Here is a 112,655-nt window from a genome sequence, read left to right as displayed (position 1 = left end):
TTTTACATGTAGTGCACATTTTGTTTTCCTTGAAGAAACAAGCAAAAGTGGGAGAGAATAGAGAAAATGGATTGTAGCACTGCAGAAAGTGATTCTGCTGTTCTAAAAGTGACAGTGTCAGATTTAGCTTTAAAATCCAGTCAGAATGCCTACAGGGTTCATCCAAATTCCAGCAGAATTGACTGAACTACAAGCCTGGCAAGTTTGGCTGGATGTGTAGAAACAGGTGCTTTCAGTCAAAATGGATTGTAGCACCACAGAAAGTGATTCCTGTGTTCTGAAAGTGGTACCATCAGATTCAGCTCAAAGAACTGGTCGGAATGCCCACCTGGTTCATCAAAATCCGAGTAGAATTGAGTGAGCTACAGGCCTTGCAAGTTTGGCTGAAAGTGTGGGAACCAGTTGCAAAAGACTTGCCTAAATTGGTTAAGGTTTAAGCGGACAACGAAAAAAGCGTCGATGTGATCCAAAAAATCGAGCGCATCGACACTTTTTTCGTTCTCAGCGCTCTGGTGGCTGAAGAATTACTAAATTCAGAAAAATGTTCAAAGTCAGCTTCTGTTTCTGGACTAAAGAGCCGGTATACCCGGGACCACCATAGAGCTTGACTTCCAGGTTATTAGCTTCATTAGTAACTGTTGTAAGGCAGCTTTTAAGCACTATAGGCTCGGAGTTTTGGTATAAGTACAGGCTATGACAACAATTGTAAGGTCTTTACAAACCCATACTAGGTGACATTTTAAACTATTATAAGGCCTTTACAACACAAACTAGATGATCAGAATATTATGAGGCCGTTACAAACTGATTCTAGAGGGTGTACTAGAATTCAATAAACAGTATAATAAGGCATTGTAGGAGGCTTATGAAGTGTTACTATACAACATGCTAGAAGTCAATATATCCCTTTGTAGGCTACTGTAAGGCCCCTACCAATGGATACTAAGTGGTATACTAGACTATTGTAAGCATCTTATAAACTGATACTAGATGATATATCTAACTATTGTAAGGCCCTTATAAACTCACATACTAGGATATTTACTAGAGATTACTAGACACTATTGCAGGTTACTGGAGATTTTTACAAGTGACATCAGGTAACATATACAGACTATTGTAAGCTCAATACAAACTGATACTATAGAGTATACAGATACCTTGCTATAGGCACATTTGTAACAGTTTCTGGTGTCATTTTTTGTAGTGGTTCGTATAGGCACATTGGTAACAGTTTCTAGGGTCATTTTTTGTAGTGATTCTTATAGACATATTAGTAACATTTTTTGTAGTGATTCTTGTAGGCACATTTGCAACAGTTTCTAGTGTCATTTTTTGTAGTGGTTCATATAGGCACATATGTAACACTTTCTAGTGTCATTGTTTGTAGTGGTTCTTATAAGCATGTTGGTAACCCTTTTTTGGAGTGGTTTTTATAGGCCGTTGGTAACATTTTTTGTTGTGATTCTTGTAGAAACATTTGTAACAGTTTCTAGGGTCATTGTTTGTAGCGATCCTTGTAGACAGGCACATTTGTAACAGTTTCTTGCATCATTTTTTGTAGTGGTTCTAGGATGCTTACTAGACATTATTATATGGCATACTAGCAGTCAGTAGAGAATATATTAGACTATAAGGAGCTTATTAATGGTTTCTAGGTGGTATAAATTCAGTAGATAGCATTGTAGATTGTTGTAAGACCCCTACAAACTGATACTAGGTGGCCTTTCAGACTATTATAAGGCCTTACAAATAAATACTAGGTGGCATACCAGGCTATTATGAGGTTATTGCAATACTAAGCAACTTGCTAAAGGTTAGTAAACTATATAGTAAGATATTGTAGGAGCTTACTAGACATTATGAAATCCCGAAAAATTATAAAAATATCAGAAAAATTGTAGCATGACTATAGAATCTAAGATTCTAAAAAGCTTCCATCAGATAGTTACCTTGGAGTAGGTACATGACATAGTAGGCTATGAAGGTGATCCTTATAGAATGAATATCAACTTTTTAGTCAGGTTTTTATATAGATTTTATAAAATGACATAGTAATATCATTTTGAAGCCATTTTTCAGCCAATTTTTTTGGAATGCATAGTAATCACTTTTTAGTAACATTTCGATACACTTTTTGCAAAACAATATAGTAATATCATTTTGAAGCCATTTTTCAGTCGAGTCTTTTAGAATGCATACTAGTTACTTTTTAGTAAGGTTTTTATATCAGTTTTATAAAATGACAAAGTAGCATCATTTTAAAGCCATTTTTTGGCCGAGTCTTTTAGAATGCATACTAGTCATTTTCAGTGATGTTTTTATATACTTTTTGCAAAACAACATAGTAATATCATTTTGAAGCCATTTTTTGGCTGAGTCTTTTATAATGCATATTAGTCATTTTTTAGTAACATTTTTATATACTTTTTGCAAAACAACATAGTGATCTTATTTTAAAGCCATTTTTCAGCCGAGTCTATTAAAATGCATACTAGGACCGTTTTAGTAATGTTTTTATACATGTTTTACAGAACAACATGATATCATTTTAACGCAATTTTGAAGAGCATTTTCAGAAGAGGCGTACTAACAATTTTTAGTAACATTCTTATACAGTTTTGATAAAAGGACCGAGTAATATCATTTTAAAGTCATCTTTTAAATAATCTCACTCTGAGATACTTAGCAATATGTTAGACTATTATTAGGCAGCTATAAATAAATTATTATCTATATTATACTGCTTATTAACTAATATTAAATGATATGGAAAAAGTTGGTAGATGATATAGTAGACATATAAGACTCATGTGATAACATAACATATTATTGTTATAAAGTGTTTTGCAAACTCTAATACACTATTATAAGGCTCTTATAAACTATAATTAGGCGGCATGTTATAACTCAGTCACGAGTATAATATTGTTACAAGCATACTATATATTACTAAGCAATCTACCAGTTATTGAATAAGATTGTACACTATTATAATGCTTTTATTTAGAAAGCACTAGCATTTTCTTGTAACTACTATGTATAGACATATAAATGGCATGCTGGACTATTGCAGTACTGTTACCAAATATCTGTAAGTAAAATATTAGATAAATAGCATACTAAAATATTGTAATGCAGTTGTTCATGATACCTGGAGTATCCAAATAATATTGTTAGTTATTCTAATACTTTATTTCTTTAGTATCTGTATAAAATGAATTGTCACATAAATTTAGTTGAAATAAAAACAGAGTATTAGAGCTTCAAAAAATAATATACTGACAAGAAAGACTTAAGTTCTTTATACTTATTAGTATCACATGAAATTTTAGTAGATTTTCATCTAAAGTGACTGTTTTGAGTGAATACAACTGGTGAAACCTTTAAATAGGTGTCTAATAAAAATACAAGATGCTATGCAATGCAATACAATGGACCACTTTTCATAAGTAATCAACTACTAAGGAGTAATATAGAATAATTAAAGCATGTGAAAATAATTAGATAATAAGATAAAAGTAGAAACATTGAACCTCAGGAATTGTTCCTGCCATGCAAAGCAGTGGCCTACTTCCCACAAGTATGTACCAGCACAGGGAACCAAGCAGCTAAATACTTTCAGCAATGATCCAGCAGAATGATGTGGTCTTAAATGAACTAATTTAGAAAAGGAGAAGAATATCTGCAGATAGCAAGCACAAGCATTATGAAGATTTAACTGAAGGTTCTGCTTCACAAAAAAGAGGCAGGTTTAATATTGGTCCTGCAGGTTTTAAGTGGAATGCCAATATATATAACTGTGCCTAGCCTAACTTCTTTATTCTACTGACTAATAGAGTGTCAATTAAAATGGATTTTATACTCAATCTTGGGGGGAAGTGTATTATTTATATGAGATAATTTATTTGGGTAATTTTTACTTTACTTCACATATTATTACTAAAGAAGAAGATGTATGGTACAATGATGGGGCAGTAACTGGTTCTCAAAGTGTTCTTGAGGGAAACATTAAAAGCATAGATGTCAAGACACTTAGTTATGCTTCACAAAAGAGGAAGAGTTGTATGATTATATATACTAGACTATAATATGGTTATTCAAGAACACAATAAGACAGTTACTAGCAAGTCAGCTGCTAGTCAGATATTATAATATAATAGGCTTGTTTAAGAACACAACAAGTCACTCAGTTGGCCACTAGTCAATCAGGTCAGTCATTATACCTGCCATGCGAAGCATTGGCCCACTTCAAACAAGTTAGATAACAGATAGTGCTCAAGTGTCCAGGTGCTTTAACAGTTACAGTTGACCTAAGTATGCTTTTCTAATTTTGGTTGTATTACTCACAGTCATTATACTAAATAACTTGAAGACATACTGCAGTGCTTTGACCAACCCAGCCAGTCACAGGTCACAGGCACATTGGTCAGCCAGTTTTTGACCAGGTATCATGGATCACAGCAATGCTGGCTGAGTGTGACCAATATCTACAAAAACCTTTTTTTGTGGCCTACAGGGCCTCTTGTTGGGAAATATATTGAGTTTTCCCATTCCATCTAAGGTCTGATTGGCTCACCAGCTGATTATGGTGGGTCACAATTGCGACCTCATCTGGCCAGTTTGTCTGTTCTGTCCACTGTCACCCTAAAGCTGGTCACCCAGCCAGATTGAAACTTTGCAGTCATAGTTCACACTTCTGGCTGGGTTGGTCGAAATGCTATAGTGGTATAGAGGTTCTCCCAAATATATCCTATAATATCTGACACAGAGGCTCTCTCAAACATATTATAGAATATCTAACAGTAATACTAAATTATTGCTCACTCTAATATTATATTTTCTACCTCTGCATGCTTTGGTTTCACCACATATATAAGATGTTTTAGTGTGTAGGTCATCATATTTGTACTCATTTATATCTTTTTATAATAAAAAGAATTTGTGGTCAGGAAGAGAAGCAAAACTAGAAGAATAAATAACTCACCTCAAAGGACAAACTAGAGTTTTTCCTGATGCTATTTGGATGTCCAATAATAGGTAGATGAGATTTTGTAAGTTCAGAAGCACTCACTTTTATAGAATACAGTAAGAAACTACTTATAGCACACAGAATTTAATAATCAAGCTAGAATGACTCTGTACACTCCTAGTTAAGAGTGCACACTGTTTAAGATTATCATATATTATCAGATTACATATACAATTTTTGATCATATCTCTGCATTTTCTTGAGCTCTGTAGGTGCTGCTGACATGTAGTGACTATTATAATTTATCACTCTTAGAACAACTAGAATAGTACTGTAATTATAACTAGATGCTATCTGAAAACAACACCATTGAAAGCAGGCAGAACAAGTTTCTAAGCTCAGAAAAATAAGAGAGTTGTCTAAATTGGTTTAAGGTGTGAGTGGACAACGAAAAAAGCATCGACATCATCCAAAATATTAAGTGTGTCAACACTTTTTTCGTTCTCAGCACTCTGGTGGCTGAAGAATTACTAAATGCAGAAAATGTTTAAAGTCAGCACTTCTGTTTCTGGACTAAAGAGACCACTATAGAGCTTGGCTTCCAGATTATTAGCTTTATTAGTAACTGTTGTAGGGCAGCTTTTAAACACTATAAGCTCAGACTTTTGGTATAAGTACAGGTTATGACAACAATTGTAACACATTTTGCAAGTCTACAAACCCATACTAGGTGACATTTTAAACTATTGTAACACCTTTACAACACAAACTAGATGTCATATCAGAATATTATGAGATCCTTGAAAACTGATACGAGAGAGGATACTAGAATTTAATAAACAGTATAATAAGGTGTTACTTCAGGGTACCCTTCTGACCTAGCTCTTAGCTTCAACATAATCTGTATTGTGTAGTGGCTAAGAGCCTCTCAGGTGTCAGACAGACCATGGTACCAATACATGTCCCAGGGCATTATATGGGATTATCCAGGGCAAAGGCAGGGCAAAGGCTGATCCAATGGCACAATTATCATATGGGATGTCCTATAGTACTAGGGCATTGATATTTATATTCCAGTATTACTGGTTGTCCCATGGTGCCAGGGATACATAGGAATGTCCCACTATTCGTAAAAGATGTATTTTCTGGCTATTGTATGGTAGTTTTTTATACTTTATTCCACTATCATATTATCTAAGCCTTAATTATAAAAACAGTGACTAGAATACTGTAAATAAGTGTCTTATTTGCATTTTATATATGGTGAAATATTTATAAAAAGCAGGATATCCCATATCACTTTATGCTGCAATAATTCCAACCATATGTCAGCTTTTGACTGAGTCCAAACAGAGTTAATTTCCATGAATGATCATTCATGTACTGTTAATATATAATATTCTAGTACAAAATCTCAACATCATGCAGAGAGACTACAAATGGTTATCACACATTGAGCATCCGAATTCAATTATTCTACATACAGCTCAGCTCTGGACAAAGGACTAACATAATTATACCTGGGGACCGACTACTCACACACTGATAGTATGTTATATTTGAGTAGCATCATATACATACATCAGGCATAAAATCACTTCAGGGTACCTTTCCGACCTAGCTCTTAGCTTCAACATAATCTATATTGTGTAGTGGCTAAGAGCCTCTCAGGTGTCAGACAGACCATGGTACCAATACATGTCCCAGGGCATTATATGGGATTACCCAGGGCAAAGGCAGGGCATAGGCTGGTCCAATGACACAATTATCATATGGGATGTCCTATAGTACTAGGGCATTGATATTTATATCCCAGTATTACTGGTTGTCCCATGGTGCCAGGGATACATAGAGATGTTCCACTATTCGTAAAAGATGTATTTTCAGGCTATTGTATGGTAGTTTTTTTATACTTTATTCCACTATCATATTATCTAAGCCTTAATTATAAAAACAGTGACTAGAATACTGTAAATAAGTGTCTTATTTGCATTTTATATATGGTGAAATATTTATAGAAAGCAGGATATCCCATATCAAGTATTGTGTATACATTTATAATGTTATAAAGACTATATTACTATTGGTAGCATGTACAACAACTTCATTACCTCATATAACAACTAAGACAGATCAAACAATAATGTTTATTCTCGTGTTTTAAAATCAATTTTACATTTTCTGACATAATGTTCAGACTAACATGATATAATCTTTGGCATATAGTATGCATCATAGCTATACTACAACTTTCACCAAGTGTCTCAAGAAATAGAACAACTCAGTCTACTAATATACTAGCAAAGGAGATATATTCTTGTCATGTCTCCTATCATATACTGTATTTAAATGAAAAAAGAAAGGCATTTGACCTAAGACTTCAGTCAAGTTACACTCAGAAATGCATTCACTGAATGACACCTCTGTATTATGGGATGTCCCTTTATGTGATGGGATATCCCTTGTAAGGACCTGTCACTCTTAAACCTTAGTAATTCAACTGTTAGTATAAATCTCCTAGATAATTATAGTAGTTAAATAGAAACTTCAGGCTAAAGAAAAGACTAAATATCTGTGAATCTTAAAATAACATCTCAGGATGTCCTTAAAATGGGAGATCCCACCTTATATAATATGCAAATAAAGTGCTTGTTTATATCACTATAGTCACTGTTTTTATAATTAAGGCTTAGATAATATGATAGTGGAATAAAGTATAAAAAAACTACCATACAATAGCCAGAAAATACATCTTTTACTAGTAGTGGGACATTCCTATGTACCTCTGGCACCATGGGACAACCAGTAATACTGGAATATAAATATCAATGCCCTAGTACTATAGGACATCCCATATGATAATTGTGCCATTGGATCAGCCTTTGCCCTGCCTTTGCCCTGGATAATCCCATATAATGCCCTGGGACATGTATTGGTACCATGGTCTGTCTGACACCTGAGAGGCTCTTAGCCACTACACAATATAGATTATGTTGAAGCTAAGAGCTAGGTCGGAAGGGTACCCTGAAGTGAAGGTGTTGTAGAAGGCTTACTAAACATTACTAAATCACATGCTAGGAGTTAATATATCACTGTGTAGGCTACTGTAAGGCTCTTATCAACTGGTACTATATGGTATACTAGACTCGTGTAAGCATCTTATAAACTGACTTGTGTGAAGTGGGCCATTACTTCGCATGGCAATAATGATTTCTGAAAGACATTAAGGAGATCTTAGAGATTGTGCTAATTTTAATTTTTCAGATTTTTCAGATTTTTTATAACTTCTAAAGCATGTAGTCTTAGTTCAAATTTGCTTAGTGTATATCTTATAATATATCTGATAGTAAAGATAATAAAGATTATTATTCTGTAATGTTTATAGTTTTTATATCTGTCTCACACATAACATTTTATAGTCAAAATTTATTCTCATAATTTAGAAAAAATTATCTTAAGGACAAGTGTCTACTGCTACGTCACTCTCATAAGAATAATACCTTTACACCTCAGGAATCATAATTATATTGTCTTATAATGATTTTTAATTAGTAGTAACTATAAAATTGGGCATTTTATAAGTTTTTTAAACTGCACAGTAGTTAATTTCATTTTATAGGCATATTTGTAGCATCTTTTCTAGTAGTAGCTGCAATGTTTCTTATTTTACACTGTTGCCTCATTTTTTACAATTTGTTTAAGCCTGAAAACTGTCACTTCTGCTTGAAATCTATCACATAATCTGTATATTAAAAAGCACCTCATTTTATTATTTTGCTGAAGCTCAAAGCATTTACTCTCAATTTGAAAGCATTTTATAGTGTAGCTATAAATTTTCACATTCTATAGGATTGCGGAATGTTTTATAACATTAGTGAATTTTAAAACAATTTTTTAATTTGAGATTTATTTAAAGTATGTCCTAATGTTTATAAACCTTGTGATGAAAATATAAGATTTATTGGGGTACAAATTTTCAGAGTATTTACAACCTTTCTCAGACTCACTTTTGCTTGAAATTTATCGTACAGTTTGTTTCCTGGTAAAGGTAATAAGTTGTGTTATCTTATAGTTTTCTTGTAATTTTTGGAGACTTAAAACACTTCGAGAGACTCAAACTGTACATTGTAATACATCTGATAGTGACAATGATAAAGCAGATTTTTATTATTAATTTTCTGAGTTGAATAGCACTCACTTTCACTTTAAAAGTGCTTTAACTGCATTTTATTGCATGTTTATTAGTCAGAACTATGAAACTTGTTATTTCACAAAATTTTCAAATTAATTTGCATTTTTCTGAGTCTCAAAATGTTTACTGGAGACAACTAAAAAGTTTCTTTGTCTCTCACCTTTTTTGTAGTTTTTTACAATTTTTCTCAGTTTTAGAATAATCACTTTTGCTCAAGTTCAATTTAAAATGTATATTATAATCCACCTACTAGTGAAAACAATAAGATTTGTCTTGTAGTTTTTTTAGCTGATTTATTATAACAGTTTTGAGATTACATACTTTGACTTCAAGAACAAATGTGTATATAAGAATCACTGCAAAAAATGATAGCAGAAACTGTTACAAATCTGCTGATAAGAATTACTACAAAAATGACACTGAAAACTGTTACAAATGTGCTTATAAGAATCAGTACAAAAATGAGACTAGAAACTGTTACAAATTTCCTTATAAGAATGACTACAAAAAATAACACTAGAAACTGTTACAAGTGCACTTATAAGAATTACTACAAAAAATGAGACTAGACACTGTTACAAATTTGCTTATAAGAATGACTACAAAAAAGACTAAAAATTGTTACAAATGCACCTATAAAAATGAGACTACAAACTGTTACAAATAAGTTTATAAGAATCAGAGTTGTAGGGCAGTTAGAAATTGATTCAATGCTCAGTATGCCAAAAGAGTGACTTTATAATCTAGTTACAAGTTGCTACAATGCCTACTAAGTCTGCCAAAAGGTGACTTTATAACTAGTTACAAGTTGCTACAATGCCTACTAAGTATGTCAAAAGTGTGACTTTATAGTCTAGTTACAAGTTGCTACAATATCTACTAAGTGCACTAAAAGTGTGGATTTGTAATGCTTCAAAGCATCTCTACAATAGTTACTAACAAAATTAGTAACTCGGAATTGTAGATTAGTTAGAAACTCAGAGTTGTAGGTCAGTTAGAAATTGTTACAATGCCTACTAAGTATGCCAAAAGGGTGACTTTATAATTTAGTCACAATTTGCTACAATGCCTACTAAGTATGCTCAAAGTGCGTATTTGTAATGTTTAAAGGCAGGTCTACAATAGTTACTAACAATGTTAATAACCCGGAATTGTAGACTAGTTAGAAGTCTCCAAGTAGATCAGAGCTTATAATGCTCTGCTAGAGGTGTCAATGATAAAGAAACTCGGACTTGTAAGATGCTTTACAATTATTGCTTCAAGCTGGGCTTGTAGCCTAGTTAGAAGTCACAGCATCTATTAAATCTGCCAAAAGTCTGAAGTTATGTTGCTTAAAGGCTGCCCTAGAACAGTTACTAAGAAAGCTGATAACCCAGACTTGTAGACTAATTAGAATTGATTACAAATGCATGAAGTAAGGCCAAAAGTGCGGACTTCTAATTCCTTCTAATGAGTACTGATAAAGCTAGAAAGTCGGACTTACCTGGTGTAATGAACCAGTGAAATGACTTGTAAGCTGAAGTTGGCTGAGCTGGGACAGCCCAGCGGTGAAGTGGTTAACTTGAACTGCAATGAAGAACTGTATCAGGAGGTTTTGGTTCAATCCTGAGCCAGGACAAATATTAGTTCCAGTGGGAAGTCCAGAATGAGGACATGACCACAGGGGTGTGTGGATGCCCTTAAAAGGCAGCTGACTTTTCAGATTTAGGCAAGTGTATTTTGGGGTTAAAAACCTCAAATCAATGCAGAAAAATGCTGAAAAAATGGGAGCATGACTCGCACAGGATGCATAATCCCCTTTCTCCTGAGGAAATAACTTGGGAAAATGTGTGAAAATCAACAAAGTTATACTGTGGGAAAAACACGAGGAAAAAATGTGTAAAAGAATGAAGCATTTTTGCAGTTATTTTCACTGGAAATAAGTTGGTCACTAAATATGATAATTTTGTCCGGATTTTGGCATGTCCTGTCATGTTCTATCATGTTCAGTTGCCTGATATGATAGGCAACTTATTTCCAAGGGAAAAAAACTGTGAGAATGTTTTGTTCTTTTCTCGCTTTTCTCTCAAGGTTTTTTCTCGGAAAATATATCATGAATTTCCATGCTTTTTGCCAGGTTATTTCCAATGGATAAAAGTGGGAATGCTTCCTGTACTGGGGAGTTGTGGGTACCTTATGTAAGTTAGTTGCCCAATTGGGATGACTAAGCATCTCTCTTTTGGTTGATCTCAGTGCTGTCAAGCTCATTTCTAACTCAAATCTCAACAGAATTTAATGTTTCAGAGTGTGAATTAGGTCTGATTTTTGCCCTGAATCCAATGATAATAGTCTCAATGCACAAATTTGACTATAACAAGTTGTGAAAGCTAATCTTATTATATATTGAAGTAGAGCTGTTATCTGTTACCAAGGCTAATCTTAATGTATATTGAAATATGGCTAATATCTGTTATTTAATCTAAGTGCCACAGCCTCCCATCTGTTAAAAGCTATTTGTAAAAGTCGCGTCAGTTTTCAATACAACTGTTTTGAATGTTCGCCTGTAGTTAAGTTGTAGTCAAGTAAGCAGAGCAGTTAGCTCAAGTGTAACCCTAACCTCAGGTCACCAATACAAATTTGTAACTCAAGGTAATCCTAACCTTAAGTCACCCATACAAACTTGTAGTCAAAATTTGTTCTAACAGTTTGTTCAAAAGTTCCTCACGGTATAGGCGCCCATTAAGGGCTCATCTTGCATAAGAACGATTACTTTGTACCTCAGAAATCATAAATCAAATTACCATCTTATTAAGATGTGGGCTTGAAGTGTATATGATAGAGTCATGGTCTAACAAATGAGAATGGCCCAGTTCTCTAGCAGTCACGGAGGAGATCTGTATGAGATTACAAGTGCACATTTATTATTTTGTCACATACAGCCATTCTGACTGTCTGAACATCTCACTGTAACTGTGGATACTGACTGTTCAACTGTCTCAAAATTGATGCCTGTTGACCACCATGACATACTTTCCATGACACAAGTCATTGGGCATTCACAAAAAAATCACAGAAGAACAAGGTAGTTAGGCAAATCTGAAGCCAGGTCTCTGAAGGTGAGACACTGGAAACATGATGAAACCACAAAAATATATAATTTTATTAGAATGTATTTGGACGCACGGCAAAGTAATAAATGTGCACTTCTTACCTCACGATGATAAGCAAGGCACAATGCTGCACATGGCTTGAAGTGTAAAGAGGCTAATAAATAAGAATGAACCTGTTCTCACAATAAGTGAGGCAGCAATCTTGAAGAAGGTCTGCCAATGCACTGCTACCAGCAAGGCACAACACCGTGTGTGACATATAGAGTTTGGCAAAATAAAAATGACCCAGTTCCTGCAATGAGTGAGGCAGCAGTCACGAAGGAGATCTGAGTCTGCCACAATAATGACTCAAAAGGCACTACCACCAGTGAGACAGACTACCACACATAGTGTACAGAGTCTGACAAAATGAGAATGACCCTGTTCCCACAATGAGCGAGGTAACAATTACGAAGGAGACTCGAGTCCACCACAATGATGAAGGCACAACACCGTGCATGCACTTCTGAAGCAAGGAGAACTTGAAAACCCACAAGACATGGGAAAGAAAAACTTACTACAATTTCAGACCAACAACCAACATCTGGAAGTGAAGTCATAGCTGATAGTATGTACTATAGTCATGATGCGATGTAAGCAGTTAGACGACCTCAGTGGCTGCAGGCAATGATACTGAGCAAAGAACTTACTGTGTCACCATGGTCTTCAAGTTCAGGAATTGTCCTGAACAACTTGAACTCTGATGCTCTCGGGCTGGCAGCCTGAGAGAAATTGACAGCTCAGGTAAACACACTTTGAAGCGGCAAACCTCACAGGCAATGTGACTGACATCACTTTCACGTGACTCAACACCACCAAGTTGAACTTCAGAAAACTGTTCTTCGATCATCTGACATGCTCACTGCACCTGCCTGACATTAAGATGACCACTGTGACTGCACTCAGGCTGGACATTCTTGGACAATCTTCGTTTAGAGCTTGTAACTGGACATTCATTTCTTTTTTATCAGTTACTTATTGCAGTTTTAACAGAAGATCTTTCAGTGCTTGCTCTTTGCAGGTGCTGCGGCAACTCTCATTTTCAAGTTCTATCTCACAACTGTAACAGTCATGCCAACTTGAAGTTGTCACTGCTTTCAAGTCCACTGTCTGTCAGTGAGTCTTCAGCACTATCAACAACACTTGTATCTCATGCACTGAGGCTCAGACCACCTGTTTATATATGCATGTATCCTCAGTGTTTTCTATATGAATGTCATTTACAATAGACCCGGCATGCTGGACTATGTACTGAGGAGGCTCAACTTCCTATGGGTGCGATAATTCAAACATGCTGAAAATTATTATGGTCTTAATTATGTTCAGTTTCCTCCTACCTCCAGCAAAAATGCATTCAGTTTCATTGATCCAAGGGATGTGTTGCGAGGCAGTCACATTATATGACACTTTGCTTATGACAAAGTTCATTCAGATGGTATTGGCATTTCGTGTTGCACCCATGATGCTGAAGACTGGTGCAGCTACTTTGTCAATAGGTATATAAACATTTTTGATTCAAGGAACATAGGTACATCAGGAAAAGTCAAATCTGCTTAGCCTCCTTATCTGCCTTAATAAGGAGAAATAAGATGATTATTCTTCTTATTCCTTCTTATTCTTCCTTATTTCTCCTTATTTTTTCTTTTTCCTCTTAATAAGGAAAATAAGGAAGAATAAGACAGAATAAGAAGAAGGATTGTCTTATTTCTTCTTATTAAGGCAAATAAGGAGGCTAATCAGATTTGACTTTTCCTGATGTAATGACTTCAGAGTACTAGGTTTATTGACCATGATATGCTGATGTAATGACTTCAGAGTACTAGGTTTATTGACCATGATATGCTGATGTGCTATCACTGGGGTCCAGCAGTGAGGCATATCTATACTCATGGTGTACCTGCTCCCTTCGCTCCAGTCAATGGGCCTCAATCTGCCCTGATGTACAACATGACTGTATACACCAAAGCAGTTCCACCAGACACCAGCCAGGTCACAGATGCAGAGAATGAGTCTGATGCTAAGCAGCAAGAACTCGAATTAGCAAACTGCGAGAATGATGATTGTGACAATATTCAGACAGATGACAAGGGTGCAGGAAATGACGAGGGTGCAGGAGATGACGAGGGTGCAGGAGATGACGAGGGTGCAGGAGATGATGAGGGTGCAGGAGATAATGTGAGTGATAATAATATAATTATCGTCATGGATGACATGTACGGACCTGACGAGTGGTAGTTTACCACTTAGTGCATAATGTTTTCTTCAATATCTTAAACTTCACACACGCATGCACTGAACTGAATCCTTAATTTCTCTCAGAATGTATCTGAGGCTCGGAGGGCTCTGCATGTGCAGAGTATGTTCAACCCACTATATTGAGGCTGACTTCAAGCTCATTCAGCAGTTGCAGCTGGTTTCAACATTGATTTCTCTGTCAGAGGTCCAGATGGACATCCGCAGCATTTAAATCAGATGTCGTGGTGAAAGCACCAGGACAACGAGCTCATCTTACACATTAGTACCTTGCCCTTACATACCTCAAGAATATTTCTTTCTGCTCATTGTTTTTGCTTCTTTGTACTCACGAAGGGGTATGTGACCATGGTTATGACAGTGACTTGCACTGACAGGCAAGACCATTGTCAATTGAATTCAATTTCTCAAACATTATGAGTAGCTCCATTTCCTCCTGAATTGATTCCTCCTCTGAGTTCACCTTTTACCCACTGTCTCACTGGATATTGGCTAATCCGAGTCATCCTTAGTAAGGTCTATTATATCACAGTCTTGCCTTTGTTCCAAGTTGTTCTGACAATAATGCAGATCAAAAATCTGCTGAGTTGTAATCAAGCAGCACCACTTACATCGTGCAAACAACTCAAGAAACTCTGACTTGGTGAGCCTGGGTTGCACAGATGAGTCCAACTACTGATCTGTTGCCTTTTGCACTGTGTCACAGTTGTAATATCCTCTTGCATGACATTTAGAATACCAAAAGTCTCAGCCTTGCATCTTCATTGGAAATAAACAGCTGTACCTATCATGGTGTATGTTCTCTTCAACCCTTGACAGTGCTGATGACTTAAAATGCCTTTGGTAGACTACTGTAAACCAGGAGACTTTGTGGCCCTGCGAAGTACCCACCTTCTGTTGATAGCCTTTCGGAATTGTGCAATACAGGCAGAGGACAGCATTCATGGGGGCCTAAATTAGTAATGACTCTTCAAAAGCAGAACATCCAGGATGATAATTATGATCTGACTTACCTCACATAGCATAGGCTCTCAACTGGATGCCCATCTTCTGATAAAGTCTCTCTATTGCCACTGGAATCGCTAACTGTATCAGAAGAGAGTTCAAACCACTATAGCAGGAAAAGCTCACCAGCATACCCGCACTCGCTGTGGGCGTACTTAGCAATATATTCTCTGGTGTAGCAGCTGAAGGTAGCGAGGAAAATGGTTGCTTCGACTGGTCAGTCAGTGCCTGCAAGAAGCGGGCAAAGGCAACTGGGCTTATGGACATGATGGGTGAGACAGTGCTCTCGCAGTGTGGAGGGGGTCACTCTTAATCCTTTAACAATGGGCCTTCAAGACAATTAATTCAGATGAGGCATTACCGTAATAACTTGAATGGGCCATGGGTGCATACCATTCCCACGGCACTAGAATCCCATCAGTGTGGTCATAGTGAAGAACCATGTTGACCTCATGCCTCAGCAGTCTTGGTGATGAGCCAGTGTAAACATGACGACTGGGAGCTGCATGATGCTATGCAGGTAAGTTGTAATGATATGGCTATTCAAAATTTTAGAGGGTTTATATATGTATGATCTGCAGTATTAGAGGCAGCGACCTCTGAGTCACGGGCCGACCAATGAGTCATTCTAAGTGACTCTGACTGACTCCTCAACACTGCTCTCAGCCTTTATACATCATGATCGCCACTGTGCTGCAGCAAGCCTCTCAGGCAGCTATTCATATGCTGGCACCACAGCCTGACTCGGAGTGACTAGCAGATGCTAGGACAAGTTTCTTGCCAATAAGATGTCAACTTGAAGTCAGAGTGGCCTCATCTGGAATTGTGTCACTGCAGATTTGGGACATTATAGCATACTGGTTGAGTTCAGTTGTTGTGGATGCTGGATATACCATTATGCTATTGGAATCCCCAGGACCCTCCAAGTCATTATTATTATTGAGAAGTCTGCAGCCTGTGGAACTGTGACCTTACCCAGGTTAACTTGAATGCAATGTTTTTTCCTGAATGGCCACTGTAAGTGCGGCATCGCACAGGGCATAGAAGGAACCTGGAAGTGGAAAAGCATGAGCAATTCAGAGGGTGAAGAAACCTTGCAAGGGAAGTAATCTTGTGACAAATTTTCCGGTCTTTTATGCAAACAACTGCAGCGAACATCTTATGCATGCTTGTAAGACTTAAACAACTACATAGCTGCATTGTACACAATGTTCAGCCAGTTGAAATCCTGACATCAATGTAGCAAACAGATCTTCTGTTGCCACAATAATGGTCATTGACAAACTTCCCTAAGGCCACACATCAGGAATACCCAACTTTTACTTAAAGGTGTTCTTATGTGACTCAAATGCACTTATGGGCCTTAAATAAGGTAAAAAAGGACAAAAAGTCCATAAGTCATATTTTCTTAGAGACTTAAAAGTCGACTTTTGGCAACTTATGGATCTTAAATAAGGCAAAAAAGGACAAAAAGTCGGAATAAGTTCCTTAAGTAAAAGTTGGGTTTTCCTGATGCCAGATGCATGATCGAACTCTTATCGCCATGCTGCAATAATTCCAACCATATGTCAGCTTTTGACTGAGTCCAAACAGAGTTAATTTCCATGAATGATCATTCATGTACTGTTAATATATAATATTCTAGTACAAAATCTCAACATCATGCAGAGAGACTACAAATGGTTATCACACATTGAGCATCCGAATTCAATTATTCTACATACAGCTCAGCTCTGGACAAAGGACTAACATAATTATACCTGGGGACCGACTACTCACACACTGATAGTATGTTATATTTGAGTAGCATCATATACATACATCAGGCATAAAATCACTTCAGGGTACCTTTCCGACCTAGCTCTTAGCTTCAACATAATCTATATTGTGTAGTGGCTAAGAGCCTCTCAGGTGTCAGACAGACCATGGTACCAATACATGTCCCAGGGCATTATATGGGATTACCCAGGGCAAAGGCAGGGCATAGGCTGGTCCAATGACACAATTATCATATGGGATGTCCTATAGTACTAGGGCATTGATATTTATATCCCAGTATTACTGGTTGTCCCATGGTGCCAGGGATACATAGAGATGTTCCACTATTCGTAAAAGATGTATTTTCAGGCTATTGTATGGTAGTTTTTTTATACTTTATTCCACTATCATATTATCTAAGCCTTAATTATAAAAACAGTGACTAGAATACTGTAAATAAGTGTCTTATTTGCATTTTATATATGGTGAAATATTTATAGAAAGCAGGATATCCCATATCAAGTATTGTGTATACATTTATAATGTTATAAAGACTATATTACTATTGGTAGCATGTACAACAACTTCATTACCTCATATAACAACTAAGACAGATCAAACAATAATGTTTATTCTCGTGTTTTAAAATCAATTTTACATTTTCTGACATAATGTTCAGACTAACATGATATAATCTTTGGCATATAGTATGCATCATAGCTATACTACAACTTTCACCAAGTGTCTCAAGAAATAGAACAACTCAGTCTACTAATATACTAGCAAAGGAGATATATTCTTGTCATGTCTCCTATCATATACTGTATTTAAATGAAAAAAGAAAGGCATTTGACCTAAGACTTCAGTCAAGTTACACTCAGAAATGCATTCACTGAATGACACCTCTGTATTATGGGATGTCCCTTTATGTGATGGGATATCCCTTGTAAGGACCTGTCACTCTTAAACCTTAGTAATTCAACTGTTAGTATAAATCTCCTAGATAATTATAGTAGTTAAATAGAAACTTCAGGCTAAAGAAAAGACTAAATATCTGTGAATCTTAAAATAACATCTCAGGATGTCCTTAAAATGGGAGATCCCACCTTATATAATATGCAAATAAAGTGCTTGTTTATATCACTATAGTCACTGTTTTTATAATTAAGGCTTAGATAATATGATAGTGGAATAAAGTATAAAAAAACTACCATACAATAGCCAGAAAATACATCTTTTACTAGTAGTGGGACATTCCTATGTACCTCTGGCACCATGGGACAACCAGTAATACTGGAATATAAATATCAATGCCCTAGTACTATAGGACATCCCATATGATAATTGTGCCATTGGATCAGCCTTTGCCCTGCCTTTGCCCTGGGTAATCCCATATAATGCCCTGGGACATGTATTGGTACCATGGTCTGTCTGACACCTGAGAGGCTCTTAGCCACTACACAATATAGATTATGTTGAAGCTAAGAGCTAGGTCGGAAGGGTACCCTGAAGTGCATGAAATCGAAGCTAGTCACGCTGTTGTCAACTCCGACTGGTCATGTTAGTGCCCCACTGATTCCCTGATGCATTACACTCCTTGGTGGCAGCATTCAAGTTATATTCACCAAACTTCAGGACATGATCAGATTATGCTGCCACAGTGTTTGTTTCCTGCAGTACTAAGATGAATGCATGAGTCGATGATGTTCCAAGGTTGAGTGGCCGCTGAGCGTGCTGAGCGGGCCCACTGGCAGAGGTCGCAAGCGCCCGTCGGCAACAGAACGGGTTGTAACCCCAGGCTTATCGATTTGAACTGCCGGTGTATGGAATCCGTAGTAAATTTCGGGCTCCGTCTAAATTGTCCGACCTGGCAATAAACCCCCCGCGTCCGAAAGCAGACTACCTAGCGCGCCATACTGGGAAGAAACGATAGACGCTCGCCGTCACCGTTACACTCATCCACCGCACATTCCACTATGTCCGAAGACGAGCGGACTCTAGATCATCACACTGATTCTGACAGTGAAGGGGAGGAGAGTGAGATTGGCGAAGCGGTTGTGAAAGTTGAGATTGATCCGTCAAGGTTGACTCCTCTCTCTCCAGAGGTGATCTCAAAACAGGTGGGGACTCCTCCCTCGTTGCATCCGATTGTCTGACACACTCATTTTCGCAGGCGACGATTAATTTGGGTATGCCCGCCAATGCGCCAGTGACTGAGGCTCATGTAGATCATGCAGGTACGATCGGTCATGTCGCGCACGGCAAATCGACAGTGGTGAAAGCCATATCCGGCGTCATGACTGTACGATTCAAGAACGAATTAGTGCGGAATATTACCATAAAACTTGGGTATGCGAATGCCAAAGTGAGTTATTTCTCTCTGTGAGACGTGACCAACTTAATCCTACGCCGATAGATTTACAAATGTGAAAATGATGCTTGTCCAAGACCTGGATGCTACCGCTCTTATCGCTCTGACAAGGAAGACAATCCTCCATGTGAGAGGCCGGGCTGTGGGTATCGAATGAAGCTCGTTCGCCATGTCTCGTTCGTGGATTGCCCTGGTCATGATATTCTGATGGCGACAATGTTGAACGGCGCAGCAGTCATGGATGCCGCGCTACTGCTTATTGCGGCAAACGAGACTTGCCCCCAGCCTCAAACCTCGGAACATCTAGCGGCGGTGGAGATCATGAAATTGGAGAACATAATCATCCTACAAAACAAGGTCGATTTGATCAAAGAGGCACAGGCTCTGGAGCATCAGAAGAGCATATCGGCGTTCGTCAAGGGTATGCTATTTTAGCACCCGTCCGCTGAGCTCTGATTAAATGATACGGCTAGGAACTGTTGCGGAATCCTCTCCCATCGTGCCAATATCTGCACAATTGAAGTATAACATAGATGCCGTGAATGAGTACATTGTCAAGCGCATTCCTATCCCTGTCCGAGATTTCATGGCCGAACCCAAACTCATCGTCATCCGCTCCTTCGATGTGAACAAGCCCGGTGCAGAGGTCGACGAGTTGAAAGGAGGCGTTGCGGGCGGCTCCATTCTTACCGGCGTGCTCCATTTAGGCCAGGAGGTAGAGATTCGGCCAGGAATCGTGACCAAAGATGCGCAAGGTCGCAACAAATGCAAACCAATCTTCAGCCGCATCATTTCGTTACACGCTGAGAGCAATCACTTGCAGTTCGCCGTGCCAGGTGGTCTCATTGGTGTCGGAACACGTATTGACCCCACACTCTGCCGAGCCGATCGTCTTGTTGGACAAGTCCTCGGTGCTGTAGGCAAATTGCCTAACATCTACAGCGGTACGTATGGGTTTGGCTATTGAATTATGCCATCTAACTGTTCATCAGAGCTAGAAATCAGTTTATTCTTGCTTCGCCGGCTTCTGGGTGTTAAGACGGAAGACAAAAAGCAGACGAAGGTCACCAAGCTGGTGAAGAACGAGCTGCTGTTGATCAATATCGGTTCTACGTCAACCGGTGGTCGTGTACTGAGCGTGAAAGCAGACTTAGCAAAAATCCAATTGACGTCTCCAGCGTGCACCGAGGTGGGTGAGAAGGTTGCGTTGTCGCGCAGGATTGAAAAGCATTGGCGACTTGTGGGTCAGTGAGAGCGTCTCCGATCTTGATTGGCATCACCTAACACATCTTACCAGGATGGGGGAGCGTTCAGCGAGGAACGGTGCTAGAAGTAGACTAACCGTGTTGTATTTGTCTTGCTTGCGATGTGTAGCCATACCAACTTGTGCGAGGTACAAATCTTCGTGGTCCACAGCGCGCCACGTTTATAACCGTGCTATTTTCTTGCTTGACCTCTCCCGTTATTATGGGCACGTCGTACTTATGCACGAGGTGCGCTTTGGCACTGCTGGTGAGAGATTCAGCTCATGGTAGATGCAGTAAAATACAGGCAAGTAGAGCGAGACTCAGGAAGGCGAGGAATCTATTAGGTCCAGCTCTCTGATGTCTACTCCTGCAAACGAACGGCTCTTCACGCGACGTGTTTCAAGCTCACGCTTAGCCAGCCACAGATGTAACAGCGTAATGTAGTCTTTCGCCTGCAAGATTCTATACCTTAGCTGCGCAGCTGAGATAGGGATCTAGTACATACCACAATGAAGATGCCGAGTCCCACAGAATTTCTCCACCTGGATAAGGTAGATGAACAACGTCCATGTGATCGACGAAACTCCACGCTCACCAAACCGGATCACTCTCAGCCCATGTGCGAGTACCTGCACACACCAAATTCAAGGCCATTCTCGCACCTAATCCAAACTGCTTCACATAATTGAGATTGTCCCAAGGCTGAGCTGAAACCCATCCACCCAGTGGCGCTGCTGTTGCACGTCCACTCGGCGAAGGCCGGATGGCCAGAATACGACGCAAAGTGTGAGAATACTTGGACAGCCGGAACAGGATAGAACCCATGTAGTTTGAGATAGCAGGCAACATGAGAGCACCTCCAACAAAACGACCTAACGACGCATTGGTGATTCGCATGGTGCGCTCGGCAGCTGCAGCGGGATCATCTGCTTCGAGGTCTGCGTCGTTCTGGTTTTCCTCCTCGTTCTGAACTCCCTCCCCGTTCTGGTTTTGTTCCTCGTTCCTTGCTTGGGCGCCTCGTCTACCTTGTTGAGCGCCAGCGGCAGGGCGCTGATCGTTCAGCGGTTCGATGTTCGCACCGATGCGCATCCGAAGAGGAGCTGGACCGTCCTCGTTGAATGCCCAGACGACACGACGAACAGGTAGACGAGGCCCTGGCTGAGTCCCCATGACCCAATGCTTCACGCGAGTGAAATATCGCCGATAAAGGCCAGTGACAAGGGGGTACAATATCGTAGCGATAATGGGAGATGGCGGCCATGTGAGCAGCGACATTGGCGCAATTGGTTCACTTCTCCGGGTGGTCCAACGACCAATCAAGCTCTGTGTTGTTTGCACAGGTGGGGACGATGGCCAAGCGAGAAAGAGAGTCATTATGGGGAGGGTATCAAACAGTCGAGTACGAGAGAGGACAAGACTGAAAGGTATTAGGGGAAGGTTGATAAATGCATGCCAAGGCCAGTTACTCGGATCATCTGTCAAGAGCAGGTCGTATCTGGAAACAGCCTTCAGAACAACGCAAGGATACAAATATTGTAGGGCGCTTACAATTCCTTTCCCAAAAACTCTCTCACTGCGTAAGCACCGTACGATGTACAGACAAAGTATATACCTAGCACAACACTGAGCGTGGGCACAAGCTAGGGTAAAAAGTAGTAACGCACCCATCCCGAACGAGACAACTATGCCAGTCATGCCAGCAAAGCTGATAACCTTGCCTGCCAGTGACAGGCTACCGCTGATGTGGTCTAGAAGCCTCAGGATGAATGGGTTATTGCTTTCCATATCGTAAGTCGCTCCGCATTGTGGGCATTTCAACGCATTAGCAGCTCGATGTGGGTCTTGTTGAGCAGCTTGTATCCAATGCAAAAGACATGACTCATGCGCCACAAGAGTACAATTGCATGGATGGGTCCAAACCCTACGTGGCTCCTCAGGATCTGAATTCAGTCAAATTCGACAGAGACTATGACGGATCAAGTATGGAACCGCACTGTCAAAGCGTTCCTCCTCTCGGCATATGTAGCATAACTTGACCTGAGATAAACCGGGAGCTCAGTGGACAAGACTCAGTTGTCATAGTCGAGACGTACCCGTAGGTCATCCACAGTTGGAATCTGGCGAGGTTCTGACATATGGCAAGCGCAATGACCCCCCCACTGGGTTCTGTTCTCAGAACTGGAGTCGTCGTCAATCTGTCAACCGGAACGAGAGTGTTGAGGGGCTGAACAATGAATGAGAGTAGCGGTGTGTAGACGGCAGGAGGCAAGCTGGTCCTCCAGAAGAGCGGCACGCACGTGACGTCACGGTACGTAAAGAAGCTCTAGCGCAGTTTTCATGTTGCAGTTTGTTCAGGCTCTCCGACGATAGACGAAAATGATTCATATTAACAGTCTCAGCCGTGGACTACATCAACAAGAAACGAATCACACGAAACAGCTCCAGAGTGTAGCGGAATGGAAAACTGAGGAAGAATTTTGCGGAACAGACCAGATCTAGTGATCGTAGGGCGGTGTTTGAGCCCTGTCCTCGTCCTTTTTGCCGTCATCTGGCGGAGGAGGCGTCTTCGCCTTATCAGTTCCCGCTCTCTTTTCAGGAGAAGGACTCCTCCGTCGTTCAGGGCTTCTACTCCGCTTCCTCTTGTCCCTGTCCCGGTCACTATCTCTGTCCTTGTCACGATCATCACGCTCTCGGCCACGATCCCTATCACGGTCACTGCGACGACGGGGACTGCGAGAGCGATCACGGTCGCGGCGAAGAGGCGGTGATCTTCGGTCATAGCGCCATACCGAAGAGGGAGGGTTCTTTGCCCACTGGCAAATTTCACGGTGAGTTAAGTCGTGTCTCGACCACCTCACGACAGGGAGCATACTCACTTGGATACTCAGGCGAGAGCCTTCGAAACTTCGTCCATGCCTAGGCGACCAGACGGGGGAAAACATGTCAGCAGTATGTTCACGGTGAGGGTAGAGAACCTACATGTCGTAATAGGCGTCCTCCGCATCGCGAGTACTGCGGAATTCGACGAAAGCATAACTGCGTACGATTCGAAGGGGAAGGCACGTTGAGCGAAGGAGGTTTTCGGGCGAAACTCGTACATCGAACGAATCGAAAGAAGTTGTGCTTCGTAAGAGCTCGGCGGTCCAACGCGAGAGCGGCGTGTGAGATTGGCTCGACGGCCGACATCCGGAGGGGAGGGACGGGGTGGTCTCGCGGAGAGAATGCAGCGCGTAACGGACGTTCGAGGCCACTCGACTGGAGCAAGAGGGTGAAGCATGCGAATGAACACACTCACGGATTAGTGTTGGCGTGTGGGTTTCGCGGTGCTGGAACGTCGCAGCGAACCAGAGGGCCGTACCTCGAAGGACGTCAGGGAGATGCAAGGGAGACGTGAGTCGGTGGAACTCACCGTTCGAACTCGTATGCAAGGTCGCGGGCGCGCGTTGTAGGATGGAAGCCACTGACGAAGAGAATGCGGGGCATGATGCTGGCTGTGCGGCTCGCTGTAGCGGACGGTGTCGGGAAACGACCGTCGGGGGACGCGAGAATATTATATTCGACTTTCCATTTTGGCTGCGTGCCTTGTTTGTGTTCGGTGGCCACGCTACTCTGTGGCGGCGAACGACTAGCTCCATCACACACTTCGTATGTCTGCCCCCCTTTGTCTGCGATATTTTGTTGTTCTGATTATGTACTCCATCAGGAAGTTTTTGGGCAGATTGTCAGCCCGGTTTCGTACGCACGTTTGCGGTCTGCGGCCCTCCTGGTGCGTCGTCATGCCGAGTGTGTTCTGTCCGTCTTTGTCGACGAATTGTCTGCAGATGCATGTGGTGTAAACCACTTTGCGCAGCCCACATAGCATCATCCTATTGCACCGCTTACCGGGGCTTTCATCAGCTACTCAGTGGTCGAAGCAAACATGCATCACTCTGTAAAAACGTGTATCGCATTGCCGAGGATTATAGCAAGCAGTCTGGCGACGAAACGTTCTCGTTCCTTAACATGCTTGCAAACTCTCCTACATCAGCTATGGTTGAAGGTGCTCCCACTCTACCTGGATTGACTCCCGTCCAGTTTCAGCGTTGGAAACCCGCCATATCGGCCTGCAACCTGGACTCTGCCCTCGGTTACCTTGGACGGGAAGGAGTCCGCTTATCATGGGCAGCTACACCTACAAACGATATGCCCCATTTATCTCCAGTTCCTCTCCAGCCTCCTACGTGGGTGATCCTGTATCTGATTTGCCACCAAGTAACATCTCCTGCGGACGCTAAGAAGGCCCTTGTTCTAGCATATTACCACCTTCCTACCGCACTTCCACATTTACGACCGTGTCTTCTCATATTCTCGGCCTGTTGGCTTGCCGAACACAATCTTGTCGTCCCTCTGCAGGACCTCATCCGAAGATTGTTGCAATCTTCTTGCGAATGGCGCGAGTATGACTATTCAGCATTCTTGAAACTTGTTGCCGCTGCCTCTGCCTCTCCGACCGGTATCCGTTTGATCATACCCGTTTTAGAGGCATCGTCAGCTCGTCGACTTCGTCTTGATCAAGACACATTTGATTCGCTCCTTTCCGGACAATTTGCCACCGCTGAACTTGGGATTGCTCTGGCTAGGTCCATGCAGTCGCAGGCCACCATTCCCAGTGTCAAGAACTTGGAACGACTAGTCAAGCTCTTCGCTAAAGCGGGTTGGAGGAAGCGAGCTGGCCGGTGTCTCGATCTCGTCCGCCACCATTATGCGGAACAACAAACCGAGACTGTGCCCTTTGGCACCAACCCGTATGCCAGGAACGTTATGCAGGCACCGACGTTGTCACAGCATTGGTATATGTCTGCTTTTGGCTCGGTGCGTTCACTTCACGCCTATATGCAAGCGTGCGGCGTGCATTCCCGTCTGTGGAGGGCGGAGCCCAGGATTGGCACATGGCGAAGTGTTTTGCGTGCTGCCGTACGGGACCGATCATTGTCTGCAAAGTCCTTGCTCGCGATCCTCGAGCGCGCGAAGGCGTCAGACTCTAGCTTACGCTTAGACGTGGTCTCAGATCTGGTTACTATCAATGGTCTCCTCCACCGCAGGGATAACACAAACGCGGCTCGTATATGGGATACCATTGCTGCGAAGAAGGACCGCTTAGAAGTGTGGGGGTTAGCCCTTGGAGTGAAGGCGCTGACTCTGGCTGGCCGCCCTTCAGAGGCTTTTGCGCTCCTTCGAGGCATTGACACCTCTCGGTATTCGGCCACTTCCACTCAATTACTCTCCCGCTCCGAAGCGCGGCAGCAGATCACCACGCACACGATCAATATATTCATGGCCTCATTGCAACGCATAGGACGCCCTGACATCGTCTTCGAACTGTGGGACTATATGGAATCGCTTTTTGGCATCAGTCCTGACCAGTTTACGATGGCTATTGTCCTGAAAACTGCCCGCTTTGCCAGTAAATCAGACCAGTCGGTACGAGGCGCGTTAGCAGATATCGGGCTCGGAAATTTTTTCCGCCGAAAGAGCGTCGGCGACGCCCCTGTCTCATACCCCGAATCATCTCGCAGCATGGCCGTCGCCAGGATTCAAGAGTTGTTAGCTCAAAACAGAAATGATACCAACTCCGGTGTATGGAGAGGGGAGAGGGCTGGTGTTCAAGCGCTTCAGGTTGCCCACCATATTTTGCTAGGAAATTGGCCCGAGCTGCACACTATTCAATCTCCCGTCCACGCTGTTCGTCGTTCACTCGGCTTTTCGCCTGTCGGCGGCCTCTTTCGCGCCCTGAGTGGTCGCCCATCGACACCCTCTCAAGATGACTCCCGTGCGGCGCAGCAGGCACCGAACTACGACATCGACTCACTCTGGCCATACCCGCAGGTACTACCCAACGACGTCGCCTTCCGCGCATATATAGATCTACTCGGCGCAGAGAACCAGATGTCCGAGATCCCCCTTGCGCTTGCGTGGATGCGCCACCTAGATGTCAAGCCGTCGCGCAACACTTTGGCGACTGCGCTTGTGTATTGGGCCGAGGTCAGCATGGATTCTCCACTGGTCGAGCATTGGAAGAGCGAAAGGAGCGAATACCTGCGGTTGATCCGTTGGATGAAGGAATGGGTTGGCAGCGAGAATCTGCCTACAGATGCAGACATAGGATTGCATCTGGGACGCATAAAGTGGTTCAGGGATCTGCGTTATGGCCGGAGACCTGTACATTCCTAGGTTTAATGGAGTCCATATTCTCAAACCCATATCGACGGTGTGTGTAACATACCTCTCTTGCAACGAGCACCGGACATCTCGTTGACACTTGTCTAACAAACATATATTCTAACATCAACCATACATCTGTGACCATTGGAGGAAGTAATGTACACTTGAAGCCTGCTGCAACATCCGGTCGATAGGCTTATTGTTGTACATGAATTGAATACTCCGCACAAATGCTTCGCGAGGGCCTCTCATATACGCTTTCCCCTAGCCACTGCTTCTTTCTTCTTGGCCTCGACTTCGGCGGATTTAGCTGAGGGCCACGTCAACATCAAAGGTAGATTGCTGGACCGATGCCAGACACACCTTCAGCCTCCGCCTTCCTCTTCGCCTGAGCAGCTTGGCGCTCGGCACGAATCTTGGCTAGGCGTGCCAGATCAGATTTGGCTTGTTCTGTCTTGCCTTGCTCATGAAGCTGGTAGCACAAATTGTTCAGACGGTAGATTTGCTAGCTGTTGCGCAAGACACGCTTACCTTCCAATATCTCTCCTTGGCTTCCTTCTTCTCCTTCTCCTCCCTGTACGATGTATTAGCTGAACTGTTCTCAAACCCAACACAGAAATTCACCTCTCTCGCCGAGTGGGCTCCCGCGGTGCACCCAAGTCCGCGATGTTCATCTTCTTGCCCGCAGCGATGTTCGGGTTCACGAACAGAGGGTCCTGGTCTTCTGCGTCCTCATCTTCGTCTGATGTCTGCTGTTTTGCCTGTGCTTTCTTCTTCTTCAGCTCTCGTCGCTCTGCTCGAGACAATTCGGGTTGTGCAGTGCTTCCCGCAGCCTTGCCGTCGTCTGATTCGTCTGATTCGTCTTCCTCCTCCTCGTCTTCTTCTTCGTCGTCGTCATCGTCACTGTCGTTCTCCTGATTTCTTCGTCCGCGAGGAGCCCTGGGTGGACGGGCAGGAGTCAATTTCACCATCGTTTAGTTCCGCGACATGAGAACACACCACTTGTCGGTAGAGACGGCTGTTCCATTCTCGTCGAGCTCGAGATGCTTGCTGTGCAATTCGAGCGATGAACGATCAGCATGACCCCAAGCGATCTAATAACATGGCGATCGCATACCTGAAGCTGGAAGGCAGAAGCGGTTAGCACAGAACGGACGAGTCTAAACCGCGAGGACATACTTTCGTCCTCCACCGCGCTTCTGCTTGAAAGTGCCTCTGGCCATGGTGATGTGCAGTTATGAAGTGTAAGTAAGCAGAAAGTTTGGATCCAAAAGAATCAAAGGATCGGATGAGGTCACGTGGAGGGCGCAGCGTAAGTATTCGGACCGTCTGCTGAGCGTCGTCTCTCCAACTGAACTATGTCGACAATCCCGTCGCGCCTGGCTCGCTCGGCCCATGTATCGAGGAGCCCTGCGGAGGCCCGCGATCGCGTGCTGAAGCTCTACCGAGACTGGTACCGCGGAGTGAGTCCGTCGGTGCTCCGTCAACGACATTCTGACTGTAGCATGTCTTACAGGCACCAGAGATCGTCTCCCTGTACGCGCTCAACGTCTCGCCAGCGTACTTTCGCGCATGCATCCGCAGGAAGTTCGAGGATAACCGTTACATCACAGACACGCGCGTCATCGACGTGCTCGTGCTCAAGGGGCGGCAGGAGTACCAGGAGACGATGAACTGTTGGAAGCTGAATGACCACATTATGGGTATTTTGCTGCAGCCCAAGGGACGGCCGCCACGCACGTTCCTCCAGAAATTCTATGAAGGTGTGTCCTTTCCTTCGTGGCCGAATTCCGCTCACTGTCTCTGGTGTGATTCCAGGCAGGGACGAGGATGCCGTGCTTCCAGCTGCATCCGGGGTATACTAGGTGGTTAGGTAGCGAAGGAGAACAAACTCATACTGTTTCCTGCCACCACGAGTGTTCTACTGAGGTGCTTAGACGTCGCTGGTGCGTCTCCAAATGTGACTCAGAACATGGCTCTACTAGACAAATAAACATCCTCGTGATCCCAGCGCACAGTAAGATCTCTACGACAGAAAATCAATAGGGTCATCATCGCTATCAGCGATATGCGCAGGCGGAGGAAACAACGATAGTCTGGGCTGTAAAGCAACAAGTGACGTGAGCAGAGTACACCGGTATCATGGCCGGTGCTACTAACCTTGGGTTTTGGTTTCAATCTGCGAGGAAGACTCTTGTGAGCGCTAGGAGCTGCAGCTCTGCAGTTCTCTTTATCGTACCTAGATTGATAGAACATAGCTGAGCATGAGTCGATATCTGAGACATATTATGACCCACCGTTTTGGCTTCGCCGTGGCTTTCTGCTTGGCTAGTTGCGCCTTTGGAGAAGAGGTGCCCACACGCACTGTTCTTGTTAGTGGTAACTTTGCTTTCCAAGAAGCGTCGGAGGTGGACTTCGATACATTCGCTCGCTTAGCAGGTCGGGTCCGTTCGCATTCAACCTGGTCTCCCTGTTCCTCTGAAATATTCCAATCGTCCCGCGAGCGTTTCTTAAGCGCTGTATGGCCATTGTGCGAGGGCCCTGCCATCCGCGTTCCAGCTGCATTCACAAGTTGGTCGCGAGATCCCAAACCAGACGCTATCTGTTCAGAGTTGTCGTCCTGTGAGCGGACCTTCTTCGGCTCGGATACCGTGGTGGGGTGGAACGAGTTATCGCTGTCTCCCTTCGTTTGCTTGCGCGGCTGCAAAGTCGTGTGCTCGCTCGCCGCCTTCGTGTGCTTGGCTCTTCGCTTAAGAAGAGCAGCTAGAGGGACGTCGTCGTCACTAGATTCGGCAGGCTCGTTGCCTGTGGGATGAGAGGCCTTACTGCTCGATGGAGCCCTCGAACGGCTTTTCTGCACGCCTTCCGTCTGAGCAGCAGTAGGAGCCTCCGTGTGTGTTGTGTCTGCGGAGCATTGGAGTGCTGTCTTGCGGGTCCTCGACGCGGTTGAGGACTTCGTGGGTCTCAACTCTGATAGCTTCTCCTTCAACGGATGAGTTATCACATCAGCGTCATCACAATCAACAGTTCTTCTGGTAGATCTTTTGCCGTCTTTCGTGGAGTCCTTCACAGACTTCGCCCGCGTTCGAGAAGGCTTGCACGCAACGCCATCCTGCTGCACAAGTGCAGGTTCATCTGAGACTTCTGCCGTGGCTGATGCATGTATTCAGTCCAAATGTTCGTGCTCCAGAATACTTTGCTCTTACCAGTCTCAAGCACCTCAGCAGGAGCCTTGGCCTTCCCTTTGTGCTTCGCTGTCCACTTCTTCGCAGCACTCTCACCATCCTCTTCCATTTCGTCTTCCTCAACCTTCTTCTTCCGCGAAGGCTTCGCCTTGGGTGCCGCCTTTGCACGCCTTCGTGCCAGAGGCTCGTCATCGGAGGTAACTGCAGCATCCTCATCGGGGATCGGTGAGGGTCGTTTTGTCCTTATCTTCGTCAGAACATCTGCGGTGTCATCTGAAAATAACTTGAGTCAACAAGGCGATGCGGGGTGAGGAGAAAGCAGATCGTACTGTAGGCAGTGGCGGCAGTTCCACGAGTCGTTCTGGTGGTCGTCGATTTGATCGTACGGCGAGTGGAACGGGGCTTTGCCTCATACTCTGCTGCATAACCGGCGTAAATCAATGGACACAGATCAGTCAGTGGCTTGGTGCAAAAATGTACATACCGAGGTCCTTATCTTTCTCATCCTGCTGCGTGACCTTCCTGGCGCGTTTCTTGGGCGGATGCGCCAGAGGTTCAACCGCGCGCGACGATCCTACACCGCACAGCGAAATCAGCGTCGGGCCACTGCTAGCAGCGTTACATGGCGCACCTTCACCGCTCGTATCATTCACCTCTCTTGCGTCCACCCCTTTCGCGTGGGCTTCCGGCGGGGCGCGAACTGCCGCCTTGGGCTTTGCCTTCGCCCGGGTCTTCGTGGGCGCTTTTGCCCTTGCCCTTGCCGTGCGCTTCGCAGTCACACGCTTGGGAGTGGTAGCGACCTCGACCTCGTCATCCGTGCCCTCACTATCCCTCACAGCGTGCGACTTTCTCCTCGCAGCCTTGCTCGCATTGCCAGCCAGGGGCAGAGGGTCGTGCTGCTCCACTGGGATTGTCTGCGAAAGCGCCTTGGCGGGGCTCTCACCGTTCACGCCGCGTGCGAGGAGGATGTCGAGCAACGCATTGTGTGTCGAAGGCACGAAGATCCTGCAAGGTGTCAGAACGTACAGCCACCTTGCCGGAAGAGTGAGACAGCGGGGGGAGCTCACCCTCCTCTGTCCCTGAAGCGCGACTGCTGTCGCTCGAGACGCTTTGCGCGGCTGGCCTCGACGGTGAGGCCCTGTTCTGTGGTCGTCGTCGTCTGGCTCATGTTGCAGCTGGTCAGCGAGCGCGAACGATCACGCTCGTCGCTGTCACGCCTCAGTCACGTGCATACTCACTTACACCGCGGAGCGCCGAATTGCCTTTTATGGCAGTCATCTTGGTCGTCGCCATCGCCGGTCTGCTCATCGTGCTCATCGCCTCTCTACTACCCACTCGCCATGAGCGTCACAAACAGCCCACTGGTGCACACATCCTCCACAACCAGGTCACTCACGCACGGCTTCTACCGACGCGGTCCGCCCACGCCTTCACCTACCCGACGCTCTTCCTCCTCCTCCCGCTTCGTGCGCTCGAGGCGCACGCGCTGGACCTTGGGTGTGGATGGGTGTTCGGATACGGTGGAGTGTCGTGGCGGCTCACAGGCCTCCGCCCCCAGGGGTACCTGATGCCCGACGCGCGGAGCGTGCATGCGAAGCTGGTGGAGTTGTTGGAACAGCACGGACATGATGCAAGGCTCTTTCGCGATGCGTGGATGATGACGATGCCCAGCTACTGCGGGCTCGAGGGCATCAATCCGCTCACAGTGTACTTTTGCTACGGGGATGGTGCAGCGCTGTGGATGGTGGTGCTCGAGGTGCGTACACCCTGAGCGCTGTTGCAGCTGGTCTGATGACTGTGCGCTTTCCAGATACACAACACGTTCTACGAACGGCATATCCACTTCCTCGAGGTCGGCGTGAACGAAGACCCGCCGCCAAAGGGGTACGTACGTCTCAACATTTCGTATCTCGCTGCCCACTGACCGCCCCCCAGGTTCGACCACCAATGGACGTTCCCCCGCCAATTCCACGTCTCGCCCTTCAACGACCGCTCAGGGTTCTACACCGTCGCTCTCACCACCCCCTCGCACGCCCCAATTCCCGTCTCAGCTGCCGGCCTTTCACAGCCCGCGCCCCGCCCGGTGATCCGCATCCACCTGCACGTCCCAGACCCTCTGTGCCCTTCTACCCCAGGTCCTCTGAAATTAACCGCCCTCCTTCGCCCCTCGGTCTCCGAGCCCCTCACCACCACGTCCCTCCTCCGTGCGCTCGCACACCAGCCGCTTGTACTCCTCCTCTCGTTCGCCCGGATCGTCTTCCAGGCGGGAGTATTGCACTACCGTCGGCGGCTGCGCGTGAACGTGCGGCCAGACCCGGTGCCCGCCCAGCGCGGGTGGGGTATAAGGGAGGGTGACGACGCGGAGCAGCCGCTGAGTGGGGGAGTGAAGTGGCAGTCAGAAGGGGTACTGGAACGATATGCACGCGGGCGCGTCGAGGCGTTCCTAAGGGGGAGAGCGAGGGAGACTGGGGTCAGCGTGACGCTGGTGTCGGCGAACCCGTTCCTGCCGCCGAGCGTGTTTCTACCGTCGAGGAAGGAGGATTCGACCGCCGAGAAGATAGGGCAGAGCCTGACCGTGTGGTACCGATCGCCGCAGTTTTTCACGACTGTGTTCGTGGCACCGTCTGCAGCGCATGCGATTCAATTGGGCACCACCGAAGGACTCTTCACCTTCTCGTCCAGGGAGCTCTTCACGTTAGTGTTCTCGCCGCCATACGCGCAGACTTCACAGACGCTGTGCCAACGTCTGCGGGCACAGGCAGTCCCTCAAGTCTCTAGATACGCTATCCCCCAAACTCATCCTCTCGATATGGCAGAGTCAGCGGTGATCGACTCGGCGATGCTGGCGGTGATGCTGACATCAGGTAAGGTGGAAGAATGGGCTTATCGGATGATAGGCACTCGATTTGTGCGAGGCCAGGAGCCGTGGAAAAGATGGCAGCGGGCACTGGAACGAAAGGAAGCTGCCTCGAAGAGTGCTAATTAAAGCACGAACGCATATTTGTTTCTTGGCCAGTCCGTGTAGCTATAGGTATGACTGTATTTCTTGGATCTTGACGCTACTCGTGCTTTCAGTCGCGTATGCGTCCGTCGTCTGCCCTGGAGTCAGAATGTAATTGTTTCTTCGATTCTGTTGGGCACCAGTATGCATGCTTTCGTTGCTATTCTCCCCTTTCCAGCCGCGGAGTCGAACGTTTATGATCGGACAAGATCTGCCGATGACTAGTGTGTGGGTCCAAGTATGAGCACCAATTGCAGCTTCCAGTACTATGTGAAGAATCGACAACACTACTGAAGCCGCCGGATCTTATGAATGAACTACTAATAATATCGTACGTCTATATACACATCTTTGAGTCGTTCGAAGACAGTGAGTCGAGGATGGCCCGCTCGTCGACGCCATAAAGACCTGTTACACTCCAATAAAAATACATCAGGACCTACAGGGCCGACCAATCGCCAAGAGAGACATACAGCAAATCGAAATAAAAAAAGAAGCACGATCAAGAGACCCCAGCCTTGCGCCACTGGTCACGTATTAGGAGGCAAGAACCCCGCGCCGCCGTTCTGCCAGTTCTCCATGCCCGCGAGGCGCACCCACTCGACGTCGAACTCGCCGCTCCCCTGCAGCATCTCGAACGGCATCATCATGGTCTGCGCACTCGCCTTGGGCCCCGGCCCGAGGCCAAGACCCGCACCACTTCCGGTGCCGAATAGCGGGGGGCTGTACGTCTCCGCGTACGGCGAGGGCAGCCCCATCGATGGCTGCACTTGCATGTGTGTGGGCACCTGCATAACGGGGTGGGGCGCGAACCCATGCATCGGTGTGGTCAGGTACGGGATGGAGGTCGGCTGCGGCTGCGGCTGCGGGGGTCCCGCGGGGAGGTTGGGTGGGAAGGACGACGTCGGCGAGTGGTAGTAGCTCGAGCTGAGCGAATGCACGGAGGACGGGTCCGAGCTACTCGACTCCGCAACGCTCTCCCCGCCGGGACTGTGCTGGTGGCTATGTTCCGGTGAGCCGTAATCCCCACCGCTCTCGCCCGAACAAGGATGTTGCTCCGCGCGGCCCCATCCACCGGCCTTGCGTAGCGCCTCGAGTACGGTGATGGCACGCTTGGCAATCTCGCCCTCGCCGTCATACATTCCCTCGGCGGCGGCAACACACGCCTCGAGCATCCGCAAGGCGCGGTCCATGAGATCAAGACATTCCTCCGCGCGCGGGTGCGGCGGCGTCTGCGAGAGCGCCCCCGCGAGCGCGACAGCGCCGTCGAACACAAAGTACGAATATTGGAAGATCATCGCGGGCGCGGAGGACGCCCACTCGGGGGTCGCGGCATGTGCGGCACAGAGCGTGTGAACGAGCTCCTGCGCGAGTTCTATGCACCGCTCCCGGCTGGGGTTGAGCTGCATGCTGCTGCGCGCGAGGCCGGCGGGCGGAGGGAGAATCGGCGGCGGGTGCATCAAGTACGGGCGGTGGATGTTCATGAGTCCGCCGAGGTAGTATGCAGCGAGCGTGTGCCGCTGGTAGTTGAGGCTGCGTTCGGCGATCGAGAGGCACCGAGGCGAACGCACAGGCTCGTGCTCGAACGGACTGGGCGAATTTTGCTTCAAGTTGTGCCATTGCAGTTCTGCAGGCAGCTGAGCGAGCCACGTCCGGAAGCGGTGATCGAACTCCAGGACCGTAGCGTATGAGGGTGCTTGGATGCCGAGGCACTAGGAAGACGCAGGCTGAATGTCGATTCGCACTAGGTAACGGAAACCGAGACAAACCTTGTCAGCGCCCTCGCCTATAATCTCGCACAGCTGGATGAACGCCTGCAGATAAGGCGCATTCGGATTTGGGAATCCGTCGCTGTGCACCGGACCTGGGAGGAGCGTCACGTCGAAGCTCCCCTTGTGGGCCATCATTGGTCTCCCGAGAATGAACGAGTATATACTGCGCGGGGTAAGAGTGAGTATCGCCTTGGGTATTTGGCCGCTGAACTCACCGATCAGAGATCCAGAGGCTCCACCAGCCGAGCAGCCGCAGCTCGGATTCCTCCTTGCCCATGGTCTCCCACTTCCGCCACCCGGGGTCGCGGTGGAGACCCATTGCCTGCGCGCTCCGCATGCCGATCCCCGCCAACTTCCACGCCTCGCTCACGCGGCCGCGGTCAGCGTGATAGGCGGCGAGGAGCGCGGTGCCGATGCAAGTGAACACGGCGCCGTGCACGCTGCTCTCCGACATGGAATACGCAGGCACGGCGAGCAGGATGTCCTCGACCAGCCGGCGGGCGGCGAGCGCGCTGCTGCAGAAACTCGCGCCGTCGTTTGCCCGGTTCCGTGGGGAGAGGGCGAGGACGGCGAATAAGAGCACCAGCCAGTGGGGGTTAATCTCCTCTGCGCATGCCATGCACGCGCCGGGTGCGAGGCAGTGGGGGCCGGGGCAGCGCACCTCGAGGTGGCGCCACATCTTGTGGCAGGCGCCGCGGAACCAGTTCTCAGGTAGGCCGAACTCCCAGTTGCGGCCCTCGAAGTAGGCGTCGAGCAGCTCGTCGACGTGCCCGCGAGGGGGAAGACCGGAGAGCAGGCCGCGCATGGGCGCGGAGAATGGATGCACGCCGCATGAGTGAGACAAGGATACGGGGCTGGTCATGGAGGTCGATCGGGAGTAGGGGAAGCGCCATGTCTCGGGTTCTCCGAGCTGGAGGCTCGTTAGCTGCACAGGTGGAAGGAAGGGGGAGAGCGGCGTACCTTGTGGAGAGCACATAGAATGGTGCCGGCGCCGATGTACTCTTCGCGTGGGGCAAGCGAAAGCTGTGCGAGGGCTACGGCGGCTACCTGCACGTTGAAGTCGTAGAGGGCTCGGGGCCCCTCGGAGTCTGCATTCTCACCGGCAGCGCCGGTGCCTGTGGGGATGGGGACCTCGGGCTTGTCGAGGGAAGAAGGTTGCTGATCGAGGGTAGAGTTGCTCGGGGAGTTGCAATCGTAGCCGGTTGAGAGCTGGATGTTCTGGCGGAGTAGGGTTTGCTCGAGGACGGCGATGCGGGTGGAGAGGGCTTGGATGGTGTCCGAGGCAGCGGAAGAGGGCATGACGGGAGGACGCTGGGGCGTTGGGCGGACGACGATGGGCTCCCAGCGACAGAGGTGTGCGATGCCGCGGGTGGTGCAGAGTCCGCAGGGAATCTGTCTGTCGCATTTCTGAGGGTGTTGAGCACGGATGCAACGGCGAGCAGCGAGACATACCTGGCGCCGTTTCGTGCACTCTACGCAGCTGAGACGCTGCCTGCGCCTGGTCTGCTTGACCTTACCACCGTCGCTTGAAGCCTGCACTTGCGGCATGGACGGAGAGACGCGCGACGCGGTGATGGGAGTGCTCCTGACAGTTCTACAATCTTCTCAGCGCCGACTGTCCCTCCCTGCAGCTCGCTCGCTCCCACCCGGTATGTGCTATCTCCGCACGGTGCCGCCGGAGTCAGCCGTGACGTCACTTGGCACGCAAAATCTTGAAAATATTGTCGGCATCCTACCACTCTGGTCGTTCGAGACACACGTGGAATACTTATACTCTGCAGCTCATCGCGCAAAGAGTGTTGACGGCTGGGAGGAGAAACAATACTCGTATACCGCATTAGGTGCGCTGCCTGCCCCATTAGGCAATTCTTCCGGTGACTCCGGTCCCCAAGAAAGGGGCGCTAGTGACTGGAATCCTAGACACCGTCCTACTGATGTCTTCATAGCTCAATCTCTCTCGCTGCGATAACCGTTGCGCATTCATATTTCTTCGTTATGACATTATAGATACATCGTCTAAATCAGATTTCACACCGGAGCCCTTCTGGAAGCTTGGTGAATCTAGGAGCAGCTGAATTGTGGCAAATTTTATACTGTAACTCTTTCGCCTTTGTGATGCGGCCATGGCATCTCATACATTGCGAATTTCGATAAAATAGCACCCTCACTGTGTCCGCAGATGGCAAAAACGAGATATATGGTCGAGCTCCGAAGTCCGGTTGCGGCAGTAGTATTGACCGAGCTAATTGACCTCACAAAGTCGTTGGCTGTGTTAGAAATCGCGCCTTAGTTCCCAAATAGGAAGGTAGTGATGGCGGGTCAAGATGCGTCGGGGCGCGTGATTACGCGTCCTAAAATAGATTTCTGTATATATACAGTTCTAGACGCTCCACTTTATATAAGCAAATTTCCTTCTTTGTCTTTCTTTGTAATCATGCCCTCGGCTTGTCTGCCCTTGGGCGCTCCCCAATTTCTGGAGCTCCAGAAATTTGGGCGCTACTTTTCAACACTCCCCCTCAAGCCGATGGGCATTCCGAGCTTCTTTGTGAGCTTCTCGTGCCTCGGCTTAGGGAGTGACTTTGTTAGGATATCCGCTATCATGTCCTCCGTGGGACAGTAGTGGATATCAATATATTTATCCCTCAATTTTTCGCACACATAATGATGCTTTACATCAAAATGTTTTGATTTCGCGTGGAATTGGGGATCACGTGCAATTGAGATTGCCGCTGTATTATCCTCGAATAAAATTGTAGGATCTTGTTGCTCGAAACCTATTTCTTTGAATAGTGTTTGGAGCCACATGGCTTCTTTTGCCGCTTCGGCGGATGCCATGTATTCGGCTTCTGTGGTGGATGATGCGACCGTGGTTTGCTTCTTTGAGCTCCACGTGATCGTGCCATTTTCTAATTTAAATAAATATCCCGAGATTGATTTGCGATCTCGGATATCGTTCGCATAGTCTGCATCTGAGTAGCCCACAAATATGGATTGATCTTTGGGCTTGACATCTGCAATTGGCCCGTAGATTATTCCAAGTTCTCGCATTCCGGATAGATAGCGAAGGACGCGTTTAGCAGCAGTCCAATGAGTCATTCCGGGATTGGCAGTAAATGAGCTAAGCCATTGCACAGCATGAGCAATGTCTGGTCTCGTGGCAATTGCCGTGTACATCAGTGATCCGACGAGCGATGCATATCTGTTGTCTCGGTCGCATTCATCATCAGTTTCGGGTTCTTCTTTTTCAAGCACTGTATTTGGATCAAGAGGCATCCCGACCGTGTTGGCGTTCGTAAGCCCATTCTTGTGTAGGATAGACTCAATATATTTTGTCTGAGAGATTTTGATTGTCCGCTTTGAACGGTCTCTCTCAATTTCTATCCCCACAATTTTTTGGGGTTCGCCAAGGTCGGTAACTTCGAACATATTTTGGAGTTCCCTCTTCAATTGGTCCATCAGTGCGCAATCATTGGTGAATATTAATAGGTCGTCTACCCAAACGGTGACGATTTCTATCTTATCACCTTTGATCCGAATGTACGCACATGGATCCGAGAATAGGCGCTTGAATCCCACGTCTAGTAACTTGCAGTTCAGCACGATATTCCATTCTCGGCCAGGGTTTTCTTTAATTTACATACACGGTATGTTCCATTGCTGTATCCTTCGGGTTGCCACATATACACTTCTTCTTTGAGAGTTCCATTAAGATAGGCACCTTTCACGTCCATCTGTCCGATCTCCCAATCTAAGATTGCAGCTAGCCCGAGGATAGCTCGAATGGTTTCGAGGCGAACTACGGGCGCGAACGTCTCAGTATAGTCTATGCCTGGGATTTGAGAATATCCCTTTGCAACCAGGCGGGCTTTGTATTTGATTATTTCACCCTCTTTGTTTGTTTTCTTAACTAGAACCCATTTATTTCCTACGGGTTTTCGATCTTCGGGAGGTTCCACTAACTCCCAAGTCTCCATACCCTGTAGTTGATTGAGTTCCGTCTGGACTGCCTGTTCCCATTTGGGCCACTCGAGTGATCTCTTGGCATCACTGAGCGTCTTTGGCTCGTCCGCATCCGCATTTTCGTGGGTGCTCATCGCAATATAGACTAATTCGGCATTTGATTTATCTGGATCATTATCCAGATCTTCGTCTGCCTCTGGGTTGTGCATTAGACGGTAATCATGCCAAACTGTCTTTCTTCTGGTTCGTCTGGGCTGACTTGGTGCGTCCATCCCGCTTTCCTCGCGTTGATCAGGATCATTATCCTGTCTGCGCTTTCGCGGATTTTTGGCAGGTGACTGTGGCGCGGAAGTTCCTAACTCCCCCTCACGCTGCACATCTGTGGTCGTTGTGAGGTTTGGGACTTTGGGTCTCCTTTCCGCATGCGGCACATCTGACGCATTGCTCGGTAAAGTGCCCGGAAATATATTTTGCTCCCTCTCACGCTGTGCTGTGAGGATAGGTACGTCGGATCCTATTTGCTCTTGTGGCACGTGAGGCACGTTGCCGGGCAAATGGTCCGGGGAATTCGAAGAAAATTGGAAATTATGCGAGATTTTAATCTGGCGCGTGTGCGCATCATAATATTTGATGGCTTTGGGTCCATCCATGTATCCAACAAAAATATACTTGTTGGCACAGGGCGCTAGCTTTGATAGTGTTGCATCTTCCGTGAGGACCCATATGAGGGAACCAAATTCTTGTAGGTATGAGATATTTGGTTTCATCCCATTCCATTTTTCTTCGGGAGTTGCCCCATTTAACGCCTGGGTAGGCGATCTATTTTTAATATAGACTGCGTGAGCAATCGCTTCAGCCCAAAGATAACAAGGTAGATCTCTCACATAGATCATCGCACACGCTAGTCCAAGCAGTGTGCGATTCAATCTCTCAGAGACTCCGTTCTGGGATGGTGAGTACAGCGCAGTCGGACCCATCTCAATCCCTTTCATTTGACACCAGTTAATTAATTCGGTGTTCATATATTCTCGACCGTTGTCGAGCCTGAGTCGCAAGGGTTTATTTCCAAACTTGCGCTCAATATAGGTAATATAATTCTTTACCTTTTCTGTTACTTCATCTTTATGCCTCATAAATAGTACTGTACTTCGACGACTGTAATCATCGGTAAATGTAATAAAATATTTCCACCCTTGTAGAGCGGCTGTCTGCGCAGGTCCCCACACATCTGTGTGTGTTAATTCTTCGGGTACCTTGCTGCATTCGTCCGTCTCTTTGGGAAATGGCTTCCACGTCGCCTTTGCTTGGATGCACGCCTCACAATTAATTTCATCTGGGCTTGGCGAGATTTCTAGGCCATCAACAAGCCCTTCGCGATATAATCGCATAAGCGCTGGTTTCCCGATATGGCCATAGATCTTGTGCCACTCTTTCCAGGTATGCGGGCCATATTCCTTAGCAGTATAGGTTCGCGCAGGTTGCGGAACTATTGGACGCAATTTCAATGAATATAGTCGTCCATTTTTCTTGCCTATAGCAAGAGTGTGTTTATTTTTATCTATTAGTATTGCGCGACTATTACCCATAAGTACTCTTCCTCCCGCATCGTCCAAATGCGTGATGGAGAGGAGGCTATTGGGTGCTGTCAGCGCATACAGTACACCGTGGAGACGGAATTTCACTTTCCGGTCTCCTACTTCACTTTTGACATCGACCGTACTGCGGCCCAATGCCTGCATTGGTTGTGGTCCGATGCCCGTGATCGCGTGATCTTCGAGCGCCTGATAGGTCGTGAAGACTTCACGACGATTTGTAATGTGCGAAGTTGTCCCGGAGTCGGCAAACCACTCATAGAAAGAAGCGATTTTGCCATCAGATCCGAGAGATACAGTGTCGCTATCATTATCGTAGGCTATTTTTGCCTCATCCTCTTTCGATTCGACCTCGTGCGCTTCGTAAGCACATTCCGTCTTTTGCTGTTTCATCGGCGGGCCCTGTCCGGCTTTGCCGCCGCCTTTAGCCCAACAATCCGTGGCCTTATGCCCGAATTTTCCGCAATTCATACATTTGACCTTGTCGCGGTGCCGACACTCATTACCAAGATGTCTCGGCTTTCCGCAGATCGAACATTTTTTGTATTCCCCAAAGGGGCGCTTCTTTCCTTTGGCAACCATGGCTTGGTCCGAGGATTGACCGCGCTCGCCACGCTCGTGCCTTCGCCTATTTTCATCAAGAATGATGGCAATCAATTCTTGTGATGTAAGCTGAGGGTGCACGTTGTCAGCACCTTCGGCACCAAAGTAAGAGCTGAGGAAAGAGTCCCAGCTCTCCAGTAATGAGGTAGCCAGAATGAGCCGGAAATCCTCATCAGAAACAACCTTCCTCATTAGGTGGAGTTGTTCCTGGATCTGTCGTAGCTGTGTAATGTGACTGGAGATATTATCTTCTTCCTTGGCTTGCATCCGGTAAAAACGCCAGCACAGCGCGAGAATTCCATGCTGTCCACGCTGTTCCTTGACTGTGCGAAGCTGCTCCCACATGGCCCATGCCGTCTTGGCTCCAGCGATGTGCACCATCTGGGAATCTCCCAGCGATAGCACAATTACGTTCTGGGCCTTGAGGTCCTTCTCTCCCCAGGCGCTAATCTCCGCCTCTCTCGCTGCCCTATTGGCCGGGTCATTACTCGGCTGCGGCTTCAGTGTCTTTCCGGTCACATACTCCTGGAGACCCTTATCATTAAGGATGGCCTCGACGCGGCGCTTCCATGGGAGCCAATTGTCTTCCTTCAGGAGCGGGATCCGGTAAGCATTGCTATTGCTCATATTATCAGCGCTGGTCGACATTATTTGTTCTCGTACTAGTAAGGGGGTAACAATTTTTGTAGCCACAATAGGGGCTGTTGTTATCCAAGTATTTATTGGCTAGATCCGGGGCTCATAATCTGTTAGAAATTGCGCCTTAGTTCCCAAATAGGAAGGTAGTGATGGCGGGTCAAGATGCGTCGGGGCGCGTGATTATGCGTCCTAAAATAGATTTCTGTATATATACAGTTCTAGACGCTCCACTTTATATAAGCAAATTTCCTTCTTTGTCTTTCTTTGTAATCATGCCCTTGGCTTGTCTGCCCTTGGGCGCTCCCCAATTTCTGGAGCTCCAGAAATTTGGGCGCTACTTTTCAACATTAAGAATATGGAGAGTGCATGCAGGCAAGGTCTCTCGATCTCTCGTCAACTGCCATGAGAAGCTGAGGAGTGAGTCTGCCCTGCCTTCCTGCACAAACGATGATGCCAACATGGCCGCCCCAGGAGGGCATCCGGCCGGAGTCCGAAACTTCCTCCGGAGAGGGAAACCCCACAAGTTTCCAAATGGAGGGGTTTCTCCGAGCAGCCTCAGAAACCCGGGGTTTCTTGGGGTTTCCAGGTTTCTGAGGGTTTCCCAATAGAATTATCCAAAAAATGGCCTATGCCGTGTCTAATCCGGACAATTTGGCAAGACCTCGCAGGCTGCAGGCCTAGCGTGAGTTTCTAACCCTAAAAAGGTAATTTAGGGCACTTCTGATATGGCGGCTACACCGCCTCCTCCTCCGGCCCTGGCCTTCCACAACAAGTGTTTGTCCGGCCCCGAATCAGGCCTCCTGGGCGCTGCCTCCCCGATGTCGACGAAATGGCTCCCTGAGGCTATCCGGCGGTCAACCCCCTGATTTGTCCGTGAAATACCAGGCATGAGGTATTGAAATCACCAGTGGATGACTTTCCGTAAGGAAATTAAGGATTTAGAGCATACTCTAAATTCCCAGAATGCTAGAAAATATATTAATTTTGATGTTCCCATGCCCGCCGTCCAATGAGCAGCCCACGGCAAAGGCTAACCTTCCAAATATGACCACGGCCTTCACCAGGACCTGGCGCTTCTCCACACTCAATCAGCGCCGGGGACATGCCTTTGGTGCCCATCGCCGATGGCATGTCGAGCGTGCAACCTCCAGGGGAAGTGTACAATTCTTCACCTGGAATTGTTTGCTGGAGTTCCACAAAGACAAATCCTGCAGCCTTGAGAGTTTTTGTGAAGGGAGGAAGAAGTTGTCACATCCCTTCTTCGAGGTTTTAGCTCAGGGGGTCCCCTCCACGTTGTTAACCACACAAATTTAGGATTGATGGCATGCCATAACAGGAAATCTGATCGCCGAGGTCATCTTTGACGCCCACAGTGTGGTCACACCCTCACGACACCAATTCTTGGTGAACACTGTGTCTCCCCCCATCCTACATGATTTGTATATCGGATGCTTGAAATGAGCAGTTACAGGTTGTCCAAACCAATTTTGAAGGAGGGACTTCCTCGACATGCAAATCCCAGATCTTGCAAAAATGAACTAACCTATATTGGGAATGCCTTCCAAAATTAAGGAAATCACTAAATCCTTACGGAAAGTCATCCAGTAGCACAGTAGATGTTTCAACCAAGAATGAGCATGTTTGACCCCAAGGGACGAGTGAGGATGGGGCAATCGCGTAAGGAATACAAACACGAAAGCATGGCATAAGTACTCAATCGACAAACCCTAACCCTCTTCAGCTTGCGAGCTCACTCAACACCCAGAAATTCCAAGATGAGGCTCTCGAAAGTTCAAAATCTGTCCGGCTCAGGGACCTTCCCCAATTGTCGGGGGTCCTTTGCAAGCTTGTACATGGCTTCTCAATTCTTACGCTCCCTGGGGTGGGAAGATTAGCCAGAATCACCCGACTGATGCCAATAGATCCAGATCTCGTAGCTGTCCAGCGCGGTGAGCATGGCGTCGGGGGATACCACCGGTTCTTCGTGCAAAATCTTTGAAGTTCACATTCTGGAAATTCTGTTCACTTATCTCTTGAGTACTAATCACTATGGACAATGATAATGTACAGTATTTATGAGTTGTAGCATGGTTCAGTGCGACCTCAGCCTTGTCGGCCGTGCAGCGATCTCGGGATCTAATATTGGCCCATCACTCGGCTAATCCTGGCTAATCATCCTCCCAGGCAAGGCGGGCGAGCTGGAAAACGAGCACAAGAATTGAGAAGCCCTATGGGCCACAATTATCAAGTACTTACTCTATTGATTCAACGTCTCGGGTGTCCTAGCATTGAAAACACGTCACAAGACCTCACCTCGAATGATGACTCAGTCCATGCTGCTCTGTGCGGCACAGATGGCTCGGGGTGCACATAGGCTCATGGTGCATCACCGCGCGCTCATGCGCGCTCGGGCGAGCCACCGCTAGTAGTGGCTGTTCAAGCATGGGACTCCGACTATATCCGCCTTACTCCCTTGGGCTTCTCTCCTGGTGAGGCACGTATAAAATGCCATGTTGCTGGCACGAAGCCTCCATCATCTCCCCAACCTCTGGTACGCGGTCACATGTTGGTGGTTCCGTTGACTCTCCTGTCGCTCTGCTCCTGCTTTGCCGCGATCTATGCCGCGACCGATCACAACCCCATCTTCAAGAACACGACAGCTGTTGTGACGGTCAACACCACGAACGAGGGCCGGCTCGGGTTCACCAATTCATGGATGCTCATTGGAATGTACACCGCGACCGTTTACATCCAGGGCCAGCCGTTCCAGGTTGTGATTGACACTGGCAGCTCGGACCTATGGATCTACAACTCCCAAAATCTGACGCTGGACGGCCTCATTCCCACTGGGCACAGCGAGAACGTCACCTATGAGTGAGTAGAGCTCTCGCCTCGACGGCAGTGTGCGCAATATTCATACTTCGCTCATGGTAGTGATGGGACTTATATTGATGGGCCGATCGTGCTCGCGAATATCTCCCTTGGCCAGTATACAGTGCAAGCACAGGCGTTCAGTTTGTATCTCAGCCATTCCGGCGCTTTTTAGTACTTACCATGTTACTCCAGTCAACTCCGGATCCGCTGCTGCTGAAATTGCCAGGTCTGCCGATGGTATCCTGGGTGTCAGCTCGTACGTGTAGCAATCGACCTCCTGCCTTGCTTCCACTGATCTCGTAATTTGGGCAGACCGTTCGCTTCCGGTATTTTCCAAAATCTATATCACAATAGCACAGACAATGGTTGGCCATTCCTGTCAAATGTAAGAACCTACGATGTCTCAGAATCATGAGATCCTATCGCTCAAACACGTTGTAGCTATTCAACAACAATCCCGACATGGAGCCGTACATTACCTTATACCTTACACGCTCTGCTGTTGGCGTCGTTGACGGCGGTGCTCTCACGATCTGTAAGTTCGCTGATACACTCTTGGTGCGTATGCACTGACTGGGTCTGCGTAGCGGAGATTGTGACGAACTTTGAAGCGGTCCTTGAGGCACCTCCATTACCGGTATACTCTGACGATACCTTCTCCACGTTCATGGACGGTGTTTACTTGGATGGGAAGTTTCTAACTGGCAACTCGTTTGGGTGCGTTTTGTATCTTTCATTTTGAGATGTACAGCGCTTACCCGGTGCTATTCAGACCCAATGGCACTGGTGTTAATGCTAACCCTGGTCCCAATCAGACTATCGTCATCCTTGATTCTGGTACTGCCCTGAGTGGGTGTTCACCTTGTCGATTAACTCACATAGTTGTCGGTGTGCTAACTGGTACATTGACAGTGATAGCTCCGCCGTACTACGTCCACGGGATCTACAAGGATATCCCTGGAGCGCAATGGATTCCTAGTATAAGGACTTATTCGGTGCCGTGTTCGACAAAGTTGAACATCAGTATGGTGTTTGGGTTCGTCTACATCTCAATCCCTATTCTTGCAGAACAAATTGTTTATCTGTCGACTCGCGATTCACAGTGAGAGCATCTACCCGGTTGACCCCATCGACTCCACAATTGTCGGCGTCAGCGATGATGGTTCTTTGAAATGCATCGGTGCTATCAGTTACAGCGGTGCATCCGTTGGTGCCGGTATGTATCCCTTCTGCAAGTGTGGCGGCTCCAGCTGATCGCCCGGATTCGTTCGTACCATAGATTTCATCCTCGGCAGCTCGTTCCTGCGGAATGTCTACACGCTCTTTCATTGGGGAAACTGGACCGAGAACCGCACGAACCAGCCCTACATGCAGCTACTCTCTGTGCGTCCGGCGCTCAAGTGCACCATCTGTTACTGACCGCTTTCCCAGCTCACGGACCCGGACAAGGCCTGGGCGAACTTCGACACGCTCAACTTGGAGCGGATCGGGCAGACTGAGCAGCAGCAGATCCAGGATAACCAGAACTACACGTACCCGAAGACCGTCTCGCAGAGCGTCACGTACTCGCTCACCTCCCCCTCCCTCTCCGCAACCCATTCGGCGGGTGCGTCCAGCACCTCGGGCCCTTCTGCAAGCACCCTGAGCCCGTCGACGGCGAGCACCACCACTCCCGCTGCGGCTGCGAAGCTCGACGCGGCACTCGCTGAGGCGTCCGGCGGCGCGTCGTCGTCATCGACGGTCGATCTCGGCGGGCTCACGCGCAACTCGTACATCATCATGGGCCTCATCGCGGGCGTGCTCGTGCTCCTTCTCGGCGTCCTGATCAAGCTTGTCAGCGACGGCCGGAACCAGCAGTACCGCGCGGTGCCGAACGTCATACGTCCGCCGATGCATTTCAGCGACAAGCCTTACGAGCCTGAAAGTGAGGCGTTCGTGACGCCGTATGACGATCCGGCGAGGCCGCATTGAGCGTCCCGGTGGTGATGGTTGTGGGCGTCTGGCGGGTGGCCGTTCGTCCCTTGGTGTATATGCTTGATTCTTCTTATTTATCATAGATCCAGATCTCAGCTACGTCCAGCGTGGTGAGCACAGCGTCGGGGAACCCACTGTTTCTTCGTGCAAAATCTTTGAAGTTCACATTCTGGAAGTTCTGTTCACCTCTCTCTTGAGTGATAATCACTATGGACAATGACAATATGCATTATTTATGAGTTGTAGCATGGTTCAGCGCGACCTCAGCCTTGGCGGCCACGCAGCGATCTCGGGATATATTATTGCCCCATCACTCGTCTAATCCTGGCTAATCATTCTAACAGGCAAGGCGGGTGAGCTGGAAGACGAGCACAAGAATTGAGAAGCCCTTCTACAGGATCCTGGATAATTCCCTCAGACGCCAGGTGCACCGTCGGTATTGTACACCTAGAATAGGCAAGTGTTCACAATCAATTGATTCAGTCTCTAATGCGCTCGGCATGCTTCAGATTTTGCCATCCGTCTTTACCCTTCGACACACCACAGATGCGGAGTGCTCTTCGTTTCCATGATGCCCAGAATCCTGCAGCCAGTAGAGAATTCGCTACGGGCAATCCAGCTCTGTAATAACCAAAACACTAATGCAGGATCCCCCGTACAGAGAAAGAGAAGCAATTGATCAGCAGCACTCCCCGCATATTATTCTAGTGCTATAGTACTTTTATTAGCTCATTACATGGTAGGCAAGCGGCCGGATTTGCGTTGCAGAGTGTGTTTCTGGTAGCAGGTGACGACGCTCGATAAGGCTCTCGGTCCAGGAAGTAGAGCACCTCACGGTTCTCTAGAATTTCAGTGAGTATGTACTTGGGATCTTACGTTAATTTGACGAAAATTTGTCCTGCGCTTTCCCGTGAGGTTCAGCTGGTGCAGCAGCAGTATCATGGCAACATACTCTCCATCGTATTGTATGCTTCTATCTTGCTACATGACGCCAGATACACACAGTGTCTCCGCGGAGGACAGTCTAGCACACTGTCCCGCCGCTTAGAGTTTCTGTGGAGCAAGTAGCATCAGATGAGGATAAGCGCGTCAACCCATGATACTACGAGGCATCTATTCTCCCGGCTACGCCTTCCACTGCACTCTTCAGTTTAAGGGCTTCTCGGACAACGTTGTCATTTTCATCTTCGGCACATTCAACAAGGAAGGTGGATGTTTCCTCAGCGAATCCTGCATAATGCTGTAGTGAGACGAACTCCAGGTAGAATAGAAAAATATACCTAGTAATTTGCTTCCATGGGCTCTCCACAGGGCTTCGCTGCATGACAGGCTGAATTGACGTATTCTCGGATCTTCTGAGCGGCTTTCCATGAGAATATCCAGGTTCATGGATTTTAACAGGGTATCATCGTCTAGTGTGCCCATAGTAGCTGTCAGACAGCTCAAGAATGGGATCTTTCCTGCATTCAACTGGACGCAAACCGGAACCTGCTTGCTCATAATGGAGACAAGCTCCCCCAATTTCCTGTCTCTCCAAAACGCTGTGAAACGGAATCAGAATCCACTGGGTTACTGCATGCATTTACGCTATGGCACGTACATCCTTCGTCGTAGGCCAGGGAGCTGGTAATAGTTTGCAACACTGCTATCCACACCGACGAGTCTTGCAGCGATCCAGAGACAAATCCTTCGAAGACTCTCAGGACTGGTTGCCATACGAATGACATGTAGGGAATCATCAAGCCCTGGGGCAACATAAGCATGAGACATGGGCTCTGGATTGTCATTTCCTCACCTTGAAGTAATTCAAGAGCGCTATATATATATGGCAGAACCTAACTTGGCGAGATGCTTCAGCCGCGTCTGCAATGGTACGGGGTCAGACGCACGTCTTCATGAGAAACAAAAGGCTAACCGTTGTCACTTGCAAAGGCCCAATCGCACAGTTTTCGGAACAGGGGTCTGAAAGCCGTCTCGTTCAGCTTAACGACCAGTTCGACGAACGACGGGATGATATCCGTTTCTATCTGGATTAACCTGTCAATATCCAAGGTTCAGGATAGATGTGAACATATATACGCACTTCCTTCCCGTCAGCGAGCACATTCATGTTCACGTTCATGTTGAATGCATCGTGGAACGTTTCAAACAATAGTCGCAGATGGTCGAGCACAAGAGGTCTTGTTGCCGCCCGAATCGATCTCTTCATAAGGGAGAAGAACCCAATACACCTCAACGGGTTGACCTGAGATTCCTCAGTATGACTTGACCAAGGAGGCACATTCAACTTACATCCACCGATCCGGTTGATGACCACACTGCGCACAGTGTTGGTAGCAACACCTTCGACGGCACGTGCTTTGCCAGGGTTTTGACAACAGAAGTCATCGTAGCAAATTCGGGTGTAGATGACGCAGTGACGCAGAAATCCAAGTATAAATTGACGACTCCTGTAAGCTCTTGCCCGCTCCAGAACGTCGGAATCGTAGTAAGTAGAGTGTGCACGACAGTGAAAGCGTCCTTGGGTATGTCTTCTCGATTGACTGTATGGACGTTAAGAGTTCAGCGGTCCCGAATGTGCTGATCACGCCATATACGCTTACTCCATGTCCCAGTCAGAATATAATGCAAGGTCGTGACGCACACTTGAACGATCTCTTTAAGATACGGGATTATGCGCGGTCCCAACGTGGAGCTGGTAGATTGTTCAGTGTCCTGTGTAAGCTATAGAGCGACTATGCCCACCAAAGTGATTGCAACAAGTTGAAGGCGATGGAAGCTGTCTCTTGCTGTTTCGCGGCTATCAACACCAGGGGTACAGTGCTCGTAAGAGCATTCTCTTCGTCTGGACATGCCGTCTGGCTGATGGCACGCAACGCATGGAACGCCGCCCGAACAAACACGACATCGTGTCCCAAAGTTAACGATTGCCGGACTATATCAACGACCATCACAATGGAAGGCGTTGATTCCCGTCGAACTTGATCAGAAATATTCGTCAAACGTTCACCAAGAAGCTCCAAAGCTCCAGTTTGGATCTATTAGGGAAAATAAAGTCTAGCCGTATCCAGAGGACGTACTTGTGCAAGCTCACTTTGACTTCCGGGCTTTCAATCATTGTCAAAATGCCAGCAATGAAGTCACCTGCCGACATTATCTGCAAAGTGCTAGCCATCGCTGTTCGTGCTGCCACCGTCAAATCGTGAAGCGACTCATCGGCACCAAGCACCGTGAAGCCCAAAAGTAGAGACAGCACTTCAGAGGTCAGTATGCGTGCCCGTGACGCTTCGGACGAGGACAGGACAGGTATGTCCTTCAATGTGTGATCGGTGAACACAAGGAGTGCCAATACTTTTCGTTTGGGAACGGTAGGAGGTGTCTCATCCTCTCTGAGCAAGGATCAGAATGGATCGAAGAACAGGTAGTAAATGAGGGCTCACAGACTTGTATACAAGAAAGTTTCCTGTCCTTGGCCAAGCAACCGCTGACTCTCGTGCATCATCTCCACCAGGAGCTGCGAAATACACTAAGATTTATGTAGAACTTGAGAAGATGAAAGCGTACAGATAGTCTTTGCTCTGCAGGATAATGTTGTACGATATTGAGTGGCAAGGAGAGCGTTATCCGTGCATCCTGGAAATTCTGGCGTACAACACGATTTGTCATCCTGTCTACGAGTAGCATGCAGACAGGAGGCAAGAATTCCTCCGGGCCGAGAACGTCCACAAGATGGGAGAACAGGCTGATGAGTCTCGAGTGAGTTGCATAGACGATATGATAAAGCTTCACTTACTGTGCACGGCGATGCCGGGGAATGTGGTTGGAAGCATCCGTGAAAATGCGCAGGAATTCTCGCGCTGCAATGTAGAGTTCAAGACGCTCAGCATGGGCGTCCTTCAGCGAAGCCGCCATCACCGGAACAATACTATCTATTGTCTAAGTCATTCATGAGCGATTGTTCCCGCAGTTGCGACGCGACACTGGGACACACCCTTTGCACAACCCCAAAGCTATATGTGTCATCGCGATGGAAAACATTGGAGCCCATAAACGTGAAGACCGGCATGACGTTGTGTAAGATCGCGTCGGGAGTCAAACGTGCCAAATTGGACATTAGAAGGAGTGCTTGATGCGAGGTCTGAGGGTTCTCTGATACTACCATGAGCCACTGTCAGTGGACATGCTCTTGTTCAGAAGATGATCCTACCTCTAATTAGCTCAACGAGCACATCAACGCGGACAGATCCAGCAGGGAGCTTAGAATTCTCCTGGAGGAAATTGAACAACAGCTGGGGAATTTAAGTAACTGAAAACGTACGGGCATGCTACTAATAGTGCTGTCTAGCGCAGTCATGAGTAGCTGCTCCACGTAGCTTTTCTCAGCAGGGAGGACTGTTGCATGAGTAGTTACTTTGTTCAATGTCTCCAGGAGGCATGTCATCAAATCCAGAGAACCAGGTAATGATATTGAAGCCAGGATCTCCGCCAAAAGACACAAGGAAGGAAGGGCACTGGTGTTGTTCAGAGGGCTGGTGCTGCAGAGATTTGATTTAGACTCGTCAAGCCTCCACAGAACAGCACCACTCACTCTTCAAGTCTCACACGCTTGCTGGCACGTTCACCTGTTTCTTCAGCGGTAGGCTGGAGCAAGACGAGAAGCCGTATCATCAATGGCACTTCCGTCACGACGTGAGTCAGCAGCCGTTTACAGTCGGACGTCTGCTTTCATGTGAGAAGTGATCTTGTACGTGAGATTAAACGAGTACTAACGGAGTTGGCTTGTTGACCCCCGATCTCCAAAAGTACACGGCATAAGTCTACCTTGCGCTCAGCTGACAGCTTCGCGAAGAGCCCGCTTTGAACGTTGGAGACAAGAGCGAGTTTCATGGCAGTGAAAGATTCTAGTGAATAGAGAAAAGTTATAGCAACATAGAGAAACAATTTCGCTCGTGATACATACCGTTGCTGAAACATACTGTCAACACCTGTTCGAAGGTAGACCATACAGGTTTGCTCTGATCATTAAGATCAGACGCGGCAGACCTATCAAACGAAGACACGATTAGGGAGGAGAAGTCTTGGTACAGCTGATCGACATCTTCAGCCCGAGTGACGCGAGATAGTTTGTCCAAGACTTTCTGCAAAGTTGGCAGAAGCACCTGAGATTTGACCATGTTCGGCGCCAATTCCAGGCTTTTCAGGAGACTGCGCTGAACATGGAGGGCTGGGCAGGCGTTGACGTGCGAAAGAAGATAGCACATGATCCTCTGCTTGCGTCTGATAAAATCGAAATGATAACTTGCATAAGTACACCAACGCCAGGGAAAAGGGAACCGTACCCAGCCTGCTTTTTGGAGTCCGTCTTGTTTTCAGACAGATATTGCGCATGGAATTTGGCAATGAAGGTCCCATCATGGAGAAAATGATGTCGAGCTTCGACCAACGCGTTCACGTATTTGCAGAAGTCGCCCCATCCCAAGTACTGCAGGCTAGCTGACGATGGGTAGAAAGTGAGCGACAGACCAAATAAGCATCACAAACTCAAAACTCACCAGATCTAGGACCATAGATTTTGTCATACGCATAAACAGAGGAAACACCTTTCGCACTCGATAAGATCTTCAAGGATTCCAAACACGCCGAGGCCTCTTCTCGTACGCGACCCTCACTACTCTGCAGGCATACGATGAGTGCCGGAAGTACAGTCTGGAAGTCGACACAATGTCCTGTTGCATGGTGTGCATTGAGAAATGCTACGGCATGGCGGAGGGCTGCATGACAAATATGGTACTCGCTAACCGCATCCTCTTTGCCATTGGGGAGTGAATTAATCCATACGCCAGCAAGGAATGCTAGGGCTTCATCACCAAGATTGATGAACAACATACGGAGGATATGGGTTGAAAGAAGAGGAAGAGATGACGTCGAGTTGCTGAGTTTATACATCGCACGCATCAGCCGCACGTAATCTTCTGTGACATCGATACCGTCCTGCGCCTCTTCAGTCTGATCAATGGAAGATACAGCTTAGATAACACTGAAGGAAATGTAATACGGATAAGGCAACGAACCGATCGAGGAGTTGCAAGCCAATTCAAAACAACACCAGCAGGCGGGGGAATTGTCGAAAGCACGCTCAATACAGCGACTTGAAGGCGGTGCAATGTATGCTGGCTGCTTGGCTTGAGGACTACGGCCGTTACCAGACTGGCATCTTGCAGGAACTGGCGGAAAGTGTCAACAAAGCCACACGCACAGCAGGAGAGACACGCACAACTTGCAAGTTGTCGACACCACGCATGAAGCCACTCATTCCCTCCAGGCTCTCCAACTTCATTGCCTCTAGGACTCGGTACGCGACGTTCCACCGGTGCTCCTTGGACAGTCGACTGAGCAATGCTCGGATTACCAAATAACTAAGGTTGCGCGAATAGAGGTCGGTTTCGTGCAACTTAGACAATAAGGCATCCAAATGATGCGCAAAGTTATTCGATATGGCAACGTTGTCTTAGCAGTTGTCATCTTAGCCATACGCGTCGCGACAGTAGCAGGACTAGGACTCTCACCTGCGAGTTTGGAGGTCAATGCCAGATTCAGTTTCGTCAGCAGCTCCACATGACGGTCTTCATCACAGTACTGTCCTTCCTGATCCTGTTTTGCTTGTTCCCATCTCACGGCATCTACGCAGCCGCCCAGAACCGAGTATCGACCAATACCCATGACATCGTGCCGATCTTTCTCCCTTTCCTCTATGATATTCCACACCATACTAGTGGTCTTCTGCTTGGGCTTCGAGAATAAGAGGAACGGAAAAACTACCTGATAAAATAGAGTAGTCGCCAAACCCTCATCCTTGGCTCGTGCCACGGAGAAGAAGTAGTTGGTGACGAACGTCACGTGCAGCCGAATGAGATTTCTCGCGGGCGACCGCTTGGGATGTAGAGCTTGGGTCAGAGATGATATGTAGCCCGCAGCGCCGCCTAGAAGGACAGGTAGGAGGACACTAGGCTGTGCATAGAGCGCCTCGATTACTGCAGCGCTGGTGTCCCCTGCCCGTGAGAGGAGAGTAGACGCGACAGAGGCCTAAAATATGAACGTCGGACAGTCAATCAATTTTGACGTTGGTTTCATAAAAAGGGTGAAAGAAGCAATGGAACACATACACGATCAGAAACGGACAAATCCGTGTTGGATAACATATTCAATAGGTCTCGCACTGCCAATGCGCGAGAATTTTCATCAGCACTGATTGAAGCAACTATGGCCCCAAGATCTTGCATGTGACTGGACATGGAGGACACCTTAGAATCAAGAGTCATTGAGTCACAAGAAAAGCCGTGACGCGGACAAATAAAAACATACAACAGTCAAGGATACTATAATCTGCTCAATAGCTTCGCGTTGATCTTCGTCCTGTTTCATTGCGTCGTGGCATACTTGCTCGAATGTCTTCGGGTGACGCTGCTGTATATGCGATAAAAATCTGCGCGTATTCATGTCCCGATTGCCCTCCGTCGATTGAACTTCTGTCGCATGGCGGAGCAGAACCGTCGTGGCATGACGAACAATGTTCGACGAAACTTCAGTGCTAGTCAAGATGGACTCAAGCAAATGAGCCAATGTTTCGCGGTCTAGACTGTTTGCCAATTCGTCACCGTCAAGAAATTGAAAGGTACAAGGCACTACGTACTGCTTGACCAGACTAGTGATCAGCGCGTTGACCAACTTCTCAGCTCCAACCCAAGATAATCCGGCTCTCACTTCGTCATCGATTCCTCTGTCAAAATACTGTGAGGATTCGACAAGACCCTAGATTGAGTGGCACATACGAAAACTGGATGAAGGTGTCCATCACATTTCGTGGAAGAGCTTCCAACTCATCTTGAGGTGCACATACAGCGACAAGTGTTCGCACAAATTGCTTTGGCGACACGCGATCTGCGGAAGACGAGATGGCAGAAAGAACAGCTTTGAGAGCCTTAGATGACAGATGGCATTTCTGAGACGTAGCAGCCAGGAGTAGATAGCTTCCGAGCTGAGATTGCCATCATTAACACGTTCTTTGCAAGAGAAGGACATTCTCACTGTAGACTCCTGAATCAATGTTGGTTTCACGGTGGAACTCGCATTCGGTCGGAACTGTAAAGGTTCCACGAAGGCAGGAAGCAAGAAAGCAACAGCTCCCTCATCCAGTGTCTGCTGATGTGCAACGAAATCCAGGGACAAGCCTGTATGAAAAGCCACCAGCGCCCTGTGAAGACCGGCATCTTCTCTTAGGGCTTTTGGTAAGAGCTCTAAGACGAAGCGCGCGAAGTCCGAATTCTTCGACATCTCAGCGACAAGTGCGCTGCGTGGAAGAGACACAACGTTCTTCTTGTAAGGAAGCAAGAAGCGGAAAACTGACTGGTCGCTGAAGAAGCCGAGTAAGGTGGGAGAGTGTGTGAATAAAGGAGTAGGCGTACGGGATATGCAGTATGGTCACCATCTTAGCGAAATGGGGGGACTCGTGGTACGGCAGGAACAACGCCAGGACATGTTTGACATTGAATTCGTTTATCCTGAAAGAGCAGACTGTGAACAGCTGTTAAACGGTAGCGCAGCAAAGAACAATGCGGGATAAAAGGTAAAAGGTGGGGCTGAGTCATACCTAAACCTCCGCACAAGCCATTCAAGGACCTTTCCGGTAGGCGCATCCATGAGGAATGGACCTAGAAGGGGCAGAAAAGCAGCAATCTGCTCGTCCAACTTCGCATTGGCGTCAGCTGCTTGCAGCGTTCTATCCGTAGATTTCGCGGCATCTGAGAACAATGTTTGCTCGAAATATCTGAGGACCGGGTTCATGGACTTGAGCTGCAGAAAGCCATTGACACCCAGGGCGTGGAGGGAGTCAAGATCATGTTGGAAGGCTTCCTTAGCAGAGAATAGATATGATTCCGTTGACTTCCGGCGAGAGCTGTCGACCAGAAGTGAAGCATTGAGAGATGCTCCCTGGGCCAGTTGTGCCGCAAGACTGGAGGCCATGAGAGCCAACTTGAAAACCCAGCCGCGAGGTGAGCGCTTGATTCACAAATTTTGATCTAAGATCTTTCGATCTGGTACCAGGTCACAGCCCGTGACGCGCGCGTTGACGCGTGGCTGCGTGACGTGTCTGCCTACGTGTCGGAAAGTACTTTGTCTATCCGCCACGCAGCTACGGGACTCCTTATAGATGCTCAGATTTCCTTGAGCACTTTCAGCCCGAGAATGAAGCTCTCTCTTTTCTTTCTCCTTTTGTCATTGTTCTCCCAGACGACACTGGCCTCCGTTCTGGCGATTGACTACGGTGCAGACTGGATCAAGGCTTCGCTCGTGACGCCGGGGGTGCCGTTCGATGTGCTACTCAACAAGGACTCGAAACGCAAAATTCAGTCTGTTGTTGGCTGGAAACAGGATGACAGATTGTTTGGTTCGGATGCCTTCAACATCGTGAGTGCCATACTGGTTTCATCATAGACAAGCTCCGATGTATGGGCTGCAGGCTGGTCGATTTCCCTCGGACTCGTTTTCTTCTTTAAAATACCTCCTGGCGGCACCATACGGATCTGAGTCATACTACGAATCAATATCTCAGGCAGACGTCGTGAAGACCGAGCGAGGCACTGTAGCCCTGAAGCGGCCGGAAGGGACAGAATGGAGTGTAGAAGAGCTAATCGCGATGCAGTTCGCATACGTGCGCGAACTTGCAGAATCTTCCGCTGGAGAGAAGGTGCACGACGTCATCGTGACGGTGCCGCCGTATTTTACACAGTTTGAGCGCGACGCGGTCGTAGACGCCATCGAGATCGCAGGTCTGCGCACCCTGGCCCTCATCAACGATGGTACTGCGGTCGCTGTTAACTACGCGATGACTCGCGCATTCCCAATGCCCGAATACCACGTCATCTACGACGCAGGAGCCTCGTCCATTCGTGCGACTGTCGTGTCTTTCGCAACAGGTTCAAGTGAGCCAAACTCAAAAAGTGGCATCGGGGATAGCACACAGATCTCCGTAGCGGGCGTCGGATATGACCGGTCCATTGGAGGAACAGAACTTGACCGTCGGCTCAGAGAAATCATGATCAACGACTTCCAGCGTAAACACGGGAAGAACATCCGTGGAGACAAAAGAGGCATGGCGAAGCTGTGGAAAGAAGCGGGGCGCGTCAAGGCGATTCTAAGTGCGAACTCCGAAGCTATGGTGACGGTAATTGTCGACTTTCGACCATCCGCGCACTCATACTCAATGACGTTCGTAGGTGGAAAGTCTTGCGTTCGACATTGACTATCGGTCCAAGATTACAAGGGCAGACTTCGAGATCGCATGCAAAGACTTGAAGGGCCAATTCGCCCGCCCCATCTTCGACGCCCTCGCGAAGGCTGGGCTCGCCTTGGTATGAGAACTCAAACATATCCTTCAAATTCGACTGATTATCTTATAGAGCAATGTCACATCTGTCGTTCTAACTGGCGGCAGTTCTCGAACTCCCATGATTCAGGCCGCCGTAAAAGCCGCTGTGGGAGAGTGAGTTATGTCAAGACTATTATGCGAATGGCCACTCACTACCCTATCTCCAGCAACAAGATCGCTCTGAACGTGAATGCCGATGAAGCCGCTGTACTAGGTTCGTCATTCTTTGGAAACGCTTTCGGCCTCGCTGATGGATATCCAGGCGCCGCTCTGCATGGTGCTAGTCTCAGTCGTCAATTTAAGACAAAGGACATCAAGGTCTCCGACATCGGTGTGCATGATATCCAAGTTTCCTACTCGTCCGAAGCCAAGTCTGTGAACGGTAGGCCGCGCACGATCAGCACGCTGGTACTACCGTCCGGCTCCAAGACCGGTAGCAAGAAGACGTTAACCTTCAAGCGCACGGATGACTTCTCCGTGAAGTTGGAATACAAGACTTCGCCAGCCCCGTAAGCACGAAGTCAGCTTTAGTGGTGCCCACGGAGACTGACTCTTCGGTAGTGGATATTCTACGGACATCTTGGAAGTTGATATCGTGGGCGTCGGCGATGCGATTCGTAACCTGACAGATCTCGGAGCGATCGATCCTGTGGTTAAGGCCACCGTCGTTTTGTCCGAATCTGGATTCACCTCAGTCCACGATGCGATTGCCTTTGGCGAAATCAAAGATGACTCACTGGCAGGTGCGTGCACCATTCTCGATCGCAGTACAGAATTATTGAGCCGAGTCCAGGGAAACTGAAAGAATTTTTCGCGGGGTCGCCCTCGTCCTCGGAAGAGACCACAGCTGAGCCAGAGACGGCCGTACGGGATGAGCCATCCGCGTCGTCAATCTCTGCCCCCGCTTCCCCCTCGCCTGCACCGGAGAAAACGTCACAGCGACACAGTACTATCTCGCTGGATGTACAGGTTAAATTCCCCTCTATACCCCCTATGTCTGTTCCAGAAAAGCGTCACTCGCGTGATAGGTGCAATGGAGTTCTCTTTCTAACAACCTTATATGCGGCTAATTTACACAACGTACGGTAGGTTAATTGCCGTTGATAATGAAGAAGCCATGAAGCGGCGCAAGGAGGAAGCGAGGAACTCACTGGAGGGATATCTCTATAGACTGCGCGACTTGCTGGATGACGAGTCGGATACCCCCTTCATGAAATGTTCGCAGGAGGCAGAGCGCCAGAAAATGGCTGAAAAATTGCAAGAAGCTCTGTCCTGGCTGCATGAATATGGAGACGATGCCCAGACTAGAGAGTATCTTGACAAGAGAAGTGTCTTGGAGTGAGTCTCGCATACCAACCTGACGTTGCCGTGCTAAGTTCTATGTTGCGCTCAACAGGAGCCTTGAGCGACCTGTTGTACACCGATACAAGGAGATCGAAGAATTCCCACAAGCGCTGAACAACAGCCAGATGTGGAACTGGAGCACACGACTCTTCTTGACAGAAGCGAAGGCGAACATGACGAATGTGGGACAGGGCGGTCCTCAGTCACGATATACCCAGGACGAACTAGATGCGCTAGAGAGGGTGCTCATAGAGCACGAGCGGTGGCTGAACGAGTGGGTGGAGAAGCAGAAGTCAGTGAAGATGAACCAAGATCCGGTGATATTATCGAGCGAGATGAGGGCGCGGGCGAAGATCCTGGAAAATCATCTGCAGAAGTTGGTAAGGAAGAGGCCTCCTAAGGCACCCAAGAAGACGCTTGCGAAGACGGAGGCGACACCGACGACCAGCGCGAATGAGGCGGACGATTCGGAGAGAACGCAGCCGACGGCGCCAGCGGGAGATCAGCATCATGATGAACTGTAGAGTACATACCACATAGTTGACGACTGCTGCATATATCTATTCTCTATTTCTTGTGGCTTTCCCGTGAATGGAAACGTGCACCGAAAGACAACGGAATCGCAAACGATCACAGAAAAATACGAATGTATATCTATGACAGCAAGAGCGCTCGTTTGGGCAACCAATTGTCAATTCTCAGACATGCATTCATGATTCTACGTTATACATACGTATCTGCCAAGGCAGACTGTAATACATAGCTACGATAATAGGCAGTCAGCTTCAGTCGTCGATCTTGGGGTCTCCTCGTTCCTGACGGTACTGCGCCTCAAGAGAGACGTTGTGCATTGGTACGGTTCGAAGAGAGAATGAATAAATCTATGTCAATCTGTGCACAATTCCAGAAAGAAAAGCAGCTACAACTCAAAATATTGTGCAAGTGCTTGCATCCCGATTGAGGTCATCCAGACTTCGTGATCTTCCACTTGACGCCAACTCTCCCCGCTGCCCTCCCTTCGCAGATCTGGGCCTACAACAGCATTTCAACGTACTTGGATACCCATCAGTCCAGTTTAGCTTGTTATTAGTATCTGTGGGCCTCTCGCAGAGGTAATCGCCTCAAGGATAGCGCTATCATGTCGAGGAGGAGCCATGCTAGTTCTATGTACGGTGCCAAGCACGAGAGACGCATTTCTCGTTTTCGTGTCTCAGATGAGGAGCTCATGAAGTACGTTCCGTGTAGTTGCATTGCGCTGTACAGTACTGATAGCCTCTCAACGGAAGTTTCGTGCTGCGGGTAGCGTGCGTCTCGCTGTGCAAATATGTAGTCATTCCGGTGCTAATGTGGGCGGCCCATTGGCAGTCTGCTAAGCTATCAGCTGCAGCCAAAGGTGGTGGAACCTCACTCGGCGACCGACGGAGAAAGTCGAGAGAAGGATTACTCTTCGCGACTGTCGGGCGCGTTGACAAGCTCAATATTCTCCATCGGGGACCTCTTCAAAGACAGTGGGGCGAAGGGTGTCAGGTTCCCCAAAGACCTCTTGAAGGTCTTGGAGCAGAAGTTGCAGGACATTGCCATGGGAAAGGATCCCGCGTGCGTTTCCATGAGTTAAATACCTGTGAACATGACTGACCGTCAGACACTTACTGTCGGCAGTTATCATGACCAGCTCATACGGAGAACCATGGCTGTGTTCTACGGTCAGGTAAAAGATGACAACTTCAGGCGACAAATGAAGGAGAACCGCAAGATCGAGGAGCTGATTCTCATGTTTGCCACGAACGCGACAAACGTCTTAAAGAAGGAAGCCACCCTGGCCGGTGATGGCTGGAAGGTCGAGGTCAACAACCACATCGCGCAGTTCATCCGCTTGCTTGGTGACTGTCTCCGTCACGTCAGCCATGTCTCACCAGAATTGACTGCGCGGCTCGACATGTACACTGCCAAATTGGCCCCGTCCCAGGCTCCCAGCGATTCCGGCTATGATTCCGCATCTACTTCACGAGATCGCGACTCCGTTGTATCCTCCAAGCGCGTCAGCACCAGCGTGAGAGACATGCCGCTGGTGATGACTGCGGCGCGACTGTTTAAACTACCAGATCAAGCAGTTCAGAAGGAGATTGACGATTTAGGCAAGTATTGCTCAGAGAAGGTAAGTGCTGGAGCCCCCTTCAGGTACAGTGTCCTGACATGCGTGTGGTCAGGCTGCATTGATAGACCTCAAAGTAAGAGTCGGTTTGGGATCCCAGTTAACACCACCTTATTTACTATTCTAGACGTGTCTGAAAAACATTAATGCTGGTGCGCCATTCCCAGGTCGTCGTGAAGACTTTGAGAGCGAAGCAGCTTGGCAATATTGGCGGACACTGGAGACGTCCCATCTATCGCAACTGATGCTTATTATGGTGCAGTTCAATCCCGACCTGGCTAAGTCTGGCCCCTCGGAAGTACTCCCGGACGTTCCAAGTTCAAATGGTGGTAGGCCAGGCTCGGTGTACTCCACGCGAAGGCCAGAATCGTACCACTCCCCAGCTTCGCGACACGCGTCAGTCAGCAGTCGGCATTCCTTGATGCCTTCAAACAACCTCACGTCCAATGACATCGACGCCGTATCGGAAGATCTAGAAGGTGATGACGATGTTCCTGTCGGCCATCACTTCACCTTTATCCCCCCAAATCCTAGGAAATACTACAAGAGATTACTGGAGCACTGCTTAGCCGCCGACTTGGAGGCTATGTTGAGTCCAACGGTGGGCGATGACGACGAGGTCTCGTTAGGCATCCTGTCACCAGCTCACATGGAACTCATCAACGAGTGTGCGTTGCGTTGGCGGATAGGGCAACCATACCGCGTGACCTGCTTCTTGGACCTAGTCAAGCAGTTCTATGAACGCAACGAAGTCCCGTTCGAGTGTATACCGGAGGCGATGTCAAACATTGCAAAGCTACTGCATGAAATCGAACTGGAGAAATGGCCGATACAGGACGTGTGTATTTCAACTTTCCGGTGTTATTTGACACTCACATCCTGAAATTGTAGTGCGATTACCTTGCCCAGATATACGGTGGCTTGTTCAGCACTTTCTTGTCTTCCCTCTACCATGCAATGGAAGCACTACCGAACCTGAAACCTGCAGATGTGATGCCCTTCATATCCGTATTGGAGACGGTACGCGACAGCGGGCTCTTGGATCGCTATGACGTGGATATTGCTGCGCGAATAGCTGACGTCCAGGATCAAATACGATCTGTTGCAGCCCGGTACTACGACGAGAAGAGTCACGAACTACATGCGGCACCAGGAGTTAACAGAGCACTTCCTCACCTGCTGCTAACAGACGAGATTGAAAAGGGCGCGAAGCTTCTTGACAAACGGTTCCCGGAACCCATCCTCAGGTGCGTGATCTGTATTCGACGAATCTTAGGCCGCTCACACGCAGTGCCAGGCAACTAGATATTGTATCACTAGTTGTTGATGTCCAGGTTTCTCACTTCCTGTTGGACCTTGACGACTCACGGAAACGCCTTTTCGAAGGCTCAATGAATGGCCCGACACCGGACATCCCTATAGAAGACATATTTGCTCTCTATCGTCGCACAAAGACTTTGCTAGGGATGTACAAAGCGTTTTGTTCACAGTAAGTGGAAGTGGTGCGGTCCCGGCGAGCAAGAGCTGACATTCGCCCCAGGGGCGAGGTTCACTTCGATCTTGGCGGATTCTTTGAGCCTTACGTGCGCCAATGGCTAGTCAGCACTGACAACAAGACCACTCAATGGGTGCATGCTGTGAGTTCTCCTGAAAGTATGCGCTATGAGCTCTCCTGATTTCGAATTTCAGGCAATTGCTGCAGACAAGGTTTGTAGCAGTTTCGCGGTTGGATCCGCTTATGCTGACCTTCCTGCAGTTTCAAGCAGAGAGTGAAGAGGGGCACAGTTCCTCCATCATTGACCTGTTTGATTCACTGCGCAGTCCTATCAATTTCTTAGAAGACCTGGGGTGGTATGACGAGTACCAGGAAGCCAGGTTTTTCACAAGCTTGTCCAAGGTATTGACGTTCCTACGGTCCGCCTGTCCAGTCCTGTGCTGACCACTACTGTTTCAGACCATTAGCAAAGCAGTGGAGCAGTACTGCCGGACCGTTGAGGAACTCTTCATGACAGAAATGTTCCCGAGACCGTCGGAATATCTGCAGCCGCAGAAATCTTCTGCATGGCTTGAGAAAGCGAAACAGCTGACCAACCAGAGCGAGAAGAAAGTGGAGCCGTTCACGTTCCAGCCCGAGTCCTGTGTGAAGCTCAACAATATCGAGGCCGCCCGGCGACTGTTGGATAATATGTACGCGCAGATGCAGGCGGATAAGAAGACGGAGATCCTGCAGAATGCTCCGCCCGTGCCCGACAAAGGCAATCACCCAGACCGCTTCCTGTTTACTGTCAAGATTGCCATCGCGGAGGGGCTGGTTGCCCTGGATAGCAACCCATCATCGAAGTTGGACACGTTCGTAACCCTCAGCGATGAACAGGGAAATCGGCTGGCGAAGACGCGTACTATCTACGAGACCCTCAGCCCTCGCTGTGAGCCTTTCGGTATCGCTGGCGTGTCATCTAATTCACATGCGATTTGTAGGGGACGAGACATTTGACATGTCGGTTGAGAAGCCACTGTGGCTGATGGTCAGTGTACGAGACCGCGCACTTGTAGGAAAGCATGATACCGTGGGACGAGCGTACATCTGTCTTGATCCACGGCGGTATGGTGACTTCCTTACGCACGATCAGTGGATGGACCTGGACTCTCAGGGTCGCATATTACTGCGCATCAGCATGGAAGGAGAGAAGGATGAGCTGCAATTCTACTTCGGACGCGCCTTCCGCTCACTCAAGCGTGCGGAGAGCGATATGGTGCGGGTCTTCATCGACAAAGTAAGCACTTGCGCGCATCCTGGATCGTGGCGATAGCTGACGACGATGGGTGACGGTAGATCTCGCCTTTCGTTCGGCAGTCCCTGTCACGTACGGTGCTGAAGGCGCTGATTAAGTCGTCTGGTGGTAGTATCGACTATAATAAAGCGCTCGGGAACGTGACGGCGCTGTTCGGGCAGCTGGGGTCGAACAGCTCTGAGGTACAGATCCCGCTGCCGCAATCTGAGAGGCCGCGCATTAAGCCCGAGGCGATGTCAGACATCGAGATCGAGCAAGCCATCGTGCCGCTGTTCGATTACCTGGATGCGAACTTGCCGACGCTGAACACCTATCTGAGTGAGTCGACGAAGGAGATGGTCATGACGCGCCTGTGGAAGGAGATCCTGAACGTCATCGAGGGCCTGCTCATCCCGCCGCTGTCTGACATCTCGAGTGACATGAAGCCGCTGAGCGACAAGGAGGTCGACATTGTTTTCAAGTGGCTCAAGGTGTGTGGAACTTCCGGACTCCAAGCTGTGATGCTGAGGTGCATGGATGCCAGTTCTTGCGTGACTACTTTTACGCGGGAGGGGAGGGCCCTGTGCCGATCGAGACACTGCAGAACCAGAAGTACCGCGACGTACTGTCGATCCGGCTGTACTACGACTGGCATACGTAAGTCGTCATGCCCTACCCCGTTGTTCTTTCACAGCTGACGGTCGCATGCAGTGACGCGCTAATGGAGGAGTGCGTGCGGATGATGCAGCAAAGCTTGCGCGCTTCGCCATCGGTGAAGAGGCGTGCAAAGAGCGTGTACACGCAGCGCAACCTCGGCACGATCAAGAACCGCAAGAAGGAGAAGCAGCAGGCGAAGGAAATTCCGAACGGCGAGACCATCCTGCGCATCCTCCGTATGCGGTACGTCTGGCTCCGTCGCCCTTTCCCGTGTGATAGATACTGATGTGCGCATAGGCCCGGGACGTCCGACTTCATCGCTCAGCAGCTGCACGCGATGACGAGCATGCAAGCGGAGCGGGAGGCGGAAGCACTGGAAGCGCAGAAGCGCAAGCTCCAGCGGCCACGCCAACAGCAGCAACAGCAGCAGCAGCTACCCGTGCCGCCGCTGCCACCGCTACCCGAGAAGACAGCGACGCCTGCACCATAAATGATGTCAGTCTCCAGCGGTTGGATCGTTCTGGTTGGATACCTCGCATGTTATACCTCTTTGTTCTCTTTCTCTATGCTACATTTTCCGCTGTCTATATGTTCCTCAGTGGCTGTGGTCATATATTCGGAAGTTTTCCCGCCCAGTATCTGTGGACTCGGAGCGATGTCGTGAGCCCTGTATCTTATACGAATGTTACATCGCAGCTCTACACGTATAGATGAATTACACCACAAGGGATAATTGCGATACCCCACAACCTCATTCCGTTGGCCTGAAATGGTACAGAGGAGAGGCTGTCTCCCTTGTAAATAGAGGATTAGTGAGAGAGCGTCCGAGATATCGCGGTAGGCTTTGCCTGGTTTAGGCACACGGCAGATTAATCTGGAAATTCAGGGGCCGCGTGCGAACATGCACGCTTGCCTATTATGGGTTTACACCTTAGTACGTAGTATCGTATACTATGTTTAGCGCCCGCCCGAGGAAATAAATTGCTCTGTTGCTCTGTTATGACAGCCGGCTGTTAGTGAATGTTCGTATATACAGCATAAAATCTGAAAGAAGTCGCTGAACGCATTCTGTCTCTCCTCAAAAGGGCCACAGTGTGTGAATTTACTGCATTGCGTTTCGTGGCAGTACATACGAGCTGATTATTGATTAGACCTCCTGTGGCAACTGCTGGCCCATTTCTTCCACTTTGCACTTCGCAAGGATGAGCCTCACCGTACATTGTTGTTTCCCTCCGCATGCTGGCCTGTCCGATGCCGTCTTCCCTTATGCTCATACAGATTTCCGGACTCTCTGCGCACGACGCGTCGCGCTCGAGGCACACCAGATCTGCCCACGCGTTTCCGAGATCAACTTTCGGATGATCCCGAATTCGTGTACTGCGTCATCCCGTCGATACCGGCCATAACGATAATTGACGTCCACTGCACACGCAGGATATGCACATAGATTCCGGCATGCCCAATCCTGGAGCCCCGAATTATATATATATCAGCTAGGAGTACATTCCGCGAGCGTACGAGTATATAGATAGCGTACACGGCGAGGGCTACGAACACGATTACAATTACGGATACACGGAGAATGTGGGCCGAACGTTCGTCGGGCACTCCGGTTCGGAATTTGAAGGTGACAGTTAGTAGAGAGGCCTGGGGTGCGCGTACTCGTCCTCCTCGGATATGGAGGAGAGGGAGGAGTGCCGCGAACGGGGTATCTCGTGGGGCCGCCGGCGCACACGAGGCGCCGGAGGCAGGAATGTAGGGGAGCTCGAGGCTGCTGTTGCTGTTGCCGAGGAACAGGAAGACGAGGAAGAGACGGAGGACAAGGAAGGTGAGGGTGAAGGGGTATCGCTAGGACGCGGACGGGGGCTCGCGGTGTAGATAATATACGGCTCCGCGTCGTCCGGGTCGTCTAGGGTATCGGGTGCGCTCGCGGCGTAGTCGTCGTCGTCAACATAGCGCAAGAGGTGATCCCACGTGTAGGTAGTGCCTAGCTGGAGGGGAGGTGAGTGAGCGAAAGGTGAAATGAGGAAGGCCGAAGATGTGTAGGGGATAGAGCAGGGGGAACTCACCTTTGGGCTGGGGGAGGCATACTGGTTGACCCAGTCAGTGATCCTGTGGGTCCACTCACGGCGGCGGATGAACTCGACACGGCCGCGGCGCTGGGCGGAGGACTCTATGAATTTCTTTTGCCGGCCACGATCGTCGTGGGCTGCGCGGGGAGTTTGGTAGAGTGGGTACTGCGGACCCATGGGAGGCAGGTAGCTGGAGTCGGCTGCGCTGTACGAGTAAGGGAACTGGACCGCGCGGGCGTAGGAGTCGCCGCCAGACGGGTTTTGAGAAGAGGACGCGACGGACATGAGGAGAATGAGAGACAGTTGGAGAGGATGAAGGGAAGTATAAAGGAGGAAGGTGGTGAGCGCAGCAGAGAGACGTGCGACAGTCGCGAGGAAGCCGTGCGGGCGGCGTTATATAGCTGAGCGCTGAGTCAGGGGCAGCGCGACAGCCGAGGCCCCGGAGCGCGCGGAGGCCCAGGCGATGACTCACTGCCGCCCACATGCCGAAACGCGTCGTCGCGTCAGTCACGTGCTGGCCGCGTTCCTTGTTATCACCCTCTCCACACAGACCAACCCAGAACTCTCCTACAGTCTCGCTATCCTGCTTCTCTTGACCACTCCAGATCGTCAGACGGCTAGATCTTGGTCATACAGTACAGTCTGCACTCGACCGCCGAAGTGGTGAGTGATGAGACCTGTAAACGTACAACAACGCGCTACTCGACCTACAGTCTCACCAGCACCGTCCCGAATCCCTGTAACACCTCCACCTTCTCCTGATGTGGGTCCCACCCGCATTCCTCGTTCCGATGCCGCAGCCGCGGGTCGCTCACCCCAATCGCTGCCGGCCTGTCCTCGCCCTTGCGCCCGCGCATCTGCTCCTCCGGGCTCGTCGAGCTGGGTGGCGTCTCATGGGATTCTCCATCGCCATCGCCATCACCGTCGTCCTCGTCCAGGTCCATCGCCTCCTCCACAGTCATGTGCACGCCCTCGTCCCCGTCCTCCAGGTCGTCGTGCGTGTCCGGCGTAGACGTGGACACCGACGCCCCGTTCGTCCCGTCCGATGTCGACGGCGGCTTGCGCCGTTGCCCTGCCTTCTCCAGCTTTCGCAGGATTTTGGCGATGTACTCCTTCGCGAACTTCTTGATCTTGGTCGTTTTCTCCTCCGACAGCGCGTCCAGCCGACCCTCCTTGTAGCTCGAGGACTTCTTCTCCTTCTCAGCAATCAGGTGCGTCAGCTGCAAAGCGTCAGCAGGGCCAGATACTCAGAAATAGGCGCGACCCGCGGCTCACCTCCTTCGCGTGCTTCTTGAATACGTCATGGTCCATCTGTTTCTGGTACTTGGACATGCACTTCACCACCACCGCACCGACCAGCTTCAGCAGCCGCTTCTCCTTGTTTGCCTCCTTCTCCTCCGAACTCTCCTTCCTGTGCGCGTGCCGGTGCCGTTTGCGCGCACCGGCGTCGCTCGTCTCTGCGGGTGTCTGGCTCGCCGACGCCGAAGCAGCGGCGGCAGCGGCAGATGCCGCAGCGATGATCGCAGCGATGTCCGCCCGCGAGGGCCCGGTGGGCCGCGCCACGGCCCCCGCGTTACCATCGAAAACTTCTTCGATGTGGTGCACAGGCTTGGTATACACCGCTGTACGCCCGAGCGGCCTGATGTGGAGGCTGGCGTCCTCGAGCAGCGCGTCGAATGGCTCCGCCTTGAACCGCTTTGCCGCACGCGTGTCCTCGCCGTCGTCTGCCGCGAGAACAATGACGGGTGGTGGGGAGGCCTCGTCGTCCTCCTGGGAAGGCCGTGTCAGTGCTCGTTTGGATAAAAGTGAGAGGTGCGTACCCCTTTCAGTCGCTTTGGGATGCGGTACGCGTATTCGAGCGTGTCCCACTGGGCTAGTAGCTGCAGGCAAGGCGGAAATATTAGTTTCAATTTCGAGGCGGTCAAGTAAGACTTTGACGGACGCACCTTCTTCGCCAGCTCCGCGAGCACCGCGTTCTCCGACTGCGCGCACGCCTGCACGGGCACATTTACCTTGGAGTCCTCGACCTTGTTCCGCTGGATCAGCGGCCAGGTCATCATACACTCGACCGCCTGCAAATTTCCAAGGTTATCAATTGTCGTTGCTTGGAGTTGAAAAATGCGCACCAAGGTGAGCATCTCCAGGTCGGTGCTGTAGTCCTCGAGGATGTTCGTCATCACGCTGAACCCGCGCAACCGCATGAGCTGGCGCAGCGGGGACTGGTCCTCCGTGAGCTGATTTCGGGGCGCGTGTCAGAAAAGGCAAGTTAAAAAAGAGGGGGACGGACCTTGACGCGCGTGAGCAGCTTGAAAAGCACCTTGCGGCTCTGCGTCTGGCGCATCGCCTGCACCACCTTCGGCACGTCCTTCTCCTGCAGCGGCTTTAGCGTGGGCTGCATTTGGGCCGGGATCGTGAGTTATCTGACAATGCGATCGGAGGACGGGACGCACGATAAAGTCCTCGTCGAGCTTCTTGCTCTTCCTCTTCTTGCTGCCCTTGAGGCCCAGGACGGCCACCTCTTCGGATATGCCGAGGGCTATGGCGTAGAGAGTTAGAAATTAGTATGGGTTGGAGATAGGTATGCGCGGGGGACGTACCGTCCAGATACAGATCGTCCATCGCTGCGATGTCAGTCTGTGTCTTCCCGCCGATGAAGCCGACGCAGTTCGGCTCGCCGCAGTAGCATGGTTGCGCATCATGTCTTTTTAACACATTTAATCAGCACTGCAGAGATTCGCGCACAAGCGAGCCGCCCGCGAAAGCACGGCAGCGGCGGGGAGGGCTCACCCATATCGGTCGACGTTGTAGTTGAAGGTCAGCTCCTCATCCTTCTTGATATTCCTGCTCGCGAAGATACCCATCCGGACGTGGGCACCTACTGTCCATTTGGCGACGTAGCAGTTTGGGCTGCAGCTGTGGTTCGCGAAGCGCCCGATCCCGCCGCGCTTCGTCGCATCGATGAACTATGATGGTAAAAAATGAAGTAAATTTGGGGATCGGATGCTGATGCGCCTGGCGGTGCGTTACCTCGTCTTTCTGGAGCATCATGAAGTAAAAGTGGCGAATGCCTTCTTCGGCATATTGGCGCATGCGCTTGAGGAAGGAGGGCTGGCTGACGACGTCGCCGATATACTCATAAATAAATGTGTCTCTGTCGTAGAAAATCGGAGAATAAAAGAAGAAGTGCTGAGTTGGCGGATCGCACAGGCCAGTGAGCGAAAGACGACGCACTTGATAAGGTCCTCGCCTGCGCGCAGGCCGAAGCCCTTCTTCTCCGTCAGTACGATGTCTATCGGGGCGTATTCCTGGCGCTGGAGCCTGCGACAACGACGCGCGGCCTCGCGTGAGCGCTAGTAGGTACAGCTATCTACGGTCAGCGACGCACCGCTGGTTTTGGCAGTATGACCGACAGCGGCAGTCGTCAGGGAGGCATTCCACCTGGGTGAGGCGGTTGATGCAGTCGGAGCCGTACCCGCACGCATCAGAGGGGCGGTCCACGCCTGCAGAGACAAGTGCCGCGCATCAGCATGACTCACCCATCAGCACTCGGCACATACTAATGCTACGCTACACGAAGAGGGGAGAGAGGTACCGACCGTGGTCGTACTGGCAGTCGCACGTCATGCTCTCGAGGGCTTCGCGCGAGCGGCCGAGCGTCCCGTACTGATAGTGGTTCCCGGGGAGCTCGACAAAGGTCTGCAGGGCCTCACGCTCCGCATGCGGGAGGTGGCCGATGAGCTGGGGCCCTGCGGGCTCGGGCTTGGTCTTGCCCCGCGAGGAGAGAGGCGGTGTGCGCGAGGGGCGGGCGTCGGACTTGGCGAAGGAGGCGTCCTGCACGGGCTCCCCCTGCTTGAGAGCGTCCATGTCGTCGTCGTCGTCCATGGCGTCCGCCTTGACGCTGTCGGCCCTGGCAAGCGGGGTATCTGTATCATCAACTTCGCTCTCACCGTCCTGATCCCACTTGGGTGATGGGGAGGTGCCCCGTCCTGCACTCGAGGGCGAGCGGGACATTATACGGTATGACTTGGAGAGGCGAGAGGATAGTCAGCAAAGTACTTATAGCAGGAGAGAGAGAGAACAAGAGAATACTGAAAGCAATAAGATAAGGTTTGGCTGTCCCTGGACCAGGAGAGCGTCCGTTGTGGCCAGGCGGTGGTGGGAGCTCGCAGCTCACGGATCGCCGCCGCGTCGGTCCTCCCACCCGCAATTTCCTTTCTGCGACATCTCCTCCCGCTCATGGCCTCCTCGTCCTCGAAAAAGCGCAAGCGCGGCGCAGACGATGCACACAAGGCCTCGCTCAAAATCTCGTCGCAGCCAGTGTCCCAGCTGGGCCCGGTACTCGGTGAGCGCGCTCTTTCCCCACTCGGCCCCAAATTGACACCACATCTGGCAGCGAGCTTCCCCGCCCTCCACCCGCCCGAATCCACCGCCTTTCAATGCTGGTCGAGAGACGAGAAAAAGAACAGCGATGAGCCGTTCGTTAACCGGCGAACGTTCGTCGGTGGAGAGGCCGACGCCGTCGAATTCAGCACCTCGCACGACTCCGAGCTCCAGCAGTCCGCCGCGGGATGCAGGTGCGTTCTTTTCTCTCCCATGTTTACTCACCAACGTTGACTTCGTCTAGCTATCTCATTGGCGTGCACGACAAACGTACAAACACGACGACGCTGCGGCCTGCTCCGCTGCACATCCTCGTCCGTCAGGTCAAGGCGCTCAAAAATCTCGCGCCCATGCAGATATCCTCCGAGGACCGCATGCACATGCGCAACCAGCTCGGCGAGACATTCGGCACCAAGCGCGCAAAGGCCGCCATACGTGCTCAGGAGCGCAACCGCGTCGACGTCGATGCCATGCGCGGCGTTGCCAGCCATCTGCAGGACACTATTCAGGAGAACACGGGCAGCTTGCCCACGCGTGGTGAGCCTTGTCTCTTTCTGATACCGTTTTCGCTGTGTAAACTATGGCTTGGTAGAGGAAGCGAAGGCCTCTGCAGACAGCAATCGCCTTATCCCTCCACATGATGCGAACGCGCAGCGTCCGGACGACGTCTACGCTATCCATGATATCATCCCAGACAACGAACTCAATGCGTTGTCCGTCTCTGCGTTCAAAGCGGCGGAGACCGACTTGCAGCGCGTGGCCCTTCTGCCCTACTCGAAGTCACACTGGGTCAATCAGCACCTTCGCCTCCTCTTCAGCGCACCCAAGCTCAAAAAGTCAGAAATGTGCGTGAACTTTCCTCTGACGGGTGCGTCGCTGCTCAGTGGGCTGTGATGTAGGAAGATCTTGCTATATATTTCCTCCATGTTCGCGTTCAAGACTGCTCAGAGGATAGTGAGCGACAAGGAGGCTCTGCAGAAGCGATTATCTTCCGTGCCTGGGCCTGTCCTCGATGGACTACTGTCACGCTTCACGGAAAGTGCGAGAAACACCAGCGTGTGCGTCAAACCGTCTGTTCTCTTTTTCCGCGCATTCACATCAATCGTGTGACAGAGTCCAGGTGACCACGCAATCCGAGACTATGCTTCTGACATACATGTTTGCGCTGTGTCTCCGCCTCGACGACTACGCGACCGACACGACACTCATCGCGCACGACCTGAGCATGCCCGTCACCAAGTGCGTACCCTCTCTTCGTTCCTCTGCTTTGCTCACGTGAGAACAGCGTCAACACACTTTTCAAGTCGCTTGGTGAGTCAGCCACCTGTATGACTAATTCCGCCCGCGCGTTGATGCTGATTTGCTGGATAGGCTGCAAAGTCGAGAAGCTGGGCCCGACGGAGCTCAAGTGGTTGGGTCTGCCGGACACCGCGGGGCAGACGAAGCGGGCGATTCTCAAGGTGCCGGTGGAGTTCCCTCAGGCGAGGAACAAACGCACAAGACGGTAGGGTGGAGTTTGGATGTGCGAAGAAATATTTGCATCGGGAGGCCATAAGGCACACGTCGAGGTCCAGATGTTGATTTACTATGCTTTGCAGGCGGACAGTCAGACAACGAGTCAATTACGTGCAGAGGCCGCCGACGGATAGGCGACGAAATACGGCGTCGATTTACCGTCGTTTACAGATAGACGACGACCCGGTGCAGATGTCCGACCGGTAGCCTGGAAGCTTCTAGCTAGCTTTGCGCGTACAGTACACGATTTCTTTGATTTATGGAGCTGCAATACAGGTGGATGTGTCTCAGTGGGCTCACAGTTTTCCCAGTGGTGCAAATGACGGATCCATGTTAATCAATTGAAGACTATTATAGTGACTCTTTCGAGCTCTGGCGTGGCCAGCTTCGTCATGCTACACAGTCCGCCTTGGTCACCTTGCTTGCATGTTTTCGTGTTTGGACTGACCTGAATGATGCGGACTCCGCAGGGATATATCTGTCTGAGATTCTGCGTCGAGTCCAGCTCTGCACGGTCCGTGGTGGTAACGAACCTATACCATATTGCCATCAGTCGACGGTAAGCCTCTCCGTGTTCGCGCGAAGGATTAGTTCATCTATGGATCCCGGTACCAAGCCAGGGTCGTGCGGAAGCCGAAGACATACGTGCATCGTATGATCTGGGTCCTCCCATTTCTTTGGCGCGTTTTCCGAGCTGTATAGCTTGCCTCGGATACTCACATCGTATATCCCGCATTCTCTGCGCCGTCGCATCAGCTCTTGGGAGCTTTCAGGTCATGGACAAGAACATTGGCCATCGTAGGATGGACCGCTCTAGGACTCCACACCCCTCACCGGAGATCGGAGGGTAAGAGAGACAAGGCGGAGCGTCTCGTGAACAACGAGGTGAAACTGGAAGCTACCGAAGACCAAAAAATCAATGACGAACCTTCCGAGGATAACCCAAATTAAAGATAAAACCAGAAGCTGCAGACAACGGCTTATTCAAGCTGGACGAGGCAAAGGTTGGGTTCAAGTTGGAGACTTGCGCATTCAAGAAATTTGAAGAGGACGATGCTCTTCCTGCCACGTCAGAGGTCAGCAGGTTGGAGCAGAAGCCGGAAATACTGAATAGCTCATTCAACCTTGATAATGAAAGAGTAGGCTTTACGTTGGAGGAGAGCGCCGTCAAAAAAAAACAGGAAGCGGATGATCCTTCTCCCATAGCCTCTGAAGATGTCAAGGTCGGTGTGAAGGCGGAAGACCTCTACGACGGTTTCTCTAGGCTTGAAGCTTGACGACGAACGCGTTGGCTTTACGTTGGAGTGCGCTGTCAGAAATCTCGATGAGGACATCTGTCTTGTTGGAGCGCCTGAGGAAGACGAGTTTAAGCTGGCCTATGACGATGGGTTTTCAAGGCTTGACAAAGAGTCGGCTTTACCTTGGATCATCTTGCTATTAAACTTCAGCAGGTGGATGCTGTTGTTCCTCTTCGAAATTCAAGAACATCGGTTGCCAGCAAACCGCACAGTCCGCAGTTGGTGAGCCATCTGCCTCGCGCTGAGTTCCAAGCTCTGCAAACATTCGTCGAGCTCCCGGACAACCATTATGAGAATGATTTCCCCGGCCGCTCTCGGGAGGCACTGGACTTGACATACGATTGCTGGTATCACCTAAGTGAGTGTTCTCTCTTCCACTATTGAAGCTCTTTGGAGACTAATCCCGAGGACTGTTCAGTGGGACTGGACCCTTCCTCGTGCCCGTGCGACCAGGGCTCTGATTGCATCGGCCGGCTCGCTCAGGTGGAATGTCTTCCTGGGGAATCCCCTGTGGACCAGACTGCCAGAATCAGCGGTACGTAGCTAGTTGTCAGTTCCAAATTCGTACTCACTGATCATTGTACTACCGTGCTGTCATTGAAGATTTTAACGCAAGGAGTACCCACTGTGGGGAGCCAATTTGTGTCGGGTTCATTGGACTAAAACCAGAAACTGACTACGCAACACTACGAGACCTTCACATTGATCCTGATGGTGCGTCATGCTTTGTATTGTCCAAATAAGTAATCAACTTTCCTTATGACTATGCTGTAATCCCAGCGCTTGAAGTATCTGGGGAAGTGACATATTGTGGTGCAAGCAATTCCGTCGACGACCTCAATGAGAATTTCATTGAGGATTTCAACGAGAACTTTGAAGAAAACTTCAACTTTGGTGAGAGCTACTATGTGATGCCTTGAATATTTCAAAATGTATGACAAAAACTGACTTTTGTCTCCCGGACTTCTAAGAAACTTCTGCGAGTGGGTGACGTGCCTACAGTCATACAAATTGTCACGCATATCATGCGTCACATACGAAATCGCGACGTTCTTTTTTAGCTATTAACATGTATAAAGGTATGTACGTCGCATCTTGCCGTTATGTACTAGGATGCGCTGTCCGTCGTCAGACCACCCAAAACCAAGTTGTGCTGCGTCAATTCATGCGATTACGGGGATTCAGCATGATGACGGACATACTTGAGGCTTTTAGTGGTGATATTCCGATCACGACTTTGGCGAGTTTCACCCATAGCAGCTTTCTATCGGGGCCATGGCTGACCATTGAGCAATTCCCCTAGGAAATTGAGTGCATGTTGAATTGGCCACTCCTGCATCGCAACAAGGTTGAAGACTCCAAAGTTTATGTACCGGTGCAAGCATGTTCCCATGCAAGGGATAGAAGCCTCGAGAAGTTATCGCAAAAAGTGAGTCTTCCGCGTCCTTGCGCGACGTGCTACATAGTGAAATCTTTCTGTAGCCTTTGGCTTCATGGGATGCATTAGAATATGCTCATCGGATTCCAAAGCGCGTACTCACAGAGCGTGAAGCGGATACAGATATTCTACCATCAAAGCGGCTGAAACCCGACCAGCCGAATATGCTTGAGGCGGAATTCCTCGTCAGGCCGCTTGGGCGCGGCAGTCTATAAACCGGTGCACATACACCACTCGGAAGAGCGTGATTTTGACTGTGTAGCCTCCCGCAAGGGGCCCTCGCTTGCAGATAGCGCGGCAGTCATCGCGGCCCCATTGGCGACAGTTCCACCCTCCAACCAGTTTGCCACATTGGTACCGCCTACAGCAGAGGACAGCATACTCGGTGGTTCAGCACATAAAGGATCCAGGGCGCACAAGAAGCTATCCTCTGACCAACAGGCTAATGAGGAGAAGCGGCTACTCGAGCTGATCGTAGACGTGGTTGTAAAATGTATGTCGGAGTATCGTAAGGCGATACTCCAAGACATCCTCAAAAAGCTTGCTGAAGAGGTGAGTTCACCGGGATTGATTCTGAAGGTGGGTCATTTAGCCCATAGTTGACACTTGCCATTGCGGAAGTGAAGAAGTGGAGGAGATATAAGCACGGGAAGTTGGATTCGCTGCCCCAGGAGAAAAGCGAGAACGTCAAGAAATTCGCGGAGGGGCGTATCGCGAAGGTGAGGAAGCTGAAAGTGGAGAAGGCGGGTGAGGAACGCCCTGCAGCGGCCCGGGACCCGGGTGGGGGACCCGTCCACCTCGGGTCCGTCGGGCTTCGATCCTTCGTCGGCAGAAAATATGAACGTCGGAGGCGAGTTAGAAGAATGTTGACGGAGGTTGGTCAGGACCTCGGAATATTGGCTGAGAACCCTTAGGCAAATTCGGACAAAGTTCGGCTCGAAATTGGCTCCAACCCTTGATCCAGTCCGGACATATGGGAGAAATTTTTTGGAAGCCTTATTTTTTTTCCAGACAGACAGAGGGTGTCCAGCCCTAACCCTTATCCACTTATAGGGCGCTTGTGGCCCATATCCATCTGGGTTCACCTATATTTGGGAATTTGGTGCCCACAAACATAGTTTTCCAGGATTCTCAGCAGCCCTGTGATGTGTGACTACGGTAATGTATACTCTGTATCCGTACAATGTGCTCCCATGTGGGCCGAAGGGGCGCCGTTGAGGCTGATACTGGTCTTAAGACACGTTGGAATCATTTAGACATTTCTTTGTGCTACCAGTAGTGTTGAATGTATGAAGTTGACTATGGTTGTGCTCAATACCGGCCTTATCACAGCTTGCAATGATGTTTTGGAGCTTCTGCTGCTGCGTCAGGACAAAAATTACTGTTTTTTGAAGCCTTATCCCGGCATCCGGACTAAAAATGAGTTTGGAGGACCCTCATCCGCCATCCGGACAAAATTTTCGAAAAAGTGCCGAACCCTCGTTCAAATCGGACAAAAACGTCGGATTTGGCATCTCGGCGCTTAGACATTTTTGCCTCCGCTGGATAAGGGTTGCTGGCCTATTTTCCGAGGTCCTGGTTGGTCATGAGCACTGTTCCTATGTGAGTAGTACGAACAAGTAGGAATGGCATAGACAAACTGGCGTTTGGAAATACTTTGTAGCGTGCAATTGTTGGGGGGCAGGATTTGAATCGGTAACACCCACCTCTTTTCTCGTTTCAGCCTGTTGGAAAGTAGTGCCCAAATTTCTGGAGCTCCAGAAATTGGGGAGCGCCCAAGGGCAGACAAGCCGAGGGCATGATTACAAAGAAAGACAAAGAAGGAAATTTGCTTATATAAAGTGGAGCGTCTAGAACTGTATATATACAGAAATCTATTTTAGGACGCATAATCACGCGCCCCGACGCATCTTGACCCGCCATCACTACCTTCCTATTTGGGAACTAAGGCGCAATTTCTAACAGATTATGAGCCCCGGCTCTAGCCAATAAATACTTGGATAACAACAGCCCCTATTGTGGCTACAAAAATTGTTACCCCCTTACTAGTACGAGAACAAATAATGTCGACCAGCGCTGATAATACGAGCAATAGCAATGCTTACCGGATCCCGCTCCTGAAGGAAGACAATTGGCTCCCATGGAAGCGCCGCGTCGAGGCCATCCTTAATGATAAGGGTCTCCAGGAGTATGTGACCGGAAAGACACTGAAGCCGCAGCCGAGTAATGACCCGGCCAATAGGGCAGCGAGAGAGGCGGAGATTAGCGCCTGGGGAGAGAAGGACCTCAAGGCCCAGAACGTAATTGTGCTATCGCTGGGAGATTCCCAGATGGTGCACATCGCTGGAGCCAAGACGGCATGGGCCATGTGGGAGCAGCTTCGCACAGTCAAGGAACAGCGTGGACAGCATGGAATTCTCGCGCTGTGCTGGCGTTTTTACCGGATGCAAGCCAAGGAAGAAGATAATATCTCCAGTCACATTACACAGCTACGACAGATCCAGGAACAACTCCACCTAATGAGGAAGGTTGTTTCTGATGAGGATTTCCGGCTCATTCTGGCTACCTCATTACTGGAGAGCTGGGACTCTTTCCTCAGCTCTTACTTTGGTGCCGAAGGTGCTGACAACGTGCACCCTCAGCTTACATCACAAGAATTGATTGCCATCATTCTTGATGAAAATAGGCGAAGGCACGAGCGTGGCGAGCGCGGTCAATCCTCGGACCAAGCCATGGTTGCCAAAGGAAAGAAGCGCCCCTTTGGGGAATACAAAAAATGTTCGATCTGCGGAAAGCCGAGACATCTTGGTAATGAGTGTCGGCACCGCGACAAGGTCAAATGTATGAATTGCGGAAAATTCGGGCATAAGGCCACGGATTGTTGGGCTAAAGGCGGCGGCAAAGCCGGACAGGGCCCGCCGATGAAACAGCAAAAGACGGAATGTGCTTACGAAGCGCACGAGGTCGAATCGAAAGAGGATGAGGCAAAAATAGCCTACGATAATGATAGCGACACTGTATCTCTCGGATCTGATGGCAAAATCGCTTCTTTCTATGAGTGGTTTGCCGACTCCGGGACAACTTCGCACATTACAAATCGTCGTGAAGTCTTCACGACCTATCAGGCGCTCGAAGATCACGCGATCACGGGCATCGGACCACAACCAATGCAGGCATTGGGCCGCAGTACGGTCGATGTCAAAAGTGAAGTAGGAGACCGGAAAGTGAAATTCCGTCTCCACGGTGTACTGTATGCGCTGACAGCACCCAATAGCCTCCTCTCCATCATGCATTTGGACGATGCGGGAGGAAGAGTACTTATGGGTAATAGTCGCGCAATACTAATAGATAAAAATAAACACACTCTTGCTATAGGCAAGAAAAATGGACGACTATATTCATTGAAATTGCGTCCAATAGTTCCGCAACCTGCGCGAACCTATACTGCTAAGGAATATGGCCCGCATACCTGGAAAGAGTGGCACAAGATCTATGGCCATATCGGGAAACCAGCGCTTATGCGATTATATCGCGAAGGGCTTGTTGATGGCCTAGAAATCTCGCCAAGCCCAGATGAAATTAATTGTGAGGCGTGCATCCAAGCAAAGGCGACGTGGAAGCCATTTCCCAAAGAGACGGACGAATGCAGCAAGGTACCCGAAGAATTAACACACACAGATGTGTGGGGACCTGCGCAGACAGCCGCTCTACAAGGGTGGAAATATTTTATTACATTTACCGATGATTACAGTCGTCGAAGTACAGTACTATTTATGAGGCATAAAGATGAAGTAACAGAAAAGGTAAAGAATTATATTACCTATATTGAGCGCAAGTTTGGAAATAAACCCTTGCGACTCAGGCTCGACAACGGTCGAGAATATATGAACACCGAATTAATTAACTGGTGTCAAATGAAAGGGATTGAGATGGGTCCGACTGCGCTGTACTCACCATCCCAGAACGGAGTCTCTGAGAGATTGAATCGCACACTGCTTGGACTAGCGTGTGCGATGATCTATGTGAGAGATCTACCTTGTTATCTTTGGGCTGAAGCGATTGCTCACGCAGTCTATATTAAAAATAGATCGCCTACCCAGGCGTTAAATGGGGCAACTCCCGAAGAAAAATGGAATGGGATGAAACCAAATATCTCATACCTACAAGAATTTGGTTCCCTCATATGGGTCCTCACGGAAGATGCAACACTATCAAAGCTAGCGCCCTGTGCCAACAAGTATATTTTTGTTGGATACATGGATGGACCCAAAGCCATCAAATATTATGATGCGCACACGCGCCAGATTAAAATCTCGCATAATTTCCAATTTTCTTCGAATTCCCCGGACCATTTGCCCGGCAACGTGCCTCACGTGCCACAAGAGCAAATAGGATCCGACGTACCTATCCTCACAGCACAGCGTGAGGGGGAGCAAAATATATTTCCGGGCACTTTACCTAGCAATGCGTCAGATGTGCCACATGCGGAAAGGAGACCCGAAGTCCCAAACCTCACAACGACCACAGACGTGCAGCGCGAGGGGGAGTTAGGAACTTCCGCGCCACAGTCACCTGCCAAAAATCCGCGAAAGCGCAGACAGGATAATGATCCTGATCAACGCGAGGAAAGCGGGACGGACGCACCAAGCCAGCCCAGATGAACCAGAAGAAAGACAGTTTGGCATGATTACCGTCTAATGCACGACCCAGAGGCAGACGAAGATCTGGATAATGATCCAGATAAATCAAATGCCAAATTAGTCTATATTGCGATGAGCGCCCACGGAAATGCGGATGCGGACGAGCCAAAGACACTCAGTGATGCCAAGAGATCACTCGAGTGGCCCAAATGGGAACAGGCAGTCCAGACGGAACTCAATCAACTACAGGGTATGGAGACTTGGGAGTTAGTGGAACCTCCCGAAGATCGAAAACCCATAGGAAATAAATGGGTTCTAGTTAAGAAAACAAACAAAGAGGGTGAAATAATCAAATACAAAGCCCGCCTGGTTGCAAAGGGATATTCTCAAATCCCAGGCATGGACTATACCGAGACGTTCGCGCCCGTAGTCCACCTCGAAACCATTCGAGCTATCCTCGGGCTAGCCGCAATCTTAGATTGGGAGATCGGACAGATGGACGTGAAAGGTGCCTATCTTAATGGAACTCTCAAAGAAGAAGTGTATATGCGGCAACCCAAAGGATACAACGATGGAACATACCGCGTATGTAAATTAAAGAAAACCCTCTACAGGCTAAAGCAGTCTGGCCGAGAATGGAATATCGTGCTGAACCGCAAGTTACTAGACGCGGGATTCAAGCACCTATTCTCGGATCCATGTGTGTACATTCGGATCAAAGGTGATAAGATAGAAATCGTCACCGTTTGGGTAGACGACCTATTAATATTCACCAATGATTGCGCACTAATGGACCAATTGAAGAGGGAACTCCGAAATATGTTCGAAGTTACCGACCTTGGTGAACCCCAAAAAATTGTGGGGATAGAAATTGAGAGAGACCGTTCAAAGCAGACAATCAAAATCTCTCAGACAAAATATATTGAGTCTATCCTACACAAGAATGGGCTTACGAACGCCAACACGGTCGGGATGCCTCTTGATCCAAATACAGTGCTTGAAAAAGAAGAACCCGAAACTGATGATGAATGCGACCGAGACAACGGATATGCATCGCTCATCGGATCACTGATGTACACGGCAATTGCCATGAGACCAGACATTGCTCACACCGTGCAACGGCTTAGCTCATTTACTGCCAATCCCGGAATGGCTCATTGGACTGCTGCTAAATGCGTCCTCCGCTATCTATCCGGAATGCGAGAACTTGGAATAATCTACGGGCCAATTGCAGATGTCAAGCCCAAAGATCAATCCATATTTGTGGGCTACTCAGATGCAGACTATGCGAACGATATCCGAGATCGCAAATCAATCTCGGGATATTTATTTAAATTAGGAAATGGCATGATCACATGGAGCTCAAAGAAGCAAACCACGGTCGCGTCATCCACCACGGAAGCCGAATACATGGCATCCGCCGAAGCGGCAAAAGAAGCCATGTGGCTCCAAACACTATTCAAAGAAATAGGTTTCGAGCAACAAGATCCTACAATTTTATTCGAGGATAATACAGTGGCGATCTCAATTGCACGTGATCCCCAATTCCACGCGAAATCAAAACATTTTGATGTAAAGCATCATTATGTGTGCGAAAAATTGAGGGATAAATATATTGATATCCACTACTGTCCCACGGAGGACATGATAGCGGATATCCTAACAAAGTCACTCCCTAAGCCGAGGCACGAGAAGCTCACAAAGAAGCTCGGAATGCCCATCGGCTTGAGGGGGAGTGTTGAAAAGTAGCGCCCAAATTTCTGGAGCTCCAGAAATTGGGGAGCGCCCAAGGGCAGACAAGCCGAGGGCATGATTACAAAGAAAGACAAAGAAAGAAATTTGCTTATATAAAGTGGAGCGTCTAGAACTGTATATATACAGAAATCTATTTTAGGACGCATAATCACGCGCCCCGACGCATCTTGACCCGCCATCACTACCTTCCTATTTGGGAACTAAGGCGTGATTTCTAACACTTAAAGTAAATTTTCGCAAGAATGGGAGAGGGAGAGGGAAAATTGGCACCCGCCGTAAGCCTTGTCAGTCCCACCCGACGCGTCCTGTTCACGTACATAGAGTGTACCGAGCTCCTGTGTAATCGGTAAGCCCCGAATCAACTTACAATTTCGCAGCGAGGCCTCTGCTAGGGGAGGCCGCACTTTACTCACTTTCAGAAAGAGACTGCAAGCGCGGCTCCCCATCAAAGCCGGCCGGCTGTCAACGGTCTCCCTTGCACAGAAACCAGGTTGCTGAGCAGCTTAAGGGGGTTTCTGGGGTTTCCGGGTTTCTGGGGGTTTCTCAATAGAATTATCCCATTTTTTTGCCCGAATTTTGTCCGGATTGCGAAACGGCATCCTCGCCAATATTCAGGGGTCCTTTAAATTTTAAGAGCCTGATCCATATCTGCCTTTGCATCCGACCGTGCTCCGTGCTCCTGTCCGACCTCCGACATATGCTCCCGTCAGCTCCCGCGTCTACTTATTAAAAGGGGCGCGATCCCCACTGAATCGCTCTTAAGAATTGTCTCTCAACCACCATGTCTTCCACCTGCAACTCAGAAGATGTCCCGCACAAGCTCAATGTTAATAGCTCAGTTGGTCGGCGTTACCCCCGATATGTGCATTGGTTCCGTCAGTATTTGCCTCATACGAACTGCGGCAGCTGTTCATGTGATGTGGACTGGGCATACAAGTGCGTTTTAACTGTGTGTCCGGCTGACTTTCCACATCGATGATGTATATACATGGATAGACGAATTACAGTTCGTTTATGGGACTACTTTCTCTCAGAAACGTATTCCGAATATGTTTATATCCTTGACAAAGATGGTTACTTAGACTACGCAGTATTGGCACGTGACTTGGGTGTGGAAGAACTTTTGGTATCTCTCAATCTATTCCCATTCACCTTGCACTTACCGTCTGCTTAGGCGGTAGCCACACGATGTGTGACAGCGTGCCACTTCTGTACTCGTAGGTCTACGCGTGAACGAGCTGTAAGCACGAAAGCCAAGATGGAAGGGAAATCTTACTTGACAGTAGTTGGTCAGCGTTGTCTTTTTCCATGTATTGTTGTTGCGACATCACTTCATTCGGCATCGGTTCTAGAAAATCCTCGCGGCCTCAACAAGATTTTACGAGAAATACCACGGCAGGAGGTGTCTTTGAGGATGATTCGCGTGCGTTGGTACCCCACCCCTGGCTCGACATTCGAAGAGACAGTCGAGCCGTTGGATAAGTATGGCCGCCTATCTCTTGGCCAAATCGCTCGTCGACACAGTATTGCAAATGTTCACGTCTTTAATCCTCGGAACAAGAAGCGCTTCATTACCGACCGCATGCGAGCTCTATTCTATGATGAATTCGAAAAGGTCATGTTTCCCCATGGTTTTATTGCGCTCACTGGTATGTACCATGGTGGCTCTCTTTTTTTTCTCACAGCGGAAACGGTCACAGATGCCGCTGTCCCTATGAAACCGGAAGGCCAAGGTTGGATTTTTTGCTTACTCCTCGGTTGTCGCTCTCAATCTCCTTCGACCTGTTAGTCATATGCTACGAGCTATCTCAAGCGTGGAACAGGTTGACCCGTATCTTTGGCACTGCGACCAAGATGCCAAAGGCAAGCCAAACATATTATTTGCCTCAGTCTGAGTAAGTTCGCTGTCCAATTTATCACCCTGCTAAGAACTCAATCGTGGCAGTGTTACAAGGGAAGTGAACGAGAATAAAGATAAATCGTACTGTTCGGACCATGCTCGTCAGAGCGGAGGAATTGATTCATACCCAGTAAGCCAAGTCTACGTAATTTGTAACGGTCAATTCCCCCTGTTTCTCACACTTGTCTCTCCAAAATTTGCTTCTAGGGACTCCACAGAAAAGTCGAAGGATGTTTCGCCAATCCCACACCCGCTCGGTACTTCTTACCATCGATCTCAGCGAAAGAAACCCGACTTGCAGCGGAGGGATCCAGAATGGGCATATAGCCTAAAGAGACATCCGAATTGCCCCAACTGTATTTGTGGGTCAAGATGGGCAAACAAGTAGGTTTGAATGTATTGTCAACTCGTTCTAGTCTTCACCATCATCTCTCAGGCGAATCACTATTCGTCTCTGCGATTATTTCCTCTCAGAAACCTACTCCGAGTTCGAACACACACTTGACAAAGATGGTGTTTTAGATTATGAAGAGTTAGCGCATAACTTGGGCGTTACGGAATTGATGGTATCCAGAGTTATCTCCTTGTCTACCCACCACTCACCTACTTCACAGCCGGTCCCAGTGCGGAGTGTCAAAGATGGCTTTGGTCAAATTTATCCCTCGACAATCCACGAACCGCCTAGGATCACCAGGTCCATGATGGAGGGAAGGAAGTACTTGATTGTCGTGGGTAAGTGTATTCCACTCATGTCGTAAGGTGGATTGAGTATACAGCAACACTCCTTATGAAATCCAGAGAACTCTCGTGATGTGGGTAAGCTGCAGCGTACTGTTCCGCAGAACGAGGTCTCAGTACGGTCAATGCGCGTGCGATGGTATTCTACCCCCGGCACGGGTTACGAAGAAAGTGTCGAGCCCCTGGACAAGTACGGCCGCCTCTCTCTTGGGCAGATCGCTCGTCAGCGTGGGGTTGCGAACGTCCATGTTTTCGATCCTAAGGACAACAAACGATTCGCGACCGATCGCAGGCGCGCCCTATTTTTCGACGAGTTCGCAGGCATCGTGGATCCTGATGGTTATTTGGCTCTCACTGGTGTGGTTGCATTTGGCCGAAATGTTCTCACTTAAGTCATTTTGCATCCCAGATGCCGCGGTAGCTATGCGCACCAAGAAACCACGTGGAGGTTATTATCCTAGCGCTCTCTCCCTTTTAGTTGGGCCACTGATATGTGACGTTCGATAGTGTCGTCTGTGGACACTGGAGAACGCTTGACGCGACAAATCCGCCCTGTAAACTGGCTTCTTCGCACAATGTTTCGGAGGCCGAGCAAGATGAGAACTCCCAGAAAAGCAAAGATGGACTATGACACTTGTCGTGTGTAAGCGAGATAGCAATAACACACGCGAATCAAGGCGACGACATAGTGAAGAAACATCCTCAACGGAACGACCAATGTTGGTGACTTCGGAGCGTTCGTATCATTGTCCCGGAAGACTGTCTGCTTGAGTTCTACCACACTTCCGAACTATCCTCGTAGTTGGCTGGGCTCGCTGAGAGGAAACGTGATGTATTGCAGTATATCACAGCGAACGAATGTATCCATTTCTATGATGATCGTAATAATAATTCACGCACGCATGGTATATAATGTATAGATTATGGCAAAGAAACAGTCCCATCAGAGTCGGTGCTCTGCCGCCGTGCTATTCGTTCCTCGACGGCCCTGCATTCTGAGAGCAGCTTGATGACAGCTGGTCGTCCGTTGGCGTTTCGGATGAATGGCATCTGAGTGGTCACATAGGAAAAAAATAAGCTCGTCCCTTTGGGATATACAAAAAAGAGCATACCTTCGACAGTGTGTCTGGATCTGGTCGTAACGAGTTAGGTTGAGAACATTGATGCAAAAAATCGTGAAAAGATCGTGAATATATTTCGGGCTGGCGTAACGGAGGCCATCGATCGGCCAGCTGTCGAGGGTCCTCAATCCCAAAGAATGGCGGCTCCGCCTCGGCCATCTCCCAGACAGTCGCACCCAGTGACCAGACATCAACCTTCAAGGCGTTGTATGATCCCCTGAGAAAACTGAAAGTCAGGAGAGATCCACATCCTAGAGAATGCGTCGCGCACCTTCTTATTTCAGGTGGCTGGATGAAACGAAGGATCACTCATCGACACATTCCACAGAACGAGTAGAAAATGTATCGCACCTGCCAATAAATAACACCCGCTAGATCAGTGCGCATTGGCTGATCCCTCGAAACTTGCACGGCACTCGAGAAGTCCGCTGTGCGGAGAACCCGTGTCAAAAGCGAGGACACTACCACCAGGACCAAAACGTACCAATCTTCACCACGCCGTCTCTGCCAACGAGAAGGTTGTCCGAACGCAAATCCCTGTGCGCGATGCCCAGTGATTGCAGGAAGCTCAGCGCCGACAACACCTGATCGAGACTATCAGAACACGTCATACTACAATATCGAGGGCAGGACGTACGTCGCTGGCGAACTGAGCTATCGGCTTCTCCTGCACGACAATACCCTCTGCCACAAGCACCACCACGTCCGCCAAACTACGCTCCATGAGGTCCATCCGCAACCAGAGCGAGTCCTCCACGACGTCCACATACCCCGCATCCATCGACAATATGTGCGGGTGCCTGACGCCCTTCATTAGCGTTAGTTCACGCTGCAGGTCCTCCAGCTTCGGCACACCAGATGGCAGGAGGGGGATGTTTTTAATCGCGACATACGGCGGCTCGCCCGGGCTAGAGGCAAGGACGCGCGCGGCGTACACCGATCCACTGCTACCCTCACCGATTTCCTGCAGATCCGTGTAAAGCTCACGCGGGTCCGACGCCTCGTCGATGAAGTCCTGTAGGGGCGCCACGACCTCCGATACCCACCCAGGGTACCGTGGCGCCGGGGTCGCAGGCGACGCGACGCTCGCTGCGTTCGGTGTCCACACAGGCGACGGCGGCGTAGCGACGGCGACAGACGGTCTTCGCGTCACCTTGTCGCCGATCACGCCATCGTCATCTTCCACGGCCGTGATAGAGATCTCGCCCGGGACGAACGCCGCCCCATCCGGCTTCGCCAACCTGCCGGGAGCCCAGTCCTTTTCTGAGGGTGTGGCTACGTGCCTACATGAGGTGGACGAAGAGGACTCGCTGCCGGAGACGACGGTCGACACTGACATGGTCATTGACACACTCGACCCGCTCGAACGTGACTTCGAGCTGTTGGGTGTGGGAGAGCGCGCTGCAGTCGCGTCCTCCGCATCTTCCGCGCCCATCGATGCGGCCAGTGTGGACTGGCTCTCATCAACGACGGGCGAAGCCACTGGCGACGGGACCATGTTCGCTCGCGCACTCCGTGCGACGGCGGCACAGACGATGGTAGCGGGCCCGATGGTCATCGTGGAAAGGTCCGAATCTCGGTTGTCCTTCTCGCGTGCGGCGCCCATTTCGTCCGTGTGGAGATTATCTGTGCTATGTTCCCGGAGGAGCCTGGGCTTGGGGGGCGTGATAGGGGTGACTGGTGTTGCGAAGGAGGTGGTGAGAGGAGACGACCTGGGCGCTGAACTGGGCGTCAACGCTGGTTCAGTCGGTGTGCGGACCATGTCCATGACCTCGTGCCATAGCGGGTTCGTCGTGTTCGCGGAGGATGGTGGAGTGTTGGAGGTTGAGGGGGCCGCTATAGTACGGCTGGGTAGCTGATGCAGGGGTATCGGCTTTTGTGGGGGTATCGTGCGTTCGAGGGAGAACGAACGCGCCGCCGCGCCGCTCTTCGCTGAAGAATACGGTGCTGGGGGACTGATAGGATTAGATGATATTGAGATGGTCGGTATTGGCTGGAAAGTATGTGAGAGTGGCTCCTCGGAGACGGCGGATGGGATGGAAGAAAAGAGCGACTCTGTCCAGCTTGATAGATCACTCAAAGTGTCCTTATCCAACGAGAGACGTGGAGGTGCAGCTGACCGCGCGGATGACGAGGCCTCCAGTGTGTCTTTCTCCTCAAAGTTGCGCTGTTCGCTGTGCCCTGCTTTCTTCTCTCGTGGATACGAGGTCGACGCAACAGGATGCGTATCTTCGTTGATACCATCCAGATGCGTGCTCTTCTTGACAGAATTGTACGCTGGAGGAGGAGAGGACTGGGTGTCCAGAGAGCCATTCGCCACATGGAACGCTCGTCTCGGAGGCGTTCGCTGTGCAGAATTCCTCGTGTGGGTGGACTCTCTTGCAGAGGCAGAATCGGACGAGGTGTCCGGTGGTGGTGCTTGGACCGGCGTCATTGTTCGTCTTGTGAACTGAGGGGGGGTACGAGCCATCACATCAGGCGGAATAACTTCGAAGGAAGAAGCTTCGGAATACTGCCGCGAGGCGCCCGACGCGTTGCGCGAATGAGTACGCGACGCGCTGTTTATCAACAGAGAAGGCTGCGATGCAGAGGCGTCGGAACGAGGGGGGGAAGTCGCGCGAGGGAGATGGTGCACCGACGAGTATGTGGCGCTGGCGGAGTCTGAGTTACCCGCTCTACTCAACAAATATATAGACTGCGTATGAGGTGAGCGAGCTGCAGCGCGTCGGGAATTGATGGTTGCAATCTCTTCTGGGCTGTATCCCAGGTTGGCTAGAGATGCTGACCATGTCGGCGGCAGACCAAAGTAGCTGGAATGCAACATTGAGCCGGGTGCAGACATCATACATTTTGGACATACCCTTCGTCTACATGCAAATTATGCTAAAAAAAAACGTATGAGAAAGCGTACAGGTCTGGATCGACGCGTCTCTTACCTGGAAGTTCCACGGCATCGAGATAGAAGGGTCTCCATTCGGGTCCGGCGGTGGTGCATCTGCGCTCGCAGATTCGGTCGACTTCGGTGTCTTGGGGCGTTTCACAAGAGATGCAAACTTGAACAACCCTCTGCGAGAGCCTGCAGAGTCGGGGGAAAGCGATGAGGAGGAGGATGGAGGAGACATTGTCACGCGACTGGGAGCATAGGATGGGCTGGGGGAGGGGCTTCTGACGAGGCCCATATACCTAGGGGAAATAGGAGTACTAGGATGAGAAGACGAGGAGTCCGGGGAGAGAGTGTGGTTGAGGGAGGGCAGAGAAGGATTGGGCTGATAGTATGTGTCCTTGGGCGGGAGGGGGGGCGGTTTGGACACGGCGGGGAACTTGAAGACCTTGAGGGTGGAGAACCTTGAATTCTGCCTGCTGGAGGATGTAGCCATCGGTGTCGACGAGAGAAATCTCGCTCGCCGAGCACTGTCGAAGAACGAGCGAAGGACAGAGCGCTGTGAACAAGAGCGTCTGGGCCAGAGCGCCGTTCACAATTGCAGTTCGCCCAAGTTCACCTCGCTTAGCACTCACTAGCACTATTAGCTCATACAACCGAATTTCAAACTCAGACTGTAGTAAAATAAGATACTTCCTTACTTGACTACAGACTTGCCTGCCCGACAACGCTGTGACACCTGCCTGTCTCCGCGCTAGCCAGCCAGCCATACTCTCAACTTGTGATTCACGGTCTTCTTAGAGCCGGCTCTTACCAGTGCGGCCTGCACCGCTAATTCTAGCGGTTACTTATAACCCAGTGTTTCGGGTGCTCCAGTAGATCTCTCGCGTCATAACCAGTCACTACTAGTACCAAGGTAGAACGCCTCGGACAGATCCCATCAAAGCCGTTCTGTCTTCCACCAAATTCCATCGTGTATCTACCGCTGAAACCAGGCCGGGCGGGTTTCAGACGATGTCATTGCCACAGGTGTATACTGACCGCCATTTGGATCTCCCAGATCTGCCATCTATGGTATCAGCCACCGCCTGGACGAACTCTGCGGCTGAGCACTACTTTGGCAGATCAATCATGACCTGTGCCACCTTGCTACTAGACGCGGTTCATCCACAGCCATGTCGGAGCTGAAGTGGTGCGCCATGTGGAGATTACTGAATTTCGCTCAGCCCATCCCGCGCTCTTTCTCGTTTCACGTAGAATGCAAATTGTGATCGTAAGTCCACGGGAGTCTCAGGTCGTTCGGGGTGACGCTCGGCGAAGCGTGCACCGCTTCGCTCCACTCCGAGTCGGTCACCGTCGACTAACGTGCGACACTTTTCCCGACCGGAACCTCTCACTATAAATCGTTCGTCGTATTTACAATTACTTCAGAGCACCCCGGAGCCCTGAGCTTGTCCCCCTCCCCTTAGACAAGGTAGCACCTCATTATCTGCGGTCGCGCTGACTTGCTCCACATGGCGGGTGCTGGGCACTGAGCGCTGAAGATCTCCGCCTCCATTCCGCCACACCGCGCGGAACGCGGCTGCGCCAACACAGTCGGCGCTCTCATCGAAACGCTCTCTTCCGGCTTTCATGAGCGCCCTAGGACGTTTACGCACATCTTCCCCATATAGACTTATCAGTACTTCAACGAACATTATACAACAAAAAATATAGTAGGTCAACAAAGCACAATCACAGCGCTGCAAATTCGGATACGGATAGCAGATCGAGGACACATTAGTGCGGCGAGTAGTGGCGTAGTAAACGTACAAGTACAAACAAGACATCGAGCTCTGTGAGCTTACAGTCCTATGCTTCCGTGCGGTCGCCTGTATTTGTCGCCGCGAGAGCGTTTTGCAGACCTTCCGGCTGCAAGTGCAGATCAGCAGCTCAGAACCGTTTGCCATACCAGATAGAATTTACGACGCACCCTCGCCACGAACCCGTCCTCTACGGCGGAGACCGCATCCCTATCCTCACCAGAACAAAGATCCAGCGTCCGATCCGTCGTCATCGTGGTGACCACACGCACGCCGCCCAACGATAGTTGCGTCTGCACGAAACCACCACCCTAAACATCAGCAGAAACATGACACGAGGACCACCTACCGAGGCATCTGTTCCCTTCGTGCTCCAGCCCCCAAAGTTGAATGTCGGCAACGAGCGTTCGCGAGTCGCACCATTGCCGGAGGCACGCCAGCCCGATATATCCGTCTCGTCGTCGTTGACGCCGCGGCCGCGGATCACCTTCCTGTAGTTCAGGCTGGAATGCGGGAAAACCAGAGCGTCGGGAAATTCAGCATGTGAGCAGGATGTGACCGAAGAATTCGGAGACGACCTACGTTGCGAGGAGGGCGTTGATGTACACTATGCTCCAGGGGCATTCGGGTCAGATGTGGAAGGGAGCAGCCAGTTGAGCACTACGTACGCTTGCTGAGAATGATGTACACCGCAAAGTAGACCAGGTCGTGCAGTGCTATGAACTGCCCGGACCGGGATTATAAGTTCAGTGATGCCACCCAATCAGCAGATCGGGGTGCGTACGAGGATGATGACCGAAACAGAAACAATGCTACATGGACACATCAGTGATTTGATTCATCACAGGGGAAGACGCAAGGATCTCTCTCACCTGGTCAGCAAACCGTTGTTCACCGACCATAACATGAGCTCATTCAAGAACTAGGAGATTCTACATGGTCAATATCCACCGAGAAGCATCCTCAGTGGCACTTACACTATCCGTTCTGCAAGTAGCATATCGTCACGGCTACGCGGCGGAGCGGTAATACGATATGCACGTACCTTCTACAACCGCGAGACATCGCCCGAATCATTTAGCGGACTTATGAGTGCGGAGAATACAACTCACGTGTTGAAACCCGTCCGATGACTCCTGAGGAAGAACACTAAGGAGCCGGCGACGAGACAATCTATGAGCGTGCTGAGGCCCAATGCTGAACCGATAAGAGGCTGATATCACGATAATGAGATGTCAAAATCGCCATTCTAGCAGGTAGAAAGCGGCAGAAACTTACACCGAGATGTTGCGCGGCAGCGTCGAAGGACGGGTTCACGAAGCTGGGAAAAAATTGCCATACCTAAGATGCTAGCCATCAGAGTGCAATCGAGACGTACAATGACATCGCGACCACTGTAAGCCAAAATAAATTGTAAGCGGAAAAACTAAATTTTGAAATTTGTAGACTCACTCATACCAAGGACTGTGATAATTAACAGACGTGAGCATGTGAATGGTAGACAAGCAACAGCGGTAAACAGCATACCCATTCTCGGTATTGCTAGCGTAATCTGATCAACAAAGACCAAAAGGCGAGCACAGGATTAAGCAGTCAGTGGGGGGTAGTAAAAAGAGTCTAAAACGACGTACGGCCAATATCATCAGGAACCAATTGCGGTTTCCCACTGGGTCCGCCGTCAGAGACGCAATGGAAACTCGTGACGGACGGCTTACACAGGAACATTCGGCGTGCATAGAAACTGAAATTTAATAGTAACCATGAGCCTCAACAAACAGCAGGTAGAGAAAAACTGACCATTGTACGATCACGGATATGAAAACCTAAGAAAAAAAAAGTTCAGACCTTCGCGAACGGAAAATTTGATTTCCCAGTTCAAATAACTTACGGTCATAACAACGGAGATCTACCCTCAAGAAGAATCAGCACACGGGCGCATGCGACCGTTAAACAGAACCAGCTGGAAACTCACGTCGAAGCTCCTAAATTTTCAAGACGTTCAGCAAGAACAGTACACCCGCCGAATCGGAGCGCTCACCATGGTGCCGCCTCCAGAGCAGGTGAGTTATTATAGTTGAGGATCAGGAAGTAGTACATCATGTGCCAGCAGAGGGCGACATGAAGGGTGTCAAAACCGCTTTCCGTGCAGAAGTGAGCACAAGGCCGCCATCCGGAGATTGTTGCGTCGGGGAGACGTGGTACTTACAGGAGCAGATACACCTAACGGCAAGGCGAGACGAAGATGAATACGCACTGGCATCGACCGATTGAATGCGGAAAGGACACTTACGGTCACTCGGATAAGCCAATGGTCATTGGGAAAATTCTTGATGTATAGGAACGTCTGTACCGTAGTGATACCGAACCCCCTGGCGAACAAGCGATTAATAAGAGTCTACGTGCAAAGACATTGTAGAAGGTCATTACACAGAACCAAGAAGTACACCGAGCAGGAGTGCCCCCATCGTTGAGTTGATGCCACCCGACATCGTGGTTAGTCCAGTACACGCGTATCCGCGGTAGCCAGCGAAATATGTTCACTTGCTCCGAGGTCGGATACGTTCACAAAAGCGTCGAGTGCAGGGAGTGATATGACCGAGCGAAAGAGAGGGGAAAGGGTAGCACAGCCTGAGCATAAAGAAAGGGCGGAGCACAGTATAAGTAGGGGAGAGAGTATCTCTGCATGTCAGCGAAGAGAAGGGAAGGCAGCGCCCTTAACTCGCGGGAAGAGAAGCGCAACCAACAAGATCATGATTACGAAAGTCAATTAATCACGTTCCGGCGCCAACGGGATCCTGCCAAGTGTGCGTTTTTGGATGGACAGTCTCATGAGGAGACGTCCCCGGAAGGCATCTGAATCAGGATTCGGGAGGAATCAAAAGTGCTCGGTGCGCACAAGCTGGACAGCAGCTTCGGTGATCTGACACTCGGCGGCCGAGCTAGGACAACCGATGCAGCGCAGAGTTCCGCTAAAAGTTAGGATGATAGATGGCTGGGCCGAAGAGGGATCATGTGAAGGCCTACGGACATGCTGGACAGCTTGGCCAATACACTGGCGTGTTGCCTCCAGTCGAGTCGAGGCGAGGCGAGCTGGACGAGCTCGATATAACTCGGTGGAGCGAGTTGAGGCTGTGGGCCAATCAGAGTCCAAGACTGGTCCAAGTTGTACCAACTCGGTGCGAGTTGGCCAGAGTTGAGCTCAACTGGGCGGCAACACTAGCGCCGTCTACCCATTCGCAGCACATGCTGAGAATTGATAAGATGCCGATTGGTTGAAGAACTTCCGCAGCTGTGTGGGCATAACTCACGTAGAGGAGCGCAGATCAAGGCATATGGCAATGCTCGAGCGGATTCTCGAAGCAGCGCAGTCACGTTGCATTTGTTGGCGTCACCTGCACGACAGGAGGAGAGCATGGCATAGCATGGCATATGGAGAGGGAGCTGAAGAGTAAACTGTTGGTATGCAGCATCACCACCACGGGGCCGCTGCCCGAGATTAATCAGATACGCGGATGTCTAATGCGCCACAAAGGCCCAAACAAGCGCCCATCACCAAATCGGGGAACTTGGTTACCTTTGACTGAACACACAGACGCCCAACCACTAGTCCGGGACCGGGTCCTTACGGCAGCGCTTTCCATGGCTAGCGCTCACGCAGTGCACGCCCCGAAATATGACGTCGCAGTCAAGAACTACTGTACTAACATTTGGGCCCAAGGTTGTCTTCTAGCCGAGTAGTCGTGGACACAGCAACGTCAGCACCAACAGTTTCTGTGGTGTAGGCATGGATGATATTACAGGTAACCTACAACAATCGACATCCCTAGCAATCTCGGCCGCAGGTTCAAACCATTATACAATCGCAACAAATCGCGCGTCATTCACCTCCTGCTGCTGCTGCTGCTGCTGGTCGACTTAGGCTTCCCCAGCCTTGACGCGCTTGCCTTCCTCGACCTTGGCCTCGCCCTTCTTTCCCTCGACTTTCCCGAGCAAGATCTTAGCCTCGCCCCTCATCTTTTCCATGAACCCGACCTTCTTCGCCTTCTCCGCATGGCACGCCTGCACCTGCGGTAAAGCGCTCGTATCCTGCTTCGGGGCCTCCGTACTCTCGGGCACAGCGGATTCACCCTTCACCCCGCCAGCAGCAGCACCAGCGCCACCGGCAGCAGGACCGCGCGTGTCGGGGTGCAGCTCCGCAGGGTGATAGTCCGTATCGTATCCCTCGGCCTGCAATTATGGCGGTCAGCAAATTCAATTCCTGGCCCAAATAACAGACGGAAGAAGGGGAGCGACGCCCGCACCTCCATCCATTCGATATCGACGCCCACGCCCCTCTTGTACGACTCGCCCACACACACGCCGTGCCAATGCGCGTACGGTGAGCCCAGCGCGTGCGTACGGGGCGTGAGCGTCGGGTGGAGCATGTCCGCCTGCTCCTCATCTGCACGCGCGTCACTCACCTTGCCTTCTTTGTGCCCTGCGCTAGGTACCGCCTTTCTTGCCGTCTCCTTGGTGTTCTCCGTCACCTTGCCCGTGGTGCTTTCCGACTGCCCCCGCTGCTCTTCTGCACGCTTCTCGGGTAGTGCCGCAACTCCCGACTCGCCCTGCCTGCCTGGCAGTTCTCCCGCCTCGCTGACATGCTCACCAGGCTTGATTCCTCCCTTCTCCTGACTCGGCATGCTCTGCGCACCGCCGGGTGGGGTCGCGTGAACTCTCTCGCTCATCGCACCTGGGAATATGCCCACACCACTTTGCTGCTCGTATGGTTGCGGGCCCTTGGCCTTCTGGGCAGCGCTGCCTGTCGTCTCTGACGTGGCGTGTGGATATGGCGCGGATGGATATGTGCCTGGGCGCACATGAGCACCGTTAGACATGAGAAGTAATGCGCTCACCTCCGACGTCGACGTGCTGGTGCGTCTCGTGTGTCATCATGGGCGCCGGTGCTCCAGTAGACTCGCCCACAGCGGGTCCGTACGGCGCAAACGGATACGTGCCTAACCATGCGTCAACGCCATCGAGATTTTGAACGAAAATTATTCACCTGCGATGTTCACGTCTTCGGGTTTCGGCTGTGTATCGGCAACACCGGCCTTAGGATCCTGCTCCATCTGACGCTCGTCGGGGAGGCGGGAGACGGATTCTTCGGAGACGGAGCCGGGCAGCGAGCCCGCGCCGCCGACGTGCTCATGCTCGCCCGCACCCATCGTCTCGCTGGACGGCAGCGACGTCGAGTGTATTACATCGTGCTCGGATGCTCTGACGGGGGAGCCCTGCGTCGCACCCGAAGCTGCAACAGAACCCCGCACTTTGTAAACGGAAACAATGGAAGCGACAGACAGCACTCACGCATATAGGACGCGATGTACTGGGCGGTACTCGCCGCGGTGCTGGTCACGGTCTGCACCGCACGGCTCGCAGCGTCGCCAAAGTCGATTCCCGCGCCGTGCTCAGCCTGCGCTTTCGAAGCTGGATCCGACGCAGCTGGGCCTGCCGTCGTCGGCTTGTTTTCGCTGTGCGTCTGCTGGGACTTGGGGAAGGCCCCGGGAAACTCGACACCGGGAGTAGACTCGGAGCTGCGCCCTCTGCTCACCGCAGGGGCAGGTTCCGGTCTGGAGAAAGCGGCAGTCGTGGTCGACCGTGCCCACTCGTCTGGGGGCGTGCCGGTCTCGGTGGGAAGTAGCGGCGGAAGATCTGCAGACATGGTTTGGTCGTGGATATTAGGACAGAATGAAACAGAGTATATGTCACTGCGTGGGTGGTGGTGAGGAAGACTAGTGGGGGAGAGGGGCAGTGGTAGCGGAGTATATAAATCAACAGGGGCGATGGTGAACCTGGCCAGGGCGCCGAGCGCCACTGACGCGACCGACGTCACGACCCGCTCTGATGTCATTCCCCAATATGGTTTTCCTCCTGCCTTTTTCAGCACTCACCACCGGGCGCTTGCGACCGTGTCGCACCGCGACGACGGACTGCGTAAGCGTGAGCGGTGACGTCGATGTATCCGTGAAGGGAGACTATCGGAATCCTTTCCTATGTCAGAACACATCGATAGGCGCTCCGGAGACGAACGTTGAAGGCAACTATGATGGCCTCATAAGAGGCATAGTTATACCAGCTCCTCAAAGACACCACGTACTGGATCTATCCGACACACTAGTAACTTGAGGATGCCGGGCTGCAGTGGCCAAGCAGTTGATAACATCGTTCAATTCAATTCTATAAGGGACGACAATTCCAACCGAATAACACGTAGATTCATGAAAGACGTCAAAGGCAGGAGTATGTCTGCAGCAGTAGTGACGAAGGAGTCGAGATCGACTGGCGTGAACGCAGCGTCAACGCCAGAAGACTCGACAGTGCGCAGAGTGTGAGGACACCTGTGTCATTAGAAGGTGCGGCCGCCTCGTACGAGATCTCAACAGCAGGAGGCGGTGTGATGGTATGGATAGCGAGTGGCTCCAGTCTCAAGATAACTCATTCATATACAGATCCTGTAGTGACGTGGCGATATTCAAAAGATCAGTCTCATGGAAAGCCCTAAATAGCGCCGATCTAGCACACTGTGATTCCTCTCTGTGTTCTGACAATGCAGGCGAGCTGTGCACATAACAGGAGGGTGTAGCGTATGCTTGATCTTGAAAGGACGAGGAAAGTACAGTCGAGAAAGCAAAGACACAATGTTTCGATATCGCACCGTGAGTGTGACTTCCAGAAAGATGGGTCGCAGCGAAGGTTAGTGATCTGCGAGAAGTACTGCTGATAAGAGACGTGTGGATCACACATTTGTCTCTTCGCGACTCTGCTGGGATACTAGAAGTATCCGCGGGCAGCTACACAAAGGAAATCGCTGTACGGACAGCGGTGAGTATACTCACAGATCATCGTAATTGTATCCCTGTCGCATAGCTGTCGAACTTTTGGTGAGTAAGCATGAGTTTTTGGTATAGCAAAAATATTTTTTATCCATGACACTCCTGCACGTATGCTCAGAGGCACGTTGATACGATGTCAGGAGGGCGTAAGTCTGCAGCCATCGTGTGCGGCGAGAAATATGCTTCGGTCCATTTCTCCTCAAGCTCGATGGGCGGCCCGTGGATGACTTGCTGCCAGTCATGTTTGAGCATGCACACGAGATGGCCATGGTGTTCCGTGTGCCTGACGCACAAATGTCGAGAGGTGCACTCGATTCGTGCATTTTCTATTGGTATCAGTGGTAAGTCTCGATAGCTTCTGCTTACTCATTTACGCTGGCCTCTGTTTCAATCAGAAAGAAATATATTTGATATAAGCTACACATGCAGCCCCAAATAATTCAGCGTCGTGTAGACAGAAGGGTAAAAAAAGAATGCACCTGGGTCTGTTATCCTCCACTTTCTACGTTCTCCGCACCCCTCTAATGACCGCACCTGGGAAGAAGTTTGGCGCACGAATGAAGCACCCTACAAATGTCTTACAGGGCAGCAGGAAAAGCGGAGTTATGCGTTGAGCTTCGCAATTGCCTCCAGGCATAGCACGCAACTGTGGACATGGAACTGAGGTTATTGTTGCGAACAATCTGCTTAATCATCAGAGGACAATTTTATGCTCTGGACAGTGGGAGAAAGACGCACCCAAAACAGCAGATGGTTAAGCTGTCACTTGAATGCTTGGTGATGGTGAGGACAGCGAAGCACAAATTGACAATTACACCTCTCACGCATGAGCTTTCCCAGTAAGGATGACTGGCAGAAGATGAAAGCAAGCAAAGAATCAAAGCATCCAGCAGTTGCCGGGCGTGCGCAGGCGTGAGCAGGGGATCGCTTGATGGTAGAATTGCAGTCTCAACACCGAGAGGTTGTAGGACAGCCAGCGTTATGTGATTGTGCCTGGCGGGAAAATGTCGGGAAATATGGTTTATGCCGGAAATAGGAATGCCAAGAGAATGGGGATCTGGGCTCCGCTGGCATCCCATCTGCAGCCACTGCTGCAAGTCTGAGACTGGACGCTCTCGTCAACCTCTCTGACGGTCTCTCTGTTACTATCCCATCCAGGTCTCGCTCGTCCTGCGCTCCTTTCTTCACGATGCCATTCCCAATAAACATCTGCCAGAGGCACCCCCGCTACGCCGTCACCCTCCTCGCCCTCATCGTCACCACCTTCGTCTTCCTCTCCCCCCACGACGCTTTCCACTCCGTCCCCGCTCCCGTTTCATATGTCGTCCCCGCACCCGACCTACCTGCACGCATACTCCGCTCAGAGAACTCCTATCAGCGTATGCTTGACCAGCGCCAGGACATGATCAAAAAATTTGGCCCGAGTCCATCTCAGGTCGTCATGTACGTCGTCAGCCCAAGTTCGCCTAATTGCCTTGGTCTCATGCCGTGCTCCAGGTTCCCGCCAGACCAAGAACCATGGCCTGCGTATACCGTCTGTGAGTACCCTTACGATTTCAGCTACTCGGATTTGTCTAGAGTTTCCGATGCTATCGGAAATAGCGCGACTGCGCACGAGAGTTTGCACGCGGACAACTCCGCGAATGTTCGTTTGGCTCAGTCGCCACTTAGAGTTCATACGAATGTCCTTGGACACATCGAGATTGTGCTTCCAGGTACTGCTGCTGTCAATGCTCCCTGTGGTTTTCCGTATTGTTCTGACTCCTTCCTAATTGCTATAAGACCTCTCGGAATATTAGAGGCTGGATGTCGCGGGAGCGCCGAAGGTAGTTCCGCTATGTTATGAACATCTGTTTCAAGTATCGGGAGATGAAGCTTTCAGTGTCGAACTGACGACGCATCGATTCTCAATCTATCAAACTTTCGACCTCTGCATTCTGATATCGCTCAATGCTCACTCTAGCCTTGCGGAACGTCAATACTAATTCAATTCTCAGGGGACTTCTTTCCACCAGTCTTTAACTGTCCCCATGAAGCCGAACGGATAGGTGCCCTCGGCGACGGGGGCAAGTGGGTTTGCGGACTTTCTCGGATCGCTGAGAAACCGGATTGTGTGGTCTATTCCTTTGGCATCGACTGGGACTCTTCGTTCGAGGCTGAAGTGCTCACGCGTACACGACATTGCGAGATCTGGGGCTACGACTCTGTTGAAACCGGATTTGGTTCGCAGATCCCCCGTGCACAGCGGCATCGCACCCACTTCTCTCGGGTTGGTCTTGCCGCGGCTGACTCGCACGGCTTTAACGACGAACCGAAGCTCTGGACACTCAAGAGCCTCATGAAGGCGAACGGTGCGTCTTCTAACCGGGATTTCTGAGCGATTGTACTTATCCAGGTGGCGGAAGGTCATACGCACATTGACATCCTGCACATCGACATTGAGGGGTACGAGTTCGAGGTGATGCGCGCTCTCGCGCACGACTTCGTCTCTGACCCGAGCGCGCCTGGCACTCCCGGTGTGTTGCCGTTTGGCCAGCTGATCATCGAGATGCATGTCTGGCACCAGCGTTTCACGGACTTCCTCGCGTGGTGGCAGATGCTCGAGGGCGCGGGCCTCCGACCGTTCATGGCCGAAGTGAACTTGGTGTACGCAAACTACAATAGGCAGAGCGGAGTCGAGCTTGCGGATGTGCGTCTTTGTTGTCATTTTGTCGGTTTGCCCATTTTTTGCTTATGCGTCTCTACAGTATTCTTTCATCAACATCGCGGGCGATAACATCTTCATCGTGGACCCGTCCTCCACTGGTGCAGGCATAGTTGCACACCCCGCCTATACGTTAGATGACGCGCGGGACGCGGATGATGAGCCGGACGTGCGGACGATCCGGCACGCGGTCGTGTAGACCTACTACACGTACGAATGCATACCAACCGGAGACCGCGCCGCGTAATACTCATCCACCGTAGCACTGTCCCGTCTAGCCACACTATCCACGCTGCCCAGTATCCAGCATACTTGAGATCTTGGTTACATATTCCATACATAGCACACCCCGACGTCCGTACATGTCTACTGCTACCGTACTGCACCCCTGCGTGGTTACTCATACCCGTGGGCGCTCTGTGCTGCTGCCTCTGCTACTCGCGCTGTACTAGTTTGCTGTATTTATTCATTTGAGAACCGAGCTTTGCACTAGACGTCGTCAAACAAGGATCGTACGTTGTTGGAACACGAACAAGATGAGATGCCAGATCTACGATTGATCGGAGGTTTTCCGCTGTCGACCTTGTCGCGGCCCCATTGGCAAGCTTGGGCTGAGCGGCATTTGATGAAAACCTCGATGATTTCATCATATGCCCAGTAGAATGGCACCCCCACTGAACTGTTGGAACATCCCCAACTCCAGGAACTGAAGGAGGGCTTTGTCGAAGGGAAAGCATCAGGAAAACCCAACCTTTACTTATGGCACTTATTGTCTTTTGTCTTATTTAAGGCCCATAAGTTCCCAAAGTCAACTTTTAGGCCTCTAAGAAAATATGACTTATGGATTGTTTGTCCTTTTTTGCCTTATTTAAGGCTCATAAGTGCATTTAAGTCACATGACACCTCTAAGTACAAGTTAGGTTTTCCTGATGCAATGACCACCCTCCCTGTGAGTCACGCTGAACAAATTAATAACAGTAAATAATCATGGTGATGTGAGCCCCAGTTCCCAACTCCAACTGGTGATTCATGGTCTTTGTACAAGATTTTATGATTGATATCTAATAGAAGTACATGTAGTAGTAGCTATGTCGATGCAGCTTTTAAATTTATTACTGGGTGTTTGTAGCTACATTGATGAGCCTTCATTATCACTTTCATCCAAATAGCACTGGTCAGGTGTCAAGTGCAGTGGCAAAACTCCAAAGTAAGGGATGAGCTTATCATTGAGGAAGCTGTGAGATGTTACTCTAGGATTGACAAGAAGAACAATTTATTACACTTCAGGGTACCCCCCAACTCAGCCTTTGAGGTTGAACTTAATCACCAAAGGGTTGTACCTAAGAGGCTGTTTTGGCATGGTCTCCCAGGTCTATTAGATATGTCCCAGAGCTAGTATTGGGGCAGGACCAGAGCAGGATCACTGTATAGATGAAAACTTCTGGTAAAGGTCCTTGGAACATGGTTCAGACCTGTTCTGCTTAGGCTATGGCACGGGTCTTCCCATGAGTGTCTGAGACTATACGCACACCCATACTCGTTGTAAACCCATACCTGCAATCTATGAGTACAACAGGTATGGGTACTCACAGGTATGATACCTGCAACGGGTCCTGTACTACAGCACACGTCTCACGTAGATAGTGTGCTGTACCACATAATGTAACCACTACTGAATAGAATCCCACCCATCTTCCATTTCCTCTTCATCACCCGGCACATTAGCCATCACTGTGACTGCCTTAACATCAGCATCCTCCACCATACCAAGCAGACTCCAAGACCCGAGGCACAGCAGTGCACGGATAGTCTGTGCTGATAGCCAACTATGGACATTACGATTCCTGAGGTACGAAGAGAATCGTTCTTATAAGCGGTGTGTTAGAAAATGCGGGGGCTCATAGCCCTTTTGGGAAGCGAGGAATTTAATCTGAGAGAATCAGACCGGACACGAGGTAAAGGATCGGGACAAAGATGTGGCTGCAGAGCTCTCTTTGCTCCAAATATAGATATTCTTTTATATAATGGCCACATTATGTAATTAATCTCCGCTGTGGCGCATCCCTTGGATGCCCTCGGATTGCCTCTTTTCCGGCCATTTCCAACACGGTGGGCCTTTGGAGGCTGATCTGAACCGTGACACACTTTTCCCCAAACTGTGGGAAAATCCTAGAGATAGAACTTAGCTACAAACATTGTAATAACTCTTCTTACCCAACTACAAGTTGACTATAGGTAGACATTCAAAACAGTCGTATTGAAAACCAGTACGACTTGTATAAATAACCATCAACAGATGCATGGCTGTAGCGCTTAGATAACAGATAACAGCTATATGTCAGGGAACATTGAAATTACCTTTGATGGAGTGTTGTACTGAGTTTGATGCATTGTAACCATCACTATTGAATTGAAACCAAAAATAGACCCAGTTAGCATATTAGAACATTCAATTTCATTAAGATTTGAGTGACAAACCACTTTTGCAACACTGAGGTAAACGGCAAGAAGACCTGCTCAGTCAGTTTCCTAATTTGGGAACTGACTTACCTGAGGTACTCATAGTTATTTAGGTCATGTCTCTAATTTTTCCGCTTTTTTCCACCTTCTTTAAAAGATTTCTGACATTAAAATACATTTGCCCAAATTGGGAAAGTTAGGAGGCTTACTAAACATTACTATACAACATGCTAGGAGTCAATATATCACTTTGTAGGCTACTGCAAGGCCCTTACCGACTGGTACTAGGTGGTATACTAGACTATTGTAAGCATCATATAAACTGACACTAGGTGACATATCTAATTGTTATAAGGCCCTTATAAACTTGCATACTAGGGCATTTACTAGAGATTACTAGACACTATTGTAGGTTACTAGTGATGCTTACAAAGTGACATCAGGTGACATATTCAGAATATTGTAAGCTCATCACAAACCGATACTAAAGAGTACATTAGGACCCGGTGTAATAGGCTATTGTTGACTTGCTGAATGCTACTAGACAATATACTAAGAGTCAGTAGGTGACTTTGTAGACTGTTATCAATGTATAGTGGGACATTGTAGGACACTTACTACACATTATTAGATGGCATACTGGAAGTTAGTAGATAATATAATAACAATTTCTTGTATACATTTTTTGTAGTGATTCTTGTAGGCACATTAATAACAGTTTCTAGCATCATTTTTTGTAGTGATTCTTATAGGCACATTTGTAACAGCCTCTAGTGTCATTTTTTGTAGTGATTCTTATAGGCACGTTTGTAACACTTTCTGGTGTCATTTTTGTAGTAGTTCTTGTATGTACGTTTGTAACATTTTTTGTAGTGATTCTTATACGCACATTTGTAACACTTTCTAGTGTCATTTTTTGTAGTAATTCTTATATGCACATTTGTAACACTTTCTAGGGTCATTTTTTGTAATCATTCTTATAGGCATATTTGTAATAGTTTCTAGTCTCATTTTTTGTGGTGATTCTTATAAGTGCATTTGTAACAGTTTGTAGTCTCATTTTTTGTAGTGATTCTTATAGGCACATTTGTAGTAGTTTCTAGAGGCATTTTTTATAGTAATTCTTACAGGCACATTGGTAACATTTTTTGTAATGATTCTTATAGACACATTTGTAACAGTTTCTTAGGTCATGTTTTATAGTAATTCTTGTAGACACATTTGTAACAGTTCTAAGGTTTTTTTTGTAGTAATTCTTATAGGCACATTTGTAACAGTTTCTAGTGTCATTTTTTTAATAATTCTTATAGGCACATTGATAACATTTTTATAGTGATTCTTGTCGGCACATTTGTAATAGTTTCTTGCATTATTTTTTGTAGTCCTTCTCCTACTATGCCTTATTATACTGTTTATTGAATTCTAGTACACCCTCTAGTATCAGTTTGTAAGGGCCTCATAATGTTCAGATATGTTATCTGGTTTGTGTTTGTAAAGGCCTTACAATAGTCTGAAACGCCACCTAGTATGGGTTTGTAGAGACCTTACAATAGCTCAGACTTGCAAGACCTGTTACAATTGTTGTCATAACCTGTACTTATACCAAAACTCCGAGCTTGTAGTGCTTTTAAGCTGCCCTACAGCAGTTACTAATGCAGCTAATAACCTGGAAGCCAAGCTTTATAGTGGCCCCGGGTATACCTGGTGATCTGCTCTTTAGTCCAGAAACAGAAGTGCTGACTTTGAACATTTTGCTGCATTTAGTAATTCTTCAGCCACCAGAGCGCTGAGAACGAAAAAAGTGTTGATGCACTCGATTTTTTGGATCGCATCGACACTTTTTTCGTTGTCTGCTCAAACCTTAAACAATTTAGGCAAGCCTCTAGCAACTGGTTCCCACACTTCTAGCCAAACTTGCATGGTTTGTAGCTCACTCAATTCTACTCGGATTTTGATAAACCCGCTAGGCATTCTGACCGGATTCTTAAGCTGAATCTGATGGTGTCACTTTCAAAATATCAGCATTACTTCCTGCAGTGCTACAATCCATTTTCTCTGTTTTCTCTCACTTCTGCTTGTTTCTTCCAGGAAAAACAAATGTACACTGCATGTAATAAATAAGGCGCCCTATTTAAGATGTTTATGTGCATTATAGGGTTATTCCGCAATTTAACTGAAATTTTTACGATTTTTCTACATTTTAGGCTGAGCATTTTAATTCAAAATTCAGGTATCTCAGCCAGTTTTACTCAGACTTCCTTGGTTTAAGAGAGTATTCTGCACTATTTTATGCATAGATTTTAATAATACTCAGGTCTACATCTCAGAATTACTATATGTTTCCCTCACTTCCCTAACTATAATGCATCACAGTGCTGACAAAGTGTAGATCAAAGATTAGTTCTGTTGTAGTATATGTTAAAGCATGACTGTACTAGATTGTAACATAGCCAAATGTATGTTTAATTATAAAAATATACAACTGTAATACTTTTGAATGATAAGTGCAAAAAAAGAGACTAAACACATATTAGAAGTATAGGTCTGATAAATATTAAAATCAGGAATCGTCCTTGCCGTGCATTAGCATCGGCCCACTCCAAGCAAGTGAGAGAGGAGGAGCCAGCCACAGCTAAAGATCCGCTCGACATCGACAGAAGTTGCTTGCAAGAAAATTAGCTTACCACAAGTAAATATACAAAGCAGGATACCTACCTGGAATAGTCAAGTAATCCAGAGCCATTCGTGACAGCCATGGATAGGTCACATACGCGCAGTGCCACCAAGTGAGGACATTCTTGACATACTCGGAACCAGTCCTCAGGTATGTGTCGAGTTCATTTTGCAGCTCAGAACATTTAGGTGCGACAAGTGTGGGGATGTGATCAAATATATTGTGGTTCTTGTCCTGAATGAAGGCAATCAGTGACTTTATCAAGGTGTGCATATACAGCACACACCTTGATGTTTGCCGATTGCTCAGGACTCTGCATACCACCACCACCCTCCTTATCACCTGACATGGAGTAGGAGCATTTGAGTTCTTCATGCACCAGCTCCTCAGTGGTGTCGATCCAGCTCTGCTCCCACTTGGCCTGCTTGAAGTATGAAAGTTTGTGTCAAGGATGAAGCACTGCATGTAAAGCTCAATAAGTTCAGTAGATCAGACATATGACAAGTTAAATACCACCCATAGCAATGTGGTAGACTTCCGAAGAGTCTGTAAGTGTGTAGTACTTGTTCAGTGTCTTCTTCACGAGACCCAGTGAAGCGTGTATAGTAATGTTGAGACATCAGGAAAACTCAACTTTTAACTTATGAAACTTATTCTGACCTTTGTCCTCTTTTGCCTTATTTAAGGCCTATAAGTTCCCAAAAGTCGACTTTTAAGTCTCTAAGGAAATATGACTTATGGACTTTTTGTCCTTTTTTACCTTATTTAAGGCCCATAAGTGCATTTAAGTCATATAAGGACACCTTTAAGTAAAAGTTGGGTTTTCCTGATAGAGTCTTTTCCAGGGAGTCCATTGTCAGTCATTCATCGATGTGGTCCATCATGGGGACAACAGTCACCAGATTTGGAGTAGAATAAGAGAAGAACAGTGTTGCATCCTAGCGGCAGTTTGAGTGTCATCCATCACCATATATGTCATGTCACAGTGTGACTTACCTTCAGAACATCATTGAGCTGGCTGACGATTGTCCACTCCTCCTTGGACAACTTAAACTGTCATAAGCCCAACTCGCGACCAGCACTGATTATGTCGATTGCTTTTCGATAGTTTAGAGAAAACTCGAGCATGTCGTAAGTGGAATTCCATCGAGTTACAACATCACGCAGCATGATGCGTTCTGCTACCTTCAGATCATTCAGAGTTGCATACTAAGCTGGAAGGGTAATTGTCATCAAATGCACGATCTTGAATGCAAGTTTGCACAGCTAGGAGGTAGGGCATTAACAACAATCCAAGGTGTGTTATCCCATCCAGATTCTACCTTTACAAGCACTAACTTCACAGGTCTAACGTTCTCTGTCAGGCTCGCATGTTCATTATCTGTAAAGTCGAATAGGGCCTTGAGAAGCTTTTCATCCTCACTTTCGTCGACCGTGGCCTCATCTCCTGTATCCTTAGCACCCTTTTCTGCGTGGGTAACAAGATCCTCAAAATCAAGATCCTTTGCCAGATCTACTAACTCCTGTTCCGCATCATCAAGGCCTTCCCCTTCACTTTTTTTAGGTATGTTAAACTGTTGCAACAGGGCCTTTGCAACTAAATTAACGATATGCAAGAAACAGCATGTTTGGTTCCACTCACCCACGAAATCCAGGAGCAAGTCAATTAATTCCTCTGTCATCGTGTCATTGGAGGATGCGAAGGGTATCCTAAAGTGAAATAGATACTAAATAAAAATACAACATGCTATGTAATGCAATGAACCACTCACAAGTAATCAATAACTAAGGAGTAATACAAAATGATTAATGCATGTGAGAACAATTAGATGATGAGAGAAAGGCAGGAACATAGGACCTCAGGAATCATTTCTGCCATGCAAAGCAGTAGCCTACTCCCCACAAGTTACTGTACTACATCTTACATGCAGTCAGTCTTTCAAAGTGATTGTAGTAAAAACCAGCATAACTTGCACAAATAGTGATAAACAGAAGTGTCACAGTAGCCACAGAGAATCAATGCATCATAGTCAGTGAAATTATAGATGCACATACTAATTTCAACATAGAAAAAGCAGTACTACTGAAATCTGTGAAGGAAATGGAGCACAATGCTCTCTTAAACCAAGTAAATCTGAGTAAAACTGGCTGAGATATCTCAGTTTTAGATTAGAATGCTCAGTCTGAAGTGCAGAAAATTTGTATAAATATCAAAAAAATTAGAATGACTCTAAAATGCACATGAACATGCAAGATAGAATGCCTTATTTTTTACAAGCAGTGCACATTGAAGAAACAAGCAGAAGTGAGAGAAAACTGAGACAATAGATTGTAGCACTCCAGCAAGTGATCCTAATGCTCTGAAAGTAACACTATCAGATTTAGCTCAAAAAACCGGTCAGAATGCTTACTTGATTCATCACATTCCAAGTAGAATTAAGTGAGCTACAAGTCATGCAAGTTGGACATCATGGGCTGAGTCCAAAATCTTGTCCAAATGTGATGAGCTGACTTTCAACACATGTCTGAATTTAGGGATCTTATTGATGAACATTGCACATCAACAAGATTTCTAAACTCACCACATGTTAAGACTCAGATGGTGACTGTTGCCATTCCTTGCTGCATGATGCTTATACTTGGTGTTGACCTCAGAGCTCCGGGTACAACTCTTGTTAGTCTAAGAAGTCAATATATCACTTTGTAGGCTACTGTAAGGCTCTTCTCAACTGGTACTAGGTGGTGTACTGGACTATTGTAAGCATCTTATAAACTCACAGACTACAACATTTAGTAGAGATTACTAGACACTATTGTAAGTTACTAAATATTCTTACAAAGTAATATCAGGTGACATATTCAGACTATTGTAAGCACATTACAAACTGATACTAAAGAGTATATTAGGAGCCAGTATAACAGGCTAATGTTGACTTACTAAATGCTACTAAACAATATACTAAGAGTCAGTAGGCGAATTTGTAGACTATTATCAACATATAGTGGGACATTATAGGACACTTACTACACATTATTAGATGACATACTAGGAGTTAGTAGAGAATATAATGACAATTTCTTATATACATTTAAATATCTTGTTATAGACACATTTGTAACAGTTTCTAGTGTCATTTTTTGTAGTGATTCTTATAGGCACGTTGATAACATTTTTTGTAGTGATCCTTGTAGGCATATTTGTATCAGTTTCTAAGGTTATTGTTTGTAGTAATTCTTATAGGCACGTTGGTAACATTTTTTGTAGTGATTCTTGTAGGCACATTTGTAACGGTTTCTAGGGTCATTTTTTGTAGTGGTTCTAGGATGCTTAGTAGACATTATTATATGACATGCTAGGAGTCAGTAGAGAATATAATAGACTATAAGAGGCTTATTGATGGTTTTTAGGTGATATAGATTCAGTAGATGACATTGTAGATTGTTGTAAGACTCTACAAACTGATACTAGGTGGCCTTTCAGACTATTATAAGACCTTACAAATAAATACTACACGGCATACCAGGCTATTATAAGGTTATTACAATACTAAGCAACTAGTTAAAAGTTAGTAAACTATATAGTGAGATACTGTAGGAGCTTACTAGACATTACTAGATCATATCATAGGACATTATAAGACTTCTATTGAAAATAATAGGTAGTATGTCAGACTACTGTAAGGCGCTTACAAACTAGTGTTAGGTCTCATACTAGAAATCTGATGACATAGTAAACTATTATATGGGTAACACTTTCAGACATTCTTTTGTACAATGAAAATGATTTCAGTTATGTATCTAACTGTCAAATAGGTGCCTATTAGAGCAAACACTTAGACTTGTGTGAAGTGGGCTATTGCTTCACATGGCAATAATGATTTCTGAAACACTTTAAGAAGATCTTAGAGATTGTACTGATTTCAATTTTTCAGATTTTCTATAAGTTCTAAAGAATGTAGTCTTTGTTCAAATTTGCTTAGGGTATACCTTACAATATGTCTACTAGTAAAAATGAGAAAGGTTGTAATTCTGTAATTTTGATAGTTTTTATATCAAATGTTTCTAGTTCTTTAGGTTTGAACTTATCAGGAAAATTTAGACTTTTTAGTGTTAGAGCTATATCATAGGGAGCGTTATAATATATTACCTTTAATACTGTCTTATTGCTCCAGTACTGTCTAGTAACCAGATTACAATAATCTATTATCTCTATAGCTTTTAGTAAAAGACCTACAATAGTCTCATCTAGTAATATTTAATTATTAACTAGTAAGGGCTTGATGATAATTCAGCATTTCACCTATAAAACTTGACACAAAAAGTTACACTTAAAAGAGTTATAATATGGCTTGTAAAAATCAATATCAAAATTAATACTAGAAAGTGTCGTACTGTCATCAATAATTACTATATAAAAAGTTAATAAATGCTAAAAATATGAAAAAGTATAGTAAAAAATAAGATCAGAAAGGACTGAGCACATTACTAATAATTGCATATAAAAAACTAGTGATCTTCTTTCTAAGACACTCTTCAATTACTTATAATTAACTCATAGCCACTTAAGGACAGCCATTACAAAATTTGTAGCTAAGTCTTGTCCCTAATCTTAATTTAGATGTGTCTCACATGTGAAATTTTATAGTCAAAATTTATTCTCATAATTTAGAGAAAATTTTTGCCAGTGCAAGCATCTACTGCTATGTCACTCCTATAATGATACCTTTATACCTTAAGAATCATAATTATATTAGCTTATAATAATTTCTTATTAGTAGTAGCTATAAAATTAGGCATTTTAAAAGGTTTCTAAACTGCACAGTAGTCAATTTTACTTTATAAGCATATTTGTAGCATCTCTTCTAGTAGTAGCTCAAATGTTTCTTATTTTACAATTTTTCTTCATTTTTTATCATTTATCTAAGCCTGAAAACTGTCACTTCTGCTCGGAGTCTATTATATAATCTGTGTATTAAAAAGCACATTGTTACAAAGCACCTACTTTCAATTTAAAAGCATTTTATAGTATGTTTATTGAGAATAGCTGTATATTTTCACATTCTGTAAAATTGCTGAATTTTTTTATAATATTTCTGAATTTTAAAACATTTTTTTAATTTTAGCTTTATTTAAAGTGTGTCCTAATGTGTACCTTCTGGTGGAAACTATAAGATTTATTATTTCATAATTTTTCAGAGTCTTTACAGCCTTTTTCAGGCTTGTAATACTCACTTTTGCTTGAAATTTATCCTATAGTTCATTTACTAGTAAACACAAGAAGATGTGTTATTTTGTCATTTTTTATTGTTTTTTGAAAGTTAAAACACTTCAAGAGACTCAAAATTTATATTGTAATACATCTAATAGTGATAATGAGAAAGCAGATTTTTACGATTGATTTTCTGAGTTCAATAGCACTCACTTTCACTGTAAAAGTGCTTCAAATGCATTTTATAGCATGTTTACTAGTCAGAACTATAAAATTTGCTATTTCACAATTATTTCAGATTAATTTGCATTTTTCTGAGTCTCAAAATGTCTACTGGTAATAACTAGAAAGTTTCTTAGTCTCTCCATTTTTTCGCAGTTTTTTACAATTTGTCTCAGCTTTAGAAATATGACTTTTACTCAACTTCAATTTGAAATATGTATTATAATCCACCTACTAGTGAAAACTATAAGATTTGTCTTTTAGGTTTTTTCTGCTGATTTGTTATAACAGTTTTGAGATCACTTATTTTGACTTCAAGAACAAATGTGTCTATGACAAAAAATACAGTAAAAACTGTTACAAATTTGCTGATAAGAATTACTGTACAAGATGAGACTAAAAATTGTTACAAATGTGTCTACAAGAATCACCACAAAAAATCAAACTAGAAACAGTTACAAATGAGTTTATAAGAATTACTACAAAAATGAGACTAGAAACAGTTACAAATTTGCTTATAAGACTCACTACAAAAAATGAGACTGGAAACAGTTACAAAAAATGTGCATATAAGAATGACTACAAAAAATGTTACAAATGTGTCTATTAGAGTCACTAAAAAACATGATCTTAGAAACTGTTACAAGTGCACTAATACTTCTAACGTGGTGTGACTCTAATCTAAACCTCTAATGGATACTCGAAATAACCTCGTCTGGTATATGAGTTGTAAACATTTGTATGTCGCTTAGAAATGTTCATATGCCACTTAAAAATGTTAATATGTTGCTGACGACACTCTGTATGTGGTCTACTATGTTCTGTACATCGTTTATGGTACTTTGTATACTGCCTGTAGTAGGTGTTTGTATGTCGCTTAGAAGTATTTTTTGTATGCTGCTTATATACGGTCTACGAATGTTTGTATGTCACTTACAACACTTCATATATGAACTAGGAATGTCGGTATGTGACATATAACATTCTGTATGTGATGTATAGTGGTTTATAATACTCTGTATGTAGTCTATAGTATTCTGTATACGGTCTACAATACTCTGTATGCGATCTACAACATACCCACTTGACACCTATTTGACACCTATTTGACACTCAGTACTTGACACCCACTTGACACCTAGTCGTCAACACTCCCTTACCCCTGGTGAGGCATTATACTATTAGGTTGCCTCATATAAATGCATATTTCTTAAGAAATACTCTCATTTTGCTAGAATGCACATATAGTAGTTAGTTACAATAAAATAACCATCTGGATGAACAGAAGACACTGCAAGCCATGGTGGTATGAACACCGCAAACTGCTCGGTGACGTGATAGTAGTTCCGTCGCAAGTCGGAAAGGTGGAGTACGAGCGGAATCAAGTCTGTGTGGAGTCTAAGATGCAATGAAGGAGAAGAGTCTATTCCAGAGGTATGAGGTGGGTAGCCTGAAAGTGTAGCTAGAAAAATCTCTGTAGTTGCAATAATTACTGGAAACACATCAGAGTAAAATCACACTGCTCTAAGGAGAATGCTGAAATGCGGAAATGCAAGACTGCCCAGAAAATGCACAAACGCAAGACTGCCCGAAAATGCACTAACTGGATGGGATAGGAATGTGAATGAGGCTTTTGCAAGCATACCTTCCGGGATGGTGGGTTCTACCCTGACCTCTTCTCCTGCCCTCATACTTAAACCGGTCCTGACCCTTTTTCCTGCCCTCCCGATACTGCCCGCTTCTGCTTAACAATCGCTCCGCTGAATCACTGCTCATCATGCCATATCTCGCAATCCCGTCCCCTCACGCTCCTACTTAATCCGAGGGGTCATCCATCACCGGTCTCACCCGAGCGCCTAATAAGCACCTACCTGCCTCGGAGGCATATCTCCCATCCTGAACTCAATCTCCCATCCATCGACACCAGCGTCATCCTTCACAAATACACCCTTGCGGAAGCTCTTCTTTGCATTGAGATCTTTACCGAGCCCTTCGATCTGATCCAGTGGAAAGCATGGGCAGTCCGGATGCACGTCCTGCTGGTGAGGCTCCTGCGAGCATATGTTCCTTCGCTGTCCAACCCTCACACGCCCCTCAGGTCCTCATGGTCCAAGCCCAGTCTGAGGCGGCCAGCATGGGGATCATCCTGCCCCTTCTGCATGATATCCCTGTCCTGGCCCAAGTGGAAATACACTTTGCGACAGCTCGCACTATAGAAGGTGGTCGTCGGATGATACCTCAGATTGCGGACCACCTTCCTGCTGTCATTCCTCGTGGTTTGACTGCCCGTGTTCTATATGACGACCCCGCCATCTGTGAGGACTTTGATTTGGGCCACCCGCTGGATGGACTCCCTTACATTGGTGCGCGGTCGTACTGTCCCTATTTTCCTGGAATTATGTTCCTCAGCTTTTTATCGCCATCAAGAACCTTGCACCTTCAGGTTGAGACATTGCGCAATGCGGCCCGCGAACTGTACGATGTCATGCGTGGAATCACCGGTAGATGCGAGTTGGCGGATGATACTTTGAGACGGTTGCGGATTGTAGTCGAGGAGTTGGAAGTAGTGTTCGGGCTCGTAGCATTTCCTCCTCCGATAACCAGCTTCCAATTGGTGTCAGAGTAGGGTCGGTTGTGTAGCACTCTGTAGTATCTTCCCAAATGTGAGACCACTTTGCGGATGTGATTCCCATCTCAGCACGCTATGCGTCCCTTCATCGGGTGGACACATTGTGAACAGGTCAAATTGCTTCTCATCTGATGTGGCAGACAAATGGTGCTGGAGAAGGTATGTGCTGTGGTTTGTAGTTGGAAAGCAATGCTGACATTCATCTAGTCTACATGTACTTTCTCCTTCCTGAGGGTCTTTGTAATAACTGCACCTACATGGTTGACTT

General features: G+C 48.4%; 26 protein-coding genes across 26 annotated transcripts; 14 read left to right on the top strand and 12 right to left on the bottom strand.

Moving 5' to 3' along the window:
- Positions 1-14,239: 14,239 nt before the first annotated feature.
- Positions 14,240-14,527, top strand: SCP_1004250 (hypothetical protein; the record flags this gene model as incomplete). The annotated part of the gene is made up of 1 exon (XM_027762290.1): positions 14,240-14,527. The coding sequence occupies one exon, from the start codon at positions 14,240-14,242 to the stop codon at positions 14,525-14,527; it is 288 nt and encodes a 95-aa protein (XP_027618091.1).
- A 4,757-nt stretch (positions 14,528-19,284) lies between these two features.
- On the top strand, positions 19,285-21,020 carry SCP_1004240 (Eukaryotic translation initiation factor 2 subunit gamma; the record flags this gene model as incomplete). Its single annotated transcript, XM_027762289.1, has 6 exons — positions 19,285-19,428; positions 19,482-19,673; positions 19,725-20,100; positions 20,153-20,623; positions 20,672-20,923; positions 20,977-21,020. 6 exons carry the CDS (start codon positions 19,285-19,287, stop codon positions 21,018-21,020), a joined length of 1,479 nt encoding a protein of 492 aa, XP_027618090.1.
- A 226-nt stretch (positions 21,021-21,246) lies between these two features.
- SCP_1004230 (predicted protein) lies at positions 21,247-23,061 on the bottom strand (the record flags this gene model as incomplete). Its single annotated transcript, XM_027762288.1, has 7 exons — positions 21,247-21,378; positions 21,432-21,468; positions 21,522-22,421; positions 22,475-22,538; positions 22,591-22,866; positions 22,921-22,963; positions 23,020-23,061. 7 exons carry the CDS (start codon positions 23,059-23,061, stop codon positions 21,247-21,249), a joined length of 1,494 nt encoding a protein of 497 aa, XP_027618089.1.
- Positions 23,062-23,421: 360 nt separating this feature from the next.
- On the bottom strand, positions 23,422-24,409 carry SCP_1004220 (hypothetical protein; the record flags this gene model as incomplete). The annotated part of the gene is made up of 5 exons (XM_027762287.1): positions 23,422-23,739; positions 23,803-23,842; positions 23,906-23,962; positions 24,222-24,284; positions 24,336-24,409. 5 exons carry the CDS (start codon positions 24,407-24,409, stop codon positions 23,422-23,424), a joined length of 552 nt encoding a protein of 183 aa, XP_027618088.1.
- Positions 24,410-24,928: 519 nt separating this feature from the next.
- SCP_1004210 (hypothetical protein) lies at positions 24,929-27,136 on the top strand (the record flags this gene model as incomplete). Its single annotated transcript, XM_027762286.1, has 1 exon — positions 24,929-27,136. The coding sequence occupies one exon, from the start codon at positions 24,929-24,931 to the stop codon at positions 27,134-27,136; it is 2,208 nt and encodes a 735-aa protein (XP_027618087.1).
- A 239-nt stretch (positions 27,137-27,375) lies between these two features.
- On the bottom strand, positions 27,376-28,350 carry SCP_1004200 (hypothetical protein; the record flags this gene model as incomplete). Its single annotated transcript, XM_027762285.1, has 7 exons — positions 27,376-27,437; positions 27,491-27,599; positions 27,659-27,701; positions 27,752-28,066; positions 28,127-28,177; positions 28,245-28,250; positions 28,307-28,350. The coding sequence occupies 7 exons, from the start codon at positions 28,348-28,350 to the stop codon at positions 27,376-27,378; spliced, it is 630 nt and encodes a 209-aa protein (XP_027618086.1).
- A 135-nt stretch (positions 28,351-28,485) lies between these two features.
- On the top strand, positions 28,486-28,992 carry SCP_1004190 (NADH-ubiquinone oxidoreductase 14.8 kDa subunit; the record flags this gene model as incomplete). The annotated part of the gene is made up of 3 exons (XM_027762284.1): positions 28,486-28,590; positions 28,644-28,890; positions 28,946-28,992. The coding sequence occupies 3 exons, from the start codon at positions 28,486-28,488 to the stop codon at positions 28,990-28,992; spliced, it is 399 nt and encodes a 132-aa protein (XP_027618085.1).
- Positions 28,993-29,153: 161 nt separating this feature from the next.
- SCP_1004180 (hypothetical protein) lies at positions 29,154-31,480 on the bottom strand (the record flags this gene model as incomplete). Its single annotated transcript, XM_027762283.1, has 8 exons — positions 29,154-29,228; positions 29,288-29,366; positions 29,425-30,280; positions 30,334-30,585; positions 30,642-30,731; positions 30,797-30,886; positions 30,944-31,317; positions 31,380-31,480. 8 exons carry the CDS (start codon positions 31,478-31,480, stop codon positions 29,154-29,156), a joined length of 1,917 nt encoding a protein of 638 aa, XP_027618084.1.
- A 99-nt stretch (positions 31,481-31,579) lies between these two features.
- SCP_1004170 (predicted protein) lies at positions 31,580-33,298 on the top strand (the record flags this gene model as incomplete). The annotated part of the gene is made up of 3 exons (XM_027762282.1): positions 31,580-32,068; positions 32,123-32,196; positions 32,248-33,298. The coding sequence occupies 3 exons, from the start codon at positions 31,580-31,582 to the stop codon at positions 33,296-33,298; spliced, it is 1,614 nt and encodes a 537-aa protein (XP_027618083.1).
- Positions 33,299-33,843: 545 nt separating this feature from the next.
- Positions 33,844-36,633, bottom strand: SCP_1004160 (hypothetical protein; the record flags this gene model as incomplete). The annotated part of the gene is made up of 5 exons (XM_027762281.1): positions 33,844-35,025; positions 35,083-35,248; positions 35,301-35,995; positions 36,046-36,492; positions 36,538-36,633. 5 exons carry the CDS (start codon positions 36,631-36,633, stop codon positions 33,844-33,846), a joined length of 2,586 nt encoding a protein of 861 aa, XP_027618082.1.
- A 2,045-nt stretch (positions 36,634-38,678) lies between these two features.
- On the bottom strand, positions 38,679-41,867 carry SCP_1004150 (hypothetical protein; the record flags this gene model as incomplete). Its single annotated transcript, XM_027762280.1, has 1 exon — positions 38,679-41,867. One exon carries the CDS (start codon positions 41,865-41,867, stop codon positions 38,679-38,681), a length of 3,189 nt encoding a protein of 1,062 aa, XP_027618081.1.
- A 2,575-nt stretch (positions 41,868-44,442) lies between these two features.
- SCP_1004140 (acid protease) lies at positions 44,443-46,724 on the top strand (the record flags this gene model as incomplete). The annotated part of the gene is made up of 11 exons (XM_027762279.1): positions 44,443-44,753; positions 44,814-44,893; positions 44,946-45,009; positions 45,066-45,138; positions 45,195-45,288; positions 45,341-45,470; positions 45,526-45,602; positions 45,666-45,789; positions 45,857-45,969; positions 46,033-46,136; positions 46,185-46,724. The coding sequence occupies 11 exons, from the start codon at positions 44,443-44,445 to the stop codon at positions 46,722-46,724; spliced, it is 1,710 nt and encodes a 569-aa protein (XP_027618080.1).
- Positions 46,725-47,829: 1,105 nt separating this feature from the next.
- On the bottom strand, positions 47,830-55,748 carry SCP_1004130 (hypothetical protein; the record flags this gene model as incomplete). Its single annotated transcript, XM_027762278.1, has 31 exons — positions 47,830-47,957; positions 48,008-48,268; positions 48,328-48,472; positions 48,523-48,590; positions 48,643-48,754; positions 48,811-48,972; positions 49,020-49,270; positions 49,331-49,422; positions 49,473-49,765; positions 49,822-50,116; positions 50,168-50,241; positions 50,292-50,469; positions 50,521-50,663; positions 50,719-50,882; positions 50,935-50,995; positions 51,046-51,262; positions 51,316-51,446; positions 51,498-51,628; positions 51,688-52,004; positions 52,067-52,220; positions 52,280-52,733; positions 52,799-52,951; positions 53,002-53,234; positions 53,294-53,810; positions 53,891-54,028; positions 54,090-54,363; positions 54,418-54,504; positions 54,557-54,762; positions 54,813-55,137; positions 55,190-55,285; positions 55,375-55,748. The coding sequence occupies 31 exons, from the start codon at positions 55,746-55,748 to the stop codon at positions 47,830-47,832; spliced, it is 6,234 nt and encodes a 2,077-aa protein (XP_027618079.1).
- A 222-nt stretch (positions 55,749-55,970) lies between these two features.
- SCP_1004120 (hypothetical protein) lies at positions 55,971-59,021 on the top strand (the record flags this gene model as incomplete). Its single annotated transcript, XM_027762277.1, has 10 exons — positions 55,971-56,192; positions 56,245-56,949; positions 57,002-57,136; positions 57,185-57,267; positions 57,321-57,367; positions 57,416-57,662; positions 57,715-57,896; positions 57,947-58,181; positions 58,243-58,491; positions 58,550-59,021. 10 exons carry the CDS (start codon positions 55,971-55,973, stop codon positions 59,019-59,021), a joined length of 2,577 nt encoding a protein of 858 aa, XP_027618078.1.
- Positions 59,022-59,635: 614 nt separating this feature from the next.
- On the top strand, positions 59,636-64,567 carry SCP_1004110 (Uncharacterized protein; the record flags this gene model as incomplete). Its single annotated transcript, XM_027762276.1, has 17 exons — positions 59,636-59,727; positions 59,784-59,801; positions 59,863-60,093; positions 60,157-60,652; positions 60,705-60,725; positions 60,777-61,487; positions 61,541-61,896; positions 61,947-62,138; positions 62,190-62,286; positions 62,339-62,356; positions 62,406-62,546; positions 62,604-63,075; positions 63,128-63,423; positions 63,483-63,911; positions 63,965-64,077; positions 64,132-64,320; positions 64,375-64,567. The coding sequence occupies 17 exons, from the start codon at positions 59,636-59,638 to the stop codon at positions 64,565-64,567; spliced, it is 4,065 nt and encodes a 1,354-aa protein (XP_027618077.1).
- A 1,144-nt stretch (positions 64,568-65,711) lies between these two features.
- On the bottom strand, positions 65,712-66,434 carry SCP_1004100 (hypothetical protein; the record flags this gene model as incomplete). Its single annotated transcript, XM_027762275.1, has 2 exons — positions 65,712-66,068; positions 66,147-66,434. 2 exons carry the CDS (start codon positions 66,432-66,434, stop codon positions 65,712-65,714), a joined length of 645 nt encoding a protein of 214 aa, XP_027618076.1.
- Positions 66,435-66,856: 422 nt separating this feature from the next.
- SCP_1004090 (Histone-lysine N-methyltransferase, H3 lysine-36 specific) lies at positions 66,857-70,160 on the bottom strand (the record flags this gene model as incomplete). Its single annotated transcript, XM_027762274.1, has 13 exons — positions 66,857-67,369; positions 67,425-67,919; positions 67,970-68,029; positions 68,096-68,221; positions 68,276-68,383; positions 68,437-68,541; positions 68,600-68,685; positions 68,747-68,850; positions 68,937-69,112; positions 69,177-69,300; positions 69,381-69,467; positions 69,535-69,649; positions 69,746-70,160. The coding sequence occupies 13 exons, from the start codon at positions 70,158-70,160 to the stop codon at positions 66,857-66,859; spliced, it is 2,514 nt and encodes an 837-aa protein (XP_027618075.1).
- A 225-nt stretch (positions 70,161-70,385) lies between these two features.
- Positions 70,386-72,037, top strand: SCP_1004080 (DNA-directed RNA polymerase I subunit rpa49; the record flags this gene model as incomplete). Its single annotated transcript, XM_027762273.1, has 8 exons — positions 70,386-70,491; positions 70,543-70,723; positions 70,774-71,066; positions 71,122-71,374; positions 71,429-71,587; positions 71,643-71,768; positions 71,815-71,840; positions 71,901-72,037. The coding sequence occupies 8 exons, from the start codon at positions 70,386-70,388 to the stop codon at positions 72,035-72,037; spliced, it is 1,281 nt and encodes a 426-aa protein (XP_027618074.1).
- A 2,620-nt stretch (positions 72,038-74,657) lies between these two features.
- Positions 74,658-75,694, top strand: SCP_1004070 (hypothetical protein; the record flags this gene model as incomplete). Its single annotated transcript, XM_027762272.1, has 4 exons — positions 74,658-74,771; positions 74,825-74,987; positions 75,043-75,332; positions 75,380-75,694. The coding sequence occupies 4 exons, from the start codon at positions 74,658-74,660 to the stop codon at positions 75,692-75,694; spliced, it is 882 nt and encodes a 293-aa protein (XP_027618073.1).
- Positions 75,695-76,843: 1,149 nt separating this feature from the next.
- Positions 76,844-81,169, top strand: SCP_1004060 (hypothetical protein; the record flags this gene model as incomplete). Its single annotated transcript, XM_027762271.1, has 2 exons — positions 76,844-78,104; positions 79,491-81,169. The coding sequence occupies 2 exons, from the start codon at positions 76,844-76,846 to the stop codon at positions 81,167-81,169; spliced, it is 2,940 nt and encodes a 979-aa protein (XP_027618072.1).
- Positions 81,170-81,956: 787 nt separating this feature from the next.
- SCP_1004050 (hypothetical protein) lies at positions 81,957-84,460 on the top strand (the record flags this gene model as incomplete). Its single annotated transcript, XM_027762270.1, has 14 exons — positions 81,957-82,111; positions 82,172-82,301; positions 82,350-82,464; positions 82,528-82,824; positions 82,876-82,908; positions 82,965-83,070; positions 83,121-83,205; positions 83,283-83,332; positions 83,448-83,459; positions 83,512-83,641; positions 83,690-83,807; positions 83,874-84,170; positions 84,223-84,261; positions 84,321-84,460. 14 exons carry the CDS (start codon positions 81,957-81,959, stop codon positions 84,458-84,460), a joined length of 1,707 nt encoding a protein of 568 aa, XP_027618071.1.
- Positions 84,461-84,734: 274 nt separating this feature from the next.
- SCP_1004040 (predicted protein) lies at positions 84,735-88,311 on the bottom strand (the record flags this gene model as incomplete). The annotated part of the gene is made up of 8 exons (XM_027762269.1): positions 84,735-84,863; positions 84,926-85,151; positions 85,206-85,222; positions 85,286-85,362; positions 85,419-85,518; positions 85,572-87,744; positions 87,795-87,817; positions 87,871-88,311. The coding sequence occupies 8 exons, from the start codon at positions 88,309-88,311 to the stop codon at positions 84,735-84,737; spliced, it is 3,186 nt and encodes a 1,061-aa protein (XP_027618070.1).
- Positions 88,312-89,666: 1,355 nt separating this feature from the next.
- SCP_1004030 (hypothetical protein) lies at positions 89,667-92,106 on the bottom strand (the record flags this gene model as incomplete). The annotated part of the gene is made up of 22 exons (XM_027762268.1): positions 89,667-89,726; positions 89,788-89,910; positions 89,967-90,120; positions 90,200-90,224; positions 90,286-90,340; positions 90,402-90,429; positions 90,490-90,539; positions 90,595-90,604; positions 90,730-90,830; positions 90,896-90,938; positions 90,996-91,011; positions 91,070-91,081; positions 91,145-91,169; positions 91,249-91,283; positions 91,333-91,358; positions 91,415-91,440; positions 91,506-91,523; positions 91,590-91,599; positions 91,656-91,754; positions 91,824-91,837; positions 91,908-91,986; positions 92,045-92,106. The coding sequence occupies 22 exons, from the start codon at positions 92,104-92,106 to the stop codon at positions 89,667-89,669; spliced, it is 1,071 nt and encodes a 356-aa protein (XP_027618069.1).
- A 1,426-nt stretch (positions 92,107-93,532) lies between these two features.
- SCP_1004020 (predicted protein) lies at positions 93,533-95,318 on the bottom strand (the record flags this gene model as incomplete). The annotated part of the gene is made up of 5 exons (XM_027762267.1): positions 93,533-93,844; positions 93,919-94,463; positions 94,510-94,611; positions 94,659-94,904; positions 94,964-95,318. The coding sequence occupies 5 exons, from the start codon at positions 95,316-95,318 to the stop codon at positions 93,533-93,535; spliced, it is 1,560 nt and encodes a 519-aa protein (XP_027618068.1).
- A 2,360-nt stretch (positions 95,319-97,678) lies between these two features.
- On the top strand, positions 97,679-99,392 carry SCP_1004010 (predicted protein; the record flags this gene model as incomplete). The annotated part of the gene is made up of 5 exons (XM_027762266.1): positions 97,679-97,932; positions 97,987-98,027; positions 98,487-98,840; positions 98,895-99,178; positions 99,237-99,392. The coding sequence occupies 5 exons, from the start codon at positions 97,679-97,681 to the stop codon at positions 99,390-99,392; spliced, it is 1,089 nt and encodes a 362-aa protein (XP_027618067.1).
- Positions 99,393-111,772: 12,380 nt separating this feature from the next.
- On the top strand, positions 111,773-112,384 carry SCP_1004000 (hypothetical protein; the record flags this gene model as incomplete). The annotated part of the gene is made up of 1 exon (XM_027762265.1): positions 111,773-112,384. One exon carries the CDS (start codon positions 111,773-111,775, stop codon positions 112,382-112,384), a length of 612 nt encoding a protein of 203 aa, XP_027618066.1.
- Positions 112,385-112,655: the final 271 nt, after the last annotated feature.

Source organism: Sparassis crispa (genome assembly GCF_003851025.1).
Source record: "Sparassis crispa DNA, contig_000009F, whole genome shotgun sequence".
Lineage (NCBI taxonomy): Eukaryota > Fungi > Basidiomycota > Agaricomycetes > Polyporales > Sparassidaceae > Sparassis > Sparassis crispa.
This window is presented reverse-complemented; position numbering and strand designations above follow the sequence as displayed.